Source organism: Rhinoraja longicauda, chromosome 16 (assembly GCF_053455715.1).
Source record: "Rhinoraja longicauda isolate Sanriku21f chromosome 16, sRhiLon1.1, whole genome shotgun sequence".
In the NCBI taxonomy this organism is placed as follows: Eukaryota; Metazoa; Chordata; class Chondrichthyes; order Rajiformes; family Arhynchobatidae; genus Rhinoraja; species Rhinoraja longicauda.
This window is the reverse complement of record NC_135968.1, coordinates 7,265,648-7,409,826: the sequence shown is the minus strand read 5'-3', so window position 1 is coordinate 7,409,826 and position 144,179 is coordinate 7,265,648. Positions and strand designations below refer to the sequence as shown.

At 47.6% G+C, this 144,179-nt stretch overlaps 3 protein-coding genes and 3 pseudogenes across 4 annotated transcripts; 1 reads left to right on the top strand and 5 right to left on the bottom strand.

Annotated features, from left to right (window-relative positions):
* Nucleotides 1-13,129: 13,129 nt before the first annotated feature.
* Nucleotides 13,130-14,895, bottom strand: ch25h (cholesterol 25-hydroxylase). Its single transcript, XM_078412757.1, has one exon. It carries the CDS (start codon nucleotides 14,893-14,895, stop codon nucleotides 14,083-14,085), a length of 813 nt encoding a protein of 270 aa, XP_078268883.1. The 3' UTR covers nucleotides 13,130-14,082.
* A 23,157-nt stretch (nucleotides 14,896-38,052) lies between these two features.
* Nucleotides 38,053-48,194, top strand: LOC144601180 (interferon-induced protein with tetratricopeptide repeats 5-like). Its single transcript, XM_078413139.1, has 4 exons — nucleotides 38,053-38,078; nucleotides 43,485-43,595; nucleotides 44,252-45,709; nucleotides 46,352-48,194. The coding sequence occupies exons 2-3, from the start codon at nucleotides 43,591-43,593 to the stop codon at nucleotides 45,684-45,686; spliced, it is 1,440 nt and encodes a 479-aa protein (XP_078269265.1). The 5' UTR covers nucleotides 38,053-38,078; nucleotides 43,485-43,590; the 3' UTR covers nucleotides 45,687-45,709; nucleotides 46,352-48,194.
* A 5,982-nt stretch (nucleotides 48,195-54,176) lies between these two features.
* On the bottom strand, nucleotides 54,177-69,812 carry LOC144600806 (interferon-induced protein with tetratricopeptide repeats 5-like; annotated as a pseudogene).
* An 8,349-nt stretch (nucleotides 69,813-78,161) lies between these two features.
* On the bottom strand, nucleotides 78,162-112,357 carry LOC144601178 (interferon-induced protein with tetratricopeptide repeats 5-like; annotated as a pseudogene). Its single transcript, XR_013548261.1, has 5 exons — nucleotides 112,291-112,357; nucleotides 103,529-103,743; nucleotides 97,045-97,227; nucleotides 89,504-89,507; nucleotides 78,162-79,578 (listed from the first exon to the last, which is right to left on the bottom strand). The product of XR_013548261.1 is annotated as an interferon-induced protein with tetratricopeptide repeats 5-like (transcript).
* On the bottom strand, nucleotides 105,669-114,890 carry LOC144601179 (interferon-induced protein with tetratricopeptide repeats 5-like). Its single transcript, XM_078413138.1, has 2 exons — nucleotides 114,824-114,890; nucleotides 105,669-107,601 (listed from the first exon to the last, which is right to left on the bottom strand). Exons 1-2 carry the CDS (start codon nucleotides 114,826-114,828, stop codon nucleotides 106,167-106,169), a joined length of 1,440 nt encoding a protein of 479 aa, XP_078269264.1. The 5' UTR covers nucleotides 114,829-114,890; the 3' UTR covers nucleotides 105,669-106,166.
* Nucleotides 114,891-131,346: 16,456 nt separating this feature from the next.
* On the bottom strand, nucleotides 131,347-132,973 carry LOC144600875 (interferon-induced protein with tetratricopeptide repeats 5 pseudogene; annotated as a pseudogene).
* Between the last annotated feature and the right edge of the window lie 11,206 nt (nucleotides 132,974-144,179).

Below are 144,179 nucleotides of genomic sequence, written 5' to 3'. Positions count from 1 at the left end.
ACAGACACACACGCCCATATACAGACACACACACACACAGACACACACACTTACAGACACATACACATGCACATAAAGGCACACACACACACACACACATACAAACAGAAACATATACATAAACACACACAGACACACTGATACATGCACACACACAAGCACACACACACGTACATACATACATGTACATATACACATCCATACACACATACACACACTTGCAGACACAAATGTACACACACACGCATACATGCACAGTCACCCAACACATACCCAACACACACACCGAGCTACACACTCAGACACACGCACATTCACACACACACACACACACACACACACACACACACACACACACACTACAGAGATGCTGCCTGACCCGCTGAGTTACTCCAACACTCTGTGTTTCATCAGTGCTTAACACGAGATGGCAAGCTGGAAGCCACACACATGTGTACACACGCATGAAATGAGGTCCTCAGGTGAAAAGGCTTAGCAACTTTAAGTCTTCAACAATTTCCGTGCCGATGGAAATGTCAATGGTGATGACTGGTGAACTCCCTCGGGGAAATGTCTGTAATTAAGCGACATAATATTCCCGTGGGTGGAAAAGAGACAATGCTTGCGATTATGCCACTAATGTCATCACTGACGGAAAGGCAGTGGCGACAAAAATGCCTCCCAGCCCGGTTTGCGAAATCGAAAGCCCAGGAACAAAAGAGGCTGTGGGATAAACACTGCCCGGTCCATCACGGGCACTGACCTCCCCACCTTTAAATGGATCTACAAGAGTCACTGCCTCGACAAGGCAGCCAACATTGTCAGAGACCCGCACTCACACTGGCCCACGCTCTCACTTCACTCCTGCCATCGGGAAGAAGGTTCAGTTTAGTTTAGGAAGGAACTGCAGAGATGCTGGTTTAAACCGAAGTTAGACACAAGGAGCTGGAGTAGCTCGGCGGGACAGGCAGCGTCTCTGGAGAGACGGAATGGGTGACGTTTTATCGAAACATATAAGATTATTAAGGGGTTGGACACGTTAGAGGCAGGAAACATGTTCCCAATGTTGGGGGAAGTCCAGAACAAGGGGCCACAGTTTAAGAATAAGGGGCAGGCCATTTAGAACGGAGATGAGGAAAAACTTTTTCAGTCAGAGAGTTGTAAATCTGTGGAATTCACTGCCTCAGAAGGCAGTGGAGGCCAAGTCTCTGAATGCATTCAAGAGAGAGCTAGATACTCTTAAGGATAGCGGAGTCAGGGGGTATGGGGAGAAGGCAGGAACGGGGTACTGATTGAGAATGATCAGCCATGATCACATTGAATGGTGGTGCTGGCTCGAAGGGCCGAATGGCCTCCTCCTGCACCTATTGTCTATTTCTGACGAAGGGTCTCGCACAAGTCTCTGTGCAATACAGTCACCCCGCACATGTGAGATGGAATAAAGTGGGAGGAGACGGATGGAATAAAGTGGTTGAGTTGTGGAACAGAGTGGCCCTTTAATCTGTAACAATACAGACTGTCTGAGTCACTGTCTCGTAGAGTCACAGAGTGGTACAGCGCGGAAACAGGCCCTTCGGCCCGACTTGCCCACACCGGCCAACAATGTCCCAGCTACACTCGTCCCACCTGCCTGCGCTTGGTCCATAACCCTCCAAACCTGCCCTATCCACGCAGCTGTCGAACTGTCCCAACGTTTAAGAAACAGGCAGATGGGACTAGTGTAGCTGGGATGTGTTGTCGTGGGCAAGTTGGGCTGAAAGAGCTGTTTCCACACAGTATCACTCTATGACACTATGGGCAAGTGACTCAGACACTCTGTATTGTTACAATACACACACACTCTGGCTGATGCTCCGGTGGTAACAGTTTTGTGATTAATGATCCTTATCTCTAACACAAACAGGCTCATGTTCCACTCAATGTAATTTCATTAGTTTGGTAACTCAGCGGGACAGGCAGCATCTCTGGAGAGAAGGAATGGGTGATGTTTCGGGTCAGCTTCCGAAGAAGGCTCTCGAGCCAAAACATCACCCATTCCATCTCTCCAGAGATGCTGCCCGTCCCACTGAGTGACTCCAGCTTTCGGTGTCTATCTCCGGTTTAAACCAGCAATCTGCAGTTCCTTCCTACACAAATATCTGCAGATGCTGGTTCATACCAAAGATAGATGCAAAGAGCGGGAGTAACTCAGTGGTTCAGGCAGCATCCCTGGAGAAAATGGACAGACAATAGACAATAGGTGCAGGAGGAGGCCATTCAGCCCTTCGAGCCAGCACCGCCATTCAATGTGATCATGGCTGATCATTCCCTATTCCTTCCTTCTCCCCATACCCCCTGACTCCGCTATCCTTAAGAGCTCTATCTAGCTCTCTCTTGAATGCATTCAGAGAATTGGCCTCCACTGCCTTCTGAGGCAGAAAATTCCACAGATTCACAACTCTCCGACTGAAAACGTTTTTCCTCATCTCAGTTCTAAATGGCCTACCCCTTATTCTTAAACTGTGGCCCCTTGTTCTGGACTCCCCGAACATTGCAAAACATGTTTCCTGCCTCTAACGTGTCCAACCCTTAATAATCTTATACGTTTCGATAAGATCTCCTCTCATCCTTCTAAATTCCAGTGTATACAAGCCTAGTCGCTCCAGTCTTTCAACATATGACAGTCCCGCCATTCCAGGAATTAACCTAGTAAACCTACGCTGCACGCCCTCAATAGCAAGAATATCCTTCCTCAAATTTGGAGACCAAAACTGCACACAGTACTCCAGGTGCGGTCTCACCAGGGCCCGGTACAACTGTAGAAGGACCTCTTTGCTCCTATACTCAACTCCTCTAGTTATGAAGGCCAACATTCCATTGGCTTTCTTCACTGCCTGCTGTACCTGCATGCTTCCTTTCAGTGACTAATGCACTAGGACACCCAGATCTCGTTGTACGTCCCCTTTTCCTAACTGGACAGGTAACGTTTCGGGTCGGGACCCTTCTTCAGCTTTTTTCCCGCTTTTTTCCCCAACTTTCCGAAACACGCCCATCCATTTTCTCCCGAGATTCCTGCCTGGCCCGCTGAGTTGCTCCAGCAACGTGTCCATCTGCACTAACGCTGAGTTCAGTTCATTTTATTGTCACCTGTACAGCTTTCGCTGCGTGCTTGCCAGTCAGCGGAAAGACAAGGCATGATTACAATCGAGCCGTTCACAGTTTACGATAAGGGAATAACTTTTAGTGCAAGGCAAAGCCAGTGAACCCCGATCAAAGATAGGCCGAGGGTCACCAATGAGGTAGATAGTAGTTCAGCACTGCTCTCTGGTTGTGGTAGGATGATTCAGTTGCCTGATAACAGACAGGTGATGAATCATGTACAGACATGTTTAGTTGATGAGGTGTTGCCGATCCAACTTCAGAGACTTAGATCAATTCTATCCATTATATAACTGGTATATTAAATAGAGAGCGTGTGATTCAGCAGTCAGGTATGTTACCATTCGGATGAAACAGCAAAACCAGACTCTGTAGACACAAGGAACCGTCACAAACATCACCTATCCATGTGCAGGAAGGAACTGCAGATGCTGGTTGATAGACACAAAGAGCTGGAGTAACTCAGCGGGACAGGCAGCATCTCTGGAGAGAAGGAACCTGGCAGACTGGTGCTCTGATAACAACCTGTCCCTAAATACCACCAAGACCAAGGAGCTGATCATCAACTTCCGTAGGTCACATAACGGGGAATATGCCCCGATCTTTATCAACGGGGACAGTGTGGAGAGAGTGTCCAGCTTCAAGTTTCTGGGCACTCACATTTCGGAGGACCTCACATGGTCCAATAACACTGCTGCGCTGGTCAAGAAGGCACAGCAACGACTGTTCTACCTAAGAACACTGAAAAAGTCTGGTCTACCCCAACAGCTGCTGACGACATTCTACCGCTGCACCATAGAGAGCATCCTAACGCATGGCATCCCTGTGTGGTACCTCAGCTGCACGGAGGCAGAAAGGAAAGCTCTTCAGCGGGTAGTCCATAGAGCTCAGAGGACCATCGTAACACAGCTGCCAGCCTTGGAGGGCATCTACAACACACGATGCCTCAGAAAAGCCACCAGCATCCACAAAGACTCTTCACACCCCTGCAACAGTCTGTTCGAACTCCTTCCATCGGGCAGACGATACAAGGCCTTCTACGCCCGCACCTCCAGACTCAGGAACAGCTTCATCCCCAGGGCCACAGCTGCTATGAACCGGTCCTGCTGAGCCGGATGGTCACATCGCACAGTGATCCGGCACAGATCTACTCCGGCACAGATCACCTCTATAAGATCATCCCTCGTTCTCCTGCGCTCCAGGGAATAGAGTCCCGGCCTGCTCAACCTCTCCCTGTCGCTCAGACCCTCGAGTCCTGGCAACATCCTCGTACATCTTCTCCGCACCCTTTCCAGCTTGACAACACAATACACCCTGGAATTTTTTTAATAGCGCGCAAGTAAACAGAGTCTTGGTTTTGGAAGAGGGTGCTGCAGGAACTAAGTAGCTCAGGTTCTCCCGCCCATTCCCACAATGACCTCGCAGTCCACGTTCTCCTCCATTGTCAGAGTTTAGGCTAATTGCATTTGGGAGGAACAGCATCTCATATTTAGTTCGGTCAGCCAGTGGTATGAACATTGATTTCTCTCACTTCAAGTAACCCGGGCGTTCCCTCTCTCTCCACCCCTCCCCCACCCGAGACGCACCAGCTTCTCGTTTTCACCCAACAAAACAGCCAACAAATGGCCGGTTTCCTTTATCGCCGTTACTTTTCTGCATATCTTTCTTTCATTCATTCTTTCTTTATCTCTCCACATCATCGTCTGTATCTCTTGTTTCCCTTTTCCCTAACCAGTCTGAAGAGGTGTACAAAATCATGAGAGGAATAGATCGGGCAGCTAACTGCACAGAGTCTCTTGCCCAGGGTAGGCGAATTGAGGACCAGGGGACATAGGTTTAAGGCGAGGGGGGAAAGATTTACTACGAATCTGAGGGGTAACGTTTACACGCAGAGGGTGGTGGGTGCATGGCACGAGCTGCCAGAGGAGGTAGTCGTGGCTGGGACTATCCCAAGGTTTAAGAAGCAGTTAGACAGGTGCATGGATAGGACAGGTTTGGAGGGATACGGGCCAATCGCGGGAAGTTGGGACTAGTGTAGCTGGGACATGTTGGCCGGTGTGGGCAGGTTGGGCCGAAGGGCCTGTTTCCATGCTGTATCACTCTGTGACTCTAGGGGGGAAGTTGAGGAGAATTCTCCTTGGTGTATTCATTCCCAAACCTGCATCAATAAATATCCTCGCCCGTCATGTCCGTCGCCACCACGGGCCCCGTCCTCCCGGTCTCTGGTCAGCGGGGGTCCAAGCAGGGGGACCGGCTTGGCGGTTCCCCCCTTACCCACCGCGGCCCGCAGGGTCTCCATGCATCCGGCTGATGTAGACGGGGGGGGGGGGGGCTTGACTGGAGCAGATGTGGAGAGGATGTTTCCACTAGTGAGAGAGTCAAGGACCAGCCTCAGAATTAAAGGACATTCCTTTAGGAAGGAGATGAGGAGGGATTTATTTTAATCAGAAGGTGGTGGATCGGTGGAATTACTTTGGCACAGAAGCTGTGGAGGACGCCAGTGGATACTTTCAGGGTGAAGATAGACAGATTCTTGATCAGTGCGGGTGTCAGGGGTTATGGGGGGGGGGGGGGGGGAAGGGAGGAGGTCAGGGGTCAGGAGGGAGAGATAGATCAGCCGTGATTTAATGGCGGAGTAGACTTGGTGGGCCAAATGGCCACATTCTGCTCCTATCATTCATGACCTTATGGCCTTATGACAAGCAGCGGCCGGCTCGGCTGTTTCCCGCCCACAGGCCGCTGGCCGCTGGGAGCTTCCTCCAGCACTTAGCGGGTTGTTTTTCTTCAAGATTCCTGCGTCTGCAGTTGCTTGCGTCTGTCAACAAATAACAAATGGCCCTGCTTTTCTCATCTCGTTGCTCGTGACTCCCAGTGTGTGGAATCTTGGAGCGAGGCTCTTCAGTTTCGTTGCTAATTTAGTTTAGAGAGACAGCACGGCAACGGGCCCTTCGGCCCACCGGGTCCGCGCCGACCAGAGATCCCCGCACACGAACACTACCCTGCACACACTAGGAACCATCTGCATCGATACCAAGCCAAGGTCTTGGGGAGAACATGTTGAAAGACTGGAGCGACTAGGCTTGTATACACTGGAATTTAGAAAGATGAGAGGGGGTCTTATCGAAACGTATAAGATTATTAAGGGGTTGGACACGTTAGAGGCAGAAGACATGTTCCCAATGTTGGGGGGAGTCCAGAACATGGGGCCACAGTTTAAGAATAAGGGGTAGGCCATTTAGAACGGAGATGAGGAAAACCTTTTTCAGTCAGAGAGTTGTGAATCTGTGGAATTCTTTGCCTCAGAAGGCAGTGGAGGCCAATTCTCTGAATGCATTCAAGAGAGAGCTAGATAGAGCTCTTAAGGATAACGGAGTCAGGGGGTACGGGGAGAAGGAAGGAACAGGGAATGATCAGCCATGATCACATTGAATGGCGGTGCTGGCTCGAAGGGCCGAATGGCCTCCTCCTGCACCTATTCTCTATTGTCTATTGTCTATAACGTACAAACTCCGCACAGACAGCACCCGTTGTCAGGATGGAACCCGTTTCTCCGGTGCTGCAAGGCACCAACTCTACCGCTGCTCCACCGTGCCTCCCATGTTCTGCAGTTCCTTCCTACACGAACCTGGTTTAGTTTTGTTTAGTTTAGAGATGCAGCTTGGAAACAGGCCCATCAGACAACCGAGTCCACGCCGACCTTCGATCACCAATTCGCTCTAGTTTTAGGTTATCCCACTTTCACATCCGCTCCCTGCAGGCGAGGGGCAATTGAGGACAAACCCCACCTGTGTTCTCCAGAGATGCTGCCGGAGCCGCTGACTTCCTCCAGCAATCTTGTGCCTTTGTGTCACGCGTCGTTGGGGTGCGGGAGGAAACCGGAGCGCCCAGAGGAAACCCACGCGGGTCAGGGGGAGAACGTGCAAACTCCGCGCGGATAGCACCCGGAGGTCACGATCGAAACTGGGTCTCTGGCGCTGCGAGGCAGAAAAACTCTACCGCTGCGCCACCGTGCCGCACCACTTCATCCAGCACCACACAAGGTATTTCCACAGCAACTATCACCTGCAGCTGATAATCATTGCCCAAATGGCATTCCTAAAATCAATGAAATTCCAAGCACTATTTTTAGCCTTTGCCGGTTGTAAATTAAATGCTTTGCTCTTGAATAAACGGAGTATGATCACGTCAGGTGTGATTCATTGTTGACTTTCCGAAACTGCATGAGTCGCAATATTATATTACATCGGTGTTGGGAAATTAAGCTGTAAATCAGCATTCCTTGGGACAAGTTCAAACGTTGAACGGCAAGTGAAGATTTTAAGCGCAGTTCAGCTGATTACACAGGGGACGCATCTGAACCTAAGTGATAGGAGCAGAATTAGGCCATTCAGCCCATCAAGTCTACTCCGCCATTCAATCGTGGCTGACCTGTCTCTCCCTCCTAACCCCATTCTCCTGCCTTCTCCCCATAACCCCTGACACCCGCACTAATCAAAAATCTATCTATATCTGCCTTAAAAATAACCATTGACGTGGCCTCCACAGCCTTCTGTGGCAATGAATTCCACAGATTCACCACCCCCTGACTAAAGACACTCCTTCTCATTTCCTTCCTCTACGAACATCCTTTAATTCTGAGGCTATGACCTCTAGTTCCAAGACTTTCCCACTAGTGGAAGCGTCCTCTCCACATCCACTCTATCCAAGCCTTTCGATATTCGGCACCTTCTTCAATGAGGTCCCCCCTCATCCTTCTAAACTCCAGCGAGTACAGGCCCAGTGCCGACAAACTTGACACAAGTAGACAGATTCTGAAACCGCGGTGATATAAAGCTACGATGCCAGCCCGCAAGATGGGCCTTGACTATCTTGTGACTCTCACGTGCCAAGCAGGCATGGCACAGCTGGTTGCATCATGGCGCCAGAGACACAGGTTCAATCCTGACCTTGGCTGCTAGTCATAGCGAGGCACAGAGTCGCCCAGCATGGAAACAGGCCCTTCGGCCCAACTTGCCCACACCGACTTTCATGTCCCACCTGCCCAATCCCTCTAAACCTGTCCTATCCATGTGCCTGTCGAAACGTTTTTTAATTGTTGCAATAGACAATAGACAATAGGTGCAGGAGGAGGCCATTCGGCCCTTCGAGCCAGCACCGCCATTCAATGTGATCATGGCTGATCATTCTCAATCAGTACCCCGTTCCTGCCTTCTCCCCATACCCCCTAACTCCACTATCCTTAAGAGCTCTATCTAGCTCTCTCTTGAATGCATTCAGAGAATTGGCCTCCACTGCCTTCTGAGGCAGAGAATTCCACAGATTCACAACTCTCTGACTGAAAACGTTTTTCCTCATCTCAGTTCTAAATGGCCTACCCCTTATTCTTAAACTGTGACCCCTGGTTCTGGACTCCCCCAACATTGGGAACATGTTTCCTGCCTCTAACGTGTCCAACCCCTTAATAATCTTATACGTTTCGATTGCACCTGCCTCAACTACTTCCTATGTCAGCTTGTTCCACCGCCCTTTGTGTAATAAAGTTGTGCATCACGTTCCTATTAAATTGATCCCCCCTCACCTTAAACCTTTGTCCTCATGTTCTCGATTCCCCTACTCTGGGCAAAAGTAGGGGGCATTACCTGATCTATTCTTCTCAAGTTTCTGCACTTGTCTATAAAATCGGGATCGGTACAGCACAGAAGAGGCACCCCGGCTTTGCAAGGGCAATGGATGACACTTGATCATTGGCGAGGGGGTAGAGCCACTGCCTCACAGCGCCAGAGGCCCAGGATCAATCCTGACCTCGGGTGCAGTCTGTGCGGAGTTTGCACGTTCTCCCCCTGACCTGCGTGGGTTTCCTCCGGGTGCTCCGGTTTCCTCCCACATCCCAAAGACGTGCGGATCTGCAGGTTAATTTGCCTCCTTAAATTGCTCCCGGTGTGCAGGGAGGGGATGAGAAAATGGATAACATGGGACTAGAGTGTGAACGTGTGATCGATTGTCAGTGTGCATTCGATGGGCTGAAGGGCCTGTTTCCATGCTATCTTTAAAACAAAACACAAAAGGGGCAATCAGTACAGGCAACCTTAGAATTATAAAAGGCATGCACCCCTGGAAATTATTACATTGACCCACCATCAGACTGACTTGGAAACCTATCACCATTCTTTTGTCCGCGTTAACCAATCTGTTCTCCCGATGGCTCTCCCGATGAACTCCCCCTCCCACTCCCAGTCTGACCTTTCTGTCGTGGGCCTCCTCCAGTGCCATAGTGAGGCCCACCGGAAATTGGAGGAACAGCATCTCATATTTCGCCTGGGCAGCTTGCAGCCCAGTGGTATGAACATTGACTTCTCCAACTTTAGATAGTTCCTCTGTCCCTCTCTTCACCTCCCCCTTCCCAGATCTCCCTCTATCTTCCTGTCTCCAGCTATATCCTTCCTTTGTCCCGCCCCCATGACATCAGTCTGAAGAAGGGTCTCGACCCGAAACGTCGCACATTCCTTCTCTCCTGAGATGCTGCCTGACCTGCTGAGTTACTCCAGCATTTTGTGAATAAATACCATTCCTTTGTGGTCACTGTTTGGGATCTTGGAGCACCCTATCTCGGAGAACGTTGAGCATACTTTCGCCAAACAACCACTGGGAATTCCCAAAGACAATCAAGAGGCCATAGAAATTACTCATGAAATGGGGGTTTAAATGAATAAAGAATTTATATATTTTTTTTTAATTAAAGAGGAACATCTAAGTAAATGTTCTGAATAATTAAAGAGGGACGCTCGTACCTTCGCATCGCCGATTGTATTTATACCATCAGCCATTGGGCTATCTAACACTACAGCCTCAGATGGACAGACAAAATGTGTAGGAAGGAACTGCAGATGCTGGTGTAAATCGAAGATAGACACAAAATGCTGGAGTAACTCAGCGGGACAGGCAGCATCTCTGGAGAGACGGAATGGACGACAATATCCCAGCTGCACTAGTCCCACCTGCCTGCGTTTGGTCCATATCCCTCCAAACCAGTACCTGTCTAACTGTTTCTTAAACGTCGGGATAGTCCCAGCCTCAACGACCTCCTCTGGCAACTGGTTCCATACACCCACCACCCTCTATGTGAAAAGGTTACCCCTCAGATTCCTATTAAATCTTTTCCCCTTCACCTTGAACCTGTGCCCTCTGCTATATTCTTGCCTCTCTCATGCAGTTTTTTGTCCAAATCAGACTTGAACACAAATATCCAGCCTGAAATGGGCGGCGCGGTGGTGCAGTTGGTCCTGTACAGCGCCCAGAGGCCCTGGGTTCGATCCTGACTACAGGTGTTGTCTCCACGGAGTTTGCACGTTCTCCCCGTGACCTGCGTGGGTTTTCTCCGGTTGCTCCGGTTTCCAGCCACGCTCCAAAGAAGTGCAGGTTTGTAGGTTAATTGTATTCTGTGAAAAAAATTGTAAATTGTCCCTAGTGTGTAGGATAATGCTGGTGTACCGGGGATCGCTGGGTCGGCACGGACTCGGTGGGCCGAAGGGCCATTTTCCACGCTGTATCTCTAAAGTCTGTAGACAATATACAATAGGCGCAGGAGTAGGTCATTCGGCCCTTCGAGCCAGCACCACCATTCAATATGATCATGGCTGATCATTCTCAATCAGTACCCCGTTCCTGCCTTCTCTCCATACCCCCTGACTCCGCTATCATTAAGAGCTCTATCTAGCTCTCTCTTGAATGCATTCAGAGAATTGGCCTCCACTGCCTTCAGAGGCAGAGAATTCCACAGATTCACAATTCTCTGACTGAAAAAGTTTTTCCTCATCTCAGTTCTAAATGGCCTACCACTTATTCTTAAACTGTGGCCCCTGGTTCTGGACTCCCCCAATATTGGGAACATGTTTCCTGCCTCTAACGTGTCCAACCCCTTAATAATCTTATACGTTTCGATAAGATCTCCTCTCATCCTTCTAAATTCCAGTGTATACAAGCCTAGTCGCTCCAGTCTTTCAACATATGACAGTCTCGCCATTCCGGGAATTAACCTAGTAAACCTATGCTGCACGCCCTCAATAGCAAGAATATCCTTCCTCAAATTTGGAGACCAAAACTGCACACAGTACTCCAGGTGCGGTCTCACTAGGGCCCTGTACAACTGCAGAAGGACCTCTTTGCTCCTATACTCAACTCCTCTTGTTATGAAGGCCAGCATTCCATTGGATTTCTTCACTGCCTGCTGTACCTGCATGCTTCCTTTCAGTGACTGATGCACTAGGACACCCAGATCTCGTTGTATGTCCCCTTTTCCTAACTTGACACCATTCAGATAATACTCTGCCTTCCTATTCTCACCACCAAAGTGGATAACCTCATACTTATCCACATTAAACACTACAACCTCCAAATAAGCTCTGAACTACTTAAACTTGGGGGCCATTGGTTTTGGCTTTGCACTATCACTGCTAGTTATATACTGTATTAACTGTATATTTTTAATTGAGTTTTTTAAGTTATGGTGTTTTACAGAGAACTGTGTTTACATATCTGTTGATGGGAGGTTGGTTTTTGGTTTGTGTAATGGTCTGGGCTGCGTCCACAATTCTCTGCAGATTCTTGCGGTTGAATGACCTCCTCCTGTCTATTGTCTATTGTTTTGGATGGAGCCGTTCCCAAACCAAGCTGTGTGATGCATTTCTGATAAAATACTTTCTACTGCGCGTAATGGAGGAAGCCGGCAGGTGTAAATTTTTGCCAACTGCTTATCTTTAAAGTGATCATTGAAAGTGATATACGCGTGGGGGAGTCATGGCGGCACGGTGGCGCAGCGGTAGATTTGCTGCCTTACAGTGCTTGCAGCGCCAGAGACCCGGGTTCGATCCTGACTACAGGTGCTGCCTAAACGGACTTTGTACCTTCTCCCCGTGATCTGCATGGGGTTTTTTTTCACCGTTGCTCCCACACTTCAAAGACCTATCGGGCTTGTAGGTTAATTGGCTTGGTAGAAGTGTAAATTGTCCCTAGTGTGTGTAGGATAGTGTCAAGCTTGCTGTCACCTTCCTCTCAGTACAATCACCTGTCACCTGACACAATTGTTGTCACCTTCCTCTCAGTACACCTCCTCAATGTACAATTCCACATTTCCTTGATCCTCGCTCGCCCCCCCCCCCCCCTCCCCTTTGATCTGTGTTTTCACACCTTACCCATCCATATCTCTTGCTTGCAGCGTAGGTTTACTAGGTTAATTCCCGGAATGGCGGGACTGTCATATGTTGAAAGACTGGAGCGACTAGGCTTGTATACACTGGAATTTAGAAGGATGAGAGGAGATCTTATCGAAACGTATAAGATTATCAAGGGGTTGGACACGTTAGAGGCAGGAAACATGTTCCCAATGTTGGGGGAGTCCAGAACAAGGGGCCACAGTTTAAGAATAAGGGGTAGGCCATTTAGAACAGAGATGAGGAGAACCTTTTTCAGTCAGAGAGTTGTGATTCTGTGGAATTCTCTGCCTCAGAAGGCAGTGGGGGCCAATTCTCTGAATGCATTCAAGAGAGAGCTAGATAGAGCTCTTAAGGATAGCGGGGTCAGGGGGTATGGTGAGAAGGCAGGAACGGGGTACTGATTGAGAATGATCAGCCATGATCACATTGAATGGCGGTGCTGGCTCGAAGGGCGTCCTCCTGCACCTATTGTCTATTGTCTTGTGACTCTCTCTCCCCTGACTCTCGGTCTGAAAAAGGGGTCCCGACTCCGAAACGTCACCCGTTCCTTCCCTCCCCAGAGATGTTGCCCGACCTGCTGAGTTACTCCAGCACTTTGTGAATAAATACCTTCGATTTGTACCAGCATCTGCAGTTATTTTCTTATACTTCCAAAAGCTTTCGTTGCGCGCTGTAAGATACTTTCGCTTTTTCAAACATCACACCAGATCCTTATATATAAATCAATTCGAATTTTTTTATTTTTATATATATAAATAAATCAAATATATATCAAACGCGTAAATATATTATTGCAAACTTTGTGAAAATTCATTGTACAAAAAAATAGCGAAAAACGCCTGTGGCAAAAAAATAAATCAAAGTGCTTCACAATTTGAAAAATGTGCATTTTCAGCCAGACTCATACAGTCTACGCTAACTTCATTTCAACGTGATTACTGACCGGCAGTAATGAACAACAATAGCTGCATTAGAAACATCGAAGCAACGAGCTTCAAGTCACAACGTTAAGTGCTTTGCAGTCATTTAAGTTATTTTGTGAGAGTCCTTTTATTTTTCGCGCAGCGAATGTGTCAAGTGAAGTGCGGTCCATTTTCTGGTGACCGTGGTTTTTTTGGTCAAATACCAAACAAATGATTCTTTCGTGTAAGTAAAGTCTTTTTGTTTAGAGAAAACCCCACATCTCTTCAGCAAAAACAAACAAATGTACGGTCTTGACCATCACCAGCAAGTTGACATTTGGCGCTTTGGATTTCTGACATCTTGTCCTGTGTATTTGGAAACATGAAGGATGGTCGCAAAGTGATGGAGTAACTCAGCGCGGGGAACAGGCAGCATCTCCGGAGACACGTCTCGGGCCAGAGACCCATCACACTGAGCCAGACAAGGTGAAAAGGAGAGATGTGGACGACGACTGTAGAGAGATAAAGAGCAACGGAATGAGAGAGAGAAGTCTTGAGTCAAACGTCTCTTCGGCATATATAAGAAGATAACTGCAGATGCTGGTACAAATCGAAGGTTTGTGGAGTAACTCAGCAGGTCAGGCAGCATCTCAGGAGAGAAGGAATGGGCGACGTTTCGGGTCGAGACCCTTCTTCAGACTGACTCTTCTTCAGACCGACTCTGACTCTTCGGCGAAGTCAGTTTGTTTGGGGTCTTTTAGCGTTGAGAGCGCCTCTGGGGCAAAGTCTGTTGCCAGCCAAGTGTCTGGGAGAGATGGTGCTTGGCAGGACACTCAGGTGGGCTTGGCGTGGTGCTTGGCCAGGGTGCCCAGGAGCCGGTCCCAGTGCGTGAAGTAAGGAGCGTAGTTGGCCTTAAACTTCATGTGATGCAGGTCGTGGTGCGGGGCGCCGCCGTACAGGCCGAAGGGCACCAGGCGGTGGGTGGACCAGGGAAGGTCGTAGCCCGAGTGGTCCTCCACCGACAGCCAGATGTTGACTGTGAAGAAGAGGAAGCGGCAGAGCGGGTGGCACCCGAGGAGCGCCGGGTTGACGGCGGCGAAGAAGCCCAGAGACAGGGTCTCCCAGGCGCCAGAGTGCTCGGTGGTCAGGGCGAAGGTGGCAGTGTAGCGGTGGTGTGCCTTGTGGAAGGTACGGTACAGCCAGGGCACCTTGTGGTGCAGCAGGTGCCACACGAAGTACTGGAAGTCGAAGAGCAGCAGGCAGGCGGAGACGTCCAGCAGAGCCCTGGGCAGCCCGGGGGCGGTGAGCGGCATGTCCACCGGCCTCCAGTACCAGTGGGCCACCGACAAGGGGAAGATGAAGACCAAGTGGTTGTACAGGGTCTGAGCCAGGCAGTTGCCCATCATCCTGACGCTGGGGTGGTTCTGAGCCTGGATCTTGCGCCTCTGCAGGGCGCCCACCCACGGCGCCAGCAGGTCCATGACAACGAAGGGCAGGCAGAAGGCCAGGTAGACCCCCAGCGAGAAGCACACGGGGAAGAAGGGCGACCTGATCCAGCCTTCAAGCCCCAGCAGACGGTCCCAGAGAGGCTGCAGGCAGAGGGGCGGCGAGCTCAGAGATCCCGGCAGCGGCGCACTGCTGTTCATGGTGAGAAGTTGTGTTACTTCCCAAGCCTTGCAAACACTCGGCCTTATATGCTGCCGAGACACGGGGGGGGGGGGGGGGGGGGGGAGGCGGGATCTAAACGGGGACAACCCCTCTCTCTCCAAACGGAGGAGGTTCCTCGTAGCAAGCCTGAAACAAAAAAAAACTAGCGGGTTAGACTCAACAAACGCCTGATAGACTCAACGAAAGCAGGTTAGACTCAACTCAAGTAACAAATCGACTCAAAACAGTTTCTGCCCCTGGGCCATAAGAACAGTGAATGGAAGCACATGACTTGACTACTCTCATTTTCGTCGCGCTTTTTTTTAAAAACCAACATTTTTTTTTAGCATTTTAGGTGTAAAACTCATTCATTATTTATTAGGTTTTTAATTGTTTTTTTTATTGATACTGGTATTTGTTGTGTTGGTTCCCATGTCTGTGCGATTGTTTTTGAAAGATCTGCACTGTCGCACTGTTTTCAGCTGTAGCACTTCTAATTTCGTTGTACTATAACATATAACAATAACATATAACAACTACAGCATGGAAACAGGCCTGTCCGGCCCTACCAGTCCACGCCGACCATTCTCCCTGACCTAGTCTCATCTACCTGCACTCAGTACTGTGCGTACAATGACAATAAAGGCATATTATTATTATTATTATTATTATTATTATTAGAAAATAACTGCAGATGCAGAACAAATCGATTTATTCACAAAATGCTGGAGTAACTCAGCGGGTCAGGCAGCATCTCGGGAGAGACGGAATGAGTGACGTTTCGGGTCGAGACCCTTCTTCAGACTTGGGCCTCGACCCGAAACGTCACCCATTCCTTCTCTCCCGAGATGCTGCCTGACCCGCTGAGTTACTCCAGCATTTTGTGAATAAATAGACTCAACTCAAGCCTGAAACAAACAAAAAAAGCTAGCAGGTTAGACACAACAAAAGCCTGTTAGACACAACAAAAGCCTGTTAGACACAACAAAAGCCTGTTAGACACAACAAAAGCCTGTTAGACACAACAAAAGCAGGTTAGACTCGACTCAAGCCTGAAACAAAAAAGCTAGCAAGTTAGACACAACAAAACAAAAAGCAGCAGTAAGTAACCCAGCGGGTAACCGGTCTGAAGATTTGAAGTTCATCTGTGAAGGGAATGGACGGCCGGGCGACGTTTCGAGTCGGGACCGTGACAGAGCGATGCAGTGTGGAAACAGGCCCTTCCGCCCAACTTGCCCAACCGGCCAACAACTTGCCCGCACCGGCCAACAACGCCCCAGCTACACTAGTCCCACCTGCCCGCGCTTGGTCCGTATCCCTACATGTACCTGTCCAACTGCTTCTTAAACGCTGGGGATAGTCCCCTGCCTCAACTACCTCCTCTGGCAATAGACAATAGACAATAGGTGCAGGAGGAGGCCATTCGGCCCTTCGAGCCAGCACTGCCATTCAATGTGATCATGGCTGATCATTCTCAATCAGTACCCCCTTCCCGCCTTTCTCCCCATATCCCCCTGACTCCAGAGATCCTGCGTTACTCCAGCTCCAGGGGGGTAGGTAGTTGCATCTAAATCGCGAAGTGCTGGAATCATTCAGCACTTACATCTTTGTGTGTGTGTGTGTGTGTGTGTGTGTGTGTGTGTGTGTGCATCCACCAGCTTCTACATTCCGCCTCAACGCTCCACATCTGCACATCTACTCCTGCCAGAGGAGGTAGTTGAGGCAGGTGACTATCCCCAGCGTTTAAGAAGCAGTTGGACAGGTACATGAATAGGACGGGTCTGGAGGGATACGGACCAAGCGCGGGCAGGTGGGACTCGTGTAGCTGGGGCGTTGTTGGCCGGGGTGGGCAAGTTGGGCGGAAGGGCCTGTTTCAATAGACAATAGGTGCAGGACGAGGCCATTCGGCCCTTCGAGCCAGCACCGCCATTCAATGTGATCATGGCTGATCATTCTCAATCAGTACCCCGTTCCTGCCTTCTCCCCATACCCCCTGACTCCGCTATCATTAAGAGCTCTATCTAGCTCTCTCTTGAATGCATTCAGAGAATTTTACTCCACTGCCTTCTGAGGCAGAGAATTCCACAGATTCACAACTCTCTGACTGAAAAGGTTTTTCCTCATCTCCATTCTAAATGGCCTACCCCTTATTCTTAAACTGTGGCCCCTGATTCTGGACTCCCCCAACATTGGGAACATGTTTCCTGCCTCTAACGTATCCAACTCCTTAATAAGAAGGGTCTCGACCCGAAACGTCACCCATTCCTTCTCTCCCGAGATGCTGCCTGACCTGCTGAGTTACTCCAGCATTTTGTGAATAAATTCCTTAATAATCTTATTCGTTTCGATAAGATCTCCTCTCATCCTTCTAAATTCCAGTGGATATTAAATTCCAGTAAGCCTAGTCGCTCCAGTCTTTCAACGTATGACAGACAGTCCCGCCATTCCTGGAATTAACCTAGGGAACCTACGCTGCACGCCTTCAATAGCTTGTTTCCACACTGCGTCACTCTGTGACTCCCTATGACTCCAGTTCAATGCTGACCTCTGGTGCTCAGGAACAAACCCTTCAGGTCGTCACCTAGGAAGGGACCAAGATTAGACAGATACAAGAAGCTGGAGTAACTCAGCAGGACAGGCAGCTTCTCTGGAGAGAAGGAATGGGTGGCGTCTCAGGTCGAGTCCCTTCTTCAGAGTGCAGATGCTGGTTTCTACTGAAACATAGAAAATAGGTGCAGGAGTAGGCCATTCGGCCCTTCGAGCCTGCACCGCCATTCAATATGAACATGACTGATCATCCAGCAATGTAACCCGTACCTGCCTTCTCTCCATATCCCCTGATCCCTTTAACCACAAGGGTCACATCTAACTCCCTCTTAAATATAGCCAATGAACTGGCCTCAACTACCTTCTGTGGCAGAGAATTCCACAGATTCACCACTCTCTGTGTGAAAAAAAACGTTCTCATCTCGGTCCTAAAAGACTTCCCCCTTATCCTTAAACTGTGACCCCTTGTTCTGGACTTCCCCAACATCGGGAACAATCTTCCTGCATCTAGCCTGTCCAACCCCTTAAGAATTTTGTAAGTTTCTATAAGATCCCCCCTCAATCTTCTAAATTCCAGCGAGTACAAGCCGAGTCTATCCAGTCTTTCTTCATATGAAAGTCCTGCCATCCCAGGAATCAATCTGGAGATGGACACAGAGTGCTGGAGGAACTCAGCGGGTCAGGCAGCATCTGTGGAGGGAATGGACGGGCGACGTTTCGAGTCGGGACCGTTCAGCAGACTGAAGAACACCCCCGTCCTCACCTGTGTCCACCTGCCTCTCCCCTCTTCCCTCGTTCTTCCCACCCCCGTGCAATCAGTCTGCGGAAGGGTCTGGACCGAAAATGTCACCTATCCATGTTCTCCAGAGATGCTGCTGCCTGCCTGACCCGCTGAATTACTCCGGCACTTTGCGTCTTTCTTCGTGTATTAACTTGCTTCTGCAGTTCCTTGTTTCTACCGGAGATAGACACAAGGTGCTGGAGTAATTGCATGGGTCAGGCACGATTAATTATATTGTGGGCTGCACTGTTCTAAAACAAAACGTTGTTTCCAAAGCAACACAGAAAGTTATAACGAAATGCACGGTTTTGCAAAATAAATATTGTCGTCGTCGTCGTCGTCGTCGTCCCTTGCACCAGGGCATTTTTTGCACCTGAAAGTAGTGTTTAGATGGGGAACTGCAGATGCTGGTCTAAACCGAAGTTATAGACACAAACCGCTGGAGTAACTCAGCGGGACAGGCAGCATCTCCGGAGAGAAGGAACGGGTGGCGTTTCGGGTCGAGACCCTTCTTCCAATTAGTGTTGTTGTCCGGGCCCAGAGAAATGGAGTTGTGAACGACATGGGAAAGTTCATGAATTTGGAGCGGTTGTGCACATTTAAACCATCTGCAGGTGCTTATTAAAACCAGTGGGGTCAAGGGGAGAGCGTTCACGTCGCACCAATCTTTCACGTTCTACCAATCTTTCACCACAAGAATCGCAAGAAGCAATTTGTATTCAGACGCCGAGAAGTGTGTTCAGCTCCGGCTTGTCATGTGGACTCGATAAGAGGTTTTAGACAGTAGACAATAGGTGCAGGAGGAGGCCATTCGGCCCTTCGAGCCAGCACCGCCATTCAATGTGATCGTGGCTGATCATTCTCAATCAGTACCCCGTTCCTGCCCTCTCCCCATACCCCCTGACTCCGCTATCCTTAAGAGCTCTATCTAGCTCTCTCTTGAATGCATTCAGAGAATTGGCCTCCACTGCCTTCTGAGGCAGTGAATTCCACAGGTTTACAACTCTCTGACTGAAAAAGTTTTTCCTCATCTCAGTTCTAAATGGCCTACCCCTTATTCTTAAACTATGGCCCCTTGTTCTGGACTCCGTTATCCTTAAGAGCTCTATCCAGCTCTCTCTTGAATGCATTCAGAGAATACAAGTACCCGCCCACTCACACAACCTGTCCAAGTCACTCTGCAACCTCATAGCATCTTCCTCACAGTTCACACTGCCCCCCAGCTTTGTATCATCTGCAAATTTAAAAAGCAGTAGTCCGTGATGCGTGAAACAAAAGGGAAAACTTTTACATAGCAAACTTCAATTAAGTACGGTACTTAAAAATGCCCTCTGAGACCGCGGCTGCCCCATTTAGTAACGCAAATGTGTGGACTTCACTGATAAGGCCCAAAGATGTGATTATGATTTTTACTCAGAAAGATTTAACTTTCACACCACGGGTATTTCCCGTCAGTGGGAAATCCACAAGTTTTTACATTTTGCTTTGTGACTCATCTTACTTTTTTTTTCCTCTTTTTGTTTCTTTGCATAAAGTTCTATTGAAGGCCCTTTCCGTTTAAATATTTAAGGGCTGCCAAGTTTATTTAAGATCATTTCATTTATCTTTCTGCAGAAATTACGAATCTGACCTCCGTGTGAAGCTTGCACGTTCTCCCTTGTGGCCACGTGGGTTTTTTTTTTTTAGTTTAGTTTAGTTTAGTTTTAGAGGTACATGTCCTTCGGCCCATCGCGTCCGCCCCGACCAGCGATCCCCGCACACTAACACTATCCCCCACACACACACTAGGGACAATTTACACATACACCAAGCATACAGTTAACCTACAGACCTGCACGTCTTTGGAGTGTGGGAGGTCATGTGGGGAATGTATAAACTCCGTGTAACAGACAGCATCCGTAGTCGGGATCGAACCCGGGTCTCCGCTGTGAGGCAGCAACTCTAAGCCATCGGTTTGGGTCCCCCCCCCCCCTGGTTCTCCGGTTTCCTCCCACACTCCAAATACGTGCGGGGTTGCGGGCTAACTGGCTTCTGTAAATTGCTCCCCCGGGTGTGTAGAATGCGAAAGTGGGATAGTATCAAACTAGTATACGGGTGATCGATGGTCGTCGTGGACTCAAAGGGCTGAAGGGCCCGTTTCCTAAACTGTAGGAACCGCCATTCAATGTGATCATGGCTGATCATTCTCAATCAGTGCCCCGTTCCTGCCTTCTCCCCATACCCCCTGACTCCGCTATCCTTAAGAGCTCTATCTAGCTCTCTCTGAAGAAGGGTCTCGACCCGAAACGTCACCCATTCCTTCTCTCCCGAGATGCTGCCTGACCTGCTGAGTTACTCCAGCATTTTGTGAATAAATGGATTTGTACCAGCATCTGCAGTTATTTTCTTATATGTTTTTCCTCACCTCCGTTCTAAATGGCCTACCCCTTATTCTTAAACTGTGGCCCCTGGTTCTGGACTCCCCCAACATTGGGGACATGTTTCCTGCCTCTAACGTGTCCAACCCCTTAATAATCTTATACGTTTCGCTAAGATCCCCTCTCATCCTTCTAAATTCCTGTGTGTACAAGCCTAGTCGCTCCAGTCTTTCAACATATGGACAGTCCCGCCATTCCGGGAATGGAATACAAAACAAAAATACACTAAGCGCTGGGATAACTCAGCGGGACAGGCAGCATCTCTGGAGAACATGGATAGGCAACGCTTCAGGTTGGGACCCTTCTTCTTTCAGGCATAAGGGTCCAGACCCAAAACGTCACCGATCCGTTTTCTCCAGAGATGCTGACTTACCCGCTGAGTTACTCCAGCACTTTGTGTCTTTTTCGTGTATTAACCAGCACCTGCAGTTCTTTGTTTCTGCTGGAGATAGACACAAAGTGCTGAAGTGTCTGACTCTGCAGTATTTTCCTCAAATTCTTCCCCTTCGCCTGATCAAACAAGTCCACCGTGCTCATATTTCGATTGTGCAGCTTGCAGCCCGGCGGTATGAACGTTGACTTCTCCATCTTTAGATAGTTCCTCTGTCCCTCTCTTCCCCCTCCCCTTTCCCAGATCTCCCTCTATCTTCCTGTCTCCACCTATATCCATCCTTTGTCCCGCCCCCCCCTGACATCAGTCTCGACCCGAAACGTCGCCCATTCCCTCTCTCCTGAGATGCTGCCTGACCTGCTGAGTTACTCCCGGCATTTTGTGAATAAACGCCACCGTGCTTAACAACAAGGGAGCGTGAAATTACCCTGAACTAGCGTGAGCGAATGATGAATGGGCTGGGCAGGGCTGGGCTGGGCTGGGCAGTGCAGGGCTGGGCTGGGCTGGGCTGGGCAGTGCAGGGCAGGGCAGGGCAGGGCTGGGCTGGGCTGGGCAGTGCAGGGCTGGGCTGGGCTGGGCTGGGCAGTGCAGGGCTGGACTGGGCTGGGCTGGTGGGCAGTGCAGGGCTGGGCAGGGCAGGGCTGGGCTGGGCTGGGCAGTGCAGGGCTGGGCTGGGCTGGGCTGGGCAGTGCAGGGCTGGACTGGGCTGGGCTGGTGGGCAGTGCAGGGCTGGGCAGGGCAGGGCTGGGCTGGGCTGGGCAGTGCAGGGCTGGGCTGGGCTGGGCTGGGCAGTGCAGGGCTGGACTGGGCTGGGCTGGTGGGCAGTGCAGGGCTGGGCAGGGCAGGGCTGGGCTGGGCTGGGCAGTGCAGGGCTGGGCAGGGCTGGACAGGGCTCGGCTGGGTAGGGCTGGGCAGGGCTGGGCTGGGCTGGGCAGGGCAGGGCTGGGATTACAGAGAAGCGTTCGGGGGAAATTCCGGTGCCGAGTCCCAAGTCCAACACAGGAACCAAATCTGGCCCCAGTCTGGCAACAGGTGGTTACCTTGCAGTGCGGAGTTTTGTTGGGGAATAACTGTGTGATCGTGTAGAATGACGTTCCTTCTTCTCCTCGCTCCCGCAGGCCACAGCTCCTTCTCCTCTGTCTTCACGGGTACTGACCCCCCCCCCCCCCCCCCTCCCCCCTCCCCTCCTCCACCATCGAAGGGATTTACCTCAAAAAGGCAGCCAGCATCATCAGAGACCCGCACCACCCTGGCCACGCTCTCATTACACTCCTGCCATCGGGAAGAAGGTACAGGAGCCTGAAAACAGTAACGTCCAGGTTCATGGAACAGCTTCTTCCCTACAGACATCAGGCTATTAAACACTACAACCTCCAAATAACCTCCGAACTACGTAGACTTGGGAACATTGTTTTTTTTCTTTTTGCACAATTATTGTTTATTTGTTTTATGTGTATATGTATGCATGCATGTATGCACGTATGCAGGTATGTATGTATGCATGTATGTATGCATGTATGTATGTATGTATGTATGTATGTATGTATGCATGTATGTGTGCATGTATGTATGTGTGTATGTATGTATGCATGTATGTATGTATGTATTTTACAAAATGCTGGACTAACTCGGCAGGTCAGGCAGCATCTCAGGAGAGAAGGAATGGGTGACGTTTTGGGTCGAGACCCTTCATCAGTCTGAAGAAGGGTTTCGACCCGAAACCTCACCCATTCCTTCTCTCCTGAGATGTTGCGTCACCCATTCCTTCTCTCCTGAGATGCTGCCTGACCTGCTGAGTTACTCCAACATTTTGTGAAATAATTACCTTCGACGTACAGGTATGTAGGTTAATTGGCAGGGTAAATGTAAAAATTGTCCCTAGTGGGTGTAGGATAGTGTTAATGTGCGGGGATCACTGGGCGGCACGGACTTGGTGGGCCGAAAAGGCCTGTTTCCGGCTGTATATATATGATATGATATGATGATTTGTACCAGCATCTGCAGTTATTTTCTTACACTATGCGTGTATGTATGTATGTATGTATGTATGTATGTATGTATGTATGTATGTATGTATGTATATATGTATGTATGTATGTATGTATGTCTGGGGGCCAAAACTGCTCACAATGCTCCATATGTATATGTACTGGGCCTGTGCTCGCTGGAGCTTAGAAAGTTGAGGGGGGACCTCATTGAAACTTACCAAATAGTGAAAAGCCTGGATATAGTGGATGTGGAGAGGATGTTTCCACCAGTGGGAGAGTCTAGGACCAGAGGCCACAGCACCAGAATTAAAGGACGGTTCTTTAGTAAGGAGGTGAGGAGGAATTTCTTTAGCCAGAGGGCGGTGAATCTGTGGAATGCATTGCCACAGACGTCTGTGGAGGCCAAGTCAAAAGGTATTTCCAAGGCAGAGATTGACGGATTCTTGATTAGCACGGGTGTCAGGGGTTATGGGGAGAAGGCGGGGGAGTGGGGCTGAGAGAGAGAGATAGATCGGCCGTGATTGAACAGCAGCGTGGACGAGATGGGCCGAGTGGGGTAGTTCTCCTACTAGAGCTTGTGAACATGTGAACTGCAGGCGCTGGTTTGCAAAAACGACACAAGGTGTTGGAGCAATAGGTTCAATAGGTTAGGCAGCATCCGTGGAGAACATGGGTAGTCTTGAGATGTGTCCTAAGATTACGTATCCATGTTCTCCAGAGATGCATCCTGACCAGCTGAGTTCCCCCAGCACTTTGTGTCTTTCCTGACTATTCAACACCCTTGACTTGGAATAGTGGAACAACGGCGCCCTCTGCTGATCAGAATAATTTTGAATTCTTTGCTTGGTAACATCGAAACTTAGAAAATAGGTGCAGGAGTCGGCCATTCGGCCCCTCGATCCAGCACCGCCATTCAATATGATCATGGCTGATCATCCAAAATCGGCACCCCGTTCCTGCTTTATCCCCATGTCCCTTGATTCCTTTAGCCCGAAGAGCTAAATCTAACTCTCTCTTGAAAACATCCAGTGAATTGGCCTCCACTGCCTTCTGTGGCAGGAAATTCCACAGATTCACAACCCTCTGGGTGAATTTTTTTTCCTTCATCTCAGTCCTAAATGGCCGAGCCCTTATTCTCAAACTGTGACCCCCTGGCTCAGCGCTTCAATAATCTCCCGGCGCGGCGGCGCAGCGGTAGAGTCGATGCCGCACAGCGCTAGAGACCCGGGTTCGATCCCGACTATGGGTACTTGTCTGCGCGGAGTTTGTACGTTCTCCCTGTGACCTGTGTGGGTTTTCCCCGGGTGATCCGGTTTCCTCCCACACTCTAAAGATGTGCAGGTTTGTAGGTTGATTGGCTTCGATAATAATTGTAAATAGTCCCTCGCGTGTAGGGTAGTGCTAGTGCACGGGGTGATCGTTGGTCGGCGCGGACTCGGTGGGCCGAAGGGCCTGTTTCCGCACTGTATCTCTAAACCAGAGCTTTCCAAACTTTTCATGTTGGTCTAATGTCTATTGTCTATTGCCAGAGGAGGTGGTTGAGGTAGGGACTATCCCCAGCGTTTAAGAAGCAGTTGGACAGGTACATGGATAGGACGGGTCTGGAGGGATATGGACCAAACATCATTTTGCGACACAGTAATTCAGTTTTACTAGCAAACCGGAGGTTAAACCAACCCCTTATAAGAGATATGGACACAGTAATAAATTTTAATAACGAAATGTATGGCGACACGAAATATCTCATGAAAACCTTTCATTTATATATTTTTAAATATATGATTTGTAAGATAATAAGATACATTAACAAGATTAATGTGATTGTTATCATTTATGATTAGAGCTCGGGAAAAAAAACGGCAAAACAAAAAAAATGATGGGGTTTTACGGCAAAAATTCGGCAATTTTTTTAAATTACTAATCAACGAATTAAAATGCTAGAGCAGACATTTTTGAAGGATTTCTTGTGATAAACCTTTCCTATCATCAGCAAGTAAATCTTTATATACTGAAAAACATCTCACAACACCTGCTGAAACCAATGGCACAAAAGCAAAGATTCATTTATTTTTACTACATTTTAAAATGTTAAATTTTCTAAAATAATTTAAATTTGGATTTCTGGGTAAAATTCTTGAAAATTTTATACTATAATCATTATTTGGAAGAATTTGACTTTCCATAGTTTCAAGAATCTTTATTTCAAGTCAAGTCAAGTCAAAGTCAATTTTATTGTCAATCCTCAGCCAGTTTACACAGACAGAAAATCGAAATACCGTTTCCCACAATCCCGAGGAACAAAGTGCATAAAACTAAGTTAAAATTAAAAAGGCACAGCAAACAACAATCAACATAAAATATAAAATATAGTCACTTCAAATGCGTTAATTTTTTTTTAAAAAAGTGTCTGGTGCTGGATGTGCGTGTGTGTGGGGTGTTAAAGTCCAGGTCCAATAGGGGCAGGGGAGAGAGGAGGAAGGGAGGGGAGAGAGTTCAGCATCCTGACAGCCTGGTGGAAAAAACTGTTCTTTAGTCGGGTGGTGCTTGACCTTATTTGTTCTACAGTTGAGAAATTATTATTTTCTAATCTTAAAATTGCATCAACTACCGAATGATGTGCATAGATATTGTCCAGCTTTGTATTTAATCATCTTTTTCTATTAAGTTTTTCATTTTTAAAAAATCTTTTGAACTTTCTGTTTCATAATTTTTTTTAATAACATTTTTTTTAAACTTTCATTTGTAAGTTTCGAAGGGTTTCATATTTTTTTAACTTTTTTTTCATTTTTATGGGGGTTTTTACGGCTTTTTGAGCCCTATTTATGAGTAACAATATGTAAATATGTGCAAGAATTTAAAAATTTGAATAACCCCAATAACTTACCATTTTAATGAGATATATGAGCTTGATGGGATGAACATAGCTTTTGAATATTTGGTGGAATATTAGATAAAGACACTCGCCTTTCGTCATCAAGAATGTTTAAGCTTCCACGTTTCAGTGACTTTAAGTTTGTCATTGTTGAAAAGGATACTTCACAAATGTATGTAGTAGAAAACTGCAGAAGAATGTTTAATGCTTTTTTAGCTATGTTTGGATGTATTCTTGAAACGCAAATCCAAAAGCTGTCTAAGTCATCCTCTCTAGATGTCAACTCTATTGCATCCGCTGCTCTAGAAGTCAACTTCTTTACATCGGCTAAACCAAACGCAGGCTCGGCGATCGCTTTGCTCAACACCTGCGCTTAGTCCGCCTTAACCAATCTGATCTCCCGGTGGCTGAGCACTTCAACTCCCCCTCCCATTCCCAATCTGACCTTTCTGTCATGGGCCTCCTCCAGTGCCATAGTGAGGCCCACCGGAAATTGGAGGAACAGCACCTCATATTTCACCTGGGCAGCTTGCAGCCCAGTGGTATGAACATTGACTTCTCCAACTTTAGATAGTTCCTCTGTCCCTCTCTTCCCCTCCCCCTTCCCAGATCTCCCACTGTCTTCCTGTCTCCACCTATATCCTTCCTTTGTCCAGCCCCCCTGACATCAGTCTGAAGAAGGGTCTCGACCCGAAACGTCACCCATTCCCTCTCTCCTGAGATGCTGCCTGACCTGCTGAGTTACTCCAACATTTTGTGAATAAATACCTTCGATTTGTACCAGATTCTGCAGGTATTTTCTTACACTTTCATTAACAGACTCCCATCATTTTTTATTTCAGCTAATTCTTCTTCTTCAATAAGTGTAAAGTTAATTGTTGCAGTTGAAAGAAATGGATTTCTGATCCAGCAGTTTTGGAAAACATTTCAAAATTTCCTTCTTTCACTTTCCTTTTCCAAATTGCTATATTGTCTCTCATAGCACAAATTTTATCTACCGCTGTTAAGATATTTTCTCCTTTTCCTTGCATCCTTCCGGTGTTTACTTTATTCAAATGTTCAAATATGTCAGCAAGATATGCCAATTTTGTGCACCAAAGCTTGTTTTGAATTAGATCGCAGAATTCATTTTGCTGATTTTCCTCAAAAAGTTTAAGCATCATTTCCCTTAATTCGTATACACGACAAAGCACTCGACCTCTTGAGAGCCACCAAACCTCTGTGTGTAGTATAAATTTTTTAAACTTTGCCCCCATTTCTTCACAAATAAGAGCAAATAATCTTGATTTAAGAGGTCTACTTTTAATGTAATTGACCATTTGAACCACTTTGTCCATAACTTTTCTTAATTAATTTCCAATGATTTGCGCGACGAGTGCTTCGCGATGTAAAAAGCAATGAGTAGTTATAATATTTTCATTCTCTTTCTTTGCTAAAGCTGTAAGACCTTTTGTTGAATCAACATGCCATCTGTGCATATTCCTACACAATTTATCCATGGCAAATTATTTTCCATCATGAAGCAATCTAAAGTTTTAAATATGTCTTCACCTCTAGTTCTCATTGGAAGTTCATGACAACACAAGAATTGCTCAATAATTCTGTCATTATGAATGAAACGTATAAAAAACAGTAATTGTGCTAACCCACTTACATCTGTTGATTCGTCTAATTGCAATGTAAACATCATATTATCGTCTTGAAAAATATCCTTCACTTGCAGCTTAACGTCATCAGACATGTCTTTAATACGTCTTCCAATCGTGTTATCTGCCAAAGGGATTTTGTTAACTTCTATCTCAAATTCGGGCCCAAACATTGTTCGAACAATAGCACAGCAAGATTCCTTTATGGTGGTTTCGGCAATAGTGTGTGGCTCCTTGTTTTTTGGCAATTATTTGAGCAACCAAGTAATTTGCCTCTTGAGCTTTCTCTGGTATCTTCATTCTCTTGGTGAATGTTGCAGACTGCTTCTTTATAGATTTTGAAAGCTCAATAAAGTATTCTACTGATTTTTCTGACAAATGACTGTGTTTTGAGGTAAAATGACGCTTTAATTTGTTTGGTACCATACTTTCATTTGCAAGTATATATCCCCACAAACTAAACACTGGGGACAAGGATTGTTTTCATTACCAGAAAATGTGAACCCCAGTTTCATATAATCTTTATTATCATTCTGAAGAAGGGTCTCGACCCGAAACGTCACCCATTCCCTCTCTCCTGAGATGCTGCCTGACCTGCTGAGTTACTCCAGCATTTTGTGAATAAATACCTTCGATTTGTACCAGATTCTGCAGTTATTTTCTTACACTTTCATTAACAGACTCCCAACATTTTTTATTTCAGCTAATTCTTCTTCTTCAATAAGTGTAAAGTTAATTGTTGCAGTTGAAAGAAATGGATTTCTGATCCAGCAGTTTTGGAAAACATTTCAAAATTTCCTTCTTTCACTTTCCTTTTCCAAATTGCTATATTGTCTCTCATAGCACAAATTTTATCTACCGCTGTTAAGATATTTTCTCCTTTTCCTTGCATACTGGTGTTTACTTTATTCAAATGTTCAAATATGTCAGCAAGATATGCCAATTTTGTGCACCAAAGTTTGTTTTGAATTAGATTGCAGAATTCATTTTGCTGATTTTCTTCAAAAAGTTTAAGCATCATTTCCCTTAATTCGTATACACGACAAAGCACTCGACCTCTTGAGAGCCACCAAACCCGTGTGTAGTATAAGATTTTTAAACTTTGCCCCCATTTCTTCACAAATAAGAGCAAATAATCTTGATTTAAGAGGTCTACTTTTAATGTAATTGACCATTTGAACCACTTTGTCCATAACTTTTCTTAATTCATTTCCAATGATTTGCGTGACGAGTGCTTCGCGATGTAAAAAGCAACGAGTAGTTATAATATTTTCATTCTCTTTCTTTGCTAAAGCTGTAAGACCTTTTGTTGAATCAACATGCCATCTGTGCATATTCCTACACAATTTATCCATGGCAAATTATTGTATAAACGAGGCTTGGAAATTTTTCCTGTCCACTTCTTACCCACTAATGCAGACCGTTCAACAATTGATTCTTGAGTAGTTTCCTCTATAGCCGCTACATTTTGTTCATTGTCAACGTTATCTTCACCAGCTTTTCTTTTCTTAATTAGAAACTTATCCATTTTACGGGTAACTCAAGTGCAATTAATGAATAAAACTGTGCGAATTTATTATAAAGTTTTAAGAGTAACTAAACATGAAATTAACAGCACCAGCACTCCAGCAATGATAAAGTGAGAGAACAATCACGCTTTGCACCCACAGCCAGACGAGACTGATGATACTTGCTAATGTCAAGTGTGGTATAACTTTATAGTCAGATGTTTTCTTTAAGTTTCGGGGCGGGCGAAGACGCTGCCGCTGCCGGAGCTCCCGATGTCGGCCCCCATCCAGGGGCCTGCGAGCTTCCGATATCCACACGGCCTGCGGCCGCAGGTGGTGAATACAGTCCGCGGGCTCTGCGAACCCGAGCCCAGGTAGTCCCAGCTGGAGGCCGCCAGCTCCAGGTGTTTGGCCGATGGTAGGCCGCAGCGGGAACGGAGACACGACACAGAAAATAAAAGGTCGGGTCCCGATCCAAAGAGACAATTTTCCAGTTCCACCTCCCCCCCCCCCCCCCCCCACACATAGTACACAACCACAAAAAACACTACATCACATCTAAACACTACAATTAAGACAAAAAACACAAAAGACAAACTGACTGCGACTTCAAGGGGTCACAGTTTAAGGATAATGGGGAAGTCTTTTAGGACTGAGATGAGAAAGTTTTTTTTCACACAGAGTGGTGAATCTGTGGAATTCTCTGCCACAGAAGGTAGTTGAGGCCAGTTCATTGGCTATATTTAAGAGGGAGTTAGATGTGGCCCTTGTGGCTAAAGGGATCAGGGGGTATGGAGAGAAGGCAGGTACGGGATACTGAGTTGGATGATCAACCATGATCATATTGAATGGCGGTGCAGGCTCAAAGGGCTGAATGGCCTACTCCGGCACCTATTTTCTATGTTTCACACAGTTTCCCCTTACGTTCGCGACACACCTGCTCACTACAGGCGACACACTAATGTGTCGCGACACACAGTTTGGAAAGCTCTGCTCTAAACGAAACGAAAAAAATCTCCCCTTGATCCATTCTCCCCACTCCGCCACTATCATGAAGATGTCTCTGGACACCCCCTCAAATGTGCATATTAATCGCCCTTACTCTCTGATCATCCTTGCCATTAAACCACATATTTCCACTGTAGAACTAGGCTGATGGAGCTGCCGCCTCGCAGTGCTGGATTTTGGCTGCTGTCTGTGTGGACCTTGGACCAAGTGGGTCTCCTCCGGGTGCTCCGGTTTCCTCCCGCATCCCGAAGACGCGCGGGATTGCGGGTTATTTGGCTTCTGTAAACTGCCCCCGAGTGCGCAGGGAGTGGATGAGAAATTGGGATGACATAGAACTAGTGTGAGCAGGCGATCGACGGCCGGCGTGGGCTCGTTTGTTCGAGTTAGGGGACGCGAACGTGAGATAACGTCGAACCAGTGTGAACGGGTGAACAATAGACGTGGGGCTCACGTTGTCGACCTCCCTGTGGTGAGCCCTGTCAACTGACCTCAGTCAGGCGAACGACAACAAACAGAGACAGCTGGAGCAGAAGTAGCTTCATAACTTCTGCTGCCTCAAACGCAAGAAGAAGAACAATAGATGTGGATGTTTAGTATGTGGAAATAATCAAGTATTGCACAGTATACGGATAAATGATCAAAGGGGCACCACATTTAGTGCAAAGATATATCATTGAAGTCTAATAAAGTCCGGAAAAAAACATTGAAGTCCGACAAGCTCCAAGTTATAAAGGGAGGCTGGAAAGGCTTGGTCTTTTTGTTCCTGGGAGCAGAGGAAGCTGGGGGATGTTCTTCTGGAGATACTGTATATACAATTCTAAGGGGCATAGATAAGGGGAACACCCACAGTCTTTTTCACTCGGGCAGTTCATAACGTCATGTTCATAAGTGATAGGAGTAGAATTAGGCCATTCGGCCCATCACGTCTACTCCAATCTATCTCTCCCTCCTAACCCCATTCCCCTGCCTTCTCCCCATAACCCCTGACAGCTGGCGGAGGTTGGTGGCACGGTGGTGACTTGCTGCCTCACAGCGGAAGAGACCCGAGTTCGATCCCGACTGCGGGTGACTGTACCCAGTTTGTGCGTTCTCCCCGTGACCTGCGTGGGTTTTCTCCGGGATCTCCGGTTTACTCCCACACTCCAAAGACGTGCAGGTTCGTCGGGTTCATTGGCTTCGGTAAAATTGTAAGTCATTTTCTTACACTAGCTTGTTTAGGCAGCTTGGTTAGCACAGAGGAGATGGGGCTGAAGGGTCTGATCTGTGCTGCAGGTCTCCATGATTATATTTCCAAATTGGCCACATCTGGCCACATCTTCCCATCCCCTCCCCTCTCTGCGTTCCGCAGAGACCGTTTCCTCCGTAACTCCTTGGTCCACTCGTCCCTTCCTACCCAAACCACCCCATCCCCGGGCACTTTCCCCTGCAACTGCAGGAGATGCAACACCTGTCCTTTTACCTCCCCCCTCAACTCCATCCAAGGACCCAAACAGTTTTTCCAGGTGAGACAGAATTTCACCTGCACCTCCTCCAAACTCATCTATTGTATCCACTGCTCTAGATGTCAACTTCTTTACATCGGCGAAACCAAAACGCAGGCTTGGCGATCGTTTCACTCAACACCTTCACTCAGCCTGACCTGCTGAGTTATTCCAGCATTTTGTGAAATAAATATCTTCGATTTGCACCAGCATCTGCAGTTAGTTTCTTACACTAGCTTGTTTAGGCAGCTTGGTTAGCACCGAGGAGATGGGTCTGAAGGGTTGAAGGGTCTGATCTGTGCTGCAGGTCTCCATGACTATATTTGCAAATTGGAGGCACAGCTTTCGACTAAGGGCAGGTAGACAGGGAGGAAAGGTTTGGGGAAAATGTTCGCCTGGGATTGGCAGATGGATCTAGCTCAGCGTTTCTCAACCTTTTTACCCTTGCGGAACCCTTGAAATAATTATCATGTCTCAGGAAGCCCTACATAAAAATTATTATATACCTTTATTAATCCCTTTCTTTCTCTTCCATAAACTTAAAGTTCGTAAGGCAAACAACACACATAAACTTTTCATAAACTAACAAAAACTTACATAAACACAAACTTTTCATAAACTAACAAAAACATACACAAACACAAACTTTTCATAAACTAACAAAAATAAACATAAACACAAACTTTTCATAAACTAACAAAAACATACATAAACACAAACTTTCAATAAACTAACAAAAACTTACATAAACACAAACTTTTCATAAACTAACAAAAATAAACATAAACATACTTAAAATTTTAAAATTCATATAACATCCCTAAATGATGGGCAAAAATGACTAAAAATACAATAGACAATAGACAATAGGCGCAGGAGGAGGCCATTCGGCCCTTCGAGCCAGCACCGCCATTCAATGTGATCATGGCTGATCATTCTCAATCAGTACCCCGTTCCTGCCTTCTCCCCATACCCCCTATCCTTAAGAGCTCTATCCAGCACTCTCTTGAATGCATTCAGAGAATTGGCCTCCACTGCCTTCTGAGGCAGAGAATTCCACAGATTCACAACTCTCTGACTGAAAAAGTTTTTCCTCATCTCAATTCTAAATGGCCTACCCCTTATTCTTAAACTGTGGCCCCTTGTTCTGGACTCCTCCAACATTGGGAACATGTTTCCTGCCTCTAACGTGTCCAACCCCTTAATAATCTTATACGTTTCGATAAGATCTCCTCTCATCCATCTAAATTCCAGTGTATACAATACGTGGGTGAATGAGGGACTGTACCTGCACACCAGGAAGCACAGGCAGGATCGATGGAGACCGTGCATGTGTCTGCACTTGAGTAAGTCAGGTGATGATACACAAATCCGTCATGTACAGCTCCAGTCCATTGACCACTAAAGGCCGTTTCACACTGGCGCCATATAGACCCATTCCTCGTAGAGAGGGGGGACAGGGAAGGGGAGAGGGTGCCACTCACCTCGGCCCCGTGGCGCCAGCGCTGCAGCCAGAGCGAGCCGTGGAACCAAAGCCTCTCCTGTATTGGTCTAGCACCCTCCCCCACTCAATTCCCCTTATCCTCCCCCTCCCCCCCCCCCCACTCACCCACTCCTGTATTGGTCTACCCCACCCCCACTTCCCCCTCCCTTCCCTCCACCCCCTACCCCCACTCCCCTCCCCCCACCCGCCACCCCCACTCCCCTCCACCCCACCCCCACTCCACCTCCACCCCCACTCCCCCTCCCTCCCACCCCCACTCCCCCTCCCCCCACCCCCACTACCCCCACATCCCTGGGATGGCAGGACTTTCATATGAGGAAAGGCTGGATAGACTGGGCTTGTACTCGCTGGAATTTAGAAGACTGAGGGGGGATCTTATAGAAACATATAAAATTCTTAAGGGGTTGGAGAGGCTAGATGCGGGAAGATTGTTCCCGATGTTGGGGGAGTCCAGAACCAGGGGTCACAGCTTAAGGATAAGGGGGAAGTCTTTTAGGACCGAGATGAGAAAAAATTTCTTCACACAGAGAGTGGTGAGTCTGTGGAATTCTCTGCCACAGAAGGTAGTTGAGGCCAGTTCATTGGCTATATTTAAGAGGGAGTTAGATGTGGCCCTTTTTGCTAAAGGGATCAGGGGGTATGGAGAGAAGGCAGGTACAGGCTACTGAGCTGGATGATCAGCCATGATCATATTGAATGGCGGTGCAGGCTCGAAGGGCCGAATGGCCTACCCCTGCACCTATTTTCTATGTTTCTATGTTTCTACCTCTCCCGACCCTCAACCCGGGCATCTTGGTAAACACATGTACACACACAAACAAACCGAGAGTTCTAGTAATATATATATAGATAACAGGTTGAAGACTATTATAATACCCAAGAATTTTCCAAGACTATGCCGTACGTGTGTAATAAAATTGCGAATATGAAATTAAACACAAAAATGACTCCAAAATGCATTGACATATGATTGGCCTATTTATCACTATTTCTCTGAGAACCCCTCGCGACCTCTCACGGAATCGCTGATCTAGCCTGTTTCGGCAGCTTGGTTCGTACCGAGGAGTTGGGGCTGAAGGGTCTGATCTGTGCTGTCGGACTCCGTGACGGTATTTATAAATAGGAGCCATAGCTTTCGATTTAAAATGTTGTCGAGAGGAATGGTCGGAACTACACAAACCAGATAGGAGTGGAAATTGAATCATTAAATGTGTTCAAGGCTGATAAACTTTTGTACTTTTAATCTCAAGTATAACAGGAAACAAGCAGAAACAGGAGTGCAGGGCGAGATCAGACTATGAATTGATGTTCATGTTAGAAGAGCAGAATTAGGCCATTTGGCCCATCAAGGTTACTCTGCCATTCGATCGTGGTTGATCTGTCTTTCCCTCTCAACCCTCTCAATGGGTGTTTCAAATGAGATAGACAAGGATGGAGACAAAGGGAAAGAGAGTATAGGAGTAAGTAAGAAATACCCCAGAATTAATGGGACAGAAAGCTCACGAAGCAATAGGAGACAATGGCCAAGTGTAATAGGAATCGATGTGGAAGCGGTGATGAGCAAAGGATTAAAAGTACTATATATGAATGCGCGAAGTATAAGTATAAAAGTGGATGAGCTTGAGGCTCAGTTGGAGATTGGTAGGTATGACTTTGTGGGGATTACAGAAACGTGGCTGCAGAAGGATCAGGACTGGGAACTGAATATTCAGGGTTATACGTCCTATAGAAAGGACAGGCAGGTGGGCAGAGGAGGTGCGGTAGCTCTGTTGGTGAGGGATGCAATTCAGTCCCTTGCGAGGGGTGACTTTGGGACTGACGATGTAGAGTCACCGTGGATAGAGTTGAGTAATTGTAAAGGTAAGAAGACACTAATGGGAGTTATCTACAGACCCCCAAACAGTAGCCTGGATAGAGGGTGTAAGTTGCAGTGGGAGTTAAGATTGGCATGTAACAAAGGTAATGCCACTGTAGTTATGGGGGATTTCAATATGTAGGTAGACTGGGAAAATCAAGTTGGTTCTGGACCCCAAGAAAGGGAGTTTGTAGAGTGCCTCCGAGATGGATTATTAGAGCAGCTTGTATTGGAGCCCACCAGAGAGAAGGCAGTTCTGGATTTAGTGTTGTCCAATGAACCAGATTTAATAAGGAAACTCAAGGTAAAGGAGGTAGTGACCATAATATGATTAGTTTTAATCTGCAATTTGAGAGGGAGAAGGTTAAACCAGGAATGTCAGTGTTGCAGTTAAGCAAAGGGGACTATGAAGGCATGAGAGGGGAGCTGGCCAAGGTTGAATGGAAAGGGATCCTAGCAGGTATGATGGTGGAACAGCAATGGCAGGAATTTCTGGGCATAATCCAGAAGATGCAGGATCATTTCATTCCAAAGAGGAAGAAAAATTCTAAGGGGAGTAAGAGGCAACCGTGGCTGACAAGGGAGGTTTGAGATGGAATAAAAACTAAAAGAAAAGATGTATAAGATAGCAAAAAGTGGTGGGAAGCCAGAGGAGTGGGCAACTTTAAAAGGACAACAGAAGATAGCAAAAAGGGCAATGCGGGCTGAAAAGATGAAGTACGAGGGGAAGCTGGCCAAGAATATAGAGAAGGAGAGTAAAAGCTTCTTTAGGTATGTTAAGAGAAAAAGATTAGTAAAGACAAATGTGGGTCCCTTGAAGGCAGAAAGGGGTGAAATTATTATGGGTAACAAGGAAATGGCAAATGAGTTGAACAGGTACTTCGGATCTGTCTTCACTAAGGAAGACACAAACAATCTCCCAGGTGTATTGGTGGACAGAGGATCAGGGGAGACAGATGAACTGAAAGAAATTAGCATTCAGCGAGAAATAGTATTGGGTAGACTGATGGAACTGAAGGCTGATAAATCCCCAGGGCCAGATGGTCTCAAGGAGATTCAGGATCAGTTCCTGTGGATTGGAGGGTAGCTAATGTTATCCCACTTTTCAAGAAAGGAGCGAGAGAGAAAACGGTCAATTACAGACCAGTTAGCCTGACATCAGTGGTGGGGAAGATGCTGGAGTCAATTATTAAAGAGGTGATAACGGCACATTTAGAGAGCGGTAACAGAATTGGTCCAAGTCAGCATGGATTTATGAAGGGGAAAACCTGCTTGACTAATGTTTTGGAATTTTTTGAGGATGTGACAAGTAAAAGGGATGAAGGAGAGGCAGTGGATGTAGTGTATCTAGACTTTCAGGAAGCCTTTGATAAGGTCCCACACGGGAAGTTGGTAAGCAAAATTAGGGCACATGGTATTGGGGGTAGGGTATTGACATGGATAGAGAATTGGTTGGCAGACAGGAAGCAAAGAGTAGTAATAAACGTGTCCTTTTCAGAATGGCAGGCAGTGGCGAGTGGAGTGCCGCAAGGCTCGGTGTTTACAATATATATTAATGATTTGGATTTTGGAATTAGAAGTAACACGAGCAAGTTTGCGGATGACCCAAAGCTGGGTGGCAGTGTGAACTGCGAAGAAGATGTCAGGAGGTTGCAGGGTGACCTGGACAGGTTGAGTGAGTGGGCAGATGCGTGGCAGATGCAGTATAATGTAGATAAATGTGAAGTTATCCACTTTGGCGGCAAAAATAAGGAGGCAGATTATTATCTCAATGGTGTCACATTACGTAAAGGGGAAATGCAACAAGACCTTGGTGTCCTTGTACACCAGTCACTGAAAGTAAGCGTGCAGGTGCAGCAGGCAGTGAAGAAAGCTAATGGCTTGTTGGCCTTCATAACAAGAGGATTTGAGTACAGGAGCAAAGAAGTCCTTCTGCAGTTGTATGGGGCCCTGGTGAGACCACATCTGGAGTATTGTGTGCAGTTTTGGTCTCCTAATTTGAGGAAGGACGTCCTTGCTATTGAGGCAGTGCAGCATAGGTTCACAAGGTTAATCCCTGGGATGGAGGGACTGTCATATGAGGAAAGATTGGAAAGACTAGTCCTGTATTCACTGGAGTTTAGAAGGATGAGAGGGGATCTTATAGAGACGCATAAAATTATAAAAAGACTAGACAAGCTAGATGCAGGAAAAATGTTCCCAATGTTGGGGGAGTCCAGAACTAGGGGCCACAGTCTACGAATAAAGGGGAGGCCATTTAAAACTGAGTTGAGAAAAAACTTTTTCACCCAGAGAGTTGTGAATTTGATGCAATTCTCTGCCACGGAAGGCAGTGGAGGCCGATTCACTGGATGAATTTAGAAGAGAGTTAGATAGAGCTCTAGGGACTAGTGGAAACAAGGGATATGGGGAGAAGGTAGGCACGGGTTACTGATTGTAGATGATCAGCCATGATCACAATTAATGGCAGTGCTAGCTCCTGCACCTATTTTCTATGTTTCTATGTTTCTAACCCCATTCTCCTGCCTTCTTTCATAACTTCTGACACCCGTATGAATCAAAATCCGTCAATCTTTTGCATTAAAAATATCCATTGGCTTGGCCTCCACAGCTGTCCTTGGCAATGAATTCCACAGATTCAACACCCTCTGGCTAAAGAAATTCCTTCGCTACTCCTTTCCAAAGATACATCCTTTTATTCTGAGTCTGTGCCCTCGGATCCTAGACATCATTGTCATTATTATTATTATTATTATTATTATTATTATTATTATTATTATTATTATTATTATTATTATTATTATTATTATTATTATTATTATTATTATTATTATTATTATTATTATTATTATTATTATTATTAATCCTAATCTTAACTCTTGAGATGTGGTTGTAATTTGCACGTGTAAGGATTAAGAAATGAAGTGAATGTTTGCCCTCACTCGTCTGTCAATCGAACATCAATGGTTTCGGATTTGACCCAAGGTTTATCAATTTCAAAACCAATTTGCACAGGGGAAAGATAAGGCTCAATTGCTTCAGTTTCTAGTTTCAGTTTCATTTCCCCTTTCAGGGGATGACCTATCTGGACTTGGCCCATCCAGTGGACTATAAAAACATCGCACGCTGCCTCTGGTCCACACAGTTCCTGGAAGGAATACGGAATCCTGAACAGCAGCATAAGGTAAGGGACATCTTCACTTTGCACAGTGATACCGGAGATCAGGACCTTCTCACCCACTAACGCCGACATTAGGTGGATGAGTATAGAAGCTTCGTTTTTAGTCTTTCGAGTTACAGCACGAAGACTGCTCACCGAGTCCGCACTGACCTGCGATCCCCGCACATTAACACCATCCTGCACACACTAGGGACAATTTTACATTGATACCAAGCCAATTAACCTACAAAACTGCACGTCTTTGGGGTGTTGGGGGAGGAAACATGTTTCCTGCCTCTAACGTGTCCATCCCCTTAATAATCTTATACGTTTCGATAAGATCTCCTCTCATCCATTTAAATTCCAGTGTATACAATACGTGGGTGAATGAGGGACTGTACCTGCACACCAGGAAGCACAGGCAGGACCGATGGAGACCATGCATGTGTCTGCACTTGAGTAAGTCAGGTGATGATACACAAATCCGTCACGTACAGCTCCAGTCCATTGACCACTAAAGGCCGTTTCACACTGGCGCCATATAGACCCATTCCTCGTAGAGAGGGGGGGACAGGGAAGGGGAGAGGGTGCCACTCACCTCGGCCCCATGGCGCCAGCGCTGCAGCCAGAGCGAGCCGTGGACCCAAAGCCTCTCCTGTATTGGTCTAGCACCCTCCCCCACTCAATTCCCCTTATCCCCCCCCCCACTCACCCACTCCTGTATTGGTCTACCCCACCCCCACTTCCCCCTCCCTTCCCTCCACCCCCTACGCCCACTCCCCTCCCCCCACCCGCCACCCCCACTCCCCTCCACCCCACCCCCACTCCACCTCCACCCCCACTCCCCCTCCCTCCCACCCCCACTCCCCCTCCCCCCACCCCCACTACCCCCACATCCCTGGGATGGCAGGACTTTCATATGAGGAAAGGCTGGATAGACTCGGCTTGTACTCGCTGGAATTTAGAAGACTGAGGGGGGATCTTATAGAAACATATAAAATTCTTAAGGGGTTGGAGGGGCTAGATGCGGGAAGATTGTTCCCGATGTTGGGGGAGTCCAGAACCAGGGGTCGCAGCTTAAGGATAAGGGGGAAGTCTTTTAGGACCGAGATGAGAAAACATTTCTTCACACAGAGAGTGGTGAGTCTGTGGAATTCTCTGCCACAGAAGGTAGTTGAGGCCAGTTCATTGGCTATATTTAAGAGGGAGTTAGATGTGGCCCTTTTTGCTAAAGGGATCAGGGGGTATGGAGAAAAGGCAGGTACAGGCTACTGAGCTGGATGATCAGCCATGATCATATTGAATGGCGGTGCAGGCTCGAAGGGCCGAATGGCCTACCCCTGCACCTATTTTCTATGTTTCTATGTTTCTACCTCTCCCGACCCTCAACCCGGGCATCTTGGTAAACACATGTACACACACAAACAAACCGAGAGTTCTAGTAATATATATATAGATAACAGGTTGAAGACTATTATAATACCCAAGAATTTTCCAAGACTATGCCGTACGTGTGTAATAAAATTGCGAATATGAAATTAAACACAAAAATGACTCCAAAATGCATTGACATATGATTGGCCTATTTATCACTATTTCTCTGAGAACCCCTCGCGACCTCTCACGGAATCGCTGATCTAGCCTGTTTCGGCAGCTTGGTTCGTACCGAGGAGTTGGGGCTGAAGGGTCTGATCTGTGCTGTCGGACTCCGTGACGGTATTTATAAATAGGAGCCATAGCTTTCGATTTAAAATGTTGTCGAGAGGAATGGTCGGAACTACACAAACCAGATAGGAGTGGAAATTGAATCATTAAATGTGTTCAAGGCTGATAAACTTTTGTACTTTTAATCTCAAGTATAACAGGAAACAAGCAGAAACAGGAGTGCAGGGCGAGATCAGACTATGAATTGATGTTCATGTTAGAAGAGCAGAATTAGGCCATTTGGCCCATCAAGGTTACTCTGCCATTCGATCGTGGTTGATCTGTCTTTCCCTCTCAACCCTCTCAATGGGTGTTTCAAATGAGATAGACAAGGATGGAGACAAAGGGAAAGAGAGTATAGGAGTAAGTAAGAAACACCCCAGAATTAATGGGACAGAAAGCTCACGAAGCAATAGGAGACAATGGCCAAGTGTAATAGGAATCGATGTGGAAGCGGTGATGAGCAAAGGATTAAAAGTACTATATATGAATGCGCGAAGTATAAGTATAAAAGTGGATGAGCTTGAGGCTCAGTTGGAGATTGGTAGGTATGACTTTGTGGGGATTACAGAAACGTGGCTGCAGAAGGATCAGGACTGGGAACTGAATATTCAGGGTTATACGTCCTATAGAAAGGACAGGCAGGTGGGCAGAGGAGGTGGGGTAGCTCTGTTGGTGAGGGATGCAATTCAGTCCCTTGCGAGGGGTGACTTTGGGACTGACGATGTAGAGTCACCGTGGATAGAGTTGAGTAATTGTAAAGGTAAGAAGACACTAATGGGAGTTATCTACAGACCCCCAAACAGTAGCCTGGATAGAGGGTGTAAGTTGCAGTGGGAGTTAAGATTGGCATGTAACAAAGGTAATGCCACTGTAGTTATGGGGGATTTCAATATGTAGGTAGACTGGGAAAATCAAGTTGGTTCTGGACCCCAAGAAAGGGAGTTTGTAGAGTGCCTCCGAGATGGATTATTAGAGCAGCTTGTATTGGAGCCCACCAGAGAGAAGGCAGTTCTGGATTTAGTGTTGTCCAATGAACCAGATTTAATAAGGAAACTCAAGGTAAAGGAGGTAGTGACCATAATATGATTAGTTTTAATCTGCAATTTGAGAGGGAGAAGGTTAAACCAGGAATGTCAGTGTTGCAGTTAAGCAAAGGGGACTATGAAGGCATGAGAGGGGAGCTGGCCAAGGTTGAATGGAAAGGGATCCTAGCAGGTATGATGGTGGAACAGCAATGGCAGGAATTTCTGGGCATAATCCAGAAGATGCAGGATCATTTCATTCCAAAGAGGAAGAAAAATTCTAAGGGGAGTAAGAGGCAACCGTGGCTGACAAGGGAGGTTTGAGATGGAATAAAAACTAAAAGAAAAGATGTATAAGATAGCAAAAAGTGGTGGGAAGCCAGAGGAGTGGGCAACTTTAAAAGGACAACAGAAGATAGCAAAAAGGGCAATGCGGGCTGAAAAGATGAAGTACGAGGGGAAGCTGGCCAAGAATATAGAGAAGGAGAGTAAAAGCTTCTTTAGGTATGTTAAGAGAAAAAGATTAGTAAAGACAAATGTGGGTCCCTTGAAGGCAGAAAGGGGTGAAATTATTATGGGTAACAAGGAAATGGCAAATGAGTTGAACAGGTACTTCGGATCTGTCTTCACTAAGGAAGACACAAACAATCTCCCAGGTGTATTGGTGGACAGAGGATCAGGGGAGACAGATGAACTGAAAGAAATTAGCATTCAGCGAGAAATAGTATTGGGTAGACTGATGGAACTGAAGGCTGATAAATCCCCAGGGCCAGATGGTCTCAAGGAGATTCAGGATCAGTTCCTGTGGATTGGAGGGTAGCTAATGTTATCCCACTTTTCAAGAAAGGAGCGAGAGAGAAAACGGTCAATTACAGACCAGTTAGCCTGACATCAGTGGTGGGGAAGATGCTGGAGTCAATTATTAAAGAGGTGATAACGGCACATTTAGAGAGCGGTAACAGAATTGGTCCAAGTCAGCATGGATTTATGAAGGGGAAAACCTGCTTGACTAATGTTTTGGAATTTTTTGAGGATGTGACAAGTAAAAGGGATGAAGGAGAGGCAGTGGATGTAGTTTATCTAGACTTTCAGGAAGCCTTTGATAAGGTCCCACACGGGAAGTTGGTAAGCAAAATTAGGGCACATGGTATTGGGGGTAGGGTATTGACATGGATAGAGAATTGGTTGGCAGACAGGAAGCAAAGAGTAGTAATAAACGGGTCCTTTTCAGAATGGCAGGCAGTGGCGAGTGGAGTGCCGCAAGGCTCGGTGTTTACAATATATATTAATGATTTGGATTTTGGAATTAGAAGTAACACGAGCAAGTTTGCTGATGACCCAAAGCTGGGTGGCAGTGTGAACTGCGAAGAAGATGTCAGGAGGTTGCAGGGTGACCTGGACAGGTTGAGTGAGTGGGCAGATGCGTGGCAGATGCAGTATAATGTAGATAAATGTGAAGTTATCCACTTTGGCGGCAAAAATAAGGAGGCAGATTATTATCTCAATGGTGTCACATTACGTAAAGGAGAAATGCAACAAGACCTTGGTGTCCTTGTACACCAGTCACTGAAAGTAAGCGTGCAGGTGCAGCAGGCAGTGAAGAAAGCTAATGGCTTGTTGGCCTTCATAACAAGAGGATTTGAGTACAGGAGCAAAGAAGTCCTTCTGCAGTTGTATGGGGCCCTGGTGAGACCACATCTGGAGTATTGTGTGCAGTTTTGGTCTCCTAATTTGAGGAAGGACGTCCTTGCTATTGAGGCAGTGCAGCGTAGGTTCACAAGGTTAATCCCTGGGATGGAGGGACTGTCATACGAGGAAAGATTGGAAAGACTAGTCCTGTATTCACTGGAGTTTAGAAGGATGAGAGGGGATCTTATAGAGACGCATAAAATTATAAAAAGACTAGACAAGCTAGATGCAGGAAAAATGTTCCCAATGTTGGGGGAGTCCAGAACTAGGGGCCACAGTCTACGAATAAAGGGGAGGCCATTTAAAACTGAGTTGAGAAAAAACTTTTTCACCCAGAGAGTTGTGAATTTGATGCAATTCTCTGCCACGGAAGGCAGTGGAGACCGATTCACTGGATGAATTTAGAAGAGAGTTAGATAGAGCTCTAGGGACTAGTGGAAACAAGGGATATGGGGAGAAGGTAGGCACGGGTTACTGATTGTAGATGATCAGCCATGATCACAATGAATGGCAGTGCTAGCTCCTGCACCTATTTTCTATGTTTCTATGTTTCTAACCCCATTCTCCTGCCTTCTTTCATAACTTCTGACACCCGTATGAATCAAAATCCGTCAATCTTTTGCATTAAAAATATCCATTGGCTTGGCCTCCACAGCTGTCCTTGGCAATGAATTCCACAGATTCAACACCCTCTGGCTAAAGAAATTCCTTCGCTACTCCTTTCCAAAGATACATCCTTTTATTCTGAGTCTGTGCCCTCGGATCCTAGACATCATTGTCATTATTATTATTATTATTATTAATCCTAATCTTAACTCTTGAGATGTGGTTGTAATTTGCACGTGTAAGGATTAAGAAATGAAGTGAATGTTTGCCCTCACTCGTCTGTCAATCGAACATCACTGGTTTCGGATTTGACCCAAGGTTTATCAATTTCAAAACCAATTTGCACAGGTGAAAGATAAGGCTCAATTGCTTCAGTTTCTAGTTTCAGTTTCATTTCCCCTTTCAGGGGATGACCTATCTGGACTCGGCCCATCCAGTGGACTATAAAAACATCGCACGCTGCCTCTGGTCCACACAGTTCCTGGAAGGAAGACGGAATCCTGAACAGCAGCATGAGGTAAGGGACATCTTCACTTTGCACAGTGATACCGGAGATCAGGACCTTCTCACCCACTAACGCCGACATTAGGTGGATGAGTATAGAAGCTTCGTTTTTAGTCTTTCGAGTTACAGCACGGAGACTGCTCACCGAGTCCGCCCCGACCAGCGATCCCCGCACATTAACACCATCCTGCACACACTAGGGACAATTTTACATTGATACCAAGCCAATTAACCTACAAAACTGCACGTCTTTGGGGTGTTGGGGGAGGAAACTGAAGATCTCGGAGGAAACTCACGCAGGTCACGGCGAGAATGTACAGACAAGCACCCGTAGTCAGGATCGAACCCGGGTCTCAGTGCACTGATCCAGGATAAAGGGCGTAACGTTTAGTGCAAGGTAAAGTCTGATAAATAATAGACTGATGAGGTAGCTGGGAGTCATTACCACTCTCTAGTTGGTGATAGGATGGTTCAATTGCTTGTTAACAGCTGGGAAGAAACTCCATGAATCTGGAGGTGTGCGTTTTGACACTTCTGTAGCTCGTGCCTAATGAGTGAGGGTAGAAGAGGGAGTGGCCAGAGTGCGACTCGTCCTTGATTATGCCTGACCCACTGAGTTATCCAGCTTTTTGTGTCTAGTCCCTCTGATTGCCTTGTGGTCTCTTGCAGCGACGCACTGAAGGAGTCCTTATTGGTGAAGCTCAGCCAGCTTCAGTGCCACTTCACGTGGGGCCTAGAGATGGACGACGTCGACCTAGACGACGTGAAGCGGAGGTTGCATGATTCGATTATCGTCGGCGGGAAGCGCCAAGGCGTGCCGCACAACCAGCTGGCTTACGTCAACTACCTGCAGGGCAACCACGAAGAAGCCCTCCGTGACTTAGAGGAGGCGGAGAGGCGTCTGAGGGAGATCCACGGGGATGGACTTGAGAGGAGGAGCATCGTCACCCATGGCAACCGGGCCTGGTTGCATTACGACATGGGGCAACTCAGCGAGGCCCAGTCCTACCTCGACAAGCTGGAGGTGACGTGTGGCCCCATCACCCAGGGCCCACACGTCACGGCAATGCTGCCCGAGGTGTGGGGGGAGAAGGGGTGGTCTTTGCTTAGCTCCGGCTCTCAGTGCTATGAGGAGGCGAAGGAATGTTTCACCAGGGCTCTGGAGGAAGATCCCGACAACGTGGAGTGGGCCATGGGCTACGCCACCGCTCTGTACCGTCTGGAATCGATTTCCGGGATCCACGAAAACCCGGAAGAGAGTCAGTTGGTGAGACAGCTGAGACGGGTGCTGGAGCTGGATCCGGGTGAATCTGTGGCCAGGGTGATGCTGGCCCTCAGGCTCCAAGAGTTCCAGCAAAACGTGGAAGCGAATGAACTGGTTGAAGAAGCGTTGCGGTCAACCCCAGATTCTCCATTTATGCTCCGCTATGCAGCAAAGTTTTACAGAATAGAGAATGATGTTGATAAAGCGATAGGGCTGTTGAAGAAAGCCGTAGAATTCACTCCCGACGCTGCCTTCTTGCACCATCAAATGGGTATCTGTTACAGGGAAAAGCTAATGGCTCTGCGTAGAAATCGAGGCAGTGGAGACTCTAGCGAGAAGGCTGAGTTGATCCGTCATTGCAAGCTCCATTTTGGAACGGCATTTAAACTGAAGCCTTCGTTTATATTTGCACAGCTGGATTTTGCCGAGATCTGCTTAATGAATGGTGAACTAGACAAGGCAGCGGAGATGTACCACAACCTCCAGAGATTAGAGAATGTTACTCCAGATAAAAAGCAGGCAATAGAGTTACAGCTTGGATTATATGAACGGGATCACACCAAATCTGAATCCAACGCCATCCACCATTTTATGGAAGGCCTTAAAATCCAGTGCCGCAGGAAATATTGGAAACGTTGTTACACTGAATTGGAGAGGATTGCAAAAAGGCAAATTAACTGGAACCCGCACAACAGCAGAGCCTTCGGTATCCTGGGGTTTCTTCACCAGCAAGCCGGGGAGAATTCTGAAGCTGTTGAATGCTTTGAAAAGGCCTTGCAGATTAATCCTCGCAACGAAGAATATCTCAGTGCTCTTTGTGAATTGCGCCGTCCTAATTAGGCTGGAGATACCAGGACCAGCAGGTAAGGGCGAGAAAGATCCTTCCACAACCATTCCTCACTGGAACATAGAACATTACACAGTACCGCGCAGGAACAGCCCCTTCGGCCCACGGTGTCTGTGCAGAACCTCCTCTGCACCCTTTCCAAAGCCTCTGCTTCCTTTCTGCAATGGGGCGACTTGAACTGCATGTGATACTCCAAATTAACTCCAAATAATCAAAGTCCTATAAAGTTGCATCATGACTCCCTGACTCTTATACTCAATGTTTGGACCATGAAGGGAAGCATTGTACACGGTGACAGACACAAACAGCTGGAGTGACTCAGCGGGTCAGGCAGCATCGCCGGAGGAAAGGAATAGTTGACATTTCGGGTAAAGACCCTTCTTCAGACTGGAAACGTCACCTATTCCTTCTCTCCAGAGATGCTGCCTGACCCACTGAGTCACCCCAGCTTTTTGTGTCTATCCGCGGTGTCAACCAGCATCTGCAGTTTCCTTCCCAAGCTTACCGTACGCCTTCTTTACCACTCGATCTGCTTGTGCGGCCCCTGTCAGGGAGTTGTGGAGTTCGATGCCATGATTATTACAGGGTCTGACCAAGCTTGTGTGCGGTGCGTTAATGGAGACACTTGAGTTGACATTTGGTTGATGATCTTCTGCAGGTTTGGTGCCCGCTGCTCTGACTGATCTACAGTGATCCCGTCCCTCAACAAACCTTCACATTCAACCAGAGGTGGATCAGAGCTGCGTTGTGGAGGGCTTGACGCCATTTCACGTGCGTCCGACGCGATGGTCAGAATAGAGGCACCAGCAGTGATTTCCCAGCCCGTTACTCAATGGACACAAAATTCACCTGGACGTTAATTGTTTGTCCACTAAATTTTGGGGTAAAAGGATTAGGATTCAGTTTCTTATTGTCACGTGTACCAAGGTACACTGAAAAGCTTTGATTTGCTTGCTATCCAAACAGATTAGAAAATACTATACGTAAGTCCAGCTGTTAAACTCAAGCACAATAGATAGAGCAAAGGGGAGATCAGTTCAGTTTAGTTCATGGTCACGTGTACCGAGGTACCGTGAAATGCTTTTGTTGCAATAGACAATTGGTGCAGGAGGAGGCCATTCGGCCCTTCGAGCCAGCACCACCATTCAATGTGATCATGGCTGATCATTCTTAATCAGTACCCCGTTCCTGCCTTCTCCCCATACCCCCTGACTCCACTATCCTTAAGAGCTCTATCTAGCTCTCTCTTGAATGCTTTCAGAGAATTGGCCTCCACTGCCTTCTGAGGCACAGAATTCCACAGATTCACAACTCGCTGAGTTGCGAGCTAACCAGTCAGCAGAAAGACAATACATGATTACAATCGAGCCGTCCACAGTGTGAGAGATGCTGCTGCAGGAGTAGCGATCGTAACATGTGATTGTAGATCTGCTTCTGTGGCTAGCATGCAAATAATCGCCTGGGTTAAACCCCATCGGGGCTTGTATACACTGGAATTTAGAAGGATGAGAGGGGATCTTATTGAAACATATAAGATTATTAAGGGATTGGACACGCTAGTGGCAGGAAACACGTTCCCAATGTTGGGGGAGTCCAGAACCAGGGGCCACAGTTTAAGAATAAGGGGTAGGTCATTTAGAACGGAGATGAGGAAAAACCTTTTCACTCAGAGTTGTAAATCTGTGGACTTCTCTGCCTCAGAACGCAGTGGAGGCCAATTCTCTGGATGCTTTCAAGAGAGAGTTAGATAAAGCTCTTAGTGATAGCTGAGTCAGGGGGTGTGGGAAGATGGCAGGAACGGGGTACTGATTGTGGGTGATCAGCCATGATGGCAGTGCTGGCTCGATTGGCCGACTCCTGCACCTGTTGTCTATCTTTGTACACAAAGTGTAAAATACAGAGTGCAAAACTATAAAAGAGGGGGTGATAACTAATTGTTGTATAGGAAGCACCACAGATGAGGTGCCATTTGATTTAGTTTGCTGGATACAATGCCTGCATTTAAGAGTTCCATCATACGCAATATTTTTAATTTTTGTTTAATGCTTTATGATCATAGGGGCACCTTTTCTGATCAATATTTTTAGTTTAGTTTAGAATCTAAATGAATGAATGAAAAGAGTTCTCATAGCGCAGCGCGTGTGTCAGCGTTTGATTTTAATGGTCAAAATGAATGCTACTAGATTCTGTGAATGACATGTCATGGTGAAGTACTTAGAATTTCAATGAATTCCGACTCCTGTTTTTTTTTAAATCACCAAGATCAACTTTATTCAACAACATTTTTTCCTATGAAAGATGTAAAACTGCATGCATTGCGGACTCCGCCCAATTGCTTTTCAGTGGACGGGTTTAGACCACAGATGTCATGCTCGGAGGCGGCATTGACGTGTGAAAAGGGCTGGCCGGGCCTTGCTGTCCTCACGGAAATGTAGTGCATTTCCCCTACAAACAACACAGCAGTAAAACTCAGTATATCTTTTTAGTAGCGTCTGTCTATGTGTGAGCTTTGGCTTTTAATAAACGTCGTGAATTGCCTGTGTCTGTGTTTGCCTCATTGATCTAAATGAATGAATGAAAAGAGTTCTCATAGCGCAGCGCGTGTGTCAGCGTTTGATTTTAATGGTCAAATTGAATGCGACCGGTCATGAAAAAGTACTTAGAAATTCAATAAGTTCCGACAGCTATTTTTAAAGAAATCAACAAAATCAACTTTATTCAAAAACAACATATTCCTATGAAAGATGGGTAATTGCATGCAAAAATCTTTTTTTTTTTTTAAACGGGCACTTCAAACAAATGCAAAATATACCTAGAAATTTCACTGGACGGACCTTGCTGTCGGTTTGTTCACGTGTGAGTTGTGCTTGTGACACCTTCACATAAGTGCAGGTTTTCGTTGGTTGTCTTGCTTGCCGTGGTCCCTGTCGTAATGGACGTCCTAGGTAGCGAAGACTGAGTTGCCGGTTTTCATCAGCTTGCCGTCGCCTAGGTGGTAGGTTGTCTTAGCTTGCGCGGGGATTGTCGTGGGCAATGTCGTACGGTTATTTTTTTCGGCAATCTGCTACGACTTTGACGGTCGCCGGCAATCGCCTAAAAAAATCGCCAAAGTGAGACAGGACCTTTAGTAGTTTTCTTGGTCCACACTACGGTGAACAGTATCAGCTCAAAAACGTTCAATTCTAAAGTTTAAAACCTGCACTCCAGCCTTTAGCGCCAATAATAATGTTTGCCCCACTTCAATGGTTCTTTATTGTCACGTGTACCGAGGTACAGTGAAATTCTATTTCTGCATGCACTTCAGCAAAGTATTACTATATATAAGCCCAATCCTGGATTAAGTACAAAGTGTACAGAAATAGTCCACTGAGACCACATACAAGAGTCACCGGGCTTTGGCTCCATTTTCAAAGTCCAAGTTGCTTTCAGTGGCAACGGAGATTGGGAGGGAGAAACAGGGAGATTGGTGGGAGTCTGTGTGGCCCAGGAGAGGGGGGAAGAAAGTGGTGGAGGTTTGGTGGGGTTCATAGAGTTGCCTAAAGTTGGACAAGTCATTGTTTGTACCATTTGGTTTGTCAGCTACCCAAGTGGAATGTGAGGTGCTCTTCCTCCAGTTTGCTTGTGGTCTCACTCTGGCAATGGAGGAGGTCCAGGGCAGAAAGGCCAGAGTGGGAATGGGAGTTAAAACAGTTAGCAATCAGGAGATCTAGTAAGCCTTGGCGGACCCAGCGTAGGTTTAGTTTTGTTCAGTTCAGAGATACAGCGCGGAAACAGGCCCTTCGGCCCACCGAGTTCACGCTGACAAGCGGTCCCAGCACACCAACACTATCCTGTGCACGCATTAGGGACTATTTACATTTTTACTGAAGCCAATTAACCTACTGTATGTCTTCGGAGCGTGGGAGGAAACCGGAGCAACCAGAGAAAACCCATGCAGGTCACGGGGAGAACGTACAAACTCCGTACAGACAGCACCCGTGGTCAGGATCGAACCCGGGTCTCTGGCGCTGTCAGGCAGACCATCTTCAGATGGTCGCCGAGTCTACGCCTGGTCTCACCGATGTACGGGAGCCCACATTGGGAACTCCAGATGCAGTAGGTTTCCCACACGACAGACAGAGTTAATTGGCTTCTGTAAAGTTGTAAATTGCCCCTAGTGTGTTTTGGATTGTGCCAGTGTGTGGGGAAAGCTGGTCGTCGCAGACTCGATGGGCCGAAGGGCCTGTTTCTGCACTGTATCTCTAAAGTCTAAAGTCATGGGCAACAGCGGTCAGGTGAGCAGTTTGAGGAAGAGAGAGGGAAGAGAAGATTATTTAGCGTAAAAAAAGGAGCCATGAAATCTATCCCCGGAAGGTAAAATTAGTTCGAAGCCAATGATGTTCCATAAGGTTACTAGGAGTTTGAGGGTGACCAGGGGAGTCATCTCTGGTTGGAAGCAGGGGGTGAGGATGGGGCCTTACGTTTAGAGGCGCAGCGTGGAAACAGGCCCATCAGCCCACGGAGACCACCGATCACCCCGTACACTCGTTCTATGTCATCCCACTTTCACATCCTACACACTTGGAAATTTACAGAAGCCAATTAACCTGCAAAACCCTCTCGTCGTTGGAATGTGGGATTGAACGGGGAGCCCAGAGGAAACCCACGCTCTCAACCGAACCAAACGAAACTTACCACTGGTACGAACAATGACTTGTCCAACTTTAGGCAACTCTACGAACCCCCGCCGCAACCTCCACCACTTTCTTCCCCTCTCCCTCTCCCCCCCCCCCTCCCTCTCCCCCCTCTCTCCCCCCCTCTCTCTCCCCCCTCTCTCTCCCCCCCTCTCTCCTCCCCCCCCCCCCCCCCCGTGCCACACAGACTCCCACCAATGTCCCTGTTTCTCCCTCCCAATCTCTGCTGCACTGAAACCAACTTGGATTTTGAAAATGGAGCCAATGTTTCCCAGTATCCACCTCCCCTCACATCTGGAATCTTGGAATCATCTTTGATCAAACCCTCTCCTTCGACAAACACATCAAACACATCACCAAGACAGCCTTCTTCCACCTCAAAAACATCGCTCGTCTCCGTCCGTCCCTCTCCTCCACAGCTGCAGAAACCCTCATCCACGCCTTCATCACCTCCCGTCTGGACTACTGCAACAGCCTCCTCTATGGTTCACCCTCAAAAATCATCAATAAACTCCAATACATCCAGAACGCCGCTGCCCGTCTACTCACCCACTCCCCGATCCGTGACCATATCACCCCCGTCCTTTACAAGCTCCACTGGCTCCCCATCCCCCAGAGAATCCAGTACAAAATCCTCCTCATGACCTACAAAGCCCTCCATAACCTGGCCCCATCCTACCTGACTGACCTCCTCCACAGGCACACTCCCTCCCACCTGCACCCTCCGCTCTGCTGCTGCTAACCTCCTGTCCCCCCCCCCCATCCGGACCAAACTCAGATCCTGGGGGGACAGGGCTTTCTCCATCGCTGCTCCCACACTCTGGAACTCACTACCTCAAACCATCAGAGACTCCTCCTCACTCACCACATTCAAAACATCACTGAAGTCTCACCTGTTCAGCACTGCCTTCAACCACTGACCGTCACCTCACCTTCTTTTTCCTTATCTGTTCGTTTACTTATTTATCTATTTATTTAAATTTTTTTCTATGTTTTAGTAAACCTTGTAAAGCGTCTTTGAGTGTTTAGAAAAGCGCTATACAAATGTAATGCATTATTATTATTATTAAAGCCTGGCGACTCTTGTATGTGGTCTCAGTGGACTATTAAGTGACTTTGTACTTAATCCAGGATTACTATATATATATATATATATATATATATATAGTAATACAGTAATACTTTATATACCCGAACCTGCGTGATGGTGTCTCGGGGAAGTGCGCAGGCGCGCTGGCGCAAATTGCAGGCAGGTCTTGCGCACGCGCGCCCCGGGCAGCAGCCGCGATATGCGCGTGCAACCGCCGTCGGCGGGATGTGCGCGCGCGCGCGCGCCTCGGGCAGCCGCTAACGGCTGTTGTTGACGGTTGACGGTCGGCGCGTGGAGAGAGCAACGGTTTTTCCTGTTCACTTCACGTTTTTCTCCAACAAGGTAGTTATAGATAAAGGTTTCATTTACAAAGAATGAATAACTCAAAGTCGGCTCGTCCCTCAATGCCCGAGTCGGATTGTCAGAGTCTTCCTGTTCAGTTTCAGCGACTTTTACCTGAGACTGGAGCCCCTGACAGTGAGTTTAAGGAAATTCTCCCTTGAATTTTATTAAAGAACGCGGTCATTAATACATGGTCAAACCACAATTACATTTACTGAGGAATGTGGATCGATGTATTGATGACACATTGTATAACTATTACCTGCTAACTACTGTGGCAGTTAAATCGTTTTCGTATGAGTTGAATAAAGTGATAAACGACTCGAATCTTTCTGCAGTACTCATTAAACCCGAGCTGGAAATTGAAAACTAGGGGAACGCCGTCCCTATTTATATATAGTAATACTTTGCTCAACTGCATGCAGAAATAGAAAAATTATATATAGTAATACTTTGCTGAAGTGCATGCAGAAATAGAATTTCACTGTACCTCGCTACACGTGACAATAAAGAACCATTGAAGTGGGGCAAACATTATTATCGGCGCTAAAGGCTGGAGTGCAGGTTTTAGACTTTAGAATTGAAAGTTTTTTGAACTGATACTGTTCACCGTAGTGTGGACCAAGAAAACGATTTAGTCTTCAGCATTGATGCGGAATGATATTAGCGCTTTATTTATTATTTTAATGCTCCAGCTCCGATATTACAGCATGTTAAACAATATTGATCAAAAAAAGTGGTGCAGCAGTAGAGTTGCTGCCTTACAGCGCCAGAGACCCGGGTTAGATCCCGGCTGTACAGAGTTTGTATGTTCTCCCCGCGACCGCTCAAGTTTTCTCCGGGTGCTCTGGTCTCCTCCCGCACCCCAAAGACGTACAGGTTTGTAGGTCAATTGTCTTGGTATAATTGTAAATAGTCCCCAGTGTGTGTAGATACCGTTAGTGTGCGGGGACCGCTGGTCAGCTCAGACTTGGTGGGCCGAAGGACCAGTTTCTGCACTATCTCTAAACTAAACTAAAAATATTGATCAGAAAAGGTGCCCCGGTGATCATAAAGCATTAAACAAACTTTTTTAAAATTGCATATGTTGGAACTCTTAAATGCAGGCATTGTATCCAACAAACTAAATCAAATGGCACCTCATCTGTGGTGCTTCCTGTACAACAATTAGTTCTCACCCCCTCTTTTATAGTTCTGTACTCTGTACTTTACACTTTGTGCAGAAAGATGGCATCCAACCCAGGCGATTATTTGCATGCTAGCCACAGAAGCAGATCTACAATCACATATTACAATCTCTACTCCTGCAGCAGCATTTCTTACACTGTGGGCAGCTCGATTGTAATCATGTATTGTCTTTCCGCTGACTGGTTAGCACGCGACAAAAGCATTTCACGGTACCTCGGTACACGTGACCATGAACTAAACTGAACTGTTCTCCCCTTTGCTCTATCTATTGTGCTTGAGTTTAACGGCTGTACTTATGCATAATATTTTCTGATCTGTTTGGATAGCAAGCAAAGCAAAGCTTTTCAGTGTACCTTGGTACACGTGACAATAATAAACCAAATCCTAATCCTTTTACCTCATAATTTGGTGGAAAAACAATTAACGTCCAGATGAATTTTGTGTCCATTGGCTGGGAAATCACTGCTCATGCCTTTATTCTGACCATCGTGTCAGACGCACGTGAAATGGCGTCATGTCCTCCTCAACGCAGCTCTGATCCACCTCTGGTTGAATGTGAAGGTTTGTTGGGATAGGATCACTGTAGATCAGTCAGAGCAGTGGGCACCAAACTTGCAGAAGATTATCAACCAAATTTGAATTTGAAATTTGAATAAATTTTATTGGCCAAGTAAGCACGCACACACAAGGAATTTGCCTTGGTGCTTTGCTCGCAAGTGACAACATAACATACAGTAAGTTATTAAGAACAAAACATAAAACATTACAACATTAAGAATAAATGGCTCTAGTTTAAACATGTGAAGAATGAAATAAAATACCAGAGCAAAAGGAGGACACAAACTTTTGGTTGTTGACATTTGAATTGACATTTCAATGACACTTGAATTCAAGTGGAGACATAAACATTAACGCACAAGTAGATCGAGTGGTAAAGAAGGCGTACGGTAAGCTTGGGAAGGAAACTGCAGATGCTGGTTGACACCGCGGATAGACACAAAAAGCTGGGGTGACTCAGCGGGTCAGGCAGCATCTCTGGAGAGAAGGAATAGGTGACGTTTCCAGTCTGAAGAAAGGTCTTTACCCGAAATGTCAACGATTCCTTTCCTCCGGCGATGCTGCCTGACCCGCTGAGTCACTCCAGCTGTTTGTGTCTGTCACTGTGTACAATGCTTGCCTTCATGGTCCAAGCATTGAGTATAAGAGTCGGAGTCATGATGCAGCTTTATAGGACTTTGGTTATTTGGAGTTAATTTGGAGTATCACATGCAGTTCAGGTCACCCCATTGCAGAAAGGATGCAGAGGCTTTGGAAAGGGTGCAGAGGAGGTGCCTGGACCAGGGGGTATTAGCTGCAGGAGATGTGCGGGGCATGTATTTTTGCACAGAGGGCAGTGGGTGCCCGGAACTTGCTGCCGTAGGTGGTGGTTGAGGCACGATTGTGGCATTTGAGAGACTTTTAGATTGGCCGATGGACATGCAGCAAATGGAGGCAGATAGGATTTGGTCTTGGCATCGTGTTCTGCACAGACACCGTGGGCCGAAGGACCTGTTCCTGCGCGGTACTGTGTTATGTTCTATGTTCTAGTGAGGAATGGTTGTGGAAGGACCTTTCTCGCCCTTACCTGCTGGTCCTGGTATCTCCAGCCTAAGTAGAACCGCGCAATTCACAAAGAGCGCTGCGATATTCTTCGTTGCCAGGATTAATCTGCAAGGCCTTTTCAAAGCATTCAACAGCTTCAGAATTCTCCCCGGCTTGCTGGTGAAGAAACCCCAGTAAACCGAAGGCTCTGCTGTTGTGCGGGTTATTGTTAATTTGCCTTCTTGCAATCCTCTCCAAGTTAGTGTAACAAATTTTCCAATATTTTGTGCGGTGCTGGATTTTGAGGCCTTCCATAAAATGGTGGATGGCGTTGGATTCAGATTTGGTGTGATGCAGTTCATATAATCCAAGCTGTAACTCTATTGCCTGCTTTTTATCTGGAGTAACATTCTCTAATCTCTGGAGGTTGTGGTACATCTCCGCTGCCTTGTCTAGTTCACCATTCATTGAGCAGATCCCGGCAAAATCCAGCTGTGCAAATATATAAGAAGGCTTCAGTTGAAATGCCGTTCCAAAATGGAGCTTGCAATGACGGATCAACTCAGCCTTCACGTCAGGGTCTCCAAAGCCTGGATATTTAAGCAGAGGAAATAGCTTTTCCCTGTAACAGATACCCATTTGATGGTGCAAAAAGACAGAGTGCGGAGTGAATTCTAAGGCTTTCTTCAACAGCCCTATCGCTTTATCAACATCATGCTCTATTCTGTAAAACTTGGCTGCATAGCGGAGCATAAATGGAGAATCTGGGGTTGTCCGCAATGCTTCTTCAACCAGTTCATTCGCTTCCACCTTTTGCTGGAACTCTTGGAGCCTGAGGGCCAGCATCACCCTGGCCACAGATTCACCCGGATCCAGCTCCAGCACCCGTCTCAGCTGTCTCACCGACTGACTCTCTTCCGGGTTTTCAGGGATCCCGGAAATCGATTTCAGACGGTACAGAGCGGTGGCGTAGCCCATGGACCACTCCACGTTGTCGGGATCTTCCTCCAGAGCCCTGGCGAAACATTCCTTCGCCTCCTCACAGCACTGAGAGCGGGAGCTCAGCAAAGACCACCCCTTCTCCCCCCACACCTCGGGCAGCATTGCCGTGACGTGCGGGCCCTGGGTGATGGGGCCACACGTCACCTCCAGCTTGTCGAGGTAGGACTGGGCCTCGCTGAGTTCCCCCATGTGGTAATGCAACCAGGCCCGGTTGCCATGGGTGACGATGCTCCTCTCAAGTCCATCCCCGTGGATCTCCCTCAGACGCTTCTCTGCCTCCTCTAAGTCACGGAGGGCTTCTTTGTGGTTGCCCTGCAGGTAGTTGACGTAAGCCAGCTGGTTGTGCGGCACGCCTTGGCGATTCCCGCCGATGATAATCGAATCCTGCAACTTCTGCTTCATGTCGTCCAGGTCGACGTCGACCATCTGTGGGCCCCACGTGAAGTGGCACTGAAGCTGGCCGAGCTTTACCAATAAGGACTCCTTCAGTGCGTCGCTGCAAGAGATCACAAGGCAATCAGAGGGACTAGACACAAAAAGCTGGATAAATCTGGGTCAGGCATAATCAAGGACGAGTCACACTCTGGCCACTCCCTCTTTTCCCCTCACTCATTAGGCACGAGCTACAGAAGTGTCAAAAAGCACACCTCCAGATTCATGGAGTTTCTTCCCAGCTGTTAACAAGCAAGTGAACCATCCTATCACCAACTAGAGAGTGGTAATGACTCCCAGCTACCTCATCAATCTATCATTTATCAGACTTTACCTAGCACTAAACGTTACTCCCTTTATCCTGGATCTGTGCACTGTGGACAGCTTGATTGTAATCATGTGTAGTCATTCCGCTGACTGAATAGCACAGAGCAAAATCAGCTTGAAGGGGCTGCTCCTCAATTTTTAGTTGCATTTCAGCCCCACGCTCCTGATCAGGTTGCCCGGTACGGAAGACGGAGGTTCTCCAAGTTTGCGGATGACACGAAGCTGGGGGGCAGTGTTACCTGTGAGGAGGATGCTAGGAGGCTGCAACGTGACTTGGATAGGTTAGGTGAGTGGGCAAATGGATGGCAGATGCAGTATAATGTGGATAAATGTGAGGTTATCCACTTTGGTGGCAAGAACAGGAAAGCAGACTATTACCCGAATGGTGGCCGATTAGGAGAAGGGGAGATGCAACGAGACATGGGTGTCGTGGTACACCAGTCATTGAAAGTAGGCATGCAGGTGCAGCAGGCAGTGAAGAAAGCGAATGGTATGTTGGCATTCATAGCGAGGGGATTTGAGTATAGGAGTAGGGAGGTTCTTCTGCAGTTGTACAGGACATTGGTGAGACCACACCTGGAGTATTGCGTGCAGTTTTGGTCTCCTAATCTGAGGAAATACATTCTTGCCATAGAGGGAGTACAGAGAAGGTTCACCAGATTGATTTCTGGGATGGCAGGACTTTCATATGAAGAAAGACTGGATAGACTCGGCTTGTACTCGCTGGAATTTAGAAGATTGAGGGGGGATCTTATAGAAACTTACAAAATTCTTAAGGGGTTGGACAGGCTAGATGCAGGAAGATTGTTCCCGATGTTGGGGAAGTCCTGAACAAGGGGTCACAGTTTAAGGATGAGGGGGAAGTCTTTTAGGACCGATGAGAAAGGTTTTTTTCACACAGAGAGTGGTGAATCTGGAATTCTCTGCATTGACTATATTTAAGAGGGAGTTAGATGTGGCCCTTGTGGCTAAAGGGGTCAGGGGGTATGGAGAGATGGCAGGTACAGGATACTGAGTTGGATGATCAGCCATGATCATATTGAATGGCGGTGCAGGCTCGAAGGGCCAAATGGCCTACTCCTGCCATTACGGCCTATTTTCTATGTTTCAGTTTCTATGTTCCGTCGGTTGTTCAGTGGTGGGAGGAAGGGAGACCTCCCTGTCGGTTTGCCCCTGGGCCTGGCCAAGATGGCCACTGTCCAAGATGGCCGCCAACCCAGATGGCCACTGACAGGTCCCGGCAGCGGACAGTCGAGGGTTCTGCCTGAGTTGACCGCTTGCCCCTCTTCCAGGCCTACGTCTGTGATCACGGGGACTCGTGAGACCTCCGTGAAGGCTGTTCGACGCGAGGGGGTGTAACGTGCATCGTGGATAAGAATGACAACACTGTAACGAAATTGTAGACCGATAGTTTAGTTTAGTTTGGAGGTACGGCGTGGAAACAGGCCCTACGGCCCACCGAGTCTGCAACAATCAGCAATCCCCGCACACTAACACTATCCTACACACACTAGGGACAATTTATATATGCACCAAGCCAATTAACCTACATACCTGTACGTCTTTGGAGTGTGGGAGGAAACCGAAGAACTCATAGAAAACCCACAAGGATCACGAAGAGAACGTACACACTCTGTGCAGACAGCACCCGTAGTCAGGATCGAACCCGGGTCTCCGGCGCTGCAAGCACTGTAAGGCAGCAACTCTACCACTGCGCACCAGGCTTGGTATAATTGTATGTTGTCCCAAGTGTGTGTAGAATGGTGTAAATGTGCGGGGATCGCTGGTTGGCGCGGAGCCGGTGGGCCGAAGGGCCTGTTTCCACGCTGTATCTCTAAACTGATCTATACATTAACATTGTAAGCTCCCAGTGATCTGCGGCCTTGCCCCGCCATCATGCCTGGCTCTGCCGCCGTGAAACAGGGAACCCTTCCGGAGCCGTCCGAGGCTCGTCTCCTGCTCGACCCCGAAGACCGGGATAACGCACACCTCCAGATTCAGGGGCAGCTTCTTCCCAGCTGTCATCAGGCAACTGAATCATCCTAGCACAACCAGAGAGCAGTTGAGAACGACCACCTACCTCGTGTGGTGACCCTCGGACTGTCCCTTGATCGGACTTTGCTGGCTTTACCTCGCACTAAACGTCATTCCCTTTATACACTGTAAACGGCTCAAATGTAATCGTGTGTGGTCTTTCTGCTGATTGGTTAGCACGAGACAAAAGCTTCTCACTGTACCTCGGTACACGTAACAATAAACTAAACTAAGGAACCGGTGAGTTTGTTGTAGGGAACTTGATGGGCTGAATGGTCTGTTTCCGCACTGTATCTCCAAAGTCTGATGGACGTTAAGCTTACGGAAGGGCCGCTCAGAAGCCTGATAACAGAGGGGGGGAAAAGCTGTTCCTGAGTCTGGCAGTGTGCGCTTTCAAGCTTCTGTACCTTCTGCCACACGGGAACAGGCAGGTTTGCTAGTGCTACACGGGTGGGTTTAAACTAAATCGTCGGGGGGGGTGGTCAACAACGTGTTCGTTCATGCGTGCTGCTAACGAGAAAGAGAGTGTAGGAAAGGTCACGTTTAGACTAACAGGGCAGGGGGATGGGACCCAATGCAGGGAGACGGAGGGCCGTAAAATGAGGGCAGAACAAAAATGTAGAAGGGAGAAAAGAAAAACAAACCTGAAAGCTTTGTGCCTTAATGCGAGGAGCATTCGAAATAAGGTGGATGTATTGACTGCGCAGTTAGTAGTTAAGGAATATGATGGAGTTGGAATTACGGAGACAGGGTGACCAAGGCTGGGAGCTAAACATGCAGGGTATTCAATATAGACAGTAAAGGAAGAGGAGGTGGGGTGGTAGTGTTGGTTAAAGCACACCTGGAATACTGTGTGCAGTTTTGGTCTCCAAATTTGAGGAAGGATATTCTTGCTATGGAGGGCGTGCAGCGTAGGTTCACTAGGTTAATTCCCGGAATGGCGGGACTGTCGTATGTTGAAAGGCTGGAGCGATTGGGCTTGTATACACTGGAATTTAGAAGGATGAGGGGGGATCTTATTGAAACATATAAGATAAATAGGGGATTGGACACATTAGAGGCAGATAACATGTTCCCAATGTTGGGGGAGTCCAGAACAAGGGGCCACAGTTTAAGAATAAGGGGTAGGCCATTTAGAACGGAGATGAGGAAGAACTTTTTCAGTCAGAGGGTGGTGAAGGTGTGGAATTCTCTGCCTCAGAAGGCAGTGGAGGCCAGTTCGTTGGATGCTTTCAAGAGAGAGCTGGATAGAGCTCTTAAGGATAGCGGAGTTAGGGGGTATGGGGAGAAGGCAGGAACGGGGTACTGATTGAGAGTGATCAGCCATGATCGCATTGAATGGCGGTGCTGGCTCGAAGGGCTGAATGGCCTACTCCTGCACCTATTGTCTATTGTCTATTGTCTAATAGCAAGGAGAGACATTAGCTTGGATGCTGCAGAATCTGTATGGGTAGAACTGCGAAATAGCCAAGGGCAGAAAACACGTTGGAGTTGTATACAGACCACCAAACAGCAGTAGAGAGGTTGGGCATAGCATCAAGTAGGAAATTAGGGATACGGTAACAATGGTACAGTAGTCATCATGGGTGACTTTAATCTACATATAGATTGGGCCAACCGAATTGGTAGCAGCACTGAGGAGGAGGATTTCCTGGAGTGTACACGGGATGGTTTTCTGAACCAATCTGTCGAGGAACCGACTAGAGGGCAGGCCATCCTAGACTGGGTACTGTGTAATGAGGAAGGATTAGTAGCGATCTTGTTGTGCAAAGCCCCTTGGGCAACAGTGACCATAATATGGTGGAATTCTGCATTAGGATGGAGAGTGATTCAGAGTCTAGGGTCCTGAACCTGAATAAAGGTAAACTAAAAGTAGATAAATCCTCAGGGCCTAATGGTCTACATCCCAGAGTACTCAAGGAGGGGCCCTAGAAATCGTGGATGCATTGGTGATCATTTTCCAATGTTCTCTCAACTGGGTCAGTTCTTGTGGACTGGAGGTTAACCAATGTAACCCCACTTTTTAAGAAAGGAGGGAGAAAGAAAACAGGGAATTATAGACCAGTTAACCTTACATCGGGAGTGGAGAAGATGCTGAAGTCGATTATTAAATATGTTATAGCAGCACATTTGGTTAGCAGTAACAGGATCGGTCAAAGTCAGCATGGATTGATGAAGCTGAAATCATGCTCGACTAATCTTGAGGATGTAACAGGTAGAATGGATAATGGGAGGGGCAGTGGATGTGGTATATCTGGACTTTCAAAAAGCCTTTGACAAGGTCCCACACAAGAGATCAGTGGGCAAAATTAGAGCACATGGCATTGGGAGTATGGTATTAGACAATAGACAATAGGTGCAGGAGGAAGCCATTCGGCCCTTCGAGCCAGCACCGCCATTCAATGTGATCATGGCTGATCATTCTCAATCAGTACCCCGTTCCTGCTTTCTCCCTATACCCACTGACTCAGCTATCCTTAAGAGCTCTATCTAGCTCTCTCTTGAATGCATTCAGAGAATTGGCCTCCACTGCCTTCTGAGGCAGAGAATTCCACAGATTCATAACTCTGACTGAAAAAGTTTTTCCTCATCTCAGTTCTAAATGGCCCACCCTTTATTCTTAAACTGTGGCCCCTTGTTCTGGACTCCCCCAACATTGGGAACATTTTTCCTGCCTCTAACGTGTCCAACCCCTTAATAATCTTATACGTTTCGATAAGATCTCCTCTCATCCTTCTAAATTCCAGTGTATACGAGCCTAGTCGCTCCAGTCTTTCAATATATGATAGTCCCGCCATTCCGGGAATTAACCTAGTAAACCTAAGCTGCAGGCCCTCAATTGCAAGAATATCCTTCCTCAAATTTGGAGACCAAAACTGCACACAGTACTCCAGGTGTGGTCTCACTTGGGCCTTGTACAACTGCAGAAGGACCTCTTTGCTCCTATACTCAACTCCTCTTGTTTTCAATGTGGTAGTCTGGCGTGCTGACCTCTACCGCACCGAGGCCAGACGACAACTATCAGACACCTCTTCCTACCTATCCCTGGACCATGACCCCACCGATGAACACCAGACCTTCATCAGCAGCACCATCACCGACCTCACCAACTCCGGCGAACTACCCCTCAGTGCCTCCAATCTCATAGTTCCCCAGCCCCGCACGGCCCGATTCTACCTCCTACCCAAAATCCACAAACACAATTGTCCCGGCAGACCCATTGTCTCTGCCTGCTCATGCCCCACCGAACTTATCTCTACCTACCTCGACTCCATCCTATCCCCCCTGGTCAAATCCCTCCCCACCTACGTCCAAGACACCTCACACGCTCTCCATCTCCTGGATAACTTCCGGTTCCCAGGCCCCCACTCCCTCATTTTCACCATGGATGTCCAGTCACTCTACACTTCCATCCCCCACAAGGATGGTCTCGAAGCCCTCCGTTTCTTCCTCGACCGTAGAACCAGCCAATCCCCATCGACCAACACTCTCCTCCGCCTAGCAGAGCTGGTTCTTACCCTCAACAACTTCTCCTTTGACTCCTCCCACTTCCTCCAAACCAGAGGCGTAGCTATGGGCACTCGCATGGGCCCTAGCTACGCCTGCCTCTTTGTCGGGTACGTCGAACAATCCCTGTTCCAGACGTACACTGGCCCCATCCCCGAACTCTACCTCCGCTACATCGACGACTGCATTGGTGCTACCTCTTGCACCCATGCAGAACTCACTGACTTTATACACTTCACCTCCAATTTCCATCCTACCCTTAAATATACCTGGACTATCTCTGACATCTCCCTCCCGTTTCTGGACCTCACCATCTCCATCACAGGAGAAAAATTAGTGACGGACATTTATTACAAGCCCACCGACTCGCACAGCTATCTGGACTACACTTCTTCCCACCCGGTCCCCTGCAAAAAGTCTATCCCCTACTCCCAATTCCTCCGTCTACGCCGCATCTGTGCCCGGGATGAGGTGTTCCAGACTAGGGCTTCCGAGATGTCCTCGTTTTTCAGAAAACGGGGCTTCCCCTCCTCCATTATAGATGAGGCTCTCACTAGAGTCTCTTCTACATCCCGCAGCTCCGCTCTTGCTCCCCATCCCCCCACTCGCAACAAGGACAGGATCCCCCTCGTTCTCACCTTCCACCCCACCAGCCAGCGGATCCAACATATCATCCACCAACATTTCCGTCACCTACAACAGGACCCCACCACTGGCCATATCTTCCCATCCCCTCCCCTCTCTGCATTCCGCAGAGACCGTTCCCTCCGCAACTCCCTGGTCCACTCGTCCCTTCCTACCCAAACCACCCTAACCCCGGGCACTTTCCCTTGCAACCGCACGAGATGCAACACCTGTCCCTTTACCTCCCCCCTCAACTCCATCAAAGGACCCAAACATTCTTTCCAGGTGAGACAGAGGTTCACCTGCACCTCCTCCAACCTCATCTATTGCATCCGCTGCTCTAGATGTCAACTCATCTATATCGGCGAAACCAAGCGCAGGCTCGGCGATCGCTTCGCTGAACACCTGCGCTCGGTCCGCATTAACGCCACTGATCTCCCGGTGGCCCAGCACTTCAACTCCCCCTCCCATTCCCAGTCTGACCTCTCTGTCATGGGCCTCCTCCAGTGCCATAGTGAGGCCCGCCGGAAATTGGAGGAGCAGCACCTCATATTTCGCCTGGGCAGTTTGCGGCCCGGTGGTATGAACGTTGACTTCTCCAACTTCAGATAGCTCCTCTGTCCCTCCCTTCCCCTCCTCCTTCCCAGATCTCCCTCTATCTTCCTGTCTCCACCTATATCCTTCCTTTGTCCCACCCCCGACATCAGTCTGAAGAAGGGTCTCGACCCGAAACGTCACCCATTCCTTCTCTCCCGAGATGCTGCCTGACCTGCTGAGTTACTCCAGCATTTTGTGAATAAAACCATTCAGTTAGTACTCTGCCTTCCTATTCTTACCACTAAAGTGGATAACCTCACACTTATCCACATTAAACTGCATCTGCCATGCATCCGCCCACTCACACAACCTGTCCAAGTCACCCTGCAACCTCATAGCATCTTCCTCACAGTTCACACTACCACCCAGCTTTGTATCATCTGCAAATTTGCTAATGGTACTTTTAATCCCTTCATCCAAGTCATTAATGTATATTGTAAATAGCTGCGGTCCCAGCACCGAGCCTTGCGGTACCCCACTAGTTACTGCCTGACATTCTGAAAGGGACCCATTTATCCCCACTCTTTGCTTTCTGTCTGTCAACCAATTTTCTATCCATGTCAGTACCCTACCTCCAATACCATGTGCTCTAATTTTGCCCACTAATCTCCTATGTGGAACCTTGTCAAAGGCTTTCTGAAAGTCAAGGTACACCACATCCACCGGCTCTCTCCTGTCAATTTTCCTAGTTACATCCTCAAAGAATTCCAGAAGATTAGTCAAGCATAATTTCCCCTTCGTAAATCCATGCTGACTCGGAACAATCCTGTTACTACTATCCTAATGCTCCGCAATTTCATCTTTTATAATTGACTCCAGCATCTTCCCCACCACTGATGTCAGACTAACTAATTTCCCGTTTTCTCTCTCCCTCCTTTCTTAAAAAGTGGGACAACATTAGCTACCCTCCAATCCACAGGAACTGATCCTGAATCTATAGAACATTGGAAAATGCTCACCAATGCGTCCACAATTTCTAACGCCACCTCCTTAAGTACTCTGGGATGCAGACCATCAGGCCCTGGGGATTTATCAGCCTTCAGTCCCATCAGTCTACCCAACACCATTTCCTGCCTAATGTGGATTTCCTTCAGTTCCTCCGTCACCCTAGGATCTCTGGCCACTAGAACATCTGGGAGATTGCTTGTATCTTCCTTAGTGAAGACAGATCCAAAGTATCGGTTCAACTCGTCTGCCATTTCCTTGTTCCCCATAATAAATTCCCCCGCTTCTGTCTTCAAGGGACCCACATTTGCCTTGACTATTTTTTTCCTCTTTACATCCCTAAAAAAGCTTTTACTATCCTCCTTTATATTATTGGCTAGTTTACCCTCGTACCTCATCTTTTCTCCCCGTATTGCCTTCTTAGTCATCTTCTGTTGCTCTTTAAAAGAGTCCCAATCCTCTGGCTTCCCATTCTTCTTTGCTTTGTTGTACATCTTCTCTTTTATTTTTATGCTGTCCTTGACTTCCCTTGTCAGCCACGGGTGCCTCTTACTCCCCTTGGAATCTTTCCTCCTCTTTGGGATAAATTGATCCTGCAACTTCTGCTTTATTCCCAGGAATACCTGCCATTGCTGTTCCACCGTCTTCCCTGCTAGGGCCTCCTTCCAGTCAATTCTGGCCAGCTCCTGCCTCATGCCTCTGTCATCCCCTTTGCTATACTGTAAAACTGACACTTCCGATTTTCCCTTCTCCCTCTCAATTTGTAGAGTAAAACTTATCATATTGTGATCACTGCATCCGAATGGCTCTTTTACCTCGAGTCCCCTTATCAGATCAGGTTCATTACACAACACTAAATCCAGAATTGCCTTCTCCCTAGTAGGCTCCAGTACAAGCTGTTCTAAGAATCCATCTCAGAGACACTCCACAAACTCTCTTTCCTGGGGTCCATTACCAACCTGATTTTCCCAGTCTACCTGCATGTTGAAATCTCCCATAACCACCGTAGCATTACATTTGCGACATGCCAATTTTAGCTCCTCATTCAACTTGCACCCTATGTCGAGGCTACTGTTTGGGGGCCTGTAGATAACTCCCATTAGGGTCTTTTTACCCTTACAGTTCCTCATTTCTACCCATACTGATTCTACATCTCGTGATTCTATGTCACCCCTTGCAAGGGAATGAATATCATTCCTCACCAACAGAACGACCCCACCCCCTCTGCCCACCTGTCTGTTTTTTCTATATGTTGTGTACCCCTGAATATTCAGTTCCCAGCCCTGGTCCTCTTGTAGCCATGTCTCAGTGATTCCCACAACATCATACTTGCCAATGTCTAACTGAGCCTCAAGCTCATCCACTTTATTTCTTATACTTCTCGCATTTAAATACAACACTTTAATTTCCGTATTCACCTCCCCTCTCACACCACTCACAATTGGCCCTGACCTTACTCTCTTATCCCTTCTAGAACTTCCCTCCCCATTCATTCGAGAGACCTTTGCAATTTCTCCTGTATTTGCTTCCCCTTTAACTCCATCTCCATATTCCCAGTTTGTCAACCCCTTGATTGACATTGACATGGATAGAGAACTGGTTGGCGGACAGGAAGCAAAGTGCAGGAATTAACGGGTCCTTTTCTGAATAGCAGGCAGTGACCAGTGGGGTGCTGCAAGGCTCGGTGCTGGGACCCCAATTATTTACATATATTAACGATTTAGAGGAGGGAACTAAATGTAACATCTCCAAGTTTGCGGATGGCACAAAGCTGGGTGGTAGTGTGAGCTGCGATGAGGATGCTATGAGTTTGCAGGATGACGGATAGATTAGGTGAGTGGGCAGATGCAGTATAATGTGGATAAATGTGAGGTTATCCACTTTGGTGGCAAGAACAAGAAGGCAAACATCAGCGAGACCTATCAACCTCTGTAGATCGGCGAGACGGGGATCCCACTACTAGCGACATCTTCCCATCTCCCATCCCAACTCCCTGGTCCTCTCGTCCCTTCCCACCCAAACCACCCCCTCCCCAGGTACTTTCCCCAGCATCCGCAAGAGATGCAACACTTGTCCCTTTACCTCCCCCCTCGACTCCATCCAAGGACCCAAACAAGTCTTTTCATGTGAGGCAGAGGTTCACCTGCACCTCCTCCAACCTCAGCTACTGTATCCGCTGTTCCAGATGTTGACTCCTGTACATCGGCGAGACCAAGCACAGGCTTGGCGATCGTTTCGCTGAACACCTCCGCTCAGTCCGCCTTAACCTACCTGATTTCCCGATTGCTCAGCACTTTAACTCCCCTTCCCCTTCCCAATCTGACCTTTCTGTCCTGGGCATCCTTCATTGTCAGAGTGAGGCCCAGCACAAATTGGAGGAACAGCACCTCGTATTTCACTTTGGTAGCTTACACCCCAGCGGTATGATCTTCAAATAGCCTTTGCTTTCCCTCGCTCTCCATCCCCTTCCCAGTTCTCCCATCAGTCTTACTGTCTACGACTACATTCTATCTCTGCCCTGCCCACTCCCCTGACATCAGTCTGAAGAAGGGTCTTGATCTGAAACGTCACCCATTCCTTTTCTCCAGAGATGCTGCCTGTCCAGCTGAGTTACACCAGCATTTTGTGTCTTTTATCTGAATGTCAGATTCGGAGAAGTGAGTTGCAACGAGACCTGGGTGTCCTTGTACATCAGGCACAGCAGGCAGTGAAGAAAGCAAATGGTATGTTGGCCTGTTGGAGGCCCCACGTGGAGTATTGTGTGCAATTTTGGTCTCCTGATTTGAGGAAGGACATTCTTGCTATTGAGGGAGTGCAGCGTAGGTTCACCAGATTAATTCTCGGGATGGCGGGACTGACATATGATTAAAGAATGAGTCAACTGGGCTTGTATTCGCTGGAATTTAGAAGATTGAGAGGGGATCTTATAGAAACATGTAAAATTCTTAAAGGATTGGACAGACTAGATGCAGGAAAAATGTTCCCCATATTGGGGGAGTCCAGAACCAGGGGTTACAGTTGAAGAATAAGGGGGACGCCATTTAGGACTGAGATGAGGAAAAACTTTTCCACACACAGTTGTGAATCTGTGGAATTCTCTGCCACAGAAGGCAGTGGAGGCCAATGCAGTGGATGTTTTCAAGAGAGAGTTAGATTTAGCTCTTAGGGCTAACGGAATCAAGGGATATGAGGAAACAGCGGGAACAGGGTAATGATTTTGGATGATCAGCTGTGATCATATTGAATGGTGGTGCTGGCTCGAAGGGCCGAATGGCCTACCCCTGCACCTATTTTCCATGTTTCTATGTTTCGGAGCGAGACCCTTCTTCAGACAGGAGAGTCAGGGGAGAGGTGAGGAGGGTCTTCCTTCAACTCCTGCACTCAACCCAATATCAGTCCAGTTACATAATCTTTCATCACACGTTACTGCTTACTGTGACCACACCCTCTGACCCACGTCCTGTCTGAGGCACGGTGACCAGAACTCACACCAGAGCTCCCGATGTGCTTTAACCAGAGATTAACCACATATGCACCCGTGATCACTACCCCACCTTGTCATTAAGGTTCAGTTTCCGTTCGTCCGTCACTTAGATCATCCCTCAGGAGATTTGGTGCTTGTCTGTACGTTCTCCCCGTGATTTTTTCATTGGGTGCTCCGGTTTCCCCACCCATACTCCAAAGACATACAGGTTTTTAGTTTGATTTCGCATCGGTAAAAATTGTAAATTGTCCCTGGGTTGTGTAGGATAGTGCGAGTGTACGCGGGCCTGTTTCCCCGCTGTATCTCTAAACTAAACTAATCTAGAATTAATCGTACGATCATAGATCATAGTGCAGAATTAGGCAATTTGGCCCATCAAATCTACTCATGTCTGATCTATCTTTCCCCCTCAGTGCCATTCTCCTGCCTTTCCACATCTATCTATATACTAAAACTTTTGTTTGTTTGTTTGTTTGTTCCTGAACTACAGCCAAAACGGTACACAATAGCGCAACAATTTTTGGCCCACCTTACTCACCATCGTCCCTTTTGGTGCTAATGGAAGAAATTTAATTGAAATCGGTGTTATATTTTTAAAGTTATTCACATTTTAAAGTTTAAGAAAACTGCGCATGCGCAGTCAGGGCCAGTTGGATCCGATACTTACGTAAGATGGCCACCGGATCCGCGCCTATACTTACGTAAGATGGCCGCCGGGGAACTACAGCCAAAACGGTAGAGGGGGGAGGGAGGATGCTGCACCAATGCAGGAGAGGTAACCCTAGGGGGGAGAGGGAGGGACCAGGGGAGGGGGACGAGGAGAGAGGGATGGGGGGAGATAAGGAAAGGGAGGGAGGAGACCAATGCAGAGGCAACATTTGGGGGCAGGGTGAGGGGAGGGAGGAGGAGACGGAAAGGGGGGGAGTGGGTGCTACACCAATGCAGGAGAGGCAACCCTAGGGGGGAGAGTGAGGGACAGAGGGAGTGAGGGAGGAGAGGGTGTTGCACCAATGCAGGAGAGGCAATCCTAGGGGGGAGGGAGGGGGGAAGAGGAGCGGGGGGAAGGGGTGGGGAGGGGGAGGAGGAGGGGAGAGGTTGCTGCACCAATGCAGGAGAGGCAATCCTGGGGGGGGGGGAAGAGGAGGGGGGTAAGGGAGGAGCGGAGTACGAGGGTGAGGGGAGACTGGGGGAGAGAGGGTGCTGCACCAATGCAGGAGTGGCAACCCTTGGGAGGAGGGGGGATGGGAGGGGGTGAGTGAGGGGCGGGGAGTGGGGGAGGAGCGGGTGCTGCACCAATGCGGGAGCGGTTTGGGCCCAACGGGTCCTCTTGGTCTAGTAAACCCTCTAAACCTGTCCACCTGTTTTATAAACGTCACGATAGTACCTGCTTCATCTACCTCCTCCGGCCGCTCGCCCATGCACCCACCACCCTTTCTGTAAAAAAAGTTGTCCCTCAGGTCCCTATTAAATTCCCCCCTCACCTTACACCTATGCCCTCTGGTTCTTGATTCACCTACTCTGGGTAAAAGATCCTATTAATCCTATATATTCCTCATGATTTCATACATCTCTCTAAAATCACCCCTCATCCGCCTGCACTCCAAGGGATAAAGTCCCAGCCTGCTCAACCTCTCCCAACAGCTCAGACCCTCAAGTCCTGGCAACATCCTCCTAGATCTTCTCTGCACCCTTTCCAGCTTGACAACATCTTTCTTATAACATGGTGCCCCAAATTGAACATAATACTCTAAATGTGGCCGAACCGATGTCTTATCTCATTGCAACATGACCTATCAACTGCTAACGGGTGGTGCGGTGGTGCAGCAATAGAGCTATTGCCTTACAGCACCAGAGACCCTGGTTCGATCCTGACTACGGGTGCTTGTCTGTACATTCTCGCCGTGACCTGCTTGGGATTCCTCCGAGATCTTCGGTTTCCTTCCCCCACACCCCAAAGACGAACAGGTTTGTAGGTTAATTGGTTTGGTATAATTGTAATTTGTCCCTAGTGTGTGTAGGATGGTGTTAATGTGCGGGGATCGCAGGTCAGTGCGGACTTGGTGAGCAGTCTCCGTGCTGTATCTCGAAAGACTAAAAACGAAGCTTCTATACTCATCCACCTAATGTCAGTGTCAGTGCCTGAGAAGGTCCTGATCTCCGGTATCACTGTGTAAAGTGAAGATGTCCCTTACCTCATGCTGCTGTTCAGGATTCCGTCTTCCTTCTGTGTGGACCAGAGGCAGCGTGCGGTGTTTTTATGGTCCACTGGGTGGACTGATTCCGGATAGGTCATCCCCTGAATGTGGAAATGAAACTGAAACTGGAAACTGAAACAATTAAGTCTTACCTTTCCCCTGTGTAAATGCAAATTGGTTGTGAAAATGAAAAACCTTGGGTCAAATCCAAAACCAGTGATGTTCAATTTACAGACAAGTGAGGGCAAACATTCACTGCAATTTTTAATCCTTACACCTGCAAATTACAATCACGTCTCAAGAGTTAAGATCAGGATTAATAATAATAATAATAATGATAATGATGTCAAGGAATGGAGGGGACAGGAATGCTGTGGGCCACGTCTGGTCCGTGCGCTCCGTCTCCTGTTGCAAAGCTGCAATTTTCTTGTAGCTCTTCCCAATTTAGTTCACAGTCTTCCCTGCTCACGCCTCCCCTTGATCAACGAACCCCAAAGCAGCAGCTCTACTAGAAACATAGAAAATAGTTGCTGGAGTAGGCCATTCAGCCCTTCGAGTCAGCACCGCCATTCACTATCATCATGGCTGATCATCCAAAATCAGTACCCTGATGCTGCATTTTCCCCATATCCCTTGATTCCGTTAGCCCTCAGAGCTATACCTAACTCTCTTGAAAACATCCAGTGAATTGGCCTCCACTGCCTTCTGTGGCAGAGAATTCCACAGATTCACAACTCTCAGGGTGAAAAAGTTTTCCTCCCTGGAACAGGGATGGGCGATGTTTCAGGTCGAGAACTATCTTTGGACTGTCAGTCTGGAACGGCCTGGAATGCGGGTGAGTTGGCGACCCCAACCTGCCGATGGCTGTGGGAGACGTGAGGATCGGCGGAGTTTATGGTCGCGGCCCGCGGTTGGCTGGAGTGCAGATGTGGGCCAAGGGTGGTGACAGCAGCCCAGCCTGGCTGTGAAGGTCGCTGGGTCCTGCCTTCTCCACATCACCCTCGTTTTGAACGGAGGTGAGGAGGAACTTCTTTAGTCAGAAGGCGGTGAATCTGTGGAACTCATCGCCACATTGAGGGCTGTGGAGGCCAAGTCAGTGGATATTTTCAAGGCAGATTCTCAATTAGAACGGGCGTCAAGGGTTATGCAGACAAGGCAGGAAAATGGGATTAGGAGGCAGAGATCAGCCATTATTGAATGGCGGAGTGGACTGGATGGGCCGAATGGCCTAATTCTACTCCTGTAACCTGTGAACTTGTGAATCCCTGACACCTGTACTAATCAAGAATCTGCCAATCTCCGCCTTAAAAATACAAAATGACAGCCTCCACAGCCGTCTGTGGCAATGAATCCCACACATTCACTACCCTCTGGCTAAAGAAATTCCTCCTCATCTTTCTAAAGGTGCGTCCTTTTATTCTAACCTCTGTTCCTAGACTCTCCCACTAGTGGAATCATCCTCTCCACATCCACGCTATCCAGGCCTCTCACTATTCGGTAAGTTTCAATGAGGTCCCCCCCTCATCCTTCTAAACTCCAGCAAGTAGAGGCCCAGTGAGGTCAAACGCTCATCATACCCACAATGTCTGTGCCGAACATGATATCAAGACCAACTCTTTTCTGCCTGCACATGGATGTGTACAGTAGATACATAGAAAATAGGTGCAGGAGTAGGCCATTCGGCCCCTTAAGCTAGCACTACCATTCAATGTGATCATAGCTGATCATCCATAATCAGTACCCTGTTCCTGCCTTCTCCCCATATCCCTTGATTCCGCTAGCCCCTAGAACTCTATTAAACTCTCTTTTGAATGCATCCAGTGCATCGGCCTCCACTACCTTCTAAGGCAGAGATTCCCACAATTCACTACTCTCTGGGTGGAAAAGTTTCTCCTCATCTAAGTTCTAAATGGCCTACCCCTTATTCTTAAACTGTGGCCCCTGGTTCTGAACTTCCCCAACATCGGGAACATGTTTCCTGCATCTAGCGTGTCCAATCCCTTAATAATTTTATATGTTTCTATAAGATCCCCTCTAATCCTTCTAAATTCCAGTGAATACAAGCCCAGTCATTCCATTCTTTCATCATATGACAGTCCCGCCATCCCGGGAATTAACCTTGTGAACCTACGCTGCACTCCCTCAACAGCACGGATGTCCGTCCTCAAATTAGGAGACGAAAACTGCACACAATACTCCAGGTGTGGTCTCACCAGGGCCCTGTACAACTACAGAAGGACTTCTTTGCTCCTCTACTTAAATCCTCTCATTATGAAGGCCAACATGCCATTAGCTTTCTTCACTGCCTGCCTTACCTGTATGCTTACTTTCAGTGACTGATGTACAAGGACACCCAGGTCTCGTTGCATTTCCCCTTTCCTAATCTGACACCATTCAGATAATAATCTGCCTTCTTGTTCTTGCCACCAGTGGATAACCTCACAGTTATCCACATATACTCACAGTTATCCACACTATACTGCATCTGCCATGCATCTGCCCACTCACTCAACCTGTCCAAGTCTACCTGCATCCTCATAGCATCCTCTTCACAGTTCACACTGGCACCCAGCTTTGTGTCTTCTGCAAATTTGCTAATGTTACTTTTAATTCCTTCATCTAAATCATTAATATATATTGTAAATAGCTGCAGTCCCAGCACCGAGCCTTGCGACACTTCACTCGCCACTGCCTGCCATTCTGAAAAGGACTCGTTTATTCCTACTCTTTGTTTCCTTTCTGCCAACCAATTTCTATCCATGTCAACACCCTATCCCCAATTAGGCCATTTGGCCCATCAAGTCTACTACGTCATTTGTCCGCTAATCTCCTGTGTGGGACCTTATCAAAGGCTTTCTGAAAGTCCAGATACACTGCATCCACTGGCTCTCCCTTGTCCTTTTTACTTGTTACATCCTCAAAAGATTCCAGAAGATTAGTCAAGCAAGATTTTCCCTTTGTAAATCCATGCTGCCTCGGACTGATCCTTTTACTACTATCCAAATGCACCACTATTACATCTTTAATAATTGACTCCAGCAAATTCCCCACCACCGATGTCAGGCCAACTGGTCTATAATTCCCTGCTTTCCCTGCTAAACTGTTTGCTCTTGTGCCCTCTAGGAGGCGCTACAGGAGCCTAAGGACCAGAACAAACCGACTTAAAAACAATTTCTTTCCCTGGGCCATAAGAACTGTGAATGGAAATACTTGACTTGATGTAACTTTCACTTTTTTGCACTTTTTTTATATACAGCATCTTAGGTGCAAAACTCATTTATTATTTATTAGCTTTTTTGGTTTTTATTGATATTGGTACTTATTGTATTGGTTCCTATGTTTGTGCGATTGTTTTTGAAAGATTTGCACTGTCGTACTGTTTCAGATGTAGCACTTTTAATTTTGTTGTACTGTTCTACTGTTCGTACAATGACAATAAAGGCATTCTATGCTATTCTCCCTCCCTCCTTTCTTAAAAAGTGGGATCCAGAATCTATAAAACATTGGAAAATGATCACCTTAATCCACACAATCCTTGTCCTTCCATTGCCTGTAGCTAATAACCCCTAATCCAGGCATCATCCAGGTAAACCTCAACTGCATCCTTTTCCAAAGTCTCCAGATCCTCCTTTGTAACGGGGCGATCAGAACTGCATGCAATACTCCAAATGCGGCCAAACCAAAATCCTATTAAGCTGCATTGTGACTTCCTGACTCATACTCAATGCCCAGACCAACGAAGGCAAGCATACCAGATACCTTATTTCCCACTCTATCTACTTGTGTCGCCACCTTCAGGGAGTTGTGGGCTTGGATCACAAGATCCCTCTGTCTGTCGATGCTGTTCAGGGTCTTGCCATTAAATGCCACTAATATTTCCCCCACTTTACATTCAACCTCCCCAAAGTGCAACATCTCACACTTGCTCAGATTATCCTCCGTCTGCCATTCCTCTGACCATATCTGGAGCTGGCCTCTATCCTCCTGTTTACTTTGACAGCCTTCCCCACGAGTCACGAGGTTGACGGGAGGTATTCTAGGGTGGCACAGCGGGTAGAGCTGATGCCTTGCAGCTTCAGAGACCCGGGTTCGACCCTGACTATGGGTAAGGTCAGCGTGGAGTTTGCACATTCTCCCCGTGACCTGCGTGGGTTTCCTCCGGGCTCCCCGTTCAATCGCACATTCCAACAATGAGAGGGTTTTGCAGGTTAATTGGCTTCTGTAAATTTCCCCAAGTATGTAGGACGCGAAAGTGGGATGACATAGAACGAGTTTACGGGGTGATCAGTGGTCTCCGTGGGCCGATGGCCTGTTTCCACGCTGCGCCTCTAAACATAAGGCCCCATCCTCACCCCCTGCTTCACACTAGGGGACAATTTACAACTTTACAGAAGCCAATTAACCTACAAACTTGTAAGTCTGCAGTGTGTGAAACCTATTGCATCTGGTGTTCCCAATGTAGGCTCCTGTATATTGGCGAGACCAAGCGAAGACTAGGCGACCATCTACATGAGTTCTAGGAGCAGAATTAGGCCATTTGGCCCATCAAGTCTACTACGTCATTCAATCATGGGGGGGCAGCACAGTGGCGCAGCGGTAGAGTTGCTGCCTCACAGCGCATGACCCAGGTTCGATCCTGACCACGGGTGCTGCCTGTGCGGAGTTTGTACATTCTCCCCGTGGGTTTCCTCCAGTTTCCCCCCACACTCCAAAGACGTACAGGTTTGTAGGTTAATTGGCTTCAGTAAAAATGTAAATTGTCCCTAGTGTGTGCAGGATAGTGTTGGAGCGTTGAGATCGCTTCTCCACGTGGACTCGGTGGGCCGAAGGGCCTGTTTCTGTGCTGTATCTCTAAACCGAACCAAACGAAATTTACCACTGGTACGAATAATGACTTGTCCAACTTTAGGCAACTCTATGAACCGCCGCCGTAACCTACACCACTTTTTTCACCCCCCCCCCCCCCCCCTCTCCTGTGCCACACAGACTCCCACCAATCTCACTGTTTCTCCCTCCCAATCTCTGCTGCACTGAAAGCAACTTGGACTTTGAAAATTGAGCCAAAGCCTGGCGTCTCTTGTATGTGGTCTCAGTGGACTATTTCTGTACAATTTGTACTTAATCCAGGATTGGGCTTATATATAGTAATACTTTGCTGAAGTGCATGCAGAAATAGAATTTCACTGTACCTCGGTACACGTGACAATAAAGAACCATTGAAGTGGGGCAAACATTATTATCAGCGCTAAAGGCTGGAGTGCAGGTTTTAGACTTTAGAATTGAATGTTTTTGAGCTGATACTGTTCACCGTAGTGTGGACCAAGAAAACGACTTAGTCTTTAGCATTGACGAGGAATGATGGACCAAAATTGTTGCATTTTATTAGTGCTTTATTTATTATTTTAATGCTCCAGCTCTGATATTACAGCATGTTAAACAATATTGATCAAAAAAAGTGGTGCAGCAGTAGAGTTGCTGCCTTACAGCGCCAGAGACCCGGGTTAGATCCCGGCTGTACAGAGTTTGTATGTTCTCCACGCGACCGCTCAAGTTTTCTCTGGGTGCTCTGGTCTCCTCCCGCACCCCAAAGACGTACAGGTTTGTAGGTCAATTGTCTTGGTATAATTGTAAATAGTCCCCAGTGTGTGTAGATACCGTTAGTGTGCGGGGACCGCTGGTCAGCTCAGACTTGGTGGGCCGAAGGACCAGTTTCTGCACTGTATCTCTAAACTAAACTAAAAATATTGATCAGAAAAGTTGCCTCGATGATCAAAAAGCATTAAACAAACTTGTAAAAAATTGCATATGTTGGAACTTTGGATACAATGCAGGCATTGTATCCAGTAAACTAAATCAAATGGCACCTCATCTGTGGTGCTTCCTGTACAACAATTAGTTCTCACCCCCTCTTTTATAGTTCTGCACTCTGTACTTTACACTTTGTGTAGAAAGATGGCGTCCAACCCAGGCGATTATTTGCATGCTAGCCACAGAAACAGATCTACAATCACATATTACAATCTCGACTCCTGCAGCAGCATTTCTTACACTGTGGGCAGCTCAATTGTAATCATGTATTGTCTTTCCACTGACTGGTTAGCACGTGACAAAAGCATTTCACGGTACCTCGGTACATGTGACCATGAACTAAACTGAACTGTTCTCCCCTTTGCTCTATCTATTGTGCTTGAGTTTAACGGCTGTACTTACGTATAATATTTTCTGATCTGTTTAGATAGCAAGCAAAGCAAAGCTTTTCAGTGTACCTTGGTACACGTGACAATAATAAACCGAATCCTAATACTTTTACCTCAAAATTGAGTGGACAAGCAATTAACTTCCAGGTGAATTTTGTGTCCATTGAGTAACGGGCTGGGAAATCACTGCTGGTGCCTTTATTCTGACCATCGCGTCAAACGCACGTGAAATGGCGTCATGTCCTCCACAACGCAGCTCTGATCCACCTCTGGTTGAATGTGAAGGTTTGTTGGGATGGGGATCACTGTAGATCAGTCAGAGCAGCGGGCACCAAACCTGCAGAAGATCATCAACCAAATTTGAATTTGAAATTTGAATACATTTTATTGGCCAAGTAAGCGCACACACAAGGAATTTGCCTTGGTGCTTTGCTCGCAAGTGACAACATAACATACAGTAAGTTATTAAGAACAAAACATAAAACATTCTAACATTAAGAATAAATGGCTATAGTTTAGACAATAGACAATAGACAATAGACAATAGGTGCAGGAGTAGGCCATTCAGCCCTTCGAGCCAGCACCGCCATTCAATGCGATCATGGCTGATCACTATCAATCAGTACCCCGTTCCTGCCTTCTCCCCATACCCCCTCACTCCGCTATCCTTAAGAGCTCTATCCAGCTCTCTCTTGAAAGCATCCAACGAACTGGCCTCCACTGCCTTCTGAGGCAGACAATTCCACACCTTCACCACCCTCTGACTGAAAAAGTTCTTCCTCATCTCCGTTCTAAATGGCCTACCCCTTATTCTCAAACTGTGGCCCCTTGTTCTGGACTCCCCCAACATTGGGAACATGTTATCTGCCTCTAATGTGTCCAATCCCCTAATTATCTTATATGTTTCAATAAGATCCCCCCTCATCCTTCTAAATTCCAGTGTATACAAGCCCAATCGCTCCAGCCTTTCAACATACGACAGTCCCGCCATTCCGGGAATTAATCTAGTGAACCTACGCTGCACGCCCTCCATAGCAAGAATATCCTTCCTCAAATTTGGAGACCAAAACTGCACACAGTACTCCAGGTGCGGTCTCACCAGGGCCCGGTACAACTGTAGAAGGACCTCTTTGCTCCTATACTCAACTCCTCTTGTTACGAAGGCCAACATTCCATTGGCTTTCTTCACTGCCTGCTGAACCTGCATGCTTCCTTTCATTGACTGATGCACTAGGACACCCAGATCTCGTTGAACTCCCCCTCCTCCTAACTTGACACCATTCAGATAATAATCTGCCTTTCTATTCTTACTTCCAAAGTGAAAACATGTGAAGAATGAAATAAAATACCAGAGCAAAAGGAGGCCACAGACTTTTGGTTGTTGACATTTGAATTGACATTTCAATGTCACTTGAATTCAAGTGGAGACACGAACATTAACGCACCGCACACAAGCTTGGTCAGACCCTGTAATAATCATGGCATCCAACTCCACAACTACCTGACAGGGGCCGCACAAGTAGATCGAGTGGTAAAGAAGGCGTACGGTAAGCTTGGGAAGGAAACTGCAGATGCTGGTTGACACCGCGGATAGACACAAAAAGCTGGGGTGACTCAGCGGGTCAGGCAGCATCTCTGGAGAGAAGGAATAGGTGACGTTTCCAGTCTGAAGAAGGGTCTTTACCCGAAATGTCAACTATTCCTTTCCTCCGGCGATGCTGCCTGACCCGCTGAGTCACTCCAGCTGTTTGTGTCTGTCACCGTGTACAATGCTTGCCTTCATGGTCCAAGCATTGAGTATAAGAGTCAGGGAGTCATGATGCAGCTTTATAGAACTTTGGTTATTTGGAGTGAATTTGGAGTATCACATGCAGTTCAGGTCGCCCCATTGCAGAAAGGATGCAGAGGCTTTGGAAAGGGTGCAGAGGAGGTGCCTGGACCAGGGGGTATTAGCTGCAGGAGATGTGCGGGGCATGTTTTTTTGCACAGAGGGTGGTGGGTGCCCGGAACTTGAGGCCGTGGGTGGGGGTTGAGGCACGATTGTGGCATTTGAGAGACTTTTGGATGGGCCGATGAACATGCAGCAAATGGAGGCAGATATGATTTGGTCTTGGCATCGTGTTCTGCACAGACACCGTAGGCTGAAGGGTCCTGTTCCTGCGCGGTACTGTGTTATGTTCTATGTTCTAGTGAGGAATGGTTGTGGAAGGACCTTTCTCGCCCTTACGTGCTGGTCCTGGTATCTCCAGCCTAAGTAAAAGAGCGCAATTCACAAAGAGCGCTGCGATATTCTTCGTTGCCAGGATTAATCTGCAAGGCCTTTTCAAAGCATTCAACAGCTTCAGAATTCTCCCCGGCTTGCTGGTGAAGAAACCCCAGGATACCGAAGGCTCTGCTGTCGTGCGGGTTTTTGTTAATTTGCCTTGTTGCAATCCTCTCCAAGTTAGTGTTACAAATGTTCCTATGTTTTGTGCGGCACTGGATTTTAAGACATTCCATAAAATGGTGGATGGCTTTGGATTCAGATTTGGTGTGATGCAGTTCATATAATCCAAGCTGTAACTCTATTGCCTGCTTTTTATCTGGAGTAACATTCTCTAATCTCTGGAGGTTGTGGTACATCTCCTCTGCCTTGTCTAGTTCACCATTCATTGAGCAGATCCTGGCAAAATCCAGCTGTGCAAATATATACGAAGGTTTCAGTTGAAATGCCGTTCCAAAATGGAGCATGCAATGACGGATCAACTCAGCCTTCACGTCAGGGTCTCCAATGCCTGGATTTCTATGCAGAGCCGTTAGCTTTTCCCTGTAACAGACACCCATTTGATGGTGCAAAAAGACAGAGTGCGGAGTGAATTCTAAGGCTTGCTTCAACAGCGCTATCGCTTTATCAACATCATGCTCTATTCTATAAAATTTTGCTGCATAGCGGAGCATAAATGGAGAATCTGGGGTTGACCGCAACGCTTCTTCAACCAGTTCATTCGCTTCCACCGTTTGCTGGAATTCTTGGAGCCTGAGGGCCAGCATCACCCTGGCCACAGATTCACCCGGATCCAGCTGTCTCACCGACTGACTCTCTTCTGGGTTTTCGTGGATCCCGGAAATCGATTCCAGACGGTACAGAGCGGTGGCGTAGCCCATGGCCCACTCCACATTGTCGGGATCTTCCTCCAGAGCCCTGGCGAAACATTCCTTCGCCTCCTCGCAGCACTGAGAGCCGGAGCTCAGCAAAGACCACCCCTTCTCCCCCCACACCTCGGGCAGCATTGCCGTGACGTGCGGGCCCTGGGTGAGGGGGCCACACGTCACCTCCAGCTTGTCGAGGTAGGACTGGGCCTCGCTGAGTTCCCCCATGTGGTAATGCAACCAGGCCCGGTTGCCATGGGTGACGATGCTCCTCCTCTCAAGTCCATCCCCGTGGATCTCCCTCAGATTCCTCTCCGCCTCCTCTAAGTCACGGAAGGCTTCTTCGTGGTTGCCCTGCAGGTAGTTGACGTAAGCCAGCTGGTTGTGCGGCACGCCTTGGCGATTCCCGCCGATGATAATCGAATCCTGCAACTTCTGCTTCACGTCATCTAGGTCGGCGTCGACCATCTGTGGGCCCCACGTGAAGTGGCACTGAAGTTGGCTGAGCTTCACCAATAAAGACTCCTTCAGTGCGTCGCTGCAAAAGACCACAAGGCAATCAGAGGGACTAGACACAAAAAGCTGGATAACTCAGTGGGTCAGGCATAATCAAGGACGAGTCGCACTCTGACCACTCCCTCTTCTACCCTCACCCATTAGGCAATTGCAACTCAATTGCAACAAATCTGAAATCATCATCATTGGTCCAAAAACGCTCACCAAATCCACCCAAAACTTCATCCTCAACATTGATGGTCTCCCAGTATCCACATCCCCTCACATCCGGAATCTTGGAATCATCTTTGATCAAACCCTCTCCTTCGACAAACACATCAAACACATCACAAAGACAGCCTTCTTCCACCTCAAAAACATTGCCCGTCACCGTCCATCCCTCTCCTCCACAGCTGCAGAAACCCTCATCCACGCCTTCATCACCTCCCGTCTGGACTACTGCAACAGCCTCCTCTATGGCGCACCCTCAAAAATCATCAGTAAACTTCAATACATTCAAAACTCCGCTGCCCGTCTACTCACCCACACCCCGATCCGTGACCATATCACCCCTGTCCTTTACAAACTCCACTGGCTCCCCATCCCCCAGAGAATCCAGTACAAAATCCTCCTCATAACCTACAAAGCCCTCCATAACCTGGCCCCATCCTACCTGACCGACCTCCTCCACAGGCACACTCCCACCTGCACCCTCCGCTCTGCTGCTGCCAATCTCCTGTCCCCCCACATCCGGACCAAACTCAGATCCTGGGGGGACAGGGCTTTCTCCATCGCTGCTCCCACCCTATGGAACTCACTACCCCAAACCGTTAGAGACTCCTCCACACTCACCACATTCAAAACATCGCTGAAGTCTCACCTGTTCAGTACTGCCTTCAACCACTGAAGGTCACCTCACCTTCTGTCTCCTTTCTCTGTTCGTTTACTTATTTACTTATTTATCTATTTATTCATTTCCCTATGTTCTCTAAATCTCTGTAAAACGTCTTTGAGTATATGAAAAGCGCTATATAAATATAATGCATTATTATTATTAAGAGCTACAGAAGTGTCAAAACGCACACCTCCAGATTCATGGAGTTTCCACTTTGGTGGCAAGAACAGGAAAGCAGACTATTATCTGAATGGTGGCCGATTAGGAAAAGGGGAGATGCAACGAGACCTGGGTGTCGTGGTACACCAGTCATTGAAAGTAGGCATGCAGGTGCAGCAGGCAGTGAAGAAAGCGAATGGTATGTTGTCATTCATAGCGAGGGGATTTGAGTATAAGAGCAGGGAGGTTCTGCTGCAGTTGTACAGGGCATTGGTGAGACCACACCTGGTTTATTGCGTACAGTTTTGGTCTCCTAATCTGAGGAAAGACTTCTGGCCATAGAGGGAGTACAGAGAAGGTTCACCAGATTGATTCCTGGGATGGCAGGACTTCCATATGAAGAAAGACTGGATAGACTCGGCTTGTACTTGCTGGAATTTAGAAGATTGAGGGGGGATCTTATAGAAACTTACAAAATTCTTGTCATTCTTTAGGACCGAGATGAGAAAGTTATTTTTCACACAGAGAGTGGTGAATCTGTGGAATTCTCTGCCACAGAAGGTAGTTGAGGCCAGTTCATTGGCTATATTATTGGCTTTCATTCTTCCAAAGCAAAATAGACAACATCTACAGCACCTTAACCACCAACGCACCTGCTCCCCCTCAAACCACCTGCCCCCCCTTATCCTGTCAACCCCTGCCTCAGTTCTCCCCAGTCTCCACCACCGACCTCTCTGACCTCTTCACAGGAATAAAAACTGCCACCTGCTCTCTGGACCCCATCCCCTCCAGGTTTGTCAAGGCCTGCCTTCCTGCGCTCTCTCCACTTATCACTGCAACAATAAACTCCTCCCTGTCCACTGGCATCGTCCCGCCATCCCTCAAAATCGTTGCTGTCACCCCCATTCTGAAAAAACCTGGTCTCAACCCTGACACCCCAAACAACTTCAGACCAATCTCCAACCTACCCTTTCTGTCCAAAGTTTTGGAACGTGCTGTAGCTTCCCAACTCAAATACCACCTCTCTACCAATAACCTGTATGAAACTTTCCAATCCGGATTCCGCTCCAACCACTGTACTGAAACTGTGCTCCTCAAAATCACAAACAACCTTTTCCTCTCCTCCGATGCTGGCAACCTCAACATCCTCATCCTACTTGACCTCAGCGCCGCCTTTGACACCATAAATCACTCCATTCTCCTCACCCGACTTGAAACCTCCTTTAACATCACCAGCACAGCCCTATCCTGGTTCAAATCTTACCTCTCTGACAGGCACCAGTTCATCTCCATTAACAACTGTAAATCCCCCACCGCTCCCCTCCCCCAAGGTGTCCCCCAAGGCTCAGTCCTTGGCCCCCTCCTCTTCATCCTCTACCTGTTCCCCCTTGGTCAATTAATCCGCCGTCATGGTCTCAACTTCCACTGCTTCGCCGATGATATCCAGCACCTCATCTCCACCAAGTCAATCTCCCCCACCACACACTCTACAGTGACAAACTGCATCTCTGAAATAAAATCTTGGCTTCAATCAAAGTTCCTCAAACTCAACTGCAACAAATCTGAAATCATCATCATTGGTCCAAAAACGCTCACCAAATCCACCCAAAACTTCATCCTCAATATTGATAGTCTCCCAGTATCCACCTCCCCTCACATCCGGAATCTTGGAATCATCTTTGATCAAACCCTCTCCTTCGACAAACACATCAAACACATCACAAAGACAGCCTTCTTCCACCTCAAAAACATTGCCCGTCTCCGTCCATCCCTCTCCTCCACAGCTGCAGAAACCCTCATCCACGCCTTCATCACCTCCCGTCTGGACTACTGCAACAGCCTCCTCTATGGCGCACCCTCAAAAATCATCAGTAAACTTCAATACATTCAAAACTCCGCTGCCCGTCTACTCACCCACACCCCGATCCGTGACCATATCACCCCCGTCCTTTACAAACTCCACTGGCTCCCCATCCCCCAGAGAATCCAGTACAAAATCCTCCTCATAACCTACAAAGCCCTCCATAACCTGGCCCCATCCTACCTGACCGACCTCCTCCACAGGCACACTCCCACCTGCACCCTCCGCTCTGCTGCTGCCAATCTCCTGTCCCCCCACATCCGGACCAAACTCAGATCCTGGGGGGACAGGGCTTTCTCCATCGCTGCTCCCACCCTATGGAACTCACTACCCCAAACCGTTAGAGACTCCTCCACACTCACCACATTCAAAACATCACTGAAGTCTCACCTGTTCAGTACTGCCTTCAACCACTGAAGGTCACCTCACCTTCTGTCTCCTTTCTCTGTTCGTTTACTTATTTATCTATTTATTCACTTCCCTATGTTCTCTAAATCCCTGTAAAGCGTCTTTGAGTATATGAAAAGCGCTATATAAATGTAATGCATTATTATTATTATTATTATTATTATATTTAAGAGGGAGTTAGATGTGGCCCTTGTGGCTAAAGGGATCAGGGGGTATGGAGAGAAGGCAGGTACGGGATATTGAGTTGGATGATCAACCATGATCATATTGAATGGCGGTGCAGGCTCGAAGGGCCGAATGGCCTACTCCTGCACCTATTTTCTATGTTTCTGTTTCTATGTTCCATCGGTTGTTCAGTTGTGGGAGGAAGGGAGACCTCCCTGTCGGTTTTCCCCAGGGCCTGGCCAAGATGGCCACTGTCCAAGATGGCCACTCACAGGTCCCGGCAGCGGACAGTCGAGGGTTCTGCCTGAGTTGACCGCCTGTCCCTCTTCCAGGCCTACGTCTGTGATCACGGGGACTCGTGAGGCCTCCGTGAAGACTGATCGACGCGATGGGGTTAAGGTGCATCGTGGATAAGAATGACAACACTGTAATGATAACAATGCTTGTCTGTACAGAGTTTGTACGTTCTCCCTACGACCTATGTAGGTTTCCTGCGAGATCTCCGGTTTCCTCTCACACTCCATAGACTTGCAGACTTGTAATTGTAGACTGATAGTTTAGTTTAGTTTGGAGATACGGCGTGGAAACAGGCCCTACGGCCCACCGTGTCTGCAACAATTAGCGATCCCCGCACACTAACATTATCCTACACACACTAGGGACAATTTACATATGCACCAAGCCAATTAACCTACATACCTGTACGTCTTTGGAGTGTGGGAGGAAACCGAAGAACTCGTAGAAAACCCACACGGATCACGAGGAGAACGTACACACTCTGTGCAGACAGAACCCGTAGTCAGGATCGAACCCGGGTCTCCGGCGCTGCAAGCACTGTAAGGCAGCAACTCTACCGCTACGCCACCATAGCCGCCCAGGCTTGGTATAATTGTATGTTGTCCCAAGTGTGTGTAGGATGGTGTAAATGCGCGGGGATCGCTGGTTGGCGCGGACTCGGTGGGCCGAAGGGCCTGTTTCCACGCTGTATCTCTAGACTAATCTATACATTAACATTGTAAGCTCCCAGTGAGCTGCGGCCTTGCCCCACCATCATGCCCGGCTCTCCCGCCGTGAAACAGGGAACCCTTCCGGAGCCATCCGAGGCTCGTCTCCTGCTCGACCCCGAAGACCGGGATAACGCACACCTCCAGATTCAGGGGCAGCTTCTTCCCAGCTGTCATCAGGCAACTGAATCATCCTAGCACAACCAGAGAGCAGTTGAGAACGACCACCTACCTCGTGTGGTGACCCTCGGACTGTCCCTTGATCGGACTTTGCTGGCTTTACCTCGCACTAAACGTCATTCCCTTTATACACTGTAAACGGCTCGAATGTAATCGTGTGTGGTCTTTCTGCTGATTGGTTAGCACGAGACAAAAGCTTCTCACTGTACCTCGGTACACGTGACAATAAACTAAACCAAGGAACCGGTGAGTTTGTTGGAGGGAACTTCTGTACCTTCTGTCACACGGGAACAGGGAGAAGAAGGAATGACAAGAGCGGAACAAGTCTTTGACCATGTTGGCCTCAATCACATCAAGTTATACAGCAGCTTAATGATCAAGAAGGACTTCCTTAATGTGTAGGAAGGAACGGCAGATGCTGACTTAAAACCGAAGACAGACACCAACAGCTGGAGTAACTCAGCGGCTCAGGCAGCATCTCTGGAGAAAAGGAATAAATAGGTGACATTTCTCTGCTTTGCTTCCAGTACCTCGTGTTAGTGAGGGTAGGAACAGGGAGATTGGGGAGCTGAATGTGTGGCTGAGGAGTTGGTGCAGGGGGCAAGGATTTAGATTTCTAGTCCACTGGGATCCTTTCTGGGGCAGGGGTGACCTGGACAAAAGGGACGGGTTACACCTTAATTGGAGGGGGACCGACATTCTGGCAGGCAGGTTTGCTAGTGCTACATGGGTGGGTTTAAACGAAATAGTCGGGGGGTGTGGTCAACAATGTGGATGTTCATTCGTGCTGCAACGAGAAAGAGAGTGTATGAAAGGTCACGTTTAGACTAACAGGGCAGGGGGATGGGACCCAATGCAGGGAGACGGAGGGCCGTAAAATGAGGGCATAACAAAAATGTAGAAGGGAGAAAAGGAAAACAAACCTGAAAGCTTTGTGCCTTAATGCGAGGAGCATTCAAAATAAGGTGGATGTATTGACTGCGCAGTTAGTAGTTAAGGAATATGATGGAGTTGGAATTACGGAGACGGGGTGACCAAGGCTGGGAGCTAAACATGCAGGGGTATTCAATATAGACAGTAAAGGAAGAGTAGGTGGGGTGGAAGTGTTGGTTAAAGCAGAGATTAATGCAATAGCAAGGAGACATTAGCTTGGATGCTGCAGAATCTGTATGGGTAGAACTGCGAAATAGCCAAGGGCAGAAAACACTTGTTGGAGTTGTATACAGACCACCAATCAGCAGTAAGGAGGTTGGGGATAGCATCAACCAGGAAATTAGGGATGCGGTAACAATGGTACAGTAGTTATCATGGATGACTTTAATCTACATATAGATTGGGCCAACCGAATTGGTAGCAGCACTGAGGAGGAGGATTTCCTGGAGTGTACACGGGATGGTTTTCTGAACCAATCTGTGGAGGAACCGACTAGAGGGCAGGCCATCCTAGACTGGGTATTGTGTAATAAGGAAGGATTAGTAGCGATCTTGTTGTGCAAAGCCCCTTGGGCAACAGTGACCATAATATGGTGGAATTCTGCATTAGGATGGAGAGTGATTCAGAGACTGGGGTCCTGAACTTGAATAAAGGAGACTTTGATGGTATGAGATGGGAAATGGCTAGGATAGTCAGGTAAATTATACTTAAAGGGTTGATGGTGGTGATGGAATTACAAAGATTTGAAGATCGCATTTGAAGATTGAATTACAATTCTTCATCCCTATCTGGTGTAAAAATAAAATGGGGATGGCGGCTCAACCGTGGCTGACGAGAGAAATTAGGGATAGCGTTAAATCCAAGGAAAAGGCGTGTAGATTTGCCAGGGAAAGAAGCAAACCGGAGGACAGGGAGAAATTTAGAATTCAACAGAGTAGGACAAAGGGGCTGATTAAAATGGGAGGAAAATAGAGCATGAAAGAAAGCTTGCGAGGAATAAAAAACGACTGTTAAAGCTTCTTTCAATATGTGAAGAGGAAAAGATTAGTGAAGACAAATGTAGGTCCATTACTATCAGAAATAGGTGAACATAATGGGAAACAAGGAAATGGCAGAACAGTTAAACAAGTACTTTGGTTCTGTCTTCACTAAGGAAGAAGCTAACAATCTCCCGGAAATACTAGAGGACCGAGGATCTAGTGGAAGGAGGACCAGAAGGGAATCCACATTAGTCAGAAAATGGTGTTAGGTAAACTAAAAGCAGATAAATCCTCAGGGCCTGATGGTCTACATCCCAGAGTACTCAAGGAGGGGCCCTAGAAATCATGGATGCATTGGTGATCATTTTCCAATGTTCTCTCGACTCTGGATCAGTTCCTGTGGACTGGAGGTTAGCCAATGTAACCCCACTTTTTAAGAAAGGAGGGAGAGAGAAAACAGGGAATTATAGACCAGTTAGCCTTACATCGGGAGTGGGGAAGATGCTGAAGGCGATTATTAAATATGCTATAGCAGCGCATTTGGATAGCAGTAACAGGATCGGTCAAAGTCAGCATGGATTTATGAAGCTGAAATCATGCTTGACTAATCTTCTGGAATTTTTTGAGGATGTAACAAGTAGAATGGATAATGGGGGCGGCAGTGGATGTGGTATATCTGGACTTTCAAAAAGCCTTTGACAAGGTCCCACACAAGAGATTAGTGGACAAAATTAGAGCACATGGCATTGGGAGTATGGTATTGACATGGATAGAGAACTGGTTGACAGACAGGAAGAAAAGTGCAGGAATTAACGGGTCCTTTTCCGAATGGCAGGCAGTGACCAGTGGGGTGCCGCAAGGCTCGGTGCTTGGACCCCAGTTATTTACATATATTAACGACTTAGACGAGGGAACTAAATGTAACATCTCCAAGTTTGCGGATGGCACAAAGCTGGGTGGTAGGTAGCGTGAGCTGCGATGAGGATGCTATGAGGCTGCAGGGTGACTTGGATAGATTGGGTGAGTGGGCAGATGCAGTATAATGTGGATAAATGTGAGGTTATCCACTTTGGTGGCAAGAACAAGAAGGCAGACATCGGCGAGACCTATCAACTTCTGTAGATCGGCGAGACCGGGATCCCACTACATCTTCCCATCTCCCATCCCAACTCCCTGGTCCACTTGTCCCTTCCCACCCAAACCACCCCCTCCCCAGGTACTTTCCCCAGCATCCGCAGGAGATGCAACACGTTCCTTTACCTCCCCCCTCGACACCATCCAAGGACCCCAACAAGTCTTTTCAGATGAGGCAGAGGTTCACCTGCACCTCCTCCAACATCATCTACTGTATCCACTGTTCCAGATGTTGATTCCTGTACATCGGCGAGACCATGCGCAGGCTTGCCGATCGTTTCGCTGAACACCTCCGCTCAGTCCGCCTTAACCTACCTGATTTCCGGATTGCTCAGCACTTTAACTCCTCCTCCCCTTCCCAATCTGACCTTTCTGTCCTGGGCGTCCTTCATTGTCAGAGTGAGGCCCAGCGCAAATTGGAGGAACAGCACCTCATATTTCACCCAGCGGTATGATCTTCAAATAGCCTTTGCTTTCCCTCGCTCTCCATCCCCTTCCCAGTTCTCCCATCAGTCTTACTGTCTCCAACTACATTCTATCTCTGCCCTGCCCACTCCCCTGACATCAGTCTGAAGAAGGGTCTTGACCTGAAACGTCACCCATTCCTTCTCTCCAGGGATGCTGCCTGTCCAGCTGAGTTACACCAGCATTTTGTGTCTTTTATCTGAATGTCAGATTCGGAGGTGAGGTGCAACAAGACCTGGGTGTCCTTGTACATCAGGCACAGCAGGCAGTGAAGAAAGCAAATGGTATGTTGGCCTGTTGGAGGCCCCACGTGGAGTATTGTGTGCAATTTTGGTCTCCTGATTTGAGGAAGGACATTCTTGCTATTGAGGGAGTGCAGCGTAAGTTCACCAGGTTAATTCTAGGGATGGCGGGACTGACATATGATGAAAGAATGAGTCAACTGGGCTTGTATTCGCTGGAATTTAGAAGGATGAGAGGGGATCTTATAGAAACGTAAAATTCTTAAAGGATTGGACAGGCTAGATGCAGGAAAAACGTTCCCCATATTTGGGGTGTCCAGAACCAGGGGTCACAGTTGAAGAATAAGGGATAGGCCATTTAGGACTGAGATGAGGAAAAACTTTTCCACACAGAGTTGTGAATCTGTGGAATTCTCTGCCCCAGAAGGCAGTGGAGGCCAATTCAGTGGATGTTTTCAAGAGAGAGTTAGATTTAGCTCTTAGGGCTAACGGAATCAAGGGATATGGGGAAAAAGTGGGAATGGGATCATGATTTTGGATGATCAGCTGTGATCATATTGAATGGTGGTGCTGGCTCGAAGGGCCGAATGGCCTACTCCTGCACCTATTTTCCATGTTTCCATGTTACGGGGCAATAGACAATAGACAATAGGTGCAGGAGTAGGCCATTCAGCCCTTCGAGCCAGCACCGCCATTCAATGTGATCATGGCTGATCATTCTCAATCAATACCCCGTTCCTGCCCTCTCCCCATAACCCCTGACTCCGCTATCCTTAAGAGCTCTATCTAGCTCTCTCCTTAATGCATTCAGGGAATTGGCTTCCACTGCCTTCTGAGGCAGAGAATTCCACAGATTCACAACTCTCTGACTGAAAACGTTTTTCCTCATCTCCGTTTTAAATGGCCTACCCCTTATTCTTAAACTGTGGCCCCTTTTACTGGACTCCCCCAACATTGGGAACATATTTCCTGCCTCTAACGTGTCCAACCCCTTAATAATCTTATATGTTTCGATAAGATCCCCTCTCATCCTTCTAAATTCCAGTGTATACAAGCCTAGCCGCTCCAGTCTTTCAACATATGACAGTCCCGCCATTTCGGGAATTAACCTAGTACACCTACGCTGCACGCCCTCAATAGCAAGAATATCCTTCCTCAAAATTGGAGACCACAACTGCACACAGTACTCCAGGTGTGGTCTCACTAGGGCCCTGTACAACTGCAGAAGGACCTCTTTGCTCCTATACTCAACTCCTCTTGTTATGAAGGCCAACATTCCATTGCCTTTCTTCACTGCCTGCTGTACCTACATGCTTCCTTTCAGTGACTGATGCACTAGGACACCCAGATCTCGTTGTACGTCCCCTTTTCCTAACTTGACACCATTCAGATAATAATCTGCCTTCCTATTCTTACCACCAAAGTGGATAACCTCACACTTATCCACATTAATCTGCATCTGCCATGCATCCGCCCACTCACACAACCTGTTCAAGTCACCCTGCAACCTCATAGCATTTTCCTCACAGTTCACACTACCACCCAGCTTTGTATCATCTGCAAATTTGCTAATGGTACTTTTAATCCCTTCATCCAAGTCACTGATGTATATTGTAAATAACTGGGGTCCCAGCACCGAGCCTTGCGGTACCCCACCAGTCACTGCCTGCCATTCTGAAAGGGACCCATTTAACCCCACTCTTTGCATTCTGTCTGTCAACCAATTTTCTATCCTTGTCAGTACCCTACCTGCAATTCCATGAGGTCTAATTTTGCCCACCAATCTCCTATGTGGGACCTTGTCGAAGGCTTTCTGAAAGTGGAGGTATACCACATCCACCGGCTCTCCCCTGTCCATTTTCCTAGTTACATCCTCAAAAAATTCCAGTAGATTAGTCAAGCATGATTTCCCCTTCGTATATCCATGCTGACTCGGAACGATCCTGTTACTGCTATCCAAATGCTCCGCAATTTCGTCTTTTATAATTGACTCCAGCATCTTCCCCACCACTGATGTCAGACTAACTGGTCTATAATTTCCCATTTTCTCTCTCCCTCCTTTCTTAAAAAGTGGGATAACATTAGCTACCCTCCAATCCACAGGAACTGACCCTGAATCTATAGAACATTGGAAAATGATCACCAATGCGTCCACAATTTCTAGAGCCACCTCCTTAAGTACCCTGGGATGCAGACCATCAGGCCCTGGGGATTTATCAGCCTTCAGTCCCATCAGTCTACCCAAAACATTTTCCTGCCTCAAAATGGATTTCTTCCAGTTCCTCCGTCACCCTAGGATCTCTGGCCACTAGAACATCTGGGAGATTGTTTTTATCCTCCTTAGTGAAGACAGATCCAAAGTACCGGTTCAACTCGTCTGCCATTTCCTTGTTCCCCATAATAAATTCCCCTGCTTCTGACTTCAAGGGACCCACATTTGCCTTGACTATTTTTTTCGTCTTCACATACCTAAAAAAGCTTTTACTATCCTCCTTTATATTATTGGCTAGTTTACCCTCTTACCCCATCTTTTTTTCCCCATATTGCCTTTATAGTTATCTTCTGTTGCTCTTTAAAAGCTAGGGCCTCCTTCCAGTCAATTTTGGCCAGCTCCTGCCTCATGCCTCTGTAATCTCCTTTGCTATACCGTAATACTGACACTTTTCCCTTCTCCCTCTCAATTTGTAGAGTAAAACTTATCATATTGTGGTCACTGCCTCCTAATGGCTCTTTTACCTCGAGTCCTTTTATCAGATCAGGTTCATTACACAACACTAAATCTAGAATTGCCTTCACACTGGTAAGCTCCAGTACAAGCTGTTCTAAGAATCCATCTCGGAGGCACTCCACAAACTCTCTTTCCTGGGGTCCATTACCAACCTGATTTTCCCAGTCAACCTGCATGTTGAAATCTCCCATAACCACCGTAGCATTACGTTTGCGACATGCCAATTTTAGCTCCTGATTCAACTTGCACCCTATGTCAAGGCTACTGTTTGGGGGCCTGTAGATGACTCCCATTAGGGTCTTTTTACCCTTACAATTCCTCATTTCTATCCATACTGATTCTACATCTCCTGATTCTATGTCACCCCTTGCAAGGGAGTGAATATCATTCCTTACCAACAGAGCGACCCCACCCCCTCTGCCCACCTGTCTGTCTTTTCTATACGTTGTGTACCCCTGAATATTCAGTTCCCAGCCCTGGTCCTCTTGTAGCCATGTCTCAGTGATTCCCACAACATCATACTTGCCAATGTCTAACTGAGCCTCAAGCTCATCCACTTTATTTTTTATACTTCGCGCATTTAAATATAACACTTTAACTTCGGTCTTCACCTCCCCTCTCACACCGGTCACAATTGGCCCTGACCTTACTCTCTTATCCCTTCTGGAACTTCCTATCCCATTCATTCGAGAGTCCTTTGCAATTTCTCCTGTATTCGCTTCCCCTTTAACTCCATCTTCATATTCCCAATTTGTCAACCCCTCCCCCCCACTACTTAGTTTAAAGCCACACTTGTAGCACTAGCAAACCTGCCTGCCTGAATGTTGGTCCCGCTGCTGTTAAGGTGTAACCCATCCCTTTTGTACAGGTCACCCCTACCCCAGAAGAGATCCCAGTGGTCCAGAAATCTAAATCCCTGATCCCTGCACCAGACCCTCAGCCATACATTCATATCCCTGATCTCTCTGTTCCTGCCCTCACCAGCACGAGGTACAGGTAGCAGCCCAGAGACAACCACCTTCGACGTCCTACTTCTCAGTCTTCTTCCTAACTCTCTAAACTCACGTCACAGTATCTCCTTCCTCTTCCTCCCGACGTCGTTCGTGCCCACGTTAATCACCTTCCCTCGCTAGGATGTTCTGAAGCCGCTCCGTGATGTCTTGAAACCCTGGCACCAGGGAGGCAACAGACCATCCTCGAGTGCCGCCTGCCACCACAGAATCTACTGTCCGTACCTTGGACAATGGAGTCACCCACTACTATGGCTCTTCCTGACTTCGGTCTCCCCGGTTGAGTTTCCTTGCCTGGGTTAGAGCTGCCAACATGGCGAAACCCTTCTTCAGACAGGATGGTCAGAGGAGAGGTGAGGAGGGTCTTCCTTTAACTCCTGCACTCAACCCAATATCAGTCCAGTTACATAATCTTTCATCACACTTTACTGTTTACTGTGACCGCACCCTCTGACCCACGTCCTGTCTGAGGCACGGTGACCAGAACTCACACCAGAGCTCCCGATGTGCTTTAACCAGAGATTAACACATATGCACCCGTGATCACTACCCCACCTTGTCATTAAGGTTCAGTTTCTGTTCGTCCGTCACTTACATCATCCCTCAGGAGATTTGGTGCTTGTCTGTACGGAGTCTGTACGTTCTCCCTGTGATTTTTCCCTGGGTTCCCCCACCACACTCCAAAGACACAGGTTTGTAGTTTGATTTCGCATCGGTAAAAATTGAAATTGGCCCTGGGTTGTGTAGGACAGTGCGAGTATACGGAGTGATCACTGGTCGCCGTGGACTTGGTGGGCTGAAGGGCCTGTTTCCCCGCTGTATCTCTAAACTAAACTAATCTAGAATTAATCGTATGTTCATAAATCATAGTGCAGAATTTGGCCATTTGGACCATCAAATCTATTCCACCATTCACTCATGTCTGATCTACCTTTCCACCTCAGTGCCATTCTCCTGCCTTTTCCACATCTATCTATATACTAAAACTTTTGTTTGTTTGTTCCTGAACTACAGCCAAAACGGTACACGATAGCGCGACAATTGAAGGCCCACCTTACTCATCGTCATCCCTTTTGGAACTAATGGAAGAAGTTTCATTCAAATCGGTGTTATATTTTTTAAGTTATTCACATTTTAAAGTTTAAGAAAAACTGCACATGCGCAGTCAGGGCCAGTTGATCCGATACTTATGGAAGATGGCCACTGGATCCGCGCCTATACTTACATAAGATGGCCGCCGGAGAACTACAGCCAAAATGGTAGAGGGGGGAGGGAGTGGGGGAGCAGAGGATGCTGCACCAATGCAGGCGAGGCAATCGTGGGGGGGGGGGAGAGGGAGAGAGCGGGGCGAGGGGAGGGGGGAAAGGGAGGAGCGGAGGGAGGCGGTGAGGGAGGAGGGGAGACTGGGGGGAGAGGGTGCTGCACCAATGCAGGAGTGGCAACCCTAAGGGCGAGGGGGGGAGGGAAGAGGGTGAGTGAGGGGAGGGGGTGTGGGGGAGGAGAGGGTGCTGCACCAATGCAGGAGTGGTTTCAGCCCAACGGGTCCTCTTGGTCTAGTAAACCCTCTAAACCTGTCCACGTGTTTTTTAAACGTCACGATAGTACCTGCTTCATCTACCTCCTCCGGCCGCTCGTCCATGCACCCACCACCCTTTCTGTACAAAAAGTTGTCCCTCAGGTCCCCCCTCATCTTAAACCTATGCCCTCTGGTTCTTGATTCACCTACTCTGGGTAAAAGATCCTATTAATCCTATATATTCCTCTCATGATTTGATACACCTCTCTAAAATCACCCCTCATCCTCCTGCACTCAAAGGGATAAAGTCCCAGCCTGCTCAACCTCTCCATACAGCTCAGACCCTCGAGTCCTGGCAACAGCCTCATAGATCTTCTCTGCACCCTTTCAAGAGAGAGCTAGATAGACAATAGACAATAGACAATAGACAATAGGTGCAGGAGTAGGCCATTCAGCCCTTCGAGCCAGCACCGCCATTCAATGCGATCATGGCTGATCACTATCAATCAGTACCCCGTTCCTGCCTTCTCCCCATACCCCCTCACTCCGCTATCCTTAAGAGCTCTCTCCAGCTCTCTCTTGAAAGCATCCAACGAACTGGCCTCCACTGCCTTCTGAGGCAGAGAATTCCACACCTTCACCACCCTCTGACTGAAAAAGTTCTTCCTCATCTCCGTTCTAAATGGCCTACCCCTTATTCTCAAACTGTGGCCCCTTGTTCTGGACTCCCCCAACATTGGGAACATGTTATCTGCCTCTAATGTGTCCAATCCCCTAATTATCTTATATGTTTCAATAAGATCCCCCCTCATCCTTCTAAATTCCAGTGTATACAAGCCCAATCGCTCCAGCCTTTCAACATACGACAGTCCCGCCATTCCGGGAATTAATCTAGTGAACCTACGCTGCACGCCCTCCATAGCAAGAATATCCTTCCTCAAATTTGGAGACCAAAACTGCACACAGTACTCCAGGTGCGGTCTCACCAGGGCCCGGTACAACTGTAGAAGGACCTCTTTGCTCCTATACTCAACTCCTCTTGTTACGAAGGCCAACATTCCATTGGCTTTCTTCACTGCCTGCTGAACCTGCATGCTTCCTTTCATTGACTGATGCACTAGGACACCCAGATCTCGTTGAACTCCCCCTCCTCCTAACTTGACACCATTCAGATAATAACCTGCCTTTCTATTCTTACTTCCAAAGTGAATAACCTCACACTTATCTACATTAAACTGCATCTGCCATGTATCCGCCCACTCACACAACCTGTCCAAGTCACCCTGCAGCCTTATTGCATCTTCCTCACAATTCACACTACCCCCCAACTTAGTATCATCTGCAAATCTGCTAATGGTACTTTTTATCCCTTCGTCTAAGTCATTAATGTATATCGTAAATAGCTGGGGTCCCAGCACCGAACCTTGCGGTACCCCACTGGTCACTGCCTGCCATTCCGAAAGGGACCCATTTATCCCCACTCTTTGCTTTCTGTCTGTTAACCAATTTTCTATCCATGTCAGTACCCTACCCCCAATACCATGTGCCCTAATTTTGCCCACTAATCTCCTATGTGGGACCTTGTCGAAGGCTTTCTGAAAGTCGAGGTACACCACATCCACTGACTCTCCCTTGTCAATTTTCCTAGTTACATCCTCAAAAAATTCCAGTAGATTTGTCAAGCATGATTTCCCCTTCGTAAATCCATGCTGACTCGGAACGATCCCGTTACTGCTATCCAAATGCTCAGCAATTTCGTCTTTTATAATTGACTCCAGCATTTTCCCCACCACTGATGTCAGACTAACTGGTCTATAATTACCCGTTTTCTCTCTCCCTCCTTTCTTAAAAAGTGGGATAACATTTGCTATTCTCCAATCCACAGGAACTGATCCTGAATCTATAGAACATTGAAAAATGATCTCCAATGCTTCCACTATTTCTAGAGCCACCTCCTTAAGTACTCTGGGATGCAGACCATCAGGCCCTGGGGATTTATCAGCCTTCAGTCCCATCAGTCTACCCAAAACCATTTCCTGCCTAATGTGGATTTCCTTCAGTTCCTCCATCACCCTAGGTTCTCCAGCCCCTAGAACATTTGGGAGATTGTGTGTATCTTCCTCAGTGAAGACAGATCCAAAGTAACGGTTTAACTCGTCTGCCATTTCTTTGTTCCCCATAATAAATTCCCCTGCTTCTGTCTTCAAGGGACCCACATTTGCCTTGACTATTTTTTTCCTCTTCACGTACCTAAAAAAACTTTTGCTATCCTCCTTTATATTATTGGCTAGTTTACCCTCGTACCTCATCTTTTCTCCTCGTATTGCCTTTTTAGTTAACTTTTGTTGCTCTTTAAAAGAGTCCCAATCCTCTGTCTTCCCACTCTTCTTTGCTATGTTATACTTCCTCTCCTTAATTTTTATGCTGTCCCTGACTTCCCTTGTCAGCCACAGGTGTCTCTTACTCCCCTTAGAGTCTTTCCACCTCTTTGGAATAAATTGATCCTGCAACCTCTGCATTATTCCCAGGAATACCTGCCATTGCTGTTCTACCGTCTTCCCTGCTAGGGCCTCCTTCCAATCAATTTTGGCCAGCTCCCGCCTCATGCCTCTGTAATCCCCTTTGCTATACTGTAATACCGACACTTCCGATTTTCCCTTCTGCCTTTCCATTTGCAGAGTAAAACTTATCATGTTGTGATCACTGCCTCCTAATGGCTCTTTTACCTCTAGTCCCCTTATCAGATCAGGTCCCCTTAAGGATAGCAGAGATAGCGGGTATGGGGAGAAGGCAGGAACAGGGTACTGATTGAGAATGATCAGCTATGATCACATTGAATGTGAATCACACAGGGCGTGCAGCGTAGGTTCACTAGGTTAATTCCCGGAATGGCGGGACTGTCGTATGTTGAAAGGCTGGAGCAATTAGGCTTGTATACACTGGAATTTAGAAGGATGAGGGGGGATCTTATTGAAACATATAAGATAATTAGGGGATTGGACACATTAGAGGCAGGAAACATGTTCCCAATGTTGGGGGAGTCCAGAACAAGGGGCCACAGTTTAAGATTAAGGGGTAGGCCATTTAGAACGGAGATGAGGAAGAACTTTTTCAGTCAGAGAGTGGTGAAGGTGTGGAATTCTCTGCCTCAGAAGGCAGTGGAGGCCAGTTTGTTGGATGCTTTCAAGAGAGAGCTGGATAGAGCTCTTAAGGATAGCGGAGTGAGGGGGTATGGGGAGAAGGCAGGAACGGGGTACTAATTGAGAGAGATCAGCCATGATCGCATTGAATGGCGGTGCTGGCTCGAAGGGCTGAATGGCCTACTGCACCTATTGTCTATTGTCTATTGAATGGTGGTGCTGGCACGAAGGGACGAATGGCCTCCTCCTGCACCTATTGTCTTTGTCTTTCCAGCTTGACAACATCTTTCTTATAACATGGTGCCCCAAATTTAACTCGATACTGTAAATGTGGCCGAACCGATGCCTTATCTCATTGCAACATGACCTCTCAACTCCTAACGGGTGGTGCAGTAATAGAGCTATTGCCTTACATCACCAGAGACCCTGGTTCGATCCTGACTACGAGTGCTTGTCTGTACATTCTCGCCGTGACCTGCGTGGGATTCCTCCAAGATCTTCGGTTTCCTCCCCACACACCCCAAAGACGAACAAGTTTGTAGGTTAATTGGTTTGGTATAATTGTCATTTGTCCCTAGTGTGTGTAGGATGATGTTAATGTGCGGGGATCGCAGGTCAGTGCGGACTCGGTGAGCAGTCTCCGTGCTGTATCTCGAAAGACTAAAAACGAAGCTTCTATACTCATCCACCTAATGTCGGTGTCAGTATCTGAGAAGGTCCTGATCTCCGGTATCACTGTGTAAAGTGAAGATGTCCCTTACCTCATGCTGCCGTTCAGGATTCCGTCTTCCTTCTGGGAACTGTGTGGACCAGAGGCAGCGTGCGGTGTTTTTATGGTCCACTGGATGGGGGGATTCCGGATAGTTCATCCCCTGAAAGGGGAAATGAAACTGAAACTAGAAACTGAAACAATCAAGTTTTCCCTTTCCCCTGTGCAAATTGGTTGTGAAACTGAAAAACCTTGGGTCAAATGCGAAACCAGTGATGTTCAATGTACAGACAAGTGAGGGCAAACATTCACTGCAATTTTTAATCCTTACACGTGCAAATTACAACCACGTCTCAAGAGTTAAGATCAGGAATAATAATAATAATAATAATAATAATGATAATGATGTCAAGGAATGGAGGGGACAGACTCAGAATAAATGTACGTACCTCTAGAAAGGAGATGAGGAGGAATTTCTTTAGCCAGAGGGTGTTGAATCTGTGGAATTGTTTGCCACAGATGGCTGTGGAGTCCAAGCCAATGGATATGTTGAAGGCAATAGATTGACTGATTCTTGATTCGTACAGGTGTCACGGGTTATGGGGAGACGGCAGGAGAATAGGGTTGGGAGGGAAAGAGAGGTCATCCATGATTGAATGGTTGAGTAGACTCGATTGGCCAAATGGCCTAATGCTGCTCTTAAGACTTATGAAAATTGTAGAAGGACTAGAGATTTCCAGTCTTCCTGTCAAGGTTCATAAATCATAGAAGCATCTTAGGCCATTCGGCCCATCGAGACTGCTCCGCCATTCGATCATGGCTGATCTATTTTTTCCCTCTCAAACCCATTCTCCTGCCCTTCCCCTCGTGACCTTGGACGCCTTTACTAATCAAGTTGAAGAGTTGCAATCCTGGATTAAGTGCAAAGTGTATAGAAAAGGTCCACCGAGACCATAAACATGAGGTTTTGACGCCATTTTGAGAGTCCTAGTTGCTTTAGGTGCAGCTGGCCATTAAGGCCCGTTGTCCTGGCGACGTTGCCGGGTGGGCCAGGCCAAGAGAAGTTGTAGGAGTCCTCCACCACCGCTGCACCGCTGTGGGCCGCGTCCAGTCCGTGCGCTCCGTCTCCTGTTGCAAAGCTGACATTTTCTTGTAGCTCTTCCCTATTTTGTTCACGGTCTTCCCTGCTCACGCCTCCCCTTGATCAATGAACCCCAAAGCAGCAGCTCTACTAGAAACATAGAAAATAGGTGCTGGAGTAGGCCATTCAGCCCTTCGAGTCAGCACCGCCATTCACTATGATCATGGCTGATCATCCAAAATCAGTACCCCGATGCTGCATTTGCCCCATATCCCTTGATTCCGTTAGCCCTCGGAGCTATACTTAACTCTTTCTTGAAAACATCCAGTGAATTGGCCTCCACTGCCTTCTGTGGCAGAGAATCCCACAGATTCATAACTCTCAGGGTGAAAAAGTTTTTCCTCATCTCTGTCCTAAATGGCCTACCCCTTATTCTTAAACTGGGACCCCTGGTTCTGGACTCCCCCAACATCAGGAACATTTTTCCTGCATCTAGCCTGTCCAATCCCTTAAAAATCTTATATGTTTCTATACGATGCCCTGTCATCCTTCTAAATTCCAGTGAATATAAGCCCAGTCGATCCGTTCTTTCATCATATCTCAGTCCCGCCATCCTGGGAATTAACCTGGTGAACCTACGCTGCACTCCCCAATTTAGCAATATTGCTAAATGTCAAGTCAAGTCAAGTCAAGTCAAATTTATTTGTCACATACACATACTCGATGTGCAGTGAAATGAAAGTGGCAATGCCTGCGGGTTGTGCACAAAAAGAATTACAGTTACAGCATATAAATAAAGTTAATAAGTTACTAAACATAGCACAAAAAGTGTCGACAAAAATTTAGTGTCTGGGGTTATAAAAGTTGACATTCCTGATGGCCTGTGGGAAGAAGCTCCGTCTCATCCTCTCCGTTTTCACAGCGTGACAGCGGAGACGTTTGCCTGATCGTAGCATCTGGAACAGTCCGTTACTGGGGTGGCAGGGGTCCCTCATGATCGTGCTTGCTCTGGATCTGCACCTCCTGATGTATAGGTCCACACCTTCGAAAGGAGTGTTTCGAAGGTGTGAGGAGATGAGGAGCTGGAAAAGGGAAATACTCAGGGTGCAGGTTCCTCTCTCGGGCAGCACGGTGGCGCAGCGGGTAGAGCTGCTGCCTCATGATCCTGACGGTGGGCACTGACTGATGTAAGATGCATTTGATGGAGTGGGCTGCTGCCTCACAGCACTGGAGACCTGGGTTCGAGTGCTATCTGTGTGGAGTTTGCACGTTCCCCCAGTGACTGCATGAGTTTTCTCCTGGTGCTCCGCTTTCCACCCACATCCCACAGACGTGCAGGTTTGTAGATTAATTGGCCCTCTGTAAATTGTCCCTGAGTGAAGTCTGTGGGATAGAATGAGTGTGCGGGCAATCGCTGGCCGGCGCGAAGCTGGTGGGCCGAGGGCCCGTTTCCACATCCTATCACTGGGCCAAACTAACCAAGTAAAGGATTATCATTGTACAGGTCGCGAAAACAAACAACTGCAGATGCTGGTTAATACGCCAAAAAAGGCACAAAGTGCTGTAGTAATTGCGGGTCAGGCAGCATCTCTGGGGAACAGGGACGGGCGATGTTTCAGGTCAAGACCTTTCTTTGGACTGTCAGTCTGGAACTGGGCCTGGAATGCGGGAGTTGGCGGCCCCAGCCTGCCGGTGGCCGTGGGAGAGGTGAGGATCGGCGGAGTCGATGGTTGCGGCCCGTGGGCGGCTGGAGTGCAGGTGTGGGCCGGGGGTGGTGACGGCAGCCCAGCCTGGCTGTGAAGGTCGCTGGGTTCTGCCTTCTCCCCATCACCCTCCTTTATAATGGAGGTGAGGAGGAACTTCTTTAGTCAGAAGGCGGTGAATCTGTGGAACGCATCGCCACATTGAGGGCTGTGGGGGCCAAGTCAGTGGATATTTTAAAGTCAGATTCTCGATTAGAACGGGCATCAAGGGTTATGCGGACAAGGCAGGAAAATGGGATTAGGAGGCAGAGATCAGCCATTATTGAATGGCGGAGTGGACTGGATGGGCCGAATGGCCTAATTCTACTCCTGTAACCTGTGAACTTGTGAACCTCTGACACCTGTACTAATCAAGAATCTGTCAATCTCCGCTTTAAAAATACAAAATGACAGCCTCCACAGCCGTCTATGGCAATGAATCCCACACATTCACCACCCTCTAACTTTCACTTTCTTTGCACTTTTTTTATATACAGCATCTTAGGTGCAAAACTCATTTATTATTTATCAGCTTTTTTGTTTTTTATTGATATTGGTAACTATTGTATTGGTTCCTATGTTTGTGCGATTGTTTTTGAAAGATTTGCACTGTTGTACTGTTTCAGATGGAGCACTTTTAATTTTGTTGTACTGTTCGTACAATGACATTAAAGGCATTCTATGCTATTCTCTCTCCCTCCTTTCTTAAAAAGTGGGATAATATTAGCTACCCTCCAAACCACAGGAACTGATCCAGAATCTATAAAACATTGGAAAATGATCACCTTAATCCACACAATCCTTGTCCTTCCATTGCCTGTAGCTAATAACCCCTAATCCAGGCATCATCCAGGTAAACCTCAACTGCATCCTTTTCCAAAGTCTCCAGATCCTCCTTTGTAACGGGGCGATCAGAACTGCATGCAATACTCCAAATGCGGCCAAACCAAAATCCTATTAAGCTGCATTGTGACTTCCTGACTCATACTCAATGCCCAGACCAACGAAGGCAAGCATACCAGATACCTTATTTCCCACTCTATCTACTTGTGTCGCCACCTTCAGGGAGTTGTGGGCTTGGATCACAAGATCCCTCTGTCTGTCGATGCTGTTCAGGGTCTTGCCATTAAATGCCACTAATATTTCCCCCACTTTACATTCAACCTCCCCAAAGTGCAACATCTCACACTTGCTCAGATTATCCTCCGTCTGCCATTCCTCTGACCATTTCTGGTGCTGGCCTCTATCCTGCTGTTTACTTTGACAGCCTTCCCCACGAGTCACGAGGTTAACGGGAGGTATTCTAGGGTGGCACGGTGGCGCAGCGGGTAGAGCTGATGCCTTGCAGCTTCAGAGACCCGGGTTCGACCCTGACTATGGGTGCTGTCAGCGTAGAGTTTGCACATTCTCCCCGTGACCTGCGTGGGTTTCCTCCGGGCTCCCCGTTCAATCGCACATTCCAACAACAAGAGGGTTTTGCAGGTTAATAGGCTTCTGTAAATTTCCCCAAGTGTGTAGGATGTGAAAGTGGGATGACATAGAACGAGTGTACGGGGTGATCGGTGGTCTCCGTGGGCTGATGGGCCTGTTTCCACACTCCGCCTCCAAACATAAGGCCCCATCCTCACCCCCTGCTTCCAACCAGAGATGACTCCCCCAGTCACCCTCCAACTCCTAGTACCCTTATGGAACATCATTGGCTTCAAACTAATTTTACCTTCCAAGGAGAGATTTCATGACTCCTTTTTTTACCCTAAATAATCTTCTCCACCCTCTCTCTTCCTCAAGCTGCTCACCTGACCGCTGTTGCCCATGACTTTAGACTGTAGAGATGCAGTGCGGAAACAGGCCCTTCGGCCCATCGAGTCTGCGACGACCAGCGATCCCCGTACACCGGCACTGTCCAAAACACACTAAGGGACAATTTACAACTTTACAGAAGCCAATTAACCTACAAACTTGTACGTCTGCAGTGTGGGAAACCTACTGCATCTGGAGTTCCCAATGTGGGCTCCTGTATATTGGCGAGACCAAGCGAAGACTCGGCGACCATCTACATGAGTTCTAGGAGCAGAATTAGGCCATTCGGCCCATCAAGTCACTACACCATTCAATCATGGGGGGGCGGCACAGTGGCGCAGTGGTAGAGTTGCTGCCTCACAGCGCAAGACCCGGGTTTGATCCTGACCACAGGTGCTGCCTGTGCGGAGTTTGTACATTCTCCACGTGGGTTTCCTCCAGTTTCCCCCCACACTCCAAAGACGTACAGGTTTGTAGGTTAATTGGTTTCAGTAAAAATGTAAATTGTCCCTAGTGTGTGCAGGATAGTGTTGGAGCGCTGAGATCGCTTCTCCATGTGGACTCGATGGGCCGAAGGGCCTGTTTCTGTGCTGTATCTCTAAATCGAACCAAACGAAACTTACCACTGGTACGAATAGTGTCTTGTCCAACTTTAGGCAACTCTATGAACCGCCGCCGTAACCTCCACCACTTTTTTCACCCTTCCCCCCCTCTCCTGGGCCACACAGACTCCCACCAATCTCCCTGTTTCTCCCTCCCAATCTCTGCTGCACTGAAAGCAACTTGGACTTTGAAAATGGAGCCAAAGCCTGGTGACTCTTGTATGTGGTCTCAGTGGACTATTTCTGTACACTTTGTACTTAATCCAGGATTGGGCTTATATATAGTAATACTTTGCTGAAGTGCATGCAGAAATAGAATTTCACTGTACCTCGGTACACGTGACAATAAAGAACCATTGAAGTGGGGCAAACATTATTATCGGCGCTAAAGGCTGGTGTGCAGGTTTTAGACTTTAGAATTGAACGTTTTTGAGCTGATACTGTTCACCGTAGTGTGTACCAAGAAAACGACTTAGTCTTCAGCATTGACGCGGAATGATGCACCAAAATTGTTGCATTTTATTAGTGCTTTATTTATTATTTTAATGCTCCAGCTCTGATATTACAGGATGTTAAACAATATTGATCAAAAAAAGTGGTGCAGCAGTAGAGTTGCTGCCTTACAGCGCCAGAGACCCGGGTTAGATCCCGGCTGTACAGAGTTTGTATGTTCTCCCCGCGACCGCTCAAGTTTTCTCCGGGTGCTCTGGTCTCCTCCCGCACCCCAAAGACGTACAGGTTTGTAGGTCAATTGTCTTGGTATAATTGTAAATAGCCCCCAGTGTGTGTAGATACCGTTAGTGTGCGGGGACTGCTGGTCAGCTCACACTTGGTGGGCCGAAGGACCAGTTTCTGCACTGTATCTCTAAACTAAACTAAAAATATTGATCAGAAAAGGTGCCCTGATGATCATAAAGCATTAAACAAATTTTTTTTAATTGCATATGTTGGAACTCTTAAATGTAGGCATTGTATCCAGCACACTAAATCAAATGGCACCTCATCTGTGGTGCTTCCTGTACAACAATTAGTTCTCACCCGATCTTTTATAGTTCTGCACTCTGTACTTTACACTTTGTGTAGAAAGATGGCGTCCAACCCAGGCGATTATTTGCATGCTAGCCACAGAAGCAGATCTACAATCACATATTCTGATCTGTTTGGATAGCAAGCAAAGCAAAGCTTTTCAGTGTACCTTGGTACACGTGACAATAATAAACCAAATTCTAATCCTTTTACCTCAAAATTTAGTGGACAAACAATTAACGTCCAGGTGAATTTTGTGTCCATTGAGTAACGGGCTGGGAAATCACTGCTGGTGCCTTTATTCTGACCATCGCACGTGAAATGGCGTCACGTCCTCCACAACGCAGCTCTGATCCACCTCTGGTTGAATGTGAAGGTTTGTTGTGATGGGATCAATTATAGATCAGTCAGAGCAGCGGGCACCAAACCTGCAGAAGATCATCAACCAAATTTAAATTTGAACATTTTGAAGTTGAAATTTGAATACATTTTATTGGCCAAGTAAGCGCACACACAAGGAATTTGATTGGTGCTTTGCTCGCGAGTGACAACACGACATACAATAAACTATTAAGAACAAAACATAAAACATTACAACATTAAGAATAAATGGCTATAGTTTAAACATGTGAAGAATGAAATAAAATACCAGAGCAAAAGGAGGCCACAGACTTTTGGTTGTTGACATTTGAATTGACATTTCAATGTCACTTGAATTCAAGTGGAGACACGACCATTAATGCACCACACACAAGCTTGGTCAGACCCTGTAATAATCATGGCATCCAACTCCACAACTCCCTGACAGGGGCCGCACAAGCAGATCGAGTGGTAAACAAGGCGTATGGTAAGCTTGGGGAGGAAACTGCAGATGCTGGCTGACACCGTGGATAGACACAAAAAGCTGGGGTGACTCAGCGGGTCAGGCAGCATCTCTGGAGAGAAGGAATAGGTGACGTTTCCAGTCTGAAGAAGGTGTAAGATTTGAGAAGTTTTCCCTCATTCTGAAATCAACACAAAACCAAAGAGCTGCAGTTTGGACATTTTAAACGGGAGACTGGGGCTGATAGCGGAGAAAGGCTGCAGTCAGTTTACCAAAGGATGTCACAATCTGTGGGTCCTAAAATGGCTGCAGGACCTCGTGACCAGCCACAAAAGGTAAAAAACCTTACAACCCAGTCTCTAGGTTTCTGCAAAGCCACGGCCAGAACAAAGGATGGGTATTGGCCATGCAGAAACCTACGAAACCAGGTCGGAGTCCAGACACTCAATGCCCCAAGCCGACCTAAACAGTTCATCTCAGTGAGGGGGCACAATAGCCCATAGAAAACTACCTGGTAGGTGATGGGAAACCAGTTAACACCCATCACCTCACAACGAAATCCCAATTAACACCGTCTGGCCATCCCCGGTATCCCCGAACATAAGGCAGATCAGAAGAAAACTCATACATATCTTTTTAATCAAAGAGATTCCAAGATCTGGCGGGAGATAGGACGGGTCAGAATTGTATAACTGGCCATGACTTTTGGGTTTTAAACTGAAGAAGAAATACTGGAAGAAGAAGCTGAAGCTAGAAGAAAACCTGCAGGAAACGCAAGCAGGCAAGAAAACGAATGCAGGAGGAAGAAAAGACAGGCAAGAAAAACGGATGCAAGAGAGAGGAACAGGCACGCAACTCGAGGAGAAATACTGCCAAACGAACAGCCAGTAACCCCAGTAATAGCCCCATGGTGAGCATGCATTCCAAATCCTACATATCCTGGACATAGTTTAGTGTAGAGGGGAGGGTGGTTGTGAATAAACGTTGGGTGTGTACTAAAATATGTGTTGGTCAAGGTTGCGATGCGTCGTGCGTTCCCCATCTTACAGTCGTGTATGTGTCTTGCAGAACTGTGTTTAAGAATTCATAAGTAAAAGGTATTCGTGTCTTATAGAACTGTGTGTGTTTTATGATTCATAGTTATAAGTATTCGTGTCATTCGGTATGTGTTTCATAGACATGTATTATAGAACTGTATAAGTATTCATGGACAATAGTCCCAAGTGCTGAATAAAAGCCTTTTTCATTTAAACCCTGGTTTTAAAATCTGGTCTGGTTGAATTTTTTCTGCACTATAAGAGCTCCTGCATCTAAGCCCAGTGTCTAGAACCGTAAGGGGTGAGTGGGTCAAACCACTCACGGGGAACCAGTGTGCACGGCCTGGTCAAGGGATCAGAGCAAGGCACGGGGACCTTAGGTCGGGCGAAAGCTCGGCGCAGAAACCCCTTTCAAAGGGTCTTTACCCGAAATGTCAACTATTCCTTTCCTCCGGCGATGCTGCCTGACCCGCTGAGTCACTCCAGCTGTTTGTGTCTGTCACTGTGTACAATGCTTGCCTTCATGGTCCAAGCATTGAGTATAAGAGTCAGGGAGTCATGATGCAGCTTTATAGGACTTTGGTTATTTGGAGTTAATTTGGAGTATCACATGCAGTTCAGGTCACCCCATTGCAGAAAGGATGCAGAGGCTTTGGAAAGGGTGCAGAGGAGGTGCCTGGACTTGGGGGTATTAGCTGCAGGAGATGTGCGGGGCATGTTTTTTTGCACAGAGGGCGGTGGGTGCCCGGAACTTGAGGCCGTGGGTGGGGGTTGAGGCACGATTGTGGCATTTGAGAGACTTTTGGATGGGCCGATGAACATGCAGCAAATGGAGGCAGATAGGATTTGGTCTTGGCATCGTGTTCTGCACAGACACCGTGGGCCGTAGGGCCTGTTCCTGCGCGGTACTGTGTTATGTTCTATGTTCTAGTGAGGAATGGTTGTGGAAGGACCTTTCTCGCCCTTACCTGCTGGTCCTGGTATCTCCAGCCTAAGTAGAAGAGCGCAATTCACAAAGAGCGCTGCGATATTCTTCGTTGCCAGGATTAATCTGCAAGGCCTTTTCAAAGCATTCAACAGCTTCAGAATTCTCCCCGGCTTGCTGGTGAAGAAACCCCAGGATACCGAAGGCTCTGCTGTCGTGTGGGTTTTTGTTAATTTGCCTTGTTGCAATCCTCTCCAAGTGAGTGCTACAAATTTTCCTATGTTTTGTGCGGCACTGGATTTTAAGGCATTCCATAAAATGGTGGATGGCGTTGGATTCAGATTTGGTATGATGCAGTTCATATAATCCAAACTGTAACTCTATTGCCTGCTTTTTATCTGGAGTAACATTCTCTAATCTCTGGAGGTTGTGGTACATCTCCGCTGCCTTGACTAGTTCACCATTCATTGAGCAGATCCTGGCAAAATCCAGCTGTGCAAATATATACGAAGGTTTCAGTTGAAATGCCGTTCCAAAATGGAGCTTGCAATGACGGATCAACTCAGCCTTCACGTCAGGGTCTCCAATGCCTGGATTTCTATGCAGAGCCGTTAGCTTTTCCCTGTAACAGACACCCATTTGATGGTGCAAAAAGACAGAGTGCGGAGTGAATTCTAAGGCTTTCTTCAACAGCCCTATCGCTTTATCAACATCATTCTCTATTCTGTAAAACTTGGCTGCATAGCGGAGCATAAATGGAGAATCTGGGGTTGTCCGCAACGCTTCTTTAACCAGTTTATTCGCTTCCACCTTTTGCTTGAACTCTTGGAGCCTGAGGGCCAGCATCACCCTGGCCACAGATTCACCCGGATCCAGCTCCAGCACCCGTCTCAGCTGTCTCACCGACTGACTCTCTTCTGGGTTTTCGTGGATCCCGGAAATCGATTCCAGACGGTACAGAGCGGTGGCGTAGCCCATGGCCCACTCCACATTGTCGGGATCTTCCTCCAGAGCCCTGGTGAAACATTCCTTCGCCTCCTCGCAGCACTGAGAGCTGGAGCTCAGCAAAGACCACCCCTTCTCCCCCCAGACCTCGGGCAGCATTGCCGTGACGTGTGGACCCTGGGTGAGGGAGCCACACGTCACCTCCAGCTTGTCGAGATAGGACTGGACCTCGCTGAGTTGCCCCATGTGGTAATGCAACCAGGCCCGGTTGCCATGGGTGACGATGCTCCGCCTCTCAAGTCCATCCCCGTGGATCTCACTCAGATGCCTCTCCGCCTCCTCTAAGTCACGGAGGGCTTCTTCGTGGTTGCCCTGCAGGTAGTTGACGTAAGCCAGCTGGTTGTGCGGCACGCCTTGGCGATTCCCGCCGATGATAATCGAATCCTGCAACTTCTGCTTCACGTCATCTAGGTCGACGTCGTCCATCTGTGGGCCCCACGTGAAGTGGCACTGAAGCTGGCCGAGCTTCACTAATAAAGACTCCTTCAGTGCGTCGCTGCAAGAGATCCAAAGGCAATCAGAGGGACTAGACACAAAAAGCTGGATTACTCAGTGGGTCAGGCATAATCAAGGACGAGTCGCACTCTGACCACTCTGACCACTCCCTCTTCTACCCTCACCCATCAGGCAATTGCAACTCAATTGCATCAAATCTGAAATCATCATCATTGGTCCAAAAACGCTCACCAAATCCACCCAAAACTTCATCCTCAACATTGATGGTCTCCCAGTATCCACCTCCCGTCACATCCGGAATCTTGGAATCATCTTTGATCAAACTCTCTCCTTTGACAAACACATCAAACACATCATAAAGACAGCCTTCTTCCACCTCAAAAACATTGCCCGTCTCCGTCCATCCCTCTGCTCCACAACTGCAGAAACCCTCATCCACGCCTTCATCACCTCCCGTCTGGACTACTGCAACAGCCTCCTCTATGGCGCACCCTCAAAAATCATCAGTAAACTTCAATACATTCAAAACTCCGCTGCCCGTCTACTCACCCACACCCCGATCCGTGACCATATCACCCCCGTCCTTTACAAACTCCACTGGCTCCCCATCCCTCAGAGAATCCAGTACAAAATCCTCCTCATAACCTACAAAGCCCTCCATAACCTGGCCCCATCCTACCTGACTGACCTCCTCCACAGGCACACTCCCACCTGCACCCTCCGCTCTGCTGCTGCCAATCTCCTGTCCCCCCACATCCGGACCATACTCAGATCCTGGGGGGACAGGGCTTTCTCCATCGCTGCTCCCACAATATGGAACTCACTACCCCAAACCGTTAGAGACTCCTCCACACTCACCACATTCAAAACATCGCTGAAGTCTCACCTGTTCAGTACTGCCTTCAACCACTGAAGGTCACCTCACCTTCTGTCTCCTTTCTCTGTTCGTTTACTTATTTACTTATTTATCTATTTATTCATTTCCCTATGTTCTCTAAATCTCTGTAAAGCGTCTTTGAGTATATGAAAAGCACTATATAAATATAATGCATTATTATTATTATTATTAAGAGCTACAGAAGTGTCAAAACGCAACCTCCAGATTCATGGAGTTTCCACTTTGGTGGCAAGAACAGGAAAGCAGACTATTATCTGAATGGTGGCCGATTAGGAAAAGGGGAGATGCAACGAGACCTGGGTGTCGTGGTACACCAGTCATTGAAAGTAGGCATGCAGGTGCAGCAGGCAGTGAAGAAAGCGAATGGTATGTTGTCATTCATAGCGAGGGGATTTGAGTATAAGAGCAGGGAGGTTCTGCTGCAGTTGTACAGGGCATTGGTGAGACCACACCTGGTTTATTGCGTACAGTTTTGGTCTCCTAATCTGAGGAAAGACTTCTGGCCATAGAGGGAGTACAGAGAAGGTTCACCAGATTGATTCCTGGGATGGCAGGACTTCCATATGAAGAAAGACTGGATAGACTCGGCTTGTACTTGCTGGAATTTAGAAGATTGAGGGGGGATCTTATAGAAACTTACAAAATTCTTGTCATTCTTTAGGACCGAGATGAGAAAGTTATTTTTCACACAGAGAGTGGTGAATCTGTGGAATTCTCTGCCACAGAAGGTAGTTGAGGCCAGTTCATTGGCTATATTATTGGCTTTCATTCTTCCAAAGCAAAATAGACAACATCTACAGCACCTTAACCACCAACGCACCTCCTCCCCCTCAAACCACCTGCCCCCCCTTATCCTGTCAACCCCTGCCTCAGTTCTCCCCAGTCTCCACCACCGACCTCTCTGACCTCTTCACAGGAATAAAAACTGCCACCTGCTCTCTGGACCCCATCCCCTCCAGCTTTGTCAAGGCCTGCCTTCCTGCTCTCTCTCCACTTATCACTGCAACAATAAACCCCTCCCTGTCCACTGGCATCGTCCCGCCATCCCTCAAAATCGCTGCTGTCACCCCCATTCTGAAAAAACCTGGTCTCAACCCTGACACCCCAAACAACTTCAGACCAATCTCCAACCTACCCTTTCTGTCCAAAGTTTTGGAACGTGCTATAGCTTCCCAACTCAAATACCACCTCTCTACCAATAACCTGTATGAAACTTTCCAATCCGGATTCCGCTCCAACCACTGTACTGAAACTGCGCTCCTCGAAATCACAAACAACCTTTTCCTCTCCTCCGACGCTGGCAAACTCAACATCCTCATCCTACTTGACCTCAGCGCCGCCTTTGACACCATAAATCACTCCATTCTCCTCACCCGACTTGAAACCTCCTTTAACATCACCAGCACAGCCCTATCCTGGTTCAAATCTTACCTCTCTGACAGGCACCAGTTCATCTCCATTAACAACTGTAAATCCCCCACCGCTCCCCTCCCCCAAGGTGTCCCCCAAGGCTCAGTCCTTGGCCCCCTCCTCTTCATCCTCTCTCTACCTGTTCCCCCTTGGTCAATTAATCCGCCGTCATGGTCTGAACTTCCACTGCTTCGCCGATGATATCCAGCTCCTCATCTCCACCAAGTCAATCTCCCCTACCACACACTCTACACTGACAAACTGCATCACTGAAATAAAATCTTGGCTTCAATCAAATTTCCTCAAACTCAACTGCAACAAATCTGAAATCATCATCATTGGTCCAAAAACGCTCACCAAATCCACCCAAAACTTCATCCTCAATATTGATGGTCTCCCAGTATCCACCTCCCCTCACATCCGGAATCTTGGAATCATCTTTGATCAAACCCTCTCCTTCGACAAACACATCAAACACATCACAAAGACAGCCTTCTTCCACCTCAAAAACATTGCCCGTCTCCGTCCATCCCTCTCCTCCACAGCTGCAGAAACCCTCATCCACGCCTTCATCACCTCCCGTCTGGACTACTGCAACAGCCTCCTCTATGGCGCACCCTCAAAAATCATCAGTAAACTTCAATACATTAAAAACTCCGCTGCCCGTCTACTCACCAACACCCCGATCCGTGACCATATCACCCCCGTCCTTTACAAACTCCACTGGCTCCCCATCCCTCAGAGAATCCAGTACAAAATCCTCCTCATAACCTACAAAGCCCTCCATAACCTGGCCCCATCCTACCTGACCGACCTCCTCCACAGGCACACTCCCACCTGCACCCTCCGCTGCTGCCAATCTCCTATCCCCCCAAATCCGGACCAAACTCAGATCCTGGGGGGACAGGGCTTTCTCCATCGCTGCTCCCACCCTATGGAACTCACTACCCCAAACCGTCAGAGACTCCTCCACACTCACCACATTCAAAACATCACTGAAGTCTCACCTGTTCAGTACTGCCTTCAACCACTGAAGGTCACCTCACCTTCTGTCTCCTTTCTCTGTTCGTTTACTTATTTATCTATTTATTCACTTCCCTATGTTCTCTAAATCCCTGTAAAGCGTCTTTGAGTATATGAAAAGCGCTATATAAATGTAATGCATTATTATTATTATTATTATTATATTTAAGAGGGAGTTAGATGTGGCCCTTGTGGCTAAAGGGATCTGGGGGTATGGAGAGAAGGCAGGTACGGGATACTGAGTTGGATGATCAACCATGATCATATTGAATGGCGGTGCAGGCTCGAAGGGCCGAATGGCCTACTCCTGCACCTATTTTCTATGTTTCTGTTTCTATGTTCCATCGGTTGTTCAGTGGTGGGAGGAAGGGAGACCTCCCTGTCGGTTTTCCCCAGGGCCTGGCCAAGATGGCCACTGTCCAAGATGGCCACTCACAGGTCCCGGCAGCGGACAGTCGAGGGTTCTGCCTGAGTTGACCGCCTGTCCCTCTTCCAGGCCTACGTCTGTGATCACGGGGACTCGTGAGGCCTCCGTGAAGGCTGATCGACGCGATGGGGTTAAGGTGCATCGTGGATAAGAATGACAACACTAATGATAACAATGCTTGTCTGTACAGAGTTTGTACGTTCTCCCTACGACCTGCGTAGGTTTCCTGCGAGATCTCCGGTTTCCTCTCACACTCCATAGACTTGCAGACTTGTAATTGTAGACTGATAGTTTAGTTTAGTTTGGAGATACGGCGTGGAAACAGGCCCTACGGCCCACCGAGTCTGCAACAATCAGCGATCCCCACACACTAACACTATCCTACACACACTAGGGACAATTTACATATGCACCAAGCCAATTAACCTACATACCTGTACGTCTTTGGAGTGTGGGAGGAAACCGAAGAACTCGTAGAAAACCCACACGGGTCACGAGGAGAACGTACACACTGTGTGCAGACAGCACCCGTAGTCAGGATCGAACCCGGGTCTCCGGCGCTGCAAGCACTGGAAGGCAGCAACTCTACCGCTACGCCACCATAGCCGCCCAGGCTTGGTATAATTGTATGTTGTCCCAAGTGTGTGTAGGATGGTGTAAATGCGCGGGGATCGCTGGTTGGCGCGGACTCGGTGGGCCGAAGGGCCTGTTTCCACGCTGTATCTCTAAACTAATCTATACATTAACATTGTAAGCTCCCAGTGAGCTGCGGCCATGCCCCGCCATCATGCCTGGCTCTCCCGCCGTGAAACAGGGAACTCTTCCGGAGCCGTCCGAGGCTCGTCTCCTGCTCGACCCCGAAGACCGGGATAACGCACACCTCCAGATTCAGGGGCAGCTTCTTCCCAGCTGTCATCAGGCAACTGAATCATCCTAGCACAACCAGAGAGCAGTTGAGAACGACCACCTACCTCGTGTGGTGACCCTCGGACTGTCCCTTGATCGGACTTTGCTGGCTTTACCTCGCACTAAACGTCATTCCCTTTATACACTGTAAACGGCTCGAATGTAATCGTGTGTGGTCTTTCTGCTGATTGGTTAGCACGAGACAAAAGCTTCTCACTGTACCTCGGTACAATAAATTAAACCAATGAACCGGTGAGTTTGTTGGAGGGAACTTCTGCACCTTCTGTCACACGGGAACAGGGAGAAGAAGGAATGACAAGAGCGGAACAAGTCTTTGACCATGTTGGCCGCAATCACATCAAGTTATACAGCAGCTTAATGCTCAAGAAGGACTTCCTTAATGTGTAGGAAGGAACGGCAGATGCTGACTTAAAACCGAAGACAGACACCAACAGCTGGAGTAACTCAGCGGCTCAGGCAGCATCTCTGGAGAAAAGGAATCAATAGGTGACATTTCTCTGCTTTGCTCCCAGTACCTCGTGTTAGTGAGGGTAGGAACAGGGAGATAGGGGAGCTGAATGTGTGGCTGAGGAGTTGGTGCAGGGGGCAAGGATTTAGATTTCTAGTCCACTGGGATCACTTCTGGGGTAGGGGTGACCTGGACAAAAGGGACGGGTTACACCTTAATTGGAGGGGGACCGACATTCTGGCAGGCAGGTTTGCTAGTGCTACACGGGTGGGTTTAAACTAAATAGTCGGGGGGTGTGGTCAACAATGTGGACGTTCATCCGTGCTGCTAACGAGAAAGAGAGTGTAGGAGAGGTCACGTTTAGACTAACAGGGCAGGGGGATGGGACCCAATGCAGGGAGACGGAGGGCCGTAAAATGGGGGCAGAACAAAAATGTAGAAGGGAGAAAAGAAAAACAAACCTGAAAGCTTTGTGCCTTAATGCGAGGAGCATTCGAAATAAGGTGGATGTATTGACTGCGCAGTTAGTAGTTAAGGAATATGAGGGAGTTGGAATTACGGAGACAGGGTGACCAAGGCTGGGAGATAAACATGCAGGGGTATTCAATATAGACAGTAAAGGAAGAGGAGGTGGGGTGGTAGTGTTGGTTAAAGCACAGATTAATGCAATAGCAAGGAGAGACCCACGTCCTGTCTGAGGCACGGTGACCAGAACTCACACCAGAGCTCCCGATGTGCTTTAACCAGAGATTAACACATATGCACCCGTGATCACTACCCCACCTTGTCATTAAGGTTCAGTTTCCGTTCGTCCGTCAGTTAGAGGGGAGGGAGGAGGAGACGGAAAGGGGGGAGTGGGTGCTGCACCAATGCAGGAGAGGCAACCCTAGGGGGGAGAGTGAGGGAGGGGGAGAGGGAGGGACGGAGTGAGTGGGGGAGGAGAGGGTGCAGCACCAATGCAGGAGAGGCAACCCTAGGGGGGAGGGAGGGGGGGAGGAGCGGGGTAGGGGTGGAGGTGGAGGGGAGAGGTTGCTGCAGCAATGCAGGAGAGGCAATCCTGGGGGGGGGGGGAGAGGAGGGGTGGGGAGGGGGGAAAGGGAGGAGCGGAGGACGAGGGTGAGGGAGGAGGGGAGACTGGGGGGGAGAGGGTGCTGCACCAATGCAGGAGTGGCAACCCTAAGGGCGAGGGGGGGGAGGGAAGAGGGTGAGTGAGGGGAGGGGAGTGGGGGAGGAGAGGGTGCTGCACCAATGCGGGAGTGGTTTGAGCCCAACGGGTCCTCTTGGTCTAGTAAACCCTCTAAACCTGTCCACGTGTTTTATAAACGTCACGATAGTACCTGCTCATCTACCTCCTCCGGCCGCTCGCCCATGCACCCACCACCCTTTCTGTACAAAAAGTTGTCCCTCAGGTCCCTATTAAATTCCCCCCTCACCTTACACCAGGCCCTCTGGTTCTTGATTCACCTACTCTGGGTAAAAGATCCTATTAATCCTATATATTCCTGTCATGATTTCATACACCTCTCTAAAATCACCGCTCATCCTCCTGCACTCCAAGGGATAAAGTCCCAGCCTGCTCAACCTCTCCCTACAGCTCAGACCCTCGAGTCCTGCCAACATCCTCATAGATCTTCTCAGCACCCTTTCCGGCTTGACAACATCTTTCTTATAACATGGTGTCCCAAATTGATACTCTAAATGTGGCCGAACCGATGTCTTATCTCATTGCAACATGACCTCTCAACTCCTAACGGGTGGTGCGGTGGTGCAGCAATAGAGCTATTGCCTTATTGCAATAGAGCACCAGAGACCCTGGTTCGATCCTGACTACGGGTGCTTGTCTATACGTTCTCGCGGTGACCTGCGTGGGTTTCCTCCGAGATCTTCGGTTTCCTCCCCCCACACCCCAATGCCGAACAGGTTTGTAGGTTAATTGGATTGGTATAATTGTCATTTGTCCCTAGTGTGTGTGGGGATCGCAGGTCAGTGCAGACTCGGTGAGCAGTCTTCGTGCTGTATCTCGAAAGACTAAAAACGAAGCTTCTATACTTATCCACCTAATGTCGGTGTCAGTGCCTGAGAAGGTCCTGATCTCCAGTATCACTGTGTAAAGTGAAGATGTCCCTTACCTCATGCTGCTGCTCAGGATTCCGTCGTCCTTCCAGGAACTGTGTGGACTAGAGGCAGCTTGCGGTGTTTTTATAGTCTACTGAATGGGCGGATTGTGGATAGTTAATTCACTGAAAGAGGAAATGACACTGAAACTAGAAACTGAAACAATCAAGTCTTACCTTTCCCCTGTGCAAATTGGTTGTGAAACTGAAAAACCTTGGGTCAAATTAGAAACCAGTGATGTTCGATTGACAGACGAGTGAGGGCAAACATTCACTTCATTTCTTAATCCTCACACGTGCAAATTACAACCACGTCTCAAGAGTTAAGATCAGGAGTAATAATAATAATAATAATAATGATGTCAAGGAATGGAGGGGACAGACTCAGAATAAAAGGACGTACCTTTAGAAAGGAGATGAGGAGGAATTTCTTTAGCCAGAGGGTGTTGAATCTGTGGAATTGTTTGCCACAGATGGCTGTGGAGGCCAAGTCAATGGATATGTTGAAGGCAATAGATTGACTGATTCTTGATTCGTACAGGTGTCAGGGGTTATGGGGAGATAGCAGGAGAATGGGGTTGAGAGGGAAAGAGAGATCATCCATAATTGAATAGTTGAGTAGACTCGATTGGCCAAATGGCCTAATGCTGCTCTTAAGACTTATGAAAATTGTAGACGGACTAGAGATTTCCAGTCTTCCTGTCAAGGTTCATAAATCATAGGAACATCTTAGGCCATTCGGCCCATCGAGACTGCTCCGCCATTCGATCATGGCTGATCTATTTTTCCCTCTCAAACCCATTCTCCTGCTCTTCCCCTCGTGTCCTTTGACGCCTTTACTAATCAAGTTGAAGAGTTGCAATCCTGGATTAAGTGCAAAGTGTATAGAAAAGGTCCACCGAGACGATAAACAAGAGGTTTTGACGCCATTTTGAGAGTCCTAGTTGCTTTAGGTGCAGCTGGCCATTAAGGCCCGTTGTCCTGTCGACGTTGCAGGGTGGGCCAGGCCAAGAGAAGTTGTAGGAGTCCTCCACCGCCGCTGCACCGCTGTGGGCCGCGTCCAGTCCGTGCGCTCCGTCTCCTGTTGCAATGCTGACATTTTCTTGTAGCTCTTCCCAATTTAGTTCACGGTCTTCCCTGCTCACGCCTCCCCTTGATCAATGAACCCCAAAGCAGCAGCTCTACTAGAAAAATAGAAAATAGTTGCTGGAGTAGGCCATTCAGCCCTTTTCCTCATCTCAGTCCTAAATGGCCTACCCCTTATTCTTAAACTGGGACCCCTGGTTCTGGACTCCCCCAACATCGGGAACATTTTTCCTGCATCTAGCCTGTCCAATCCCTTAAAAATCTTATATGTTTCTATAAGATGCCCTGTCATCCTTCTAAATTCCAGTGAATATAAGCCCAGTCGATCCGTTCTTTCATCATATCTCAGTCCCGCTATCCTGGGAATTAACCTGGTGAACCTACGCTGCACTCCCACAATTTCGCACTATTGCTAAATGAGGAGTGTTTCGAAGGTGGGAGGAGATGAGGAGCTGGAAAAGGGAAATACTCAGGGTGCAGGTTCCTCTCTCGGGCGGCATGGTGGTGCAGCGGGTAGAGCTGCTGCCTCATGATCCTGACGGTGGGCACTGACTGATGAAAGATGCATTTGATGGAATGGGCTGCTGCCTCACAGCACTGGAGACCTGGGTTCGAGTGCTGTCTGTGCGGAGTTTGCACGTTCCCCCAGTGACTGCATGAGTTTTCTCCCGGTGCTCCGGTTTCCACCCACATCCCGCAGACGTGCAGGTTTGTAGGTTAATTGGCCCTCTGTAAATTGTCCCTGAGTGAAGTCTATGGGATAGAATGAGTGTGCGGGCAATCGCTGGCCAGCGCGGAGCTGGTGGGCCGAAGGGCCCATTTCCACATCCTATCACTGGACCAAACCAACCAAGTAAAGGATTATCATTGTACAGGTCGTGAAAACAAACAACTGCAGATGCTGGTTAATACGGCAAAAAAGGCACAAAGTGCTGTAGTAACTGCGGGTCAGGCAGCATCTCTGGGGAACAGGGACGGGCGATGTTTCAGGTCGAGACCTTTCTTTGGACTGTCAGTCTGGAACTGGGCCTGGAATGCGGGTGAGTTGGCGGCCCCAGCCTGCCGGTGGCCGTGGGAGAGGTGAGGATCAGCGGAGTCGATGGTTGCGGCCCGTGGGCGGCTGGAGTGCAGGTGTGGGCCGGGGATGGTGACGGCAGCCCAGCCTGGCTGTGAAGGTCGCTGGGTTCTGCCTTCTCCCCATCACCCTCCTTTATAACGGAGGTGAGGAGGAACTTCTTTAGTCAGAAGGCGGTGAATCTGTGGAACGCATCGCCACATTGAGGGCTGTGGAGGCCAAGTCAGTGGATATTTTCAAGGCAGATTCTCGTTTAGAACGGGCGTCAAGGGTTATGCGGACAAGGCAGGAAAATGGGATTAGGAGGCAGAGGTCAGCCATGATTGAATGGCGGAGTGGACTGGATGGGCCGAATGGCCTAATTCTACTCCTGTAACCTGTGAACTTGTGAATCCCTGACACCTGTACTAATCAAGAATCTGCCAATCTCCGCCTTAAAAATACAAAATGACAGCCTCCACAGCCGTCTGTGGCAATGAATCCCACACATTCACTACCCTCTGGCTAAAGAAATTCCTCCTCATCTTTCTAAAGGTGCGTCCTTTTATTCTAACCTCTGTTCCTAGACTCTCCCACTAGTGGAATCATCCTCTCCACATCCACGCTATCCAGGCCTCTCACTATTCGGTAAGTTTCAATGAGGTCCCCCCCTCATCCTTCTAAACTCCAGCAAGTAGAGGCCCAGTGAGGTCAAACGCTCATCATACCCACAATGTCTGTGCCGAACATGATGTCAAGACCAACTCTTTTCTGCCTGCACATGGATGTGTACAGTAGATACATAGAAAAAAGGTGCAGGAGTAGGCCCTTCGGCCCCTCAAGCTAGCACCGCCATTCAATGTGATCATAGCTGATCATCCATAATCAGTACCCCGTTCCTGCCTTCTCCCCATATCCCTTGATTCCGCGAGCCCCGAGAACTCTATTAAACTCTCTTTTGAATGCATCCAGTGCATCGGCCTCCACTGCCTTCTGAGGCAGAGAATCCCACAATTCACTACTCTCTGGGTGGAAAAGTTTCTCCTCATCTAAGTTCTAAATGGCCTACCCCTTATTCTTAAACTGTGGCCCCTGGTTCTGAACTTCCCCAACATCGGGAACATGTTTCCTGCATCTAGCGTGTCCAATCCCTTAATAATTTTATATGCTTCTATAAGATCCCCTCTAATCTTTCTAAATTCCAATGATTACAAGCCCAGTCATTCTATTCTTTCATCATATGACAGTCCCGCTGTTGTAGTTCGTGACCTATTAACAGAAAACAGTCAGACAACCGAGTTCGTTTAATCTCTTTATTGTACTCACCAAGGTGGGAGAGAGTCTAGTTGCAAAAACGTCCAGTGACGCTTGGGCAACTAGTGCAGTCTCTCTCTCTGATTGTTTACATACACACACATTTATACCCTTAACAGGGCACCGGAAGCTTTCCGTTATGGCCTTATATGGTAATTTTACAATGTCCTAACATCTCTAAGTTTGCGGATGACACGAAGCTGGGTGGCAGTGTTAGCTGCGAGGAGGATGCTAGGAGGCTGCAGAGTGACTTGGATAGATTAGGCGAGTGGGCAAATGCATGGCAGATGCAATATAATGTGGATAAATGTGAGGTTATCCACTTTGGCGGCAAGAACAGGAAAGCAGAGTATTACCTGAATGGTGGCCAATTAGGAAAAGGGGAGATGCAACGTGTCCTGGGTGTCATGGTGCACCAGTCATTGAAAGCAAGCGTGCAGGTGCAGCAGGCAGTGAAGATAGCGAATGGTATGTTAGCATTCATAGCAAGAGGATTTGAGTATAGGAGCAGGGAGGTTCTGCTGCAGTTGTACAGGGCCTTGGTGATGTTGTGATATTGCTGGGACTACTTTGTGTATCCAAGAACTACTTTGTATGGCTGTGTATATAAGTGATTGGTGTGATTAGACGGTCACTCTGGATGCAGGTGGCCACGGAATAAACAGCCTGGAGTTGAGCTCCAGCATTGTAACCTTTTATACACGTGTACTTGTGGTCCGTCCAGAGTCACTAAAGGTACAACAGGTACCGGACCACGAAGTACAACATGGTGGCAGCGGCTTGGTGTTAAGCCTAGGGAGGGAATGAAGCATGCTCGAGCAGAAAAGGTTAAAAAGAAGAAAAAAAAGAAGAAAAAAAAGCCCTGAAGGGAAACAAAACAAAAGAAAAGTTTCCAGCTCGGTACGGGACGTTTGGAGTGCATCCCGACAGAGCCAGTGTGAGTTGGTATAGTTACCTGCTCAGTAGTCGGCGCCGGGTTGCCGACGTGACGCTGCAAGCTGGAAGACCGGGAGACGCGACACACACGGAGATGTGCGGTGACCGGGGAAGACCGACACCCATGGAGGTGTGCAGCAACCGGAGGAGACCGACACCCATGGAGGTGTGCGGCGACCGGGAGAGCCCCGGAGGAGACCGACACCCGCGGAGGTGTGCGGCGACCGGTAAGACCGACACCCACGGAGGTGTGCGGCGACCGGGAGAGCCCTGGAGGAGACCGACACCCACGGAGGTGTGCGGCGACCGGGGGAGGCTGACACCCACGGAGGTGTGCGGCGACCGGGAGAGCCCTGGAGGAGACCGACACCCACGGAGGTGTGCGGCGACCGGAGGGGTTCGGCGACCGGAGGGACCAACCACCCGCGGAGGTGCGGCGGCCGGTAAGGCCGAGGCACTAAATACTCACCCAGGCGCGTCGACCGTAGAGTCGGGACGGCCCTGGGCCCGAGGCAGCGGCAGCGCGTTGGAATTGCGCGGCAGCTGCCGGGAGCACCTGTGGGCGGAGCCAGGGAGCACCTGTGGGCGGGGCCAGCGCGCAGCGCATTCGAAAAGTTGAGCGACAGCTGCCGGGGAGCACCTGTGGGCGGGGCCAGAGCGCACTGCAGCGGAGGCGCGATCGCACCGCGATTACAGCAGTGCCAGCCCAGCAGTGCCAGCCCAGCAGTGCCAGCCCAGCAGTGCCATCCCAGCAGTGGGAGGCCAGCAGTGGCAGGCAAATCATGGTGGTGGAGCATCTAGAGCCTACACTACGTTTGATCTACACAGCATGTCTTCTTGAGGGGAAGATATGGAACAAAATGAATATTTTGTGTTTAATGACCTGTGTAGTGATCTGTGTAATGAAAGCTTAATGTATTATATTTGATGCTTTTGTATAAATGTATATATCTGTGGTGACCACCCGGAGATGAGTGACCACCCGGAGATGAGTGACCACCCGGAGATGAGTGACCACACGGAGATGAGTGACCACACGGAGATGAGTGACCACCCAGAGGTGAGTGACCACCCGGAGATGAGTGACCACCCGGAGATGAGTGACCACCTGGTGATGGGTGAAATTCCGCAGAGGAGTGACCACCATGATGGCGAAAAACGCAATTGTGTTTAGTTGTGTTATTGGTTTTGTTTGCAAACAGCAATGGTGTTTTGGTTTTGTTTGTTAAATATATTTTAGCCCTCGAATGGTAAAGAAAACAATTTTATATAAGACAAGGGGGATGTTGTAATATATAAGACAAGGGGGATGTTGTGAAATTGCTGGGACTACTTTGTGTATCCAAGAACTACTTTGTATGGCTGTGTATATAAGTGATTGGTGTGATTAAGCGGTCACTATGGATGCAGGTGGCCACGGAATAAACAGCCTGGAGTTGAACTCCAGCAATGTAACTTTTTATACACGTGTACTTGTGGTCCGTCCAGAGTCACTAAAGGCACAACAGGTACCGGACCACGAAGTACAACAGGTGAGACCGCACCTGGAGTATTGTGTACAGTTTTGGTCTCCTAATCTGAGGAAAGACATTCTAGCCTTAGAGGGAGTACAGAGAAGGTTCACCAGATTGATCCCTGGGATGGCAGGACTTTCATATGAAGAAAGACTGGATAGACTAGGCTTATACTTGCTGGAATTTAGAAGACTGAGGGGGGATCTTATAGAAACATATAAGATTCTTAAGGGGTTGGAGAGGCTAGATGCGGGAAGATTGTTCCCGATGTTGGGGAAGTCCAGAACCAGGGGTCACAGCTTAAGGATGAGGGGGAAGTCTTTTAGGACCGAGATGAGGGGCTTTGTTCACACGGAGGCCCAGGAGCGGTTGGAGCGGGTGGAGCAGCGTTGGTTTAAAAACGTTCCATCACACTTCAAAAGAAGTGGTCTGGAGGAAGCCGCTGATTGGTGGAAGCGGACTAGAGGAAGTAGCTGATTGTGTGTAACCCCAGGTTGCATTTCTGCTTTCTGTTCATATTTTAGTTAAGGGTTCAGTGAGTTAAGGGTTCAGTGAGTTAAGGGTTCAGTGAGTTAAGGGTTCAGTGAGTTAAGGGTTCAGTGAGTTAAGGGTTCAGTGAGTTAAGGGTTCAGTGAGTTAAGGGTTCAGTGAGTTAAGGGTTCAGTGAGTTAAGGGTTCAGTGAGTTAAGGGTTCAGTGAGTTAAGGGTTCAGTGAGTTAAGGGTTCAGTGAGTTAAGGGTTCAGTGAGTTAAGGGTTCAGTGAGTTAAGGGTACAGTGCTTTTTAGTAAAGGTACAGTTTAAAGGATTAAGATTTTTAAAGTGGGAGTGAGTTGATTTAATTTGGGGGTAAGACATGTCAGGTGGAAGGGCTATAGTAATAGGGGATTCAATTGTAAGGGGAATAGATAGGCGTTTCTGCGGCCGCAAACGAGACTCCAGGATGGTATGTTGCCTCCCTGGTGCAAGGGTCAGGGATGTCTCTGAGCGGCTGCAGAACATTCTGGCGGGGGAGGATGAACAGCCAGTTGTCGTGGTGCACACTGGGACCAACGATATAGGTAAAAAGCGGGATGAGGTCCTACAAGGTGAATTTAGGGAGCTAGGAGATAAACTTAAAAGTAGGACCTCAAAGGTAATAATCTCTGGATTACTACCAGTCCCACGTGCTAGTCAGAGTAGAAATAGGAGGATATTTCAGATGAATACGTGGCTTGAAAAATGGTGCAAGGGGGAGGGATTCAAATTTCTAGGACATTGGAACCAGTTCTGGGGGAGGTGGGACCAGAACAAACAGGACGGTCTGCACCTGAGCTGGAATGGAACCAATGTCCTTGGGGGAGTGTTTGCTAGTGCTGTTGGGGAGAATTTATACTAATGTGGCAGGGGGATGGGAGCATGAGCAGAGAGACAGAGGGGTGTAAAATGAGGGTAGAAGCAATAGGTACTAAGGTGAAAAGTAAAAGTGGCAGGCAGACAAATCCAGGGCAAAAATCAAAAAGGGCCACTTTTCAACATAATTGTATAAGGGGTAAGAATGTTGTAAAAACAATCCTGAAGGCTTTGTGTCTCAATGCAAGGAACATTTGTAATAAGGTGGATGAGTTGAATGTGCAGATAGTTATTAACGAATATGATATAGTTGGGATTACGGAGACATGGCTCCAGGGTGACCAAGGCTGGGAGCTGAACATCCAGGGATATTCAATATTCAGGAGGGATAGACAGAAAGGAAAAGGAGGTGGGGTAGCGTTGCTGGTTAGAGAGGAGATTAACGCAATAGAAACGAAGGACATTAGCTTGGAGGATGTGGAATCGATATGGGTAGAGTTGCGAAACACTAAGGGGCAGAAAACGCTAGTGGGAGTTGTGTACAGGCCACCTAACAGTAGTAGTAGAGTTGGGGATGGCATCAAACAGGAAATTAGAAATGCGTGCAACAAAGGTAAAACAGTTATAATGGGTGACTTCAATCTACATATAGATTGGGTGAATCAAATTGGCAGAGGTGCTGAGGAAGAGGATTTCTTGGAATGTATACGGGATAGTTTTCTAAACCAACATGTAGAGGAACCAACGAGAGAGCAGGCTATTCTAGACTGGGTATTGAGTAATGAGGAAGGGTTAGTTAGCAGTCTTGATGTGCATGGCCCCTTGGGCAAGAGTGACCATAATATGGTTGAGTTCTTCATTAGGATGGAGAGTGACTTAGTTAATTCAGAAACAACGGTTCTGAACTTAAAGAAAGGTAACTTTGAGGACATGAGACGTGAATTGGCCAAGATAGACTGGCAATTGTTTCTTAAAGGGTTGACGGTGGATATGCAAAGGAAGGCATTTAAAGACCGCATGGATGAACTACAACAATTGTTCATCCCAGTTTGGCAAAAAGAATAAATCAGGGAAGGTAGTGCATCCGTGGCTAACAAGGGAGATTAGGGATAGTATCAAAACAAAAGATAAAGCGTACAAATTAGCAAGAAAAAGCAGCCTACCAGAGGACTGGGAGAAATTCAGAGTCCAGCAGAGGAGGACAAAGGGCTTAATTAGGAAAGGGAAAATAGATTATGAAAGAAAACTGGCAGGGAACATAAAAACTGACTGCAAAAGCTTTTATAGATATGTGAAGAGAAAAAGATTAGTTAAAACAAATGTAGGTCCCTTGCAGTCAGAAACAGGTGAATTGATCACGGGGAACAAGGACATGGCAGACCAATTGAATAACTACTTTGGTTCTGTCTTCACTAAGGAAGACATAAATAATCTGCCGGAAATAGCAGGGGACTGGGGGTCAAATTGAGATGGAGGAACTGAGTGAAATCCAGGTTAGTCGGGAAGTGGTGTTAGGTAAATTGAATGGATTAAAGGCCGATAAATCCCCAGGGCCAGATAGGCTGCATCCCAGAGTGCTTAAGGAGGTAGCCCCAGAAATAGTGGATGCATTAGTGATAATTTTTCAAAACTCTTTAGATTCTGGAGTAGTTCCTGAGGATTGGAGGGTAGCTAATGTAACCCCACTTTTCAAAAAGGGAGGGAGAGAGAAAACGGGAAATTACAGACCAGTTAGTCTAACATCGGTAGTGGGGAAAATGCTAGAGTCAGTTATTAAGGATGGGATAGCAGCACATTTGGAAAGTGGTGAAATCATTGGACAAAGTCAGCATGGATTTATGAAAGGTAAATCATGTCTAACGAATCTTATAGAATTTTTCGAGGATGTAACTAGTAGAGTGGATAAGGGAGAACCAGTGGATGTGTTATATCTGGACTTCCAGAAGGCTTTCGACAAGGTCCCACATAAGAGATTAGTATGCAAACTTAAAGCACACGGTATTGTGGGTTCAGAATTGATGTGGATAGAGAACTGGCTGGCAGACAGGAAGCAAAGAGTAGGAATAAACGGGTCCTTTTCAGAATGGCAGGCAGCGACTAGTGGGGTACCGCAAGGCTCAGTGCTGGGACCCCAGCTATTTACAATATATATTAATGATTTGGACGAGGGAATTGAATGCAACATCTCCAAGTTTGCGGATGACACGAAGCTGGGGGGCAGTGTTAGCTGTGAGGAGGATGCTAGGAAGCTGCAACATGACTTGGATAGGTTAGGTGAGTGGGAAAAGGCATGGCAGATGCAGTATAATGTGGATAAATGTGAGGTTATCCACTTTGGTGGCAAGAACAGGAAAACAGACTATTATCTGAATGGTGGCCGATTAGGAGAAGGGGAGATGCAACGAGACCAAGGTGTCGTGGTACACCAGTCATTGAAAGTAGGCATGCAGGTGCAGCAGGCAGTGAAGAAAGTGAATGGTATGTTGGCATTCATAGCGAGGGGATTTGAGTATAGGAGCAGGGAGGTTCTGCTGCAGTTGTACAGGGCATTGGTAAGACCACACCTGGAGTATTGCGTACAGTTTTGGTCTCCTAATCTGAGGAAAGACATTCTTGCCATAGAGGGAGTACAGAGAAGGTTCACCAGATTGATTCCTGGGATGGCAGGACTTTCATATGAAGAAAGACTGGATAGACTCGGCTTGTACTCGCTGGAATTTAGAAGATTGAGGGGGGATCTTATAGAAACTTACAAAATTCTTAAGGGGTTGGACAGGCTAGATGCAGGAAGATTGTTCCCGATGTTGGGGAAGTCCAGAACAAGGGGTCACAGTTTAAGGATAAGGGGGAAGTCTTTTAGGACCGAGATGAAAAAGTTTTTTTTCACACAGAGAGTGGTGAATCTGTGGAATTCTCTGCCACAGAAGGTAGTTGAGGCCAGTTCATTGGCTATATTTAAGAGGGAGTTAGATGTGGCACTTGTGGCTAAAGGGATCAGGGGGTATGGAGAGAAGGCAGGTACGGGATACTGAGTTGGATGATCAGCCATGTTCATATTGAATGGCGGTGCAGGCTCGAAGGGCCGAATGGCCTACTCCTGCATCCATTTTCTATGTTTCTATGAGAAAACATTTCTTCACACAGAGAGTGGTGAGTCTGTGGAATTCTCTGCCACAGAAGGTAGTTGAGGCCAGTTCATTGGCTATATTTAAGAGGGAGTTAGATGTGGCCCTTGTGGCTAAAGGGATCAGGGGGTATGGAGAGAAGTCAGGTACAGGATACTGAGTTGGATGATCAGCCATGATCATATTGAATGGCGGTGCAGGCTCGAAGGGCCGAATGGCCTACTCCCGCACCTATTTTCTATGTTTCTATGTCCTATGTGACTTTTCTATTCTCTGAAACGAAACCTTGTCATATCTCTTAAACGAAACTTAGTCATATCACTGAAACGAAACTTAGTCATATCTCTGAAACGAAACCTAGTCATATCTCTGAAACGAAACCTAGTCATATCTCTGAAAGGATTTTATTCACAAAATGCTGGAGTAACTCAGCAGGTCAGGCAGCATTTCAGGAGAGAAGGAATGGGTGATGTTTCGGGTCGAGACCCTTCTTCAGACTTTTTTCCGGGGGCTGGGACAAAGGAAGGATATAGGTGGAGACAGGAAGATAGAGGGAGATCTGGGAAGGAGGAGGGGAAGAGAGAGACAGAGGAACTATCTAAAGTTGGAGAAGTCGATGTTCATACCACTGGGCTGCAAGCTGCCCAGGCGAAATATGAGGTGCTGTTCCTCCAATTTCCGGTGGGCCTCACTATGGCACTGGAGGAGGCCCATGACAGAAAGGTCAGACTGGGAATGGGAGGGGGAGTTGAAGTGCTCGGCCACCGGGAGATCAGTTTGGCCAATGCGGACCGAGCGCAGGTGTTGAGCGAATCGATCGCCGAGCCTGCGCTTGGTTTCCTCTGAAAGGAAACTTAGTCACATAGGGCAGGGGGTTTTCTTAACAGATCTGAACCTTGAGCGCTAGTTGCTGATACCAGATGGATGCAGCCAGCCATAAATTGTGCTGCACATTAAAAAAAACACAAGAGGTCTTACAGATTACTCCTACAATAGTACTCACATAGCTGCTTGCCTAATGTTAACCCTTACATAGCTGCTTGCCTAATGTTAACCCTTACATTCCCCTCTTTGATTATTTCATAATCATAGTTTATTTAAATTGGCTGAATGTCATATAGTCGACGTATACAGGGACCGAAGCAATAAAAGATTAACAGAATTACAAAAATTAGCACAAAGATATTGCCATGATGGAGAATCGACTTGTATCCGGGGCCAATTTTCCTGTGTTTGATTAAGACAGGGTCTCAAGGACCACCCATTAAAACACTGACATCCACAATCATCTGATTGGTTATCATAATCCGTACACCAATTATTGGGGCCAGGGCTCTGTGATTGATTCGAGAAGAAGGCGGTGGACCTGACTTCACTCGGAGTGAAAGGGACAGGGTAAAGAGGAATCATGCTTTTACCTTGCGTTGGAACCTGGGCGCACACCCAACAGGCAGACCGCCCCCACCTGGGAAGCGTATGTCTGACATAAAGAGAGAAAGTGATTGGTTCGCCGGAGACACGAGGTTCGTCCTTCTATCTGACTACCGAGGGTCAATATAATCCACAATCCCCATCTTAGCCGCATGTTGGCCCGTGGCTTCCTTCCGGGACAACTCTTTCTTGTAGTCAGAGCAGTGCATCCAGCGAGGATTTCCTTCCACCTTCACAGCTGTTGAGGTAGTTCGTAACACCAGGACTGGTCCTTTCTACCTATTGCCTAGTTTCTCACGGCTCCAGTTGCGAATCCAAGCATAGTCTCCCGGCTGTAAATCATGCGGTGCTAAATCATCTCCTGGTTTCTGAGCATCTCGGACCTGAGAATGCAAGGCTGATAAAGACTGCGTTAGTAACTTCATATAATCAATTAATCGTTGGTCCAATGCGGGCAATTCATGGAAGTAGATGGTTCCACCTGCTGCTGCGGCCCAGGGGGTCCGAAGTGGTTTTCCATACAGTACTTTTGCTGGAGTCAATCCTGTGGCAGCATGCGGAGTTACTCGCATTGAAAACAGAGCCATAGGTAATACCTGGATCCAATTTATTTTTTTAGTGTGCCATTTGCACGTTCCACTATATCTGCGGCTTGCAGATGGTGTACGCAGTGGAACTGCTGGCGGATATTTAACTGTTTGCACATTTTCTCATTAATTTTGGCTGTAAAATGGGGTCCATTGTCCGAGCTCAATGTACACGGTAGTCCAAACCTCGGCACTATCTCCCTTAATAGAACCGCCGCCGTGGTGGTGGCCGTATTATTGGTTGTTGGCACGGTTTCAATCCATTGGCTGAACATGTCAATAATAACTAAACAATACTTATAACTATGTACACGTAGCAATTCAATAAAATCAATCTGTAAACATTCAAACGGTCGCCGGGATAGCGGCGTAGTTCGTTGCTCTGTCGGCACAGTACGACCAGGGTTTTTCTTGCTAAGGATCGCATATTCAGCAGTAATTTTTGTCACCCCTTTATTCATTTTGGGGTGATACCATGCAGCATTTATTACATCCAACATTCCCCTCTTACCAGCATGGGTAAGAAAGTGCACATAATGCAACAAAACAGGTAAAAGCGCGTTAGGGACGAAAACTTTGCCAGATGCGGTGACCCAAAAACGAATCAGATTCGCGAGGGGAACACCCATCCTGGCTCCACTGGTGTCTCTCAGCCTCGGGGGCGTCCCCCTGAAGCTGGCAGAGTTCCGACACACTTGGTCCCGGATATACTGGCGGGGGGGGGGGGTTAGGACAGGGACTGGCACAACCGCAACCGGTGGCTCTGCCTTCGGACGCGTCCAGGGTTCCTCGTCACCCTCGGACTCCTGATTACCTAATAAATCCGCTATGGACTCCAGTGGTTCGGATTCTGACTTTTGTTGTTGTTGTGCGGGATATATCCCTTTGGTACCAGTTTTAAATGCACCTCGAGCTCAGGTGGTCATGGCTCGGTCCACTCTATGATCATAAGCTTTGCATTCTGCTTGCAAAATATCCCATGGCTTTGGTATTCCCGACATCACATACTAATATCCCTCTACTACTTGCGTTTTCCCTCCAGCTTCGCTCCCTCGACCCCTGATGGCGCTACTGCTCCTCCTCTTTCCATCCTTTAATCCTCTTTTTCCACTATTTACTTGCTTCCCGTTCCCAAATCAATTGTTCCGCTGATTTAATAGTTTCCACATTAGCACCTCCCACTAATTAGTACCTCCAGGTGTGGTCTCACCAACTACAGAAGGACTTCTTTGCTCCTCTACTGAAATCCTCTCGTTATGAAGGCCAACATGCCATTGGCTTTCTTCACTGCCTGCCTTACCTGCATGCTTACTTTCAGTGACTGATGTACAAGGACACCCAGGTCTCGTTGCACTTCCCCTTTTCCTAATCTGACGCCATTCAGATAATAATCTGCCTTGTTCTTGCCACCAAAGTCGATAACCTCAGTTATCCATAATATACTGCATCTGCCATGCATCTGCCCACTCATTCAACCTGTCCAAGTCCACCTGCATCCTCATAGCATCCTCTTCACAGTTCACACTGCCACCCAGCTTTGTGTCTTCTGCAAATTTGCTAATGTTACTTTTAATTCCTTCATCTAAATCATTAATATATATTGTAAATAGCTGCAGTCCCAGCACCGAGCCTTGCGGCACTCCACTCGCCACTGCCTGCCATTCTGAAAAGGACTCGTTTATTCCTACTCTTTGTTTCCTGTCTGCCAACCAATTTCTATCCATGTCAACACCCTACCCCAATACCATGTGCTCTAATTTTGTCCACTAATCTCCTGTGTGGGACCTTATCAAAGGCTTTCTGAAAGTCCAGATACACTGCATCCACTGGCTCTCCCTTGTCCATTTTACTTGTTACATCCTCAAAAAATTCCATAAGATTAGTCAAGCAAGATTTCCCTTCGTAAATCCATGCTGCCTCAGACTGATCCTTTTACTGCTATCCAAATGCACCACTATTACATCTTTAATAATTGACTCCAACATCTTCCCCACCACCGATGTCAGGATAACTGGTCTATAATTCCCTGCTTTCCCTGCTAAACTGTTTGCTCTTGTGCCCTCTAGGAGGCGCTACAGGAGCCTAAGGACCAGAACAAACCGACTTAAAAACAATTTCTTCCCCTGGGCCATAAGAACTGTGAATGGAAATGCTTGACTTGATGTAACTTTCACTTTCTTTGCACTTTTTTTATATACAGCATCTTAGGTGCAAAACTCATTTGTTATTTATTAGCTTTTTTGTTTTTTATTGATATTGGTAATTATTGTATTGGTTCCTATGTTTGTGCGATTGTTTTTGAAAGATTTGCACTGTCGTACTGTTTCAGATGTAGCACTTTTAATTTTGTTGTACTGTTCGTACAATGACAATAAAGGCATTCTATGCTATTCTCTCTCCCTCCTTTCTTAAAAAGTGGGATAACATTAGCTACCCTCCAATCCACAGGAACTGATCCAGAATCTATAAAACATTGGAAAATGATCACCTTAATCCACACAATCCTTGTCCTTCCATTGCCTGTAGCTAATAACCCCTAATCCAGGCATCATCCAGGTAAACCTCAACTGCATCCTTTTCCAAAGTCTCCAGATCCTCCTTTGTAACGGGGCGATCAGATACGGATAATGACTTGTCCAACTTTAGGCAACTCTCTGAACCGCCGCTGTAACCTCCACCACTTTTTTCACCCTTCCCCCCCCTCTCCTGGGCCACACAGACTCCCACCAATCTCCCTGTTTCTCCCTCCCAATCTCTGCTGCACTGAAAGCAACTTGGACTTTGAAAATAGAGCCAAAGCCTGGCGACTCTTGTATGTGGTCTCAGTGGACTATTTCTGTACACTTTGTACTTAATCCAGGATTGGGTTATATATAGTAATACTTTGCTGAACTGCATGCAGAAATAGAATTTCACTGTACCTCGGTACACGTGACAATAAAGAACCATTGAAGTGGGGCAAACATTATTATCGGCGTTAAAGGCTGGAGTGCAGGTTTTAGACTTTAGAATTGAACATTTTTGAGCTGATACTGTTCACCGTAGTGTGGACCAAGAAAACGACTTAGTCTTCAGCATTGACGAGGAATGATGGACCAAAATTGTTGCATTTTATTAGTGCTTTATTTATTATTTTAATGCTCGTGAAATGGCGTCACATCCTCCACAACGCGGCTCTGATCCACCTCTGGTTGAATGTGAAGGTTTGTTGGGATGGGATCACTGTAGATCAGTCAGAGCAGTGGGCACCAAACCTGCAGAAGATCATCAACCAAATTTGAATTTGAAATTTGAATAAATGTTATTGGCCAAGTAAGCGCACACACAAGGAATTTGCCTTGGTGCTTTGCTCGCGAGTGACAACACGACATACAGTAAACTATTAAGAACAAAACATAAAACATTACAACATTAAGAATAAATGGCTATAGTTTAAACATGTGAAGAATGAAATAAAATACCAGAGCAAAAGGAGGCCACAGACTTTTGGTTGTTGACATTTGAATTGACATTTCAATGACACTTGAATTCAAGTGGAGACACGACCATTAACGCACCACACAGAAGCTTGGTCAGACCCTGCAATAATCATGGCATCCAACTCCACAACTCCCTGACAGGGTCCGCACAAGCAGATCGAGTGGTAAAGAAGGCGTACGGTAAGCTTAGGAAGGAAACTGCAGATGCTGGTTGACACCGCGGATAGACACAAAAAGCTGGGGTGACTCAGCGGGTCAGGCAGCATCTCTGGAGAGAAGGAATAGGTGACGTTTCCAGTCTGAAGAAGGGTCTTTACCCGAAATGTCAACTATTCCATTTCTCCGGCGATGCTGCCTGACCCGCTGAGTCACTCCAGCTGTTTGTGTCTGTCACCGTGTACAATGCTTGCCTTCATGGTCCAAGCATTGAGTATAAGAGTCAGGGAGTCATGATGCAGCTTTATAGGACTTTGGTTATTTGGAGTTAATTTGGAGTATCACCTGCAGTTCAGGTCACCCCATTGCAGAAAGGATGCAGAGGCTTTGGAAAGGGTGCAGAGGAGGAGCCTGGACCAGGGGGTATTAGCTGCAGGAGATGAGGGGCATGTTTTTTTGCAGAGGGCGGTGGGTGCCCGGAAGCTGAGGCCGTGGGTGGGGGTTGAGGCACAATTGTGGCATTTGAGAGACTTTTGGATGGGCCGATGGACATGCAGCAAATGGAGGCAGATATGATTTGGTCTTGGCATCGTGTTCTGCACAGACACCGTGGGCCGTAGGGCCTGTTCCTGCGCGGTACTGTGTTATGTTCTATGTTCTAGTGAGGAATGGTTGTGGAAGGACCTTTCTCGCCCTTACCTGCTGGTCCTGGTATCTCCAGCCTAAGTAGAACGGCGCAATTCACAAAGAGCGCTGACATATTCTTCGTTGCCAGGATTAATCTGCAAGGCCTTTTCAAAGCATTCAACAGCTTTAGAATTCTCCCCGGCTTGCTGGTGAAGAAACCCCAGGATACCGAAGGCTCTGCTGTTGTGCGGGTTCATGTTAATTTGCCTTCTTGCAATCCTCTTCAAGTTAGTGTAACAAATTTTCCAATATTTTGTGCGGTGCTGGATTTTAAGGCCTTCCATAAAATGGTGGATGGCGTTGGATTCAGAATTGGTGTGATGCAGTTCATATAATCCAAGCTGTAATTCTATTGCCTGCTTATTATCTGGAGTAACATTGTCTAATCTCTGGAGGTTGTGGTACATCTCCGCTGCCTTGTCTAGTTCACCATTCATTAAGCAGATCCCGGCAAAATCCAGCTGTGCAATTATATATGAAGGCTTCAGTTGAAATGCCGTTTCAAAATGGAGCTTGCAATGACGGATCAACTCAGCCTTCACGTCAGGGTCTCCACTGCCTGGATATTTAAGCAGAGGTAATAGCTTTTCCCTGTAACAGATACCCATTTGATGGTGCAAAAAGACAGAGTGCGCAGTGAATTCTAAGGCTTTCTCCAACAGCCCTATCGCTTTATCAACATCATGCTCTATTCTGTAAAACTTTGCTGCATAGCGGAGCATAAATGGAGAATCTGGGGTTGACCGCAACGCTTCTTCAATCAGTTCATTCGCTTCCACCTTTTGCTTGAACTCTTGGAGCCTGAGGGCCAGCATCACCCTGGCCACAGATTCACCCGGATCCAGCTCCAGCACCCGTCTCAGCTGTCTCACCGACTGACTCTCTTCCAGGTTTTCAGGGATCCCGGAAATCGATTCCAGACGGTACAGAGCGGTGGCGTAGCCCATGGCCCACTCCACGTTGTCGGGATCTTCCTCCAGAGCCCTGGCGAAACATTCCTTCGCCTCCTCGCAGCACTGAGAGCCGGAGCTCAGCAAAGACCACCCCTTCTCCCCCCACACCTCGGGCAGCGTTGCCGTGACGTGCGGGCCCTGGGTGAGGGGGCCACACGTCACCTCCAGCTTGTCGAGGTAGGACTGGGCCTCGCTGAGTTGCCCCATGTGGTAATGCAACCAGGCCCGGTTGCCATGGGTGACGATGCTCCTCCTCTCAAGTCCATCCCGGTGGATCTCCCTCAGATGCCTCTCCGCCGCCTCTAAGTCACGGAGGGCTTCTTCGTGGTTGCCCTGCAGGTAGTTGACGTAAGCCAGCTGGTTGTGCGGCACGCCTTGGTGATTCCCGCCGATGATAATCGAATCCTGCAACTTCTGCTTCACGTCATCTAGGTCGGCGTCGACCATCTGTGGGCCCCACGTGAAGTGGCACTGAAGCTGGCCGAGCTTCACCAATAAGGACTCCTTCAGTGCGTCGCTGCAAGAGACCACAAGGCAATCAGAGGGACTAGACACAAAAAGCTGGATAACTCAGTGGGTCAGGCATAATCAAGGACGAGTCGCACTCTGACCACTCCCTCTTCTACCCTCACCCATTAGGCACGAGCTACAGAGGTGACAAAACGCACACCTCCAGATTCATGGAGTTTCTTCCCAGCTCTTAACAAGCAAGTGAACCATCCTATCACCAACTAGAGAGTTGTAATGACTCCCAGCTACCTCATCAGTCTATCATTTATCAGACATTACCTTGCACTAAACGTTACTCCCTTTATCCTGGATCTGTGCACTGTGGACAGCTTGATTGTAATCATGTATAGTCATTCCACTGAATAGCACAGAGCAAAATCAGCTTGAAGGGGCTGCTCCTCAATTTTTAGTTGCATTTCAGCCCCACGTTCCTGATCAGGTTGCCCGGTACGGAAGACGGAGGTTCTCCAAGTTTGCGGATGACACGAAGCTGGGGGGCAGTGTTAGCTGTGAGGAGGATGTTAGGAAGTGCAACGTGACTTAGATAGGTTACGTGAGTGGGCAAATGCATGGCAGATGCAGTATAATGTGGATAAATGTGAGGTTATCCACTTTGGTGGCAAGAACAGGAAAGCAGACTATTATCTGAATGGTGGCCGATTAGGAAAAGAAAAGTTGCAACGTGACCTGGGTGTCATGGTACACCAGTCATTGAAAGTAGGCATGCAGGTGCAGCAGGCAGTGAAGAAAGCGAATGGTATGTTGGCATTCATAGCGAGGGGATTTGAGTATAAGAGCAGGGAGGTTCTGCTGCAGTTGTACAGGGCATTGGTGAGACCACACCTGGTTTATTGCGTACAGTTTTGGTCTCCTAATCTGAGGAAAGACATTCTGGCCATAGAGGGAGTACAGAGAAGGTTCACCAGATTTCCTCTCACACTCCATAGACTTGCAGACTTGTAATTGTAGACTGATAGTTTAGTTTAGTTTGGAGATACGGCGTGGAAACAGGCTCTACGGCCCACCGAGTCTGCAACAATCCGCGATCCCCGCACACTAACACTATCCTACTCACACTAGGGACAATTTACATATGCACCAAGCCAATTAACCTACATACCTACATACCTACATTTGGAGTGTGGGAGGAAACCGAAGAACCCGTAGAAAACCCACACGGGTCACGAGGAGAACGTATACACTCTGTGCAGACAGCACCCGTAGTCAGGATCGAACCCGGGTCTCCGGCGCTGCAAGCACTGTAAGGCAGCAACTCTACCGCTACGTCACCATAGCCGCCCAGGCTTGGTATAATTGTATGTTGTCCCAAGTGTGTGTAGGATGGTGTAAATGCGCGGGGATCGCTGGTTGGCGCGGACTCGGTGGGCCGAAGGGCCTGTTTCCACACTGTATCTCTAAACTAATCTATACATTAACATTGTAAGCTCCCAGTGATCTGCGGCCTTGCCCCACCATCATGCCTGGCTCTGCCGCCATGAAACAGGGAACCCTTCCGGAGCCGTCCGAGGCTCGTCTCCTGCACGACCCCGAAGACCGGGATAACGCACACCTCCAGATTCAGGGGCAGCTTCTTCCCAGCTGTCATCAGGCAACTGAATCATCCTAGTACAACCAGAGAGCAGTTGAGAACGACCACCTACCTCGTGTGGTGACCCTCGGACTGTCCCTTGATCGGACTTTGCTGGCTTTACCTCGCACTAAACGTCATTCCCTTTATACACTGTAAACGGCTCGAATATAATCGTGTGTGGTCTTTCTGCTGATTGGTTAGCACGAGACAAAAGCTTCTCACTGTACCTCGGTACACGTGACAATAAACTAAACCAAGGAACCGGTGAGTTTGTTGGAGGGAACTTCTGTACCTTCTGTCACACGGGAACAGGGAGAAGAAGGAATGACAAGAGCGGAACAAGTCTTTGACCATGTTGGCCGCAATCACATCAAGTTATACAGCAGCTTAATGCTCAAGAAGGACTTCCTTAATGTGTAGGAAGGAACGGCAGATGCTGACTTAAAACCGAAGACAGACACCAACAGCTGGAGTAACTCAGCGGCTCAGGCAGCATCTCTGGAGAAAAGGAATCAATAGGTGACATTTCTCTGCTTTGCTCCCAGTACCTCGTGTTAGTGAGGGTAGGAACAGGGAGATAGGGGAGCTGAATGTGTGGCTGAGGAGTTGGTGCAGGGGGCAAGGATTTAGATTTCTAGTCCACTGGGATCACTTCTGGGGTAGGGGTGACCTGGACAAAAGGGACGGGTTACACCTTAATTGGAGGGGGACCGACATTCTGGCAGGCAGGTTTGCTAGTGCTACACGGGTGGGTTTAAACTAAATAGTCGGGGGGTGTGGTCAACAATGTGGACGTTCATCCGTGCTGCTAACGAGAAAGAGAGTGTAGGAAAGGTCACGTTTAGACTAACAGGGCAGGGGGATGGGACCCAATGCAGGGAGACGGAGGGCCGTAAAATGGGGGCAGAACAAAAATGTAGAAGGGAGAAAAGAAAAACAAACCTGAAAGCTTTGTGCCTTAATGCGAGGAGCATTCGAAATAAGGTGGATGTATTGACTGTGCAGTTAGTAGTTAAGGAATATGAGGGAGTTGGAATTACGGAGACAGGGTGACCAAGGCTGGGAGCTAAACATGCAGGGTATTCAATATAGACAGTAAAGGAAGAGGAGGTCGGGTGGCAGTGCTGGTTAAAGCAGAGATTAATGCAATAGCAAGGAGAGACATTAGCTTGGATGCTGCAGAATCTGTATGGGTAGAACTGCGAAATAGCCAAGGGCAGAAAACACTTGTTGGAGTTGTATACAGACCACCAAACAGCAGTAAGGATGTTTGGGGATAGCATCAACCAGGAAATTAGGGATGCGGTAACAATGGTACAGTAGTTATCATGGGTGACTTTAATCTACATATAGATTGGGCCAACCGAATTGGTAGCAGCACTGAGGAGGAGGATTTCCTGTAGTGTACACGGGATGGTTTGCTGAACCAATCTGTAGAGGAACCGACTAGAGGGCAGGCCATCCTAGACTGGATATTGTGTAATGAGGAAGGATTAGTAGCGATCTTGTTCTGCAAAGCCCCTTGGGCAACAGTGACCATAATATGGTGGAATTCTGCATTAGGTTGGAGAGTGATTCAGAGACTAGGGTCCTGAACTTGAATAAAGGAGACTTTGATGGTATGAGATGGGAAATGGGTAGGATAGTCAGGAAAATTATACTTAAAGGGTTGATGGTGGTGATGCAATGGCAAAGATTTGAAGATCGCAATTGAAGATTGAATTACAATTCTTCATCCCTATCTGGTGTAAAAATAAAATGGGGATTGAGGCTCAACCATGGCTGACGAGAGAAATTAGGGATAGCGTTAAATCCAAGGAAAAGGCGTATAGATTTGCCAGGGAAAGAAGCAAACCGGAGGACAGGGAGAAATTTAGAATTCAACAGAGGACAAAGGGGCTAATTAAAATGGGAGGAAAATAGAGCATGAAAGAAAGCTTGCGAGGAATAAAAAACTACTGTTCAAGCTTCTTTCAATATGTGAAGAGGAAAAGATTAGTGAAGACAAATGTAGGTCCCTTACTATCAGAAATAGGTGAACATAACGGGAAACAAGGAAATGGCAGAACAGTTAAACAAGTACTTTGGTTCTGTCTTCACTAAGGAAGAAGCTAACAATCTCCCGGAAATACTAGAGGACCGAGGATCTAGTGGAAGGAGGACCTGAAGGGAATCCACATTAGTCAGGAAATGGTGTTAGGTAAACTAAAAGCAGATAAATCCTCAGGGCCTGATGGTCTACATCCCAGCGTACTCAAGGAGGGGCCCTAGAAATCATGGATGCATTGGTGATCATTTTCCAATGTTCTCTCGACTCTGGATCAGTTCCTGTGGACTGGAGGTTAGCCAATGTAACCCCACTTTTTAAGAAAGGAGGGAGAGAGAAAACGGGGAATTATAGACCAGTTAGCCTTACATCGGGAGTGAGGAAGATGCTGAGGGGGATTATTAAATATATTATAGCAGCGCATTTGGATAACATTAACAGGATCGGTCAAAGTCAGCATGGATTTATGAAGCTGAAATCATGCTTGACTAATCTTCTGGAATTATTTGAGGATGTAACAAGTAGAATGGATAATGGGGGGGTCAGTGGATGTGGTATATCTGGATTTTCAAAAAGCCTTTGACAAGGTCCCACACAAGAGATTAGTGACAAAATTAGAGCACATGGCATTGGGAGTATGGTATTGACATGGATAGAGAACTGGTTGACAGACAGGAAGAAAAGTGCAGGAATTAACGGGTCCTTTTCCGAATGGCAGGCAGTGACCAGTGGGGTGCCGCAAGGCTCGGTGCTGGGACCCCAGTTATTTACGTATATTAACGATTTAGACGAGGGAACTAAATGTAACATCTCCAAGTTTGCGGTTCACCAGGTTAATTCTCGGGATGGCGGGACTGACATATGATGAAAGAATGAGTCAACTGGGCTTGTATTCGCTGGAATTTAGAAGGATGAGAGGGGATCTTATAGAAACATAAAATTCTTAAAGGATTGGACAGGCTAGATGCAGGAAACATGTTCCCCATATTTGGGGTGTCCAGAACCAGGGGTCACAGTTGAAGAATAAGGGGTAGGCCATTTAGGACTGAGATGAGGAAAAACCTTTCCACGCAGAGTTGTGAATCTGTGGAATTCTCTGCCACAGAAGGCAGTGGAGGCCAATTCAGTGGATATTTTCAAGAGAGAGTTAGATTTAGCTCTTAGGGCTAACGGAATCAAGGGATATGGGGAAAAAGCGGGAACGGGGTAATGATTTTGGATGATCAGCTGTGATCATATTGAATGGTGGTGCTGGCTCGATGGGCCGAATGGCCTACTCCTGCACCTATTTTCCATGTTTCTATGTTTCGGGGCGAGACCCTTCTTCAGACAGGAGTCAGGGGAGAGGTGAGGAGGGTCTTCCTTCAACTCCTGCACTCAACCCAATATCAGTCCAGTTACATAATCTTTCATCACACTTTACTGTTTACTGTGACCGCACCCTCTGACTCACGTCCTGTCTGAGGCATGGTAACCAGAACACACACCAGAGCTCCCGATGTGCTTTAACCAGAGATTAACACATATGCACCCGTGATCACTACCCCACCTTGTCATTAAGGTTCAGTTTCCATTCGTCCGTCACTTAGAGGGGAGGGAGGAGGAGACGGAAAGGGGGGAGTGGGTGTTACACCAATGCAGGAGAGGCAACCCTAGGGGGGAGGGGGGGGAGGAGCGGGGTAGGGGTGGAGGTGGAGGGGAGAGGTTGCTGCAGCAATGCAGGAGAGTCAATCCTGGGGGGGGAGAGGAGGGGTGGGGAGGGGGGAAAGGGAGGAGCGGAGGACGAGGGTGAGGGAGGAGGGAAGACTGGGGGGGAGAGGGTGCTGCACCAATGCAGGAGTGGCAACCCTAAGGGCGAGGGGGGGAAGGGAAGAGGGTGAGTGAGGGGAGGGGAGTGGGGGAGGAGAGGGTGCTGCACCAATGCGGGAGTGGTTTGAGCCCAACGGGTCCTCTTGGTCTAGTAAACCCTCTAAACCTGTCCACGTGTTTTATAAACGTCACGATAGTACCTGCTTCATCTACCTCCTCCGGCCGCTCGCCCATGCACCCACCACCCTTTCTGTACAAAAAGTTGTCCCTCAGGTCCCTATTAAATTCCCCCCTCACCTTACACCTATGCCCTCTGGTTCTTGATTCACCTACTCTGGGTAAAAGATCCTATTAATCCTATATATTCCTCTCATGATTTCATACACCTCTCTAAAATCACCCCTCATGCTCCTGCACTCCAAGGGATAAAGTCCCAGCCTGCTCACCCTCTCCCTACAGCTCAGACCCTCGAGTCCTGGCAACATCCTCATAGATCTTCTCTGCACCCTTTCCGGCTTGACAACTTATTTCTTATAACATGGTGTCCCAAATTGAACATAATACTCTAAATGTGGCCGAACCAATGTCTTATCTCATTGCAACATGACCTCTCAACTCCTAACGGGTGATGCGGTGGTGCAGCAATAGAGCTATTGCCTTACAGCACCAGAGACCCTGGTTCGATCCTGACTACGGGTGCTAGTCTGTACATTCTCGCCGTGACCTGCGTGGGTTTCCTCCGAGATCTTCGGTTTCCTCCCCCCACACCCCAATGACGAACAGGTTTGTAGGTTAATTGGTTTGGTATAATTGTCATTTGTCCCTAGTGTGTGTAGGATGGTGTTAATGTGCGGGGATCGCAGGTCAGTGCGGACTCGGTGAGCAGTCTTCGTGCTGTATCTCGAAAGGCTAAAAACGAAGCTTCTATACTCATCCACCTAATGTTGGCGTCAGTGCCTGAGAAGGTCCTGATCTCCGATATCACTGTGCAAAGTGAAGATGTCCCTTACCTCATGCTGCTGTTCAGGATTCCGTTGTCCTTTCAGGAACTGTGTGGACTGGAGGCAGTTTTGCGGTGTTTTTATAGTCTACTGAATGGGCGGATTCCGGATAGTTAATTCCCGGAAAGTGGAAATGAAACTGAAACTATAAACTGAAACAATCAAGTCTTACCTTTCACCTGTGCAAATTGGTTGTGAAACTGAAAAACCTTGGGTCAAATCTGAAACCAGTGATGTTCGATTGACAGACGAGTGAGGGCAAACATTCACTTCATTTCTTAATCCTCACACGTGCAAATTACAACCACGTCTCAAGAGTTAAGATCAGGATTAATAATAATAATAATAATAATAATAATAATGATAATGATGTCAAGGTTAGAGAGGTGTATGAAATCATGAGAGGAATATATAGGATTAATAGGATCTTTTACCCAGAGTAGGTGAATCAAGAACCAGAGGGCATAGGTTTAAGGTAAGGGGACAGACTCAATATAAAAGGACGTACCTTTAGAAAGGAGATGAGGAGGAATTTCTTCAGCCAGAGGGTGTTGAATCTGGGGAATTGTTTGCCACAGATGGCTGTGGAGGACAAGTCAATGGATATGTTTAAGGCAATAGGTTGACCGATTCTTGATTCGTAAAGGTGTCAGGGGTTATGGGGAGATGGCAGGAGAATGGGGTTGAGAGGGAAAGAGAGGTCATCCATGATTTAATGGTTGAGTAGACTAGATTGGCCGAATGGCCTAATGCTGCTCTTAAGACTTATGAAAATTGTAGAAGGACTAGAGATTTCCAGTCTTCCTGTCAAGGTTCATAAATCATAGGAACATCTTAGGCCATCGGCCCATCGAGACTGCTCCGCCATTCGATCATGGCTGATCTATTTTTCCCTCTCAAACCCATTCTCCTGCTCTTCCCCTCGTGACCTTGGACGCCTTTACTAATCAAGTTGAAGAGTTGCATTCCTGGATTAAGTGCAAAGTGTATAGAAAAAGTCCACCGAGACCATAAACATGAAGTTTTGACGCCATTTTGAGAGTCCTAGTTGCTTTAGGTGCAGCTGGCCATTAAGGCCCGTTGTCCTGGCGACGTTGCAGGGTGGGCCAGGCCAAGAGAAGTTGTAGGAGTCTTCCTGTCAAGGTTCATAAATCATAGGAACATCTTAGGCCATCGGCCCATCGAGACTGCTCCGCCATTCGATCATGGCTGATCTATTTTTCCCTCTCAAACCCATTCTCCTGCTCTTCCCCTCGTGACCTTGGACGCCTTTACTAATCAAGTTGAAGAGTTGCATTCCTGGATTAAGTGCAAAGTGTATAGAAAAAGTCCACCGAGACCATAAACATGAAGTTTTGACGCCATTTTGAGAGTCCTAGTTGCTTTAGGTGCAGCTGGCCATTAAGGCCCGTTGTCCTGGCGACGTTGCAGGGTGGGCCAGGCCAAGAGAAGTTGTAGGAGTCCTCCACCGCCGCTGCACCGCTGTGGGCCGCGTCCAGTCCGTGCGCTCCGTCTCCTATTGCAAAGCTGACATTTTCTTGTAGCTCTTCCCAATTTAGTTCACGGTCTTCCCTGCTCACGCCTCCCCTTGATCAACGTACCCCAAAGCAGCAGCTCTACTAGAAACATGGAAAATAGGTGCTGGAGTAGGCCATTCAGCCCTTCGAGTCAGCACCGCCATTCACTATGATCATGGCTGATCATCCAAAATCAGTACCCTGATGCTGCATTTTCCCCATATCCCTTGATTCCGTTAGCCCTCAGAGCTATACTTAACTCTCTCTTGAAAACATCCAGTGAATTGGCCTCCCCTGCCTTCTGTGGCAGAGAATCTCACAGATTCATAACTCTCAGGGTGAAAAAGTTTTTCCTCATCTCAGTCCTAAATGGCCTACCCCTTATTCTTAAACTGGGACCCCTGGTTCTGGTCTCCCCCAACATCGGGAACATTTTTCCTGCATCTAGCCTGTCCAATCCCTTAAAAATCTTATATGTTTCTATAAGATGCCTTGTCATCCTTCTAAATTCCAGTGAATATAAGCCCAGTCGATCTGTTCTTTCATCATATATCAGTCCCGCCATCCTGGGAATTAACCTGGTGAACCTACGCTGCACTCCCACAATTTAGCAATATTGCTAAATGAGGAGTGTTTCGAAGGTGGGAGGAGATGAGGAGCTGGAAAAGGGAAATACTCAGGGTGCAGGTTCCTCTCTCGGGCGGCACGGTGGCGCAGTGGGTAGAGCTGCTGCCTCATGATCCTGACGGTGGGCACTGACTGATGAAAGATGCATTTAGAAACATAGAAAATAGGTGCAGGAGTAGGCCATTCGGCCCTTCGAGCCTGCACCGCCATTCAATATGATCATGGCTGATCATCCAGCTCAGTAACCTGTACCTGCCTTCTCTCCATACCCCCTGATCGCTTTAGCCACAAGGGCCACATCTAACTCCCTCTTAAATATAGCCAATGAACTGGCCTCAACTACCTTCTGTGGCAGAGAATTCCACAGACTCACCACTCTGTGTGAAGAAATGTTTTCTCATCTCGGTCCTAAAAGACTTCCCCCTTATCCTTAAGCTGTGACCCCTGGTTCTGGACAATCTTCCCGCATCTAGCCTCTCCAACCCCTTAAGAATTTTATATGTTTCAATAAGATCCCCCCTCAGTCTTCTAAATTCCAGCGAGTATAAGCCTAGTCTATCCAGTCTTTCTTCATATGAAAGTCCTGCCATCCCAGGGATCAATCTGGTGAACCTTCTCTGTACTCCCTCTAAGGCTTGAATGTCTTTCCTCAGATTAGGAGACCAAAACTGTACACAATACTCCAGGTGCAGTCTCATCAAGGCCCTGTACAACTGCAGCAGAACTTCCCTGCTCCTATACTCAAATCCTCTTGCTATGAATGCTAACATACCATTCGCTTTCTTCACTGCCTGCTGCACCTGCACGCTTGCTTTCAGTCACTGGTGCACCATGACACCCAGGGCACGTTGCATCTCCCCTTTTCCTAATTGGCCACCATTCAGGTAATACTCTGCTTTCCTATTCTTGCCGCCAAAGTGGATAACCTCACATTTGTCCACATTATATTGCATCTGCCATGCATTTGCCCACTCTCCTAATCTATCCAAGCCACTCTGCAGCCTCCTAACATCCTCCTCGCAGCTAACACTGCCACCCAGCTTCATGTCATCCGCAAACTTAGAGATGTTGCATTCAATTCCCTCGTCCAAATCATTAATATATATTGTAAATAACTGGGGTTCCAGCACTGAGCCTTGCGGTACCCCACTAGTCACTGCCTGCCATTCCGAAAAGGACCCGTTTATTCCTACTCTTTGCTTCCTGTCCGCCAACCAATTCTCTATCCACCTCAACACTGAACCCCCAATACCGTGTGCTTTAAGTTTGTACCCCAATATCCTATGTGGGACCTTGTCGAAGGCCTTCTGAAAGTCCAGATATAATACATCGACTGGTTCGCCCTTATCCACTCTACTAGTTACATCCTCGAAAAATTCTATAAGATTCGTCAGTCATGATTTGCCTTTCATAAATCCATGCTGACTTTGTCCGATGATTTCACCACTTTCCAAATGCGATGCTATCACATCTTTAATAACTGACTCTAGCATTTTCCCCACAACCGATGTTAGGCTAACTGGTCTATAATTCCCCGTTTTCTCTCTCCCTCCCTTTTTAAAAAGTGGGGTTACATTAGCTACCCTCCAATCCTCAGGAACTATTCCAGAATCTAAAGAGTTTTGAAAAATTATCACTAATGCATCCACTATTTCTGAGTCTACTTCCTTAAGCACTCTGGGATGCAGCCTATCTAGCCCTGGGGATTTATCGGCCTTTAATCCATTTAATTTACCTAACACCACTTCCCGACTAACCTGGATTACCCTCAGTTCCTCCATCTCGTTAGACCCCCGGTCCCCTGCTATTTCCGGCAGATTGTTTATGTCTTCCCTAGTGAAGACAGAACCAAAGTAGTTGTTCAATTGGTCTGCCATCTCCATGTTCCCTATGATCAATTCACCTGTTTCCGACTGCAAGGGAACTACATTTGTCTTAACTAGTCTTTTTCTCTTCACATATCTATAAAAGCTTTGGCAGTCAGTTTTTATGTTCCCTGCCAGTTTTCTCTCATAATCTATTTACCCTTTCCTAATTAACCCCTTTTTCTGGCTAATTTATATGCTTCATCTTTTGTTTTAATACTATCCTTGATTTCCCTTGTTAGCCGCGAATGCACTACCTTTCCTGGTTTGTTCTTTTGCCAAACTGGGATGAACAATTGTTGTAGTTCATCCATGCAATCTTTAAATGCCTTCCATTGCATGTCCACCGTCAACCCTTTTAGTATAAATTGCCAGTCTATCTTGGACAATTCACGTCTCATACCCTCAAAGTTACCTTTCTTTAAGTTCAGAACACTTGTTTCTGAATTGACTTTGTCACTCTCCATCCTAATGAAGAACCCCACCATATTATGGTCACTCTTGCCCAAGGGGCCTCGCACAACAAGACTGCTAACTAACCCTTCCTCATTACTCAATACCCAGTCTAGAATGGCCTGCTCTCTCGTTGGTTCCTCGACATGTTGGTTGAGAAAACCATCTCGTAAACATTCCAAGAAATCCTCTTCCTCAGCACCCCTGCCAATTTGGTGCACCCAATCTATATGTAGGTTGAAGTCTTCCATTATAACTGCTGCACCTTTGGTGCATGCATTTCTGATTTCCTGTTTGAT

Coding starts and splice junctions, on each gene's coding strand:
- ch25h (XM_078412757.1), bottom strand. CDS start 14,895: ATGAACAGCAGTGCGCCGCTGCCGGGATCTCTGAGCTCGCCGCCCCTC.